At 32.8% G+C, this 121805-nt stretch overlaps 14 protein-coding genes and 1 non-coding gene across 20 annotated transcripts; 9 read left to right on the forward strand and 6 right to left on the reverse strand.

The window, feature by feature from the left end:
* The first annotated feature begins 461 nt into the window (after positions 1 to 461).
* Positions 462 to 2400, forward strand: LOC125851368 (uncharacterized). The gene is made up of 5 exons (XM_049531163.1): positions 462 to 862; positions 1012 to 1099; positions 1215 to 1282; positions 1857 to 1916; positions 2008 to 2400. The coding sequence occupies exons 1-5, from the start codon at positions 755 to 757 to the stop codon at positions 2185 to 2187; spliced, it is 504 nt and encodes a 167-aa protein (XP_049387120.1). The 5' UTR covers positions 462 to 754; the 3' UTR covers positions 2188 to 2400.
* A 9586-nt stretch (positions 2401 to 11986) lies between these two features.
* Positions 11987 to 12658, reverse strand: LOC125854075 (proteasome subunit beta type-6-like). The gene has a single exon (XM_049533680.1). It carries the CDS (start codon positions 12656 to 12658, stop codon positions 11987 to 11989), a length of 672 nt encoding a protein of 223 aa, XP_049389637.1.
* Positions 12659 to 17149: 4491 nt separating this feature from the next.
* Positions 17150 to 17779, reverse strand: LOC125854221 (proteasome subunit beta type-6-like). The gene has a single exon (XM_049533740.1). The coding sequence runs from the start codon at positions 17777 to 17779 to the stop codon at positions 17150 to 17152; it is 630 nt and encodes a 209-aa protein (XP_049389697.1).
* A 1798-nt stretch (positions 17780 to 19577) lies between these two features.
* LOC125851375 (GATA transcription factor 17-like) lies at positions 19578 to 20758 on the forward strand. Its single transcript, XM_049531175.1, has 3 exons — positions 19578 to 19827; positions 19941 to 20042; positions 20135 to 20758. Exons 1-3 carry the CDS (start codon positions 19810 to 19812, stop codon positions 20468 to 20470), a joined length of 456 nt encoding a protein of 151 aa, XP_049387132.1. The 5' UTR covers positions 19578 to 19809; the 3' UTR covers positions 20471 to 20758.
* Positions 20759 to 23349: 2591 nt separating this feature from the next.
* LOC125851306 (probable galacturonosyltransferase-like 7) lies at positions 23350 to 25171 on the forward strand. Its single transcript, XM_049531094.1, has 2 exons — positions 23350 to 24202; positions 24639 to 25171. The coding sequence occupies exons 1-2, from the start codon at positions 23473 to 23475 to the stop codon at positions 24971 to 24973; spliced, it is 1065 nt and encodes a 354-aa protein (XP_049387051.1). The 5' UTR covers positions 23350 to 23472; the 3' UTR covers positions 24974 to 25171.
* A 6949-nt stretch (positions 25172 to 32120) lies between these two features.
* Positions 32121 to 34485, forward strand: LOC125851062 (scarecrow-like protein 33). 2 transcript variants are annotated; one of them, XM_049530869.1, is made up of 2 exons: positions 32121 to 32264; positions 32445 to 34485. In XM_049530869.1, the coding sequence occupies exon 2, from the start codon at positions 32461 to 32463 to the stop codon at positions 34384 to 34386; it is 1926 nt and encodes a 641-aa protein (XP_049386826.1). In that variant the 5' UTR covers positions 32121 to 32264; positions 32445 to 32460; the 3' UTR covers positions 34387 to 34485. The 2 variants fall into 2 exon arrangements, with proteins under 2 accessions (XP_049386826.1, XP_049386819.1); XM_049530862.1 differs by having other exon boundaries at positions 32132 to 34485.
* Positions 34486 to 36860: 2375 nt separating this feature from the next.
* Positions 36861 to 38009, forward strand: LOC125851255 (F-box protein At5g03970-like). Its single transcript, XM_049531043.1, has one exon. The coding sequence runs from the start codon at positions 36861 to 36863 to the stop codon at positions 38001 to 38003; it is 1143 nt and encodes a 380-aa protein (XP_049387000.1). The 3' UTR covers positions 38004 to 38009.
* A 153-nt stretch (positions 38010 to 38162) lies between these two features.
* Positions 38163 to 46740, reverse strand: LOC125851127 (uncharacterized). 3 transcript variants are annotated; one of them, XM_049530924.1, is made up of 9 exons: positions 46567 to 46740; positions 45545 to 45646; positions 45410 to 45455; positions 44008 to 44083; positions 41981 to 42347; positions 40937 to 41186; positions 39931 to 40173; positions 39724 to 39840; positions 38163 to 38810 (listed from the first exon to the last, which is right to left on the reverse strand). In XM_049530924.1, exons 1-9 carry the CDS (start codon positions 46636 to 46638, stop codon positions 38365 to 38367), a joined length of 1719 nt encoding a protein of 572 aa, XP_049386881.1. In that variant the 5' UTR covers positions 46639 to 46740; the 3' UTR covers positions 38163 to 38364. The 3 variants fall into 3 exon arrangements, with proteins under 3 accessions (XP_049386881.1, XP_049386876.1, XP_049386889.1); XM_049530919.1 differs by having other exon boundaries at positions 39724 to 39843; XM_049530932.1 differs by lacking the exon at positions 46567 to 46740 and having other exon boundaries at positions 39724 to 39843; positions 41981 to 42359.
* A 3466-nt stretch (positions 46741 to 50206) lies between these two features.
* Positions 50207 to 53320, forward strand: LOC125851317 (exonuclease DPD1, chloroplastic/mitochondrial). The gene is made up of 3 exons (XM_049531102.1): positions 50207 to 50845; positions 52569 to 52774; positions 52871 to 53320. Exons 1-3 carry the CDS (start codon positions 50268 to 50270, stop codon positions 53086 to 53088), a joined length of 1002 nt encoding a protein of 333 aa, XP_049387059.1. The 5' UTR covers positions 50207 to 50267; the 3' UTR covers positions 53089 to 53320.
* Positions 53321 to 53701: 381 nt separating this feature from the next.
* Positions 53702 to 53775, reverse strand: TRNAT-AGU (transfer RNA threonine (anticodon AGU)). Its single transcript has one exon. It is a non-coding gene; the product is annotated as a tRNA-Thr (tRNA).
* Positions 53776 to 54659: 884 nt separating this feature from the next.
* On the reverse strand, positions 54660 to 59880 carry LOC125851326 (syntaxin-43-like). The gene is made up of 8 exons (XM_049531111.1): positions 59453 to 59880; positions 57933 to 58209; positions 56785 to 56874; positions 56236 to 56313; positions 55614 to 55691; positions 55466 to 55531; positions 55301 to 55381; positions 54660 to 55159 (listed from the first exon to the last, which is right to left on the reverse strand). Exons 1-8 carry the CDS (start codon positions 59647 to 59649, stop codon positions 55052 to 55054), a joined length of 975 nt encoding a protein of 324 aa, XP_049387068.1. The 5' UTR covers positions 59650 to 59880; the 3' UTR covers positions 54660 to 55051.
* Positions 59881 to 63277: 3397 nt separating this feature from the next.
* Positions 63278 to 69748, forward strand: LOC125851336 (protein DEHYDRATION-INDUCED 19 homolog 3-like). Its single transcript, XM_049531121.1, has 5 exons — positions 63278 to 63687; positions 63781 to 63950; positions 64653 to 64730; positions 66192 to 66448; positions 69392 to 69748. Exons 1-5 carry the CDS (start codon positions 63612 to 63614, stop codon positions 69498 to 69500), a joined length of 690 nt encoding a protein of 229 aa, XP_049387078.1. The 5' UTR covers positions 63278 to 63611; the 3' UTR covers positions 69501 to 69748.
* A 351-nt stretch (positions 69749 to 70099) lies between these two features.
* On the reverse strand, positions 70100 to 74953 carry LOC125851025 (uncharacterized). 3 transcript variants are annotated; one of them, XM_049530833.1, is made up of 5 exons: positions 74801 to 74952; positions 73701 to 74226; positions 72200 to 73586; positions 71206 to 72087; positions 70100 to 70592 (listed from the first exon to the last, which is right to left on the reverse strand). In XM_049530833.1, exons 2-5 carry the CDS (start codon positions 74120 to 74122, stop codon positions 70542 to 70544), a joined length of 2742 nt encoding a protein of 913 aa, XP_049386790.1. In that variant the 5' UTR covers positions 74123 to 74226; positions 74801 to 74952; the 3' UTR covers positions 70100 to 70541. The 3 variants fall into 3 exon arrangements, with proteins under 3 accessions (XP_049386790.1, XP_049386778.1, XP_049386783.1); XM_049530821.1 differs by having other exon boundaries at positions 72200 to 74226; positions 74801 to 74953; XM_049530826.1 differs by lacking the exon at positions 74801 to 74952 and having other exon boundaries at positions 72200 to 74316.
* Positions 74954 to 88611: 13658 nt separating this feature from the next.
* On the forward strand, positions 88612 to 95535 carry LOC125851014 (kinesin-like protein KIN-14I). The gene is made up of 18 exons (XM_049530814.1): positions 88612 to 88806; positions 89659 to 89825; positions 89922 to 90065; positions 90201 to 90437; positions 90516 to 90587; positions 91188 to 91256; positions 91438 to 91653; positions 91737 to 91818; positions 91895 to 91990; positions 92075 to 92251; positions 92337 to 92443; positions 92562 to 92740; positions 92831 to 92992; positions 93111 to 93364; positions 93447 to 93610; positions 93790 to 93948; positions 94400 to 94914; positions 95207 to 95535. The coding sequence occupies exons 1-18, from the start codon at positions 88689 to 88691 to the stop codon at positions 95325 to 95327; spliced, it is 3039 nt and encodes a 1012-aa protein (XP_049386771.1). The 5' UTR covers positions 88612 to 88688; the 3' UTR covers positions 95328 to 95535.
* Positions 95536 to 105162: 9627 nt separating this feature from the next.
* On the forward strand, positions 105163 to 109251 carry LOC125851238 (probable protein phosphatase 2C 5). Its single transcript, XM_049531019.1, has 8 exons — positions 105163 to 105382; positions 105556 to 105804; positions 105912 to 106083; positions 106192 to 106409; positions 106506 to 106613; positions 106701 to 106826; positions 106909 to 107132; positions 108801 to 109251. The coding sequence occupies exons 2-8, from the start codon at positions 105589 to 105591 to the stop codon at positions 109000 to 109002; spliced, it is 1266 nt and encodes a 421-aa protein (XP_049386976.1). The 5' UTR covers positions 105163 to 105382; positions 105556 to 105588; the 3' UTR covers positions 109003 to 109251.
* The last annotated feature ends 12554 nt before the right edge of the window (positions 109252 to 121805 follow it).

Raw genomic sequence — 121805 nt, forward strand, 5'->3', positions numbered from 1 at the left:
AAAAAAAAAAAAAGAAGGGAAGACTAAAGATAAATAATATTCTTGGCCATAAAGAGGTGCCATCAATAAATTAATATGGTTGTTATAAAATTTAATGAAACTTAATAAATAGGATAGAATATGATTAGTTCTTTGATTAAAAAATAAGAAAAAATAGAGAAAAATATCAAAAAAATGAGAAAAAAGATAAATAGCAATGGTGGCCTTAGAGATGTGCCACATCATCCTTGCCTACATTTGGCTTTATATTATATATAAATATAGATTGTTAAATGGGTTCAATAATCTTTCCCGCCCTATTTAAAGACAACCCGAAACCATAACCGAGACGCATAGTACATCTTGACCCGGGAACGACAACGACTTTTTCGGATCCAATGGCACCTATCGTAAATTCTGATAACCGTCGAACCTAATTCCAAAACTCTCCTCAATAAAATATCTTCTCTCTTCTCGAACCTTCTTCTTGGCGTCACAAACTTTTTTGTTGCTTAGATATTTTCATCTTTCCTTCCTTTAACACAATCTTCTCCACGTTACACATTGCGTTTCTGCCTCCATCTTTTCTTTTGCCTCTTCAAATTCTCTAAATTATTGCTCCAGTTTCTGGTTCGTAACTACATTTATCTATGGTTTAATTGAATTAATAACTTTTTTTCTCTACTCTGTACCGGTCAATTTAGGTACAGTTTCTGTTTTCGCATCATTTTTTTGGTATTTTGGCTCTGATTTAGAGACAAAACAAAAAACGGTTATGGATCGAGAAGGAGGATCAGCCGGATCTTGTTATTATTCAGTGCTAGGGATACGCAATGATGCCTCCTGCTCCGACATTCGCTCAGCTTATCGGAAACTAGCTCTGGTACGCCATAGTTTCTTCACGTTATGTATTTATAAAATTTTATGAGAGAAAAAAAAATTACAACATTTTGTACAAATATATAGTACTCTGTATAGAAGTGTATGTGTGAGTATTGTAACATCAGCGTGAATTTTGGGTGATTTGTGAAGAAATGGCACCCGGATAGGTGGGCGAAGAATCCGTCGGTGGCCGGAGAAGCGAAACTCCGATTTCAGAAAATCCAAGAGGCCTATTCAGGTTACAATTCTTCACTTTTACCAGGCGTGTGTGTGGTTATTTTACTTGTTGAAAAATGTCCTACTTTTGAAGAGGAAATTGACGGTGGTTAGTTGTCCTTTATTTGTATTGGCAGTTCTCTCCGATCAAGACAAGAGGTCAATGTACGACGCCGGTTTCCTTGATATGCTTGAGGAAGACGAAGTACGTAAATTTGTTTTTTTTTCCAGAAAGTAATCATATAACTACTGATACTGCTTCTGCAATTTCTCAACTGTGAGAAATTCTGATCGTGATTTAGCAATTCAGAATTACTACTAATTTTTAGTGATTATGATATTACAATTCCAAATTTATCTCTCCTGAGTCTTTCAATTGCAATTCAACTGAGTATCCCAATTATGCTTTCCAAGTATCTTAAAGAAGATACAACATGAAGAACAGAACAATGCAAGAAGTAGCCAAAACAACACCAAAATTATGTGATAATCGAAATACCATTTAAACATACTAAAGATTATACAATTACAAATGACAGAAATAAATAAAAAGCAATGAACTACAATAAGACCAGACTACGCTACCTACTACCTTTTTACATGTCTTCCACATCTTCCTATTTAGGGTCATGTTCTTGATAACCCAAAGTTGTGTCATATCCTGTCTTATCACCAATCCCCACTAATAAAAAAATACAACTACTACTTTTTCACGAGTTTTAGCCTTCAATTATCATCGTGTGGGTATTAAAACACTAATACAATTTGTTTGTATGCAGGGAATGGGTGATTTCCTGCACGATTTGATGAACAGAATGGATCAAAATGTTGGGGCGGCGGTAAGATATTTTAATGAGTTGTACTCCTACATGTTTTTTGTGCGTGTATGATTCATTTTGTATGTATTTATTGTGTAATTAAATGGTGAAGGAGGAGAGTCTAGAGGATTTACAGAGGTCATTTGTGGATATGTTTGGTGGAGATTTAGCTAAGATGATGGGTGATGGAACTCCAACGGCAAAGAAGAGGGCACGTGATTCGGGTTGCAGCACAAGGGCTGCATCAAAACGCAACAATGTTACTAATGTCAACTTCAATGGCACCTGTTAGTTTTAAGCAAAAATACAGAGAAGGCCTCCTTTTCCTCTCTTTGATGTTGATTTTTGTGGGGCTGGAGAGGAATTAACTTGTTTATTTGGTGGTAGATTAGGCAGAACAGAACCTTTTTTAGACTTTTGATTTCTAAGGAACAAGTTGTTCAAATGTGGGTGCTGTTGAGTTGCGTAATAAAATGTCTCTTTGATTAATTAAATTAATAGTACATCTTTTTTGTGGCTCTTCCAAAATATCTTCCAGTGTTACCTATGTTATTTAAGAAATTTGGTACTTATAACATATGATTTGTTTGATCAACTTTTTTTTTGATATTTCGCATGCACTACACATTCATTGACAAGGTTAAAAATCTGAATGATTCAAAAGTAAATACTACCCTTTATGGGATATTTTATTTAAGTTACTTTAGTTCTTTTTAAGACAACAAAATCATTCAGCTATTGTTTTTTGATAAAAAAAATATAAGATGCATGTACGACTTGTCTTATCATATTAAATCTCCAATTTTAATAATATAATGTATTTAATTCATGATCCTTATCCATCTAGGGAAGTATGTAGTTTTTTAGTTTTTGATGCCTACTTTATTTTAAAATTATATATAAATTTTTTTTGGCGAAAAAAAGACATTTTATGGAGCGGAGGAGCATTGCATGGAAAAGATGTAGTAGGAGGAATTAAGGGGTCGTTTCATCGTTTTGTTTGTGGAGTGTATTAATAAAAATAATATATGCATTAGCTCTATGTATTATTATGAGAATATTATAATGATATAACAAATGAGAGGAGGCATACAAAAATGATTGAGGAGGAGAGGGAAAAGGTGAATGTTTTAATTTAATTAAGGGAAGACGTGTAACGTGGTAGGGAAGGATAGGATGACACATACCCAGTGAGGACGATCATATTTTATACGAATTAAACATAAACAACACGCGGCATTTTTTGTCTACCTCTCTTTAATTTCCCTTTAAAAACTGAAACAACATTTTTTGTCTAAATTTTCATAAACAATTTTGAACTATGAAAAGTAAATGCTTAAAGAAGCTAAAAGGGTTTAACATTTAATTATATAAATAGTATATCTTCTTTCCATAGGGTATGCAATGTATTTTTTCATACTTTCACAATGGGAAAAATGTTTATTTCCTCTCACTCCCTTTATTTGCCGCCGCTTGAATCCAAAAAATAATAAAAATCTTCGTTTCTATGCAAGGCCCCAGCTAGAAAATGCTACTGCTAATTATTAAGGTATGAATTTGCTTGTTTATGTATCATATATGTGAGTTGTGGCCACAAGGCCCACCACAACTAACAACTGATGTGAAATTTGCAACTCTGCAAAAGTTCAAGTGTATATTTGTTGACCATATGAATTCTATCTAGCTTCATAAAGATAAAATAATGGTCAGGACCAATTCTATTTATGTATGTATATATATATATATATATATAAAATACTTTATAATATAACAGTGGTTTATGTGTATACAAAAATATAATTGGACAAGCAGAACACAACATCATGTGTCAGAAGATGGAACTAGAAGTTGTGTTCTTTTGTGTTAATCTTCTTTGGAGTTCCCAGTCTAATTTAATTGATGAAAGAAAATTGTTCAGATGGTAAGTATTTTTTATTTTTAACTTAAAGATTATGAATTTGAATTACTAAGGGAGTAAAAGATGTGAAAGTTTTTGGAGTAAAAATTAAAATCTAAAAAAGAACAACTCATTTAATTATGTGAATAATAAATTTAATAATAATATTTGGTAATACTTATTAATCAACAAAAGTTTTAGAATGTAAGCGTTAAGAACAAGGAATCACATGTTACGCAAAATAAAATATCTTACCATAGAAGGAAGATATTCGCCTTCTGTGGTGAAAAGGGGTGTATTAAGATCATGTGGAATGTATATTTAATGCCAATATCTCTTTCCATTTTCCCTCTTCTTCTTTTTCATGCCATATCTGATATTTATAATAAAATCTAATTAAATTTAAATTTAAATTCATGTCAAAAAACTTCATGTTGAAGTAAAATGCTACCTAACAAAAGTGATTCTGTATTTAGCAAAACTTGATTCATTTTTCCTTTTTTATTATTATTTTTATTTTGTTACATTTAACTTGAATTGTGATGAAATAATTAAGATACTTTTATTTTTTATTCGAGTTTCAAAAATGAAATTTTTTATTGAAAGTGTCGTCTTTATAAATAGATCTTGTAATGCGCTAATTTAGATTTAATTGAGATCCAATCCGAATATTGATGAACACCTAACTGGAAAAAAAAAACTTATTTCATTACTGTTATCTCCTGTATTCAAGTTAGTAAAAAATACAAAAACAGAAAGTAGATGAAATAGACAGAATGATTTTAATCCAAGTCCACATAAATCACTGTGTTTCCTTAAAAAATTTAATCCCCTCACTGTACCCGAGGTTGCAGATTAATTCCTACCAAGAAAAAACAGATTAACCTGTTAAAGAAGTAGCAGTACCTCAAAGTTCAATAACTTCAGCGAACGCAAAAACAGCAACAAGAGCACACACAGACTCAGTCGATCGACAATTTTGTTTATGTAAGAAAATGTATGCAGAGAGGAGAATTTTTCATTAGTGAAAACTGGAAAAAACATCTCTATTTATAGTCATTTACAACAAGGAATGCGTCTGTTCAGACAATTCTGTTCAGACCTATTTTTTCCAGAACGTTGTGTCTTTTGGAAAAAATAATGACTTTTCGAAAGGAACAGGTCCCTTCAGAACGTTATTACCGTTGCACATGAATTTCAAATAAATTCTGTTGCGCCAAATTCTGAATTAATTTATAAGAGAAAAGAAATGAATTAACAAGATTGAATAAATAAATTTTGTCCAAAAATATTATCAATCAATCACTTGCCAAATCCAAATTCGAAGCCGAGCGAGCGATGACGACGACGCGAGGGGCACCTTCTTCTTAACCTTTTAAGAACTAAAGAAAGTGTTTCCTAATATAAGGACAATAATTTCCTTTCTTCTACCAATATGATAAAAATGACTTTTCATTTGCATTTTATAATGACTTTTCATTTTTCCCTCCAAAATTGGTTCCCTTACTTTCATTGGTTCTTCCTCTTTTCATTTTCTCATTTTATTTCTCATTCACATCTTGCTAAACCCAACAACTACTACTATAATTATTTCTTTGTTTGTCTAGGTTTTACTTGGTATGAAGTTTAAAAAATAAAGATGACTTTTGATCTTGTGATTTTAAATTAACAATAATAAAATAATTAAAATATTTTTTAATTTTGTAGTCTTAAATATGTGACTGGAAAGTAAAAATTAAGGAATTATCAATAAAAAAAAATTAAAATAGAATAAATAAATAAATTATGCCAAACAAAAACGAATAAAGTTGAATTCTTTTTCTTTCTAAATTTAGCCAAGTTGCTACCTTTTTGTTTCTATTTCCAATTATATATTAATCCAGTTTCTAGATCATTCCATTTTGAAATTCACGTAATCAATGACGTCTCCCTCTCTCGTATCTTTTTAACTTCTCTCTCTACATCGAAAGAATTAAATTTGGAAGCACTAAACTCATTAATTAAGTTTGATCTTTTCAATATTTGTGGAACTACTCTTAATGATTTATTCAATTATTTTTTTGAAAATGTTTTTTTTTAAAGTTACTACCTCATTTTTTTTTAATATGGTTATACCTATCTATTTTTCTTCACTGATTTCATTATTTCAATAAATATCTAAATTCATGTATATATATTCGAAAGAGATAAGCTCCCGTTTAAGTGGCTATCAAAATACTTTTCATTTATATTTTTAACGATATCATTATAAATGGCTATCTAGCATTAATAGGATATTTATTTACGATTCGTTAAATTTGAATTTACACATAGCAAAACTTATTTCTAAAGGCTTTATTATTATTATTTTCAAAATTTCAAACCCGATGATATTATTTATGTCTAACTGATACCTAAACTTGAGGAGTTCCTTATGAAGAAAATAACCAATGTTTCTACTTAATTCAAGCCCCATTTTGAGTTGTAATACAAAAGTGATTATTACTAATAGTTTTTCTAAACATAATTCAAATAAAATATTCTGAACTTTTTTTTTTGTTTGCTTTTTTTAATGTTAAGAGACAGAATGTGTTGGTTTTTGGTTGGACCGATTATTTTAAGAACTCCCCAAATTATAGCTACGATATCTTCCCACACCGATACTTATTGGTCTCTAGAAGCATTATTTCAGTTTTAATATTTCATCTTTTTCTAGAAATAAGTAATTTAATCAGTAGGATAAATTTACAATGAACTTTTCTTCAATATTTTATTATTTATAGAGGTGATCCATAATGGTTTACTAGAAGTTCCTTTTATTTAATTATAATAAATAAAGTAGTTATAGAAAAATAATAAGAAACTGGGTGTACTTCTTTATTCTCTGGCCATTATCCTATTTTGCTATTTCATTGATTCTTTTGACTAGTTTTTTTTTTAATAAATAAAAATGTGGAAAAAGGGTTAAATATACTCTGAATTATTCGATATGAGTCAAAAAAAATTCTTTTGTTTTAGAACAACGGTTAGTAAGAATTAAGACGAGTAATTTTACTATTTTGATAGTTGAAGGATACTTTTCAATAAAAAATATAATAATAAGAATATTTTTGAGCCAAAAATATTGTTGATGATAAAATCCACCAACTTTAAATAGTTTAGAGATATATCTAATCATTTTTTCCTAAAATCAAATCTGACCGTGTAAAATTAGTTACAAACATCTATTTGATACAAGCTTATTTGCATTGGGTGTATATCAAAATAATGCAAACTACTATGGTTAAGGTTAAGTAATTTAATAAAATAAAAATATACATTAGTTAAACATAATTAATTTGGTTATAATTGTGAATATTTTAATATTCTATATGAATAAATTTGGATTAATTAATTATCCTTCTTCTCAATGGGTTTGTTTGACCATAATGGAAAAGCTAAAAGTGCTTAAATGCTTATATGAAAAAAACTATTTTTCAGAAGTCGGTTAAATATATATTATTATTTAATTAATATAGATAAAAATTTGTTTAAATTAATTTGTTAAAAACAATCAATTACCCATTTGGCCGATATCCATTCCAGGATGGATGGGTTCGTCTGATAGAACGGCTCGATTAGTGTTACATTATATAAGTAGGAGTTTGATTATATAAAACGTTAATTATTGTGATTTATAATTTTTTTTTAATTATATTTTTTTATTTTAAAATACTTGAAACTTCATGTCTGAATTCAACGTATGAATCTCAAAATTGCACCTGTTAGGCATATGCTGATGAAAACAAAACCAAAAATTATAAATACGATGAAAGAATAAATATTGCAAAATCTCTAATACATATTGAAACCTAAATTTAATGTATTCATCACATTGCATCTAGAAAAATAAGAGTATATTTGTAGCATAAGAAAATTGCGACTACAATATTAATAATATTCTTAACAAAACGACTACATTAGTGTTGAAAAAAACTCTAATCTAAACAATTTTTTAAAAAAACCCTCCCTAGCTAGGAACTTCTACGTTTTTTCGCTCTCATATTGACTCAAATCCACAATCTACCATTGATGTAACCCCTCTTGAATCAAGATACCCTTATTTACATTGATGCAAAGAGATTGAACGTGCAGGTACCCGTTCGAGCAGAGCCCTCCCTCTAATAGGAAGTGTGTTATGAGGGTGAAACGCTCTCGTGACACCTTTTGAGTTGACACTCACAGTTTGAATTCCACAGCTACGAACAATATTGACATTCACAGTTTGAATCCCACAGCTACGAACAATATGTGGTGAAATATTTAATGACAATGTCCTCAATATTAATTTCTCAGCTTCTACTTCATTCATCCCTTTCTTCCATTCTTTTTCCAACAATTAATTCAAATGTGCGACCCCATATCCTCCTACACAAAAATTGGATTTCTCCCCAACAATCCCAACATCACTTACCTCGTATATTTTTTTTCCTCCACCAATTATAACACTAGTTTGTAGAATATTTTTCATCCCAGGCTTAAATGCGGTCAATATCGTTCCTATTGTCTCAACTGTGACCTTAATATTTTCTTGTTCAACAATAAAATTTCGTACATCTTCTAGTAAGATTTCTGTTTTATGCGTACAATGACACGAGACAACATTAGAAGTGAGTTGTGTGATTGTATCAGTGGAACCAAGAATGATACCATCGTCGTATATGACGCCAATAATGGTGGTAGTGTTTGAGGGATTGGGCTCGTTGGAATTAACGTTGAACAAACTCATGTTAAGAAAATTGTTCAAGCTAAAATATTAGTAAGAAAGAAGATGTGTTGTTGAATTGACCAAGGGGATTTATTTATATAAAGAGTAATTTTTTACTAATTTGATTCGAAGTAGGAATTTATTAACAAGACTTTACCTTAATAAAATCGTAAATTTATAGTTTTGTTATTAGTTCTATTGGATTAGGAAGAGAAATTAAATAGGATACTACTCCTAGTTTAATTAGGATTATGAAGAAGGAAAGTTTCCTAATATTTAATTAATGAGACACTTCCTTATATCTTTTCAAAAGGCAATTTCGATAAAAACTTTTTTCGAAATAAAAATTTATTGCCAAACAACTACTTATAAAGTAGTACTAGAATTTTGTGGGCTCCCACTTTTCAATAGCATTGAAGCCCAATATTTTCAACCATTTGGGCCGACATCCATTCTAGGATGTTTGGGCTCCTCATTATGAAGTTGGTGTTACGCTGTAGAAATCGATTTTTCTTTAATTTGAAATTTTTGAAGTTTAAGTCGTGTTTAATCATAATTTTTGTAATTAACATTTGTTTCTTTGAATATATTGAAAGTGAAAAAGGGGGTGAGTGGAAAATGGGTCTTGGATGATTTTCTATGGCTAAACACTAATTTCTAATAAAGTGAAAAAAAAAATCGAATAATTCTCATGACTAGATCATTTTGCCTAAAGATATTCCCAAAAATATTTGAGAAAAAACTGGGCAAATATTGCTTGTTCTTACAACTTGTCATATTTAGCAAATAATCCAGATTTTCAAATATTAAAAATTAGAAAAGTCTAGTATTTGAGTCAAATTCTATTATTTGAAAGATTTTAAAGTTTTCAAAATTTCAAATTTTAAATTTTTCCAAAACACCTTTCATTTATAGTTTTGGATCGAGTTTCAGTCCTAATTTGTTGTATGGTATTTTTACAGTTAGATACATAGTTTATACAATTTTTAACTGAACTTAATCTCCGGAGTTACTTTTAATGATTATAAGTAGTAATAGTAGTTTTTCGTATACAAATCAATTGTGTTTTTTCATTTACTTTTTCCCCTCTTTTTTCAATTCTATATTAATTGTATTCATAGTCATGACTTTTAATGAAACATGTTTTTTTGGTAACTGTAATGTTTTATTACCAGATTTTCAATATGTACAAAGTTTGGATATTCTGGATGTGGACATCTTCCACTCTCAGAGCCCAGCTAATTCAAAGAAAACTATCCTACTAGTTCTATTCTAAGGATAGAAGTTAAGCATTGGCATAAAACATGTAAATCTATGTAGCATACTAGCTCTACAATGTATGTCTTGTATGATTGTTCTAGTCATCCACTCCATGTTCCTCTCCTTGTTTTGAAAGATCCTATAGTTCCTCTCTTGCCAAATGTAGTATATTGTTGCTGCAAGAGTCATTCTGTATACTTCTGCTTGTATGATTTTGTTTGAAGCATGCTCTACAACCCATGTCAGTTCCTCATTCCATCCATTACTGACTTTATTTATTGCTAACCAGTGCAGAAGCTTTTGCCATATCCCTTTTGAGATTCGACAGGTGAAGAATAGATGCTGGTGTAATTCATTTTCTTCCTTGCAGAGTGGACATATTACTTCACTTGTGATCCCCATTTTTCCAATTTATCTATAGTGTATAATCTTCTCTGAATAGCCAGGTACAGTACAAATATCCATTTAGGATTCCCCTGGTTATTGCAAGTCATTCTCCTCCATGGCACCTTTAATGAAACATGTTTATTATTATAAATAATAATACAAACTTATGAATATTTTTAATAGTTTTTAAGTACTTATGGATATAAGTTATATATATTTTTTAAATCAAATATTTTTCCAAAATCTAAAACCAAACACATGATGAAACTTTATTCAGACCTTCACACAAAAATGACTTGTCAAAAATATTTAAGAAATTAATTTACTGGCGATTTCCAATTGATTCCTCTCTTTTTTTTTCCCTTCATGTATTTGTCTATTTTGTCAAATTAAGATTTTTCAGGTAGTGCTTTTCTGAACATGAACAAAAAATAATACATAAGGATTTTTCTGTAGCATTGTAATTATTTTTTTTTGGCAAACTTGTCTTGACTTGCTACTAAGAATAAAGAATTGTATTGTTTATGTTTTGCTCGTTAGTGACTTGTATGTACGTAAATATAAGCTATAATTAGTTAAATTACATTAATCGAGCAATAATATTTGTATAACGATGCGACTTAATGTGTTCAAAGATAATTTTAATATTAACAAGAGTACAAGAATATCCACATAATAAAGTGAGGCTCGATTAAGCATATCTATTGTTTACCTCTACCAATATATATGCAATGTTTATTGTAAATTTAAGTTTAATTTGTTTCAATATAATATAGCAAAATAATTAAAATCTTTATTTGGGATATATTCTCAGGAGACTATTATGTGATACACTATACAATGAGAAACCATGGCAATTACACTTTTTAGGTTCTTTATCTATATTTTTTCCGTCCCAATTTATATGATATAGTTTGAATTATAAGAGTCAATCAAGTCTTTTTTTATTCGAATTTTTTTGTCCGCCTTTTTAAATATTTTAAATCATTAATTATTGTGATTTATAATACTTTCGAGTGGTTTTCATACACATTGATTTTATTTTTAAAAAACTTAATTATAACTTTTATGTCGGAATTCACAATAAAAAATTAGAAGTTTAAATCTCAAAATTGTTAGGGTTTTGTCCTGATTTTCTTACCATAATTTAAGATTTATTTTTCCTTAAAGAAAAAACAAAACATTACCATAAATGTTTTTACTTTTCTTGAAAGGAAAATATAATATTATTTTATATTTGGCTTATTCTCTCCTTTTATGACTCTTTTTCTAGTAGGAAAGGTTTTAGGACTCTATAAATATATGTTTGTTTCTTCTAACACAAAAACATATAACATCCACAATGTAGTCGTTTAAGAGTCTTGTTTATGGGGAGATTTATTCTCTCTAAAGTTTCAATGTTTTTCTTTATATTAGTTTTGATATAATAATATTTTGATTTTTTAGTATAAATTTTTGTTATCTGATTTATCAACTATATGATTTGCANAATTATTGTGATTTATAATACTTTCGAGTGGTTTTCATACACATTGATTTTATTTCAAAAAAACTTAATTATAACTTTTATGTCGAAATTCACAATAAAAAATTAGAAGTTTAAATCACAAAATTGTGATAATGTAATATGAATTGAGACAGATAGAGCACAGGTATATTTTGATGACGACAGACCAAAAAAATTTCAATATGATGAAAGAATATATATGAAAAAAAAAGAAAGGGAAAAAACATGTATACGAAGCATAATAAAATCGTGACTATAGTATAATTTTGCCACTATGAATTCTCTTTTACCGTCCAATCAACTCCTTCTTGAATCTAGACATCCGCATTGAGGTTGATGCAAAGAGAAAAACGTTTACATACACATTCGAGCACATCCCTCTCCTCAGCCGAATGTTCCAAGTCCAACTCTTCTTGCATAGTCGGAAGTGTGTCACGATGATGAAACACTCTCGTGACACCTTTCGAATTAACACTCGCAGTCTCAATCCCACATATACGAACACCACCAAATGAAATATTTAAAGACAATGTCTTTAATACCAATTTCTCAGCTTCTTCTTCATTCATCCCCTTTCTCCATTCTTTTTCCAAGAATTTATTCAAATATGCAACCCCATATCCTGCTACACAAAAATTGGATTTCTCTGTAACAATCCCAACATCATTTACCTCAAATATTTTCTTTCCTCCACCGATAATAACACTAGTTTGTCCCATATTTTTCATTCCGGAATTAAAAGCGGACAACATTGTTCCAATTGTCTTTGCCGTCATCATGACATTTTCTTGATCAAGAATAAAGTTTTGCGCATCTTTCAGTAAGATTTCTGTTTCATGCACACAATGACACGAGACAACATTAGCATTGAGTTGTGTAGTTGTATCAGTGGAACCAAGAATGATACCGTCATCGTATGTGACACCAATGATGGTGATGGTGTTTGAGGGGTGAGGTTCGTTGGAATTAACATTGAACGAGATCATGTTAAGAAAATTGATCAAGCTAAAATATTACTAAAAAAAGAAGATGAGTTGTTGTATTGACTAAGGGGATTTCTTTATATAAAGAGTAAATTTATACTAATTGGATTCCAAGTAGGAATTTATTAACAGGACTTTTCAATCGTGAATTTGTTGTTTTGTTATTAGTTCAATTGAGATTAGGAAGAGAAATTAAAAATACGACTCCTAGTTCAATTAAATATACGACTCTTAATTATTTTTTGGTAAACTTGTCTTGACTTGCTAAGTTGCTATTAAGTGTTATTGGATTATATATTTATGTGTTAACGATGCAACTAATGTGTTTAAATTGCTATAAGCCTATAATTAGTTAAATTACACTAAATGAGCAATGATTTTGACATTATTGGTATAACAATGCGACTCAATCGGTTTAAATTCGTCACTGTAGTTGATATTTACAAGTACAAAAATAGCCACTTAATAAAGTTAGGCTTAATCAAACATGTTATTTATAAGAAGTATAAAACAATAATAATGTATCTGATGTGATTCATTTAATAAAAAATTGAGAGAGATAGTATATATGCAATTGTACCCATACATAGCATAAAACATAAAGGAGATATTTTTCTGATAGGTATAGGTTTAATGTGTTTCAATAATTATATTGTTAAGTAAATGAATTTAATCTTTACCTGGGATTCTATCGGAACTATTATGTAATACTCTAAACTTGAAAAAACATGATAATTACATTTTATAGATCGTTGTAATTTTGAGAATCAACCAAGTTTTTCTTTTATTGCAAATTTGTTTGTATACGCTTTTTCAATATTTTAAATTTAATTATCATAATTTATAGTGCTTTTATGTTGTTTCTAAATATATAAATTTTTATTTCAAAAAACATATGTTTTATATGTCCAAATTCACAATAAAATATTAGAAGTTTCAATCTAAGTATATGAGATATGTACTTATCTCATATATTTTTTTTCCTCCACCAATAATAACCACCGTATATTCTCCATTCTCAATGTTAAACGCCGGCAACATTGTACCAATTGTCTCGGTCGTGACCATATTATTTTTTCAATCCAATTTCGGCTCTTGAATCTAGACACCTTACTTGTAAAGAGATTAATCTGAACGTGTCTGCCAGAACCAAAAAAATATGAGGCATAAAGCCAAATTTTAAAAAAAGAGATGTTATGCTTTATATATATATATATAATTTTCATAAGTTTTTTAAGATTCATGAGAATTAATTATTATTATTTTCAATTGTCAATATCATATTTTTTGTAATACACAAATAACATATATAACTTTTTATACGTTATATAACACTACAAATGTTTATATTTGTTCTTATTGATTAAAGTTTCAATTTTTTTAATTGAATCAATTGTTATACAAACAATCAAAATATTCTACGAGTATAGTAGGAATATTTTAAAAAATAAAATTAAAACTTCACCTGATTGAATATACCAATCAGAGTATCATTTTACTTGTATATATTTTGAATTATATTTAATTACGAAAATAGATCTAAACTATAGTGATTGTTACATTTTAGAAGGCATTCAAAGTTAAGATAATTTTTTTAAAAAAATTAATTATTTGATAATCTAATTAGCTTGAGCTTAAAATGTCTAAGAGGCACGTCAAAAATTTGAAAACAGTCTTACAAAACTTAATTTAAATTATGATTGATTCTAATTGAAGTGAATTAGACAAATTAAGAATTAAGAAGTACAATTAGACATACTTAACTACCATATGTACATATTTGACCTCTAGTTTAAAAATACCACTTTTTAATAATTATACCATATATTTTAAAAAGTTAAATCAGATACACAAATCCTTTAAATATGGTATTGGATAATTATCTTAAAAATTAAATTCCTTAATTAAGGGTACTTTAACAATTCAATCTCTCTCAATCTCCTCCCCCAACAATATCTCTCCCCCACCCCCACGTTATCCACCATTTTTTCTCTCTTCATTCATCCTTTCAACATATAATTTCTTTAGAAAATCTATCAAAAAAACATTTTCATTCATCCTCTCAACACAAAAATGAGGATTACTCCTATTCAAACATGAACTACTTCAAAAAAAACAATTTCAAAGCCAAAACTTGCAAATTTTATAAAAATAAAATAAAATAAATCAAAAGCTAACCAGAAGAGCGAGATCGGAGCAATCAGAATCATTATCACTGTTATACCTAGATTCAGCATCGACACTACTACTTTTCTGACTATAACAGTCGTCGTTGCCGACACTGTCTTCTCTGTTCAACTAATTTCCTCCGCTTTCACCATCGAGACTATGAATTGTGTTTGATTTTGAATATCCTATGTATCTAGTTTGTTTGTTTCATGTATCTGATGTAATAGTTTTATGTATTTGATATTTTATGTTAATGTATCTAAGCTTTCAATGTTTTGTATCTGCTTTTTGTTAATGTATCTAAGTTGTTGATGTCTTGAATCTGATTTTCCTGTTAATGTATCTGGTATGTATATGAATTTGGCTATAGTGAAAACAACTTTCACCATCACATTTTTGAAATGGAATAAAAATGGCTATTATGAAAAAAATAGAGATCAAGATTCGGAGAAATAAAATTGAATCAATGGAAAGAAGAAGATTTTATACACTTTTTATGTTTCTCAAAAAAGAATGAACAAAATTCTATATTCTTGGAAAAAAAATTGAAGTTGTTATGTTGCAGATCCTCAAAAGCTGTCAACAGTAGTGAATTACTCTATTGATTGAGCAAATCAGTTATAATAATTTAATTCAAACGCTTTAAAACATGTATATAACTTCAATTGTATCTCATAATTTACTCCGCTAATTAAGGAATTAAGTTATAATATTTAATTCAAAAGTACGTGTATCTCGGCCTTATACACCCGACTGATACATGTATATGAGACTTTAAATCGTGTATCTCGGTCTTATACACCCGACTGATACATGTATCTGACGTATCTCAACACATGTATCCAACAACCGAAAATGATATAGAATGTAATATAAAAACTATCGAGATTCCTAGTAATTAAGATCTAAACTAGTGGGATTTATGTAGTTTACCCTTAAGAAAATTAATACTAATAATAAATACATAATTATTTATATTTATATATATTACCATTGAATAATTTTGAGACCTTATTCTTTAGCGACATAAAGCCATTACTTCGATGGCTTTAGGATAGAGCCTCCCCAACGTGCACATAAGCATTCCAGAGTTCTCACTCCAATTGGAAGTCCATAACAATACAATCTACTATAGTCAAGTAATTTAATAAAGTAAAAATTTATATTAATTAATTATAATTAACTAAATAATAAGTGTGAATATTTTAGTACATGTCCTATATTTATTTATTTGATATAAATATTCGACACAAAAGTTTTAACCAATCAATTTTGGGGTGTCCTCCTTGTCGAGGGGTTTGTTTGACCAAATTAGGGAAAAGCTAAAAGTGCTTAAATACTAATATGGAAAAACTATTTTCAGGTGTCCAAAAAAATAGTGTTTAATTGAAAGTACTTTGAAACTTTAGTCAAATATAAATTAATATTTTAGTATTGATAAAAGAAAATTAAGTTAATTAGCAAAATACAGACAACTATTCGAAAGACAATTCTAATAGAAGTATTTTAGAAATAAACATATTTTAAAAGTTCGTCAAACAACCAGTTATAAAGCTGTACCAAAATTTTGTTCAAACTATAATTAATGGGTTTGGTTAATTTGTTGGGAAACTTATAGAAATTTCATATATTTGGAGGCTAGTTATATTTTATCCTGATTTTTTTAATTACAAAAAAATTGGATTTTTCAATGCTTTCGGATACATTTCACAGTTGTCCAATACATTGCAAAAGATACGTTACTTAATGGGAAGAAATATATTCGAGAGGGTAGGAATGTATCCGAAAGGGGATAGAGATGTATCAAAGAAGGAATTTTGTAATTTTTTAAAGAGGAATTTACGCAAATAGCTACTATAATAAAATTAATTATGCTACATAGCTATAGTTTGCATATTTAGGGTTTGTACCTACAATTTTGTGTTGTCTCGTTTCTATAATTCACAGGTGAGTTTGTATAATTTGCGGGTATGTTTAAATAATTGAGTTATTTTTGTATAAACTCGAAATGACGAATTTTTACAAACACAAACATCTAAACTTTAAACAGTTGTACAAATATATTATACAAAAGTTAAACAAATTATATTAACCAAATTCCGAATTATACAAACTTAAAATCTCAACACACATGATTATCACTAAATATTGATCGGAAATGATAATTAATATACTAATGAAATCGCAACTACAAAATTGATAATATTCTTAACAAAACTACTACATTGCCACCTATTGAAATAAAACGAATGCCACAATAAGTGTTGAAAAAGATAGAATCTAAACTTTTTCCCTCCCATTGGACTCAAATCTACATTGACATCTTTATTGACGTTGATGCAAATAGACTGAACGTGCAGGTACGTATTTGACAAGATCTCTTCCTCTATTTGAAAGTGTGTTATGAGGATGAAACGCTCTTGTGACACCTTTTGAATTAATACTTGCAGTCTGAATTCCACAACTACGAACTCCACCTAATGAAATATCTAACGATAATATCTTTAACACCAATTTCTCAGCTTGTTCTTCGTTCATCCCTTTTTTCCATTTTTTATCCAAGAAATTATTCAAATATGCAACTCCATACCCTCCTACAGCAAAATTTAACTTTTCCATAACAATTCCAACTTCACTTATCTCATATAATTTTTTCCCTCCACCAATAATAACTCTAGTTTGTAGCATATTATTCATCACGGGCTTAAATGCAGATAACATCGTTCCTATTATCTCAGCTGTGACCTTAATATTTTCTTGATCAACAATAAAGTTTCGTGCATCTTCTAGTAAGATTTCCGTTTCATGCACACAATGACATAAGAGAACATTAACATTGAGTTGTGTGATTGCGTCTGTGGAACCAAGAATGATACCATCATCATACATGACACCGATGATGGTGGTGGTGTTTGAGGGGCGGAGCTCGTTGAAGTTAACGTTGAACAAGCTCATATTAAGGAAAATGATCAAGCTAAAATATTACTACTAAGAAAGAAGATGTGTTATTGGATCGACTGAGGGAGGGGTTACTTTATATAAAGAGTAAATTTGTACTAATTTGATTTGGAGTAGAAATTTATTAACAAGACTTTCCTTAGTGGAATCATAAATTTGTACTATTTTTGTTATCAGCCAATTGGGAATAGGAAAAGAAATTGAATATACAACTTCTAGTTTAATTAGGATTCCGAAGAAGAAAAGTTTCCTAATATTTAATTAATGGAATTTTTTTTAGGCACCTCCTTTTTGTTTTTATTTGTAGTTAACTTCCTTATGTTGAGTTTTTCACATAAAAAGATGTGTGATACGTATTCCAAGTGTCCTTTTATGATATTAATCTGGGACAATTTCATATAAATAATTAAACAATATAACGATATTAAATATATAGTGCATAAAAGTTTTAGCTTTTTATTGTTTTCTTTAATTTGGTTAAAAGGCTAGCTAGTACGTTCCTTAAATTTGGTCGAAAAGCGAACATTTCCTTTGACCTATTTTTTTAGATTTAGACAAGACATGGACGTGCTACGTTAAAAATAATCTTTAACGATAATAATTTAATTATCGTTAAATATGTATTTTTAGTGGTAATTATATTTTTTAAAAAAATTTCTAAAATTTATTGTCACATTGAATTAAAAGATAATTAACTAGTACCGATAAAGACTTTAACACATTTTTTTTAATATATTTATATTTAGGGGAATTTTCGCATATAGCCGCTCAAAATAATTTAATTATGCTCCATAACTATAGTTATTAATTACGATTCGTAGCTACATGTTAGATGGAGGAGCGAGACGAGCCAAATTGGAGAGCGAGGAGAGAAGCGAGCGAGAGAGGACCGAGAGTGGAGGCGAATTGTATATGTATATCTGCCAAATAATTGTATGTATGTAACTGATATACATATGCATTTGTATATCTGGAGAACGAGATTGAGAGAGGGAGGAAAGAGGTGAGCGAGATTGAGAGAGAGAGGAAAAAAGCGAGCGAGAGAGGGCAGAGAGTGGAGAGAGGTGAACTGTATATGTATATTTGTTAGATAATTGTATATATGTACTAGTATACATATGTATTGTATATTTGGCGAGCGAGATTGGGAGAGGGAGAAGAGAGGAGAGCAAAATTGAGATAGGGAGGAGAGCGGCGAGCGAGAGAGGACAGAGAGTGGAGAGAGGTTAATTGTATTTGTATATCTGTCATATAATTGTATATGTATATGAATAATTTGTATTTGTATATGTATAAAAGAGGAGAGAGGAAGAGAGGAGAGATGTGACGTAATTACAACTAAAATTAAACTGCAAGCCGTAATTAATTCAAACTATAATTGTATTAGCTAATTAACAAGTATATATATTTATTTATTCGTGTAATTTCCCTCATATTTATTACCACTAAAAGTTATTTTTCTTTCTCGTTGCTCACTCGAATCTTTCTAGTATTTGATAACTTTTTTTTTTTGTTAATAGTGGACAACTTAGTGTATTTGACAACTTTTCATCTTGCTTTTTTTTCTTTTAATTCATAGAATACTTATCTTATTAATTTTTTTAAAAAAAAACACTTTATAACTCAGAGTCCTGGTGCATGCAGTTGGACACGTGGTATACGTTTAGCATTAGTTTAGCAATTATCTATGCCGTCAAAACCAAAACCCAAGGGTATTCCCGTCATTTCACCCGTAAAATTAGGGTTGAGTCCACTTTCTTTTCCAGTGTGTCCTTTATATCATTACACTAGCCACCTCACTGAACTCACTCTGTTCCTGCAAAACACACATTCGCATTATCAAATAATCAAATCTTTTTGCCTTTTTTCTCCAATTTTTCTTAACTTTTTCACTGGAACCAAGTCTTTTGGTCCATTAATCTCTATACATTGTTTTGGGGTTTTCTGCTTTTCGTTTTAGCACGAAAACCCACTTCAGATTTCTCCCAATTGCCACTTTGTTCTGTTTTTTTGACGAGTTTAAGTTCATGGATCCGACCCAAAAGGTAAATTAAACCCCTATTCGTAATCAATTTTGCCCGCATTGTTGATTGTTCTACTCTTTTTTCTTTTCAATTTGTTTTAATTTTTGGTTCTTGATTCCTTTTCTGTGATGTAGGAGGAATCTTCGGGTAGTGAGGCAACTGGGATCTCAAAATCTTGCTCTGATTGCAAAACTACAAAGACACCCTTATGGAGATCTGGTCCTTCTGGGCCTAAAGTAAGTTTAATTACACTCATTTTCTGATCTGGATTTTGATCCAAATCAGTTGATCGACTGCTAATTCACATTGTTAATTACTTTATTTGCAGTCACTGTGCAATGCTTGTGGGATCAAATACAGGAAGAAAAAGAGTAGCCCAATTGGGTTAACCAAAGGGGCAACGAAGAAGAAAGAGAAACCCCTTTCCAACAGTGGTAGTACTGAGGAGGTTGAGTACTGCAAGAAGGGTAAAATCGGAAATGGAAAAGATGGGAAGCTTAGCAAAGTATTGAGGGTGAAATTGATGATGTTGGGGAAAGAAGTAGTGATATTACAGAGGCAAAGATCTTCAATGAAGAAACCAAGAAATCAAAGAAAACTTGATGAAGTTGAAAGAGCTGCAGTTCTACTGATGGCTCTGTCTTGTGGCTCTGTTTTTGGCTAAAGTCAGTCATCAGCACTAATAGTCAGTATTAAAAACCCTAACCTTTTTTAATTAGCTAAAAGTAGAAAGATCCTTTTTTAAGCTTGTAGTAAAAGCTTTTTTTTAGGGTTATTAAGAAATAGTGCCAAGTGAAAAAAGAAAAGAAAAGAAGAATATGGTTTTTAGAGCCTTTTTAGAGAAATGGCTTGATTTTGGTAGCTTTAGGATGAAAATGAAATTGTATAAAATGATGATGATGACTTTTTGATTATTTTGCACATTGTTTTGTTTTCTTGTGAAGTTGTTGAATATCCTCAAATGTTGCCAATTCCATGTTTTCTTCAATGGATTAATCGTAATCGTTTTAATTTGTTTGTTTGGTTTAAAACCAAGTTTTTAAGAAAAAAAAAATATATTTTAAAATCTTGTGATTTTAAACATGTCAATTGAAATCGACTATAAAAAAAAAAACAAAACAAGACGAACTTAGTGAAATAAAGATGGGAGAAAAGAGGTCTTTGCCAATTAAGGCTCATAATAGAGTAGTCTTTTTCGAATGCTGTTATAAATTGTACTTGTGTTTAGTTTAACATATAGATTAGTACAGTACTAAAAGTATTGATTAATACACATTTTTTTTTCTCAGAAGGACATTTGTTGTTGTCATTTTTTTTTTGGGTATTAGGAAAAGATAGGAAGAAAGAGAAATTTCATGTGTATATATGATGTTGCTGATGATTGGAGATGTGGCTTATTAGTTTTGCACTTTATTTGTTGTCTGTTTGCTGCCTAAAATTGGTTGAGATTCTGCTAATGTTTAACTTTGGTTGTCTTGTAAAGTTGACGAAGATCCAAAGTTTCCATGTTTTCCTCAATGGGCTGATTGAACTGAACAAGCCCATTATTCAGCACACCAAAGAGGAACTTTCACATACGGCTACTCAAAAATAGCCTAATTACTCTTCATAGCTATAGTTTGATAATTACAATTCATAGCTACATGTTATAGGAAGGAGAGAGGTGAGCGAGAGAGGGCAAAGAGTGGGAGAGGTGAATTGTATATGTATATCGGTTAGATAATTGTATATTATACACATGTATTTGTATATATGGCAAGCGAGATAGGGAGAGGGAGAAGAGAGGCGAGTGAGATTGGGAGAGGGAGGAGAGAGGCGAGCGAGAGGTGAATTGTATATGTATATCGGTTAGATAATTGTATATTATACATATGTATTTGTATATTCTGGTGAATTATACATATACAAACGTGACTAATTATACAAACTCGAAGTCAGCCCACGTAATTAATGTATAATGTTAGTCGCGAGTGGTAATTATAACAAATTATAGCTATGATGAGTAATTAAGTAGTATAAATTTGCTTAACTGCGTAATTTTTCCACCAAATACGATGTAAATATGTACTTGTATAACTCTAACGTGCTACCAAATTATCCTAAATGCTTTCTATTGCAAAACTTGTGCGGGTTTGTTCCACACGTACGCAATGTCGAATTTGAATCATTCAATCATGTATGTGAGCAACACAAATAATTAGGTTGATATCGCCATCCCATACCTTTTTTCTTCTAACAATGGTAAATTTTTATCTTTACCAATTCTTAAAAGTTAAAACAGATAATATTAGTGTAGTGTTTAGGTAATTAACAAAATTCCTTCCTCGTATAGTAAATTTGACTTGATAGCTTAAGAAAAAGTCATAATGGTTTAGGATTGTCTGGTACATTAACCTAAACAAGTTGAGAAAAATAACTAAAAAAATTACAAGTGCTGATTTGTTAGAAGTAGTTGAAAGCTAGTCAAGGTATTGTTGTAGAATTCCTAGTAATAATAATACAAGTAAATATAAATCTAGAATTAACCTTTAAAATCACCACCCAAATCCACTTACAAAATGAATTGGTGCAAAATTCTATATGCGTTCTGTGACGTTGAACTTTTCAAAATAATATTACTAGTTGGATTATATTTGTACCAAAAGATTCTTTTGCTTTGAACATATGGCTGTAGCGTCTATACTTGTCGAAAACAACATATTTAATTACAAATTAAACAACAATTATAAACGTTTTATACAAAGTTTAAAACTTTAATACCTTGACAGTGTAATTTATTTATTTTTAATTCAGTTTTTAACTATTAGTGTGTTTTAGTTTACCTTTTTTTGTTCCCATTCACTTATTATGATCAAAGAGTCTGTTTGAATTAGACGATTGTAAACAACATATACATTTTAAGTGTTGAAACTGATTTTTATAAATAAACAATTATATGGTTAGATAAATTGTTAAGAATCAACTTATGACTTTTGGTTGATTTTGACGTATAAACAAATGAACTTTGACTTTCTTTTATTATGTCACTGTAGCAAGGTGCAGGAAGATTCATTGTGGAAAACATACTGCATTCTACTGGTTTCCATTTAACATTTTAAACTTCCTCTTGTGTATTTCAAATATCATATTTTAATCTATATTGGGCTTGCAGAAAACAAATATTATTTTAATCATTACACATATGTCAACTTTTTATTGCAGTAGTAGTGACAGCACCATTATGGAATTGGCCTACAACAAGGATAGGCGAAGTCGATCAAAATTTTATGACGATAATTTCAATAGTTAATAACTGAAGTTTAAAGTTTAATATTTATACATATTTAATAAACTTGTCAACAAATATATTGAGTATTTGAGCAACAAATACTGACTTCTCCCCTTAGTACCAGGGCAGTGGGGAGGGTCCCACCTCCAAAATAAAAAGTGAAACTTTAATATCTTTTCCACATGATAACTGGGGTTGAAATTATCCATGAAGACAGAGTCCAATCCATACACCTCATGTTCCTATTAAACCTGAAAAGCACTCAACAACAACAACAAGAAAAAGAAGAAGAGAAAAGAGATGTAATATAAGAGGTTTCTTGTGTTTGCAAAGGGAAATTTAGTAGAAAAGGATTAACTCCAATTTGATGTTCAACAAGCTAGTCTACACAAGAAAAAATGACTAATTGGTTTATTGAAAATTCAAGATTTATGATCACTATATCAATTGTGATCATTTTGGCTTATCCTTTTCTACAATCTTGCCCTCCTGCAGAAGCAATACAATCATCCAATTCAGATCTTGATCCTCTGTTTAACTATAGACAATCACCAAATTTCAAGAACTCACCAAAATGTACAACATTTCCCATAAGTTCAATTGCTACAAAGATTTGTAATCCTTCTTTAGTCCATATTTCAATGACCCTTGACACTAAATTCCTCCGTGGATCGGTCGCTGCAATTCATTCAATCCTTCAGCATTCTCACTGCCCTGAAAATCTCTTCTTCCATTTCATTTCATCATCAGATACTATAAATCTTGAACCCCATTTGGGAAAAATCTTCCCTTTATTGTCATTCAAGATTTACTATTTCAATCCAGGGATTGTGCAGAACAAGATTTCGTCTAGCATAAGGCAAACTCTTGAACATCCATTGAATTATGCAAGGAATTACTTAGCTGAACTCTTAGAGCCCTGTGTCGAAAGGGTCATATACTTAGATTCTGATATCGTTTTAGTTGATGATATATCTAATCTGTGGAAAGCAAGTCTTGGATTATCAACTGTTGGATCACCTCAGTACTGCCATGCTAATTTCACCAACTATTTTACCCCAAAATTTTGGTCTCACAAGAAGTTTTTTCGCGCATTCCATGGCCGGAAACCTTGTTACTTCAACACAGGTATGATGTTTCCTTTTTCCTGTAATTGTTTATGATCACATTGGATACTCTTTCTTAAAGAATGGTTCAACCAATATGCATGAATCAAATACTTTGTCAAAATGAAATATAATAAAAATATATGCTTCTTTGGTACTATATTTTTTATAGTAATAAAATACACATGCATGTACATGTCCAAACATCCACCTAAGCTACCCTGTTTCAATAACCATTCATCAAGTAAGTCCTTATACTTTACCTAAAATACAACTAGGAGTCAACGACTAAATCATGCATCGGTATAAAATGATGGATTTAACTTATTTATACTGACAACACAAATAATAACTTTTACACTATCAAAGCATGTTAATGTGTTATATAGCTTAGTACTATATACTATCCATCATATATATGGTATAAAATGATGGATTTAACTTATTTATACCGACAGGTGTAATGGTGATTGATTTGATTAAATGGAGGAAGTACAGATACACGAAGAAACTAGAAAGATGGATGAAGATTCAGAGAGTGCATAGGATATATGAGCTTGGTTCATTGCCACCATTTTTATTGGTATTTGCAGGGAAGATAGCACCAATTGACCAAAGATGGAACCAACATGGACTTGGAGGGGATAATTTGAGTGGAAGTTGCAGAAATATACATGCTGGTCCTGTTAGTTTGTTGCATTGGAGTGGAGGTGGCAAACCTTGGCTCAGGCTAGACTCTGGCAACTCTTGTCCTTTGGATGAGCTCTGGGCTCGATATGACTTGCATGGCTAGAAATAGCGTTCACTGGCTACTTTTCAGCCTTATGATCTTTGAAAAATAGTCATTCTACTGAAGTTTTAAATTCTATGAGTAAAACTTCAGAACAAAAACTATTTTTCAATTATAGAAGCTGAAATGTGACTATTTGTAAATTTCCCCCCTTTACATGGACCTCCTAAGTGATGACCACAGATTTGAAAATTACAACACACATACATACTCTTCCCAATTTCTTAGGTTTTCCCAATAAGATTCTCAATGCATCACGTTGTGAAACATCTTATCAATAATTTATACTAATACTACTATGTTTCTGCACTATCTCTGACTCTCTGTACAAGTATTTTACACAATCAGATTAACCCATAGCTACATAACTACACTTATTAGTCATCTGACATTACAACGGTGGAATTAGGATTTTCACTAAGGGGTTCAAGAAATGAAGATGTACCACACAAAAAATCGAAGGGATTCAACATCTACTATATATGTATAAATAATGTAATTTTTCGCTGATAAGTGTTGAATAATTGACACTTCTAATTTTAATGATAACAAAACTAATGTAATGACTTTATTATTGTTAAGACTAAAGATTACTGATCTTGATAATACAACACATAAAATTCAGTTACTTCAATGAAACAGAAAAATAATTTTTATGATCTTGTTGACAAAGCTTATAAAGTTGTACTAATAAACTTTGAAGTCATAAACAGACTAAAAAGGAGAAACAAGTTATAAAAGGATACTGTAATCAACTTACCATCTATTTATACTCCTCTTGTTCTATTCTGAATTTGGTGCTTTATTGCTGAAAATTTTAATTTTAGGCTGAAAAGTTTGAATTCTATACGCTTCTAGACTAGAGATTTAGAGTTCTAATTTGAGGAATTTTGAGTTTGACAGTATAGAATCTTCACACACACAAATATTTACTTTTTCTAGCTATATACATAAATTATACATCATAGGAAGTAGGTTGCAAATGTGGCCACTACACTTATACAATGCCTCCATCCTAGGAGTGACAAACGAGCGAGTCGAGTCGAATATGAGTCGATCGAAAACGAGTTAAATAAAAATGGGTAAAATACTTTACTCGACTCATATTTTAAATGGGTAAAAACGAGTTATCCAATGGATATATGGGTATCCATATTTACCCATATTATTATAGGTAGGGGCGTACAAAACCGAACCAAACCGCAAACCGAGTCAAACCAAGAAAAAAACCCGACTAGTGGTTGGTTTGACTTGATTGGTATTGAAAAATAAAACCCGACTATATTTGGGTTGGTTTAGTTTTAACTAAAAAAAAACAACCCGAGACCAAACCAACCCGACATTATATATATAATTTTAAAATTTTATTTTATAANGAGTCGAGTCGAATATGAGTCGATCGAAAATGAGTTAAATAAAAATGGGTAAAAATGAGTTATCCAATGGGTATCCATATTTACCCATATTATTATAGGTAGGGGCGTACAAAACCGAACCGAAAATCGAACCAAACCGCAAACCGAGTCAAACCAAGAAAAAAACCCGATTAGTGGTTGGTTTGACTTGATTGGTATTGAAAAATAAAACCCGACTATATTTGGGTTGGTTTGGTTTTAACTAAAAAAAAATAACCCGAGACCAAACCAACCCGACATTATATATATAATTTTAAAATTTTATTTTATAAATAAAAATACTTACTTTGATATAATTTTTAAATATTTCTTATACTTTTTCATAGTATATATTATTTCAAGTTTGAAACTTAGAATTCTGAATGATTCAATAAAGATTATAATCCACATATGTTGGTAATTATAATAAAGCTTAAATCAAAATCAAATTAATACTAATGCAAAAAGAAAATCAATTCAACACTAAGAATGACAATAATATTGAATATTAAATATTTGTTCTTTGATTTTACATTGGTATAGACAATTCAAATACATCATCTAATTTTAATTCCTTTTAATATTTAGTCATGTAACTAATACTTATTAAACTTATTTTAGCATGATTTAGTACTTTTAAATTATGATAATTTTCATATGACTTGCTAATTTGCAATATTTGTTTTACGCGATTTCATTATAATTATTTTTTTGTTGGATATTTTAGTGTCATTACTCATATTATATTTTGTGTTATTTTCTTAAGAAACACCTTAGATAGTTGTATTTTGGTAGGACAAAAGAAATATTTGAAGTACAAGTAAATTATATGTTTGTATGAATACTTTACCCAAAAAACCTGAGTTTTATTGGTTTGATTTGGTACACAAATGGTTTGATTTGATATTTGAAAAACCCGAACTAACCCGGTCATGTATACCCCTAATTATAGGGATCATGTTAAAAGCAAAAAATACTCTTCAACCCACACCCCCCCCCCCCAACCCACCCTACCCCATCCCCATGAAAAAAATACTTAGAACATTTAAATTTAACCTGTTCACCCCCACACCCAACTCCAACGCCTCAAAAATTATTACTTTTTTTACTACTCCACCACCCACCCACTCCCCAACCTTAATGCCTAAAAAATTAAATTTATTTTTACTACTTTGATCACCGCACCACCATTACCCCCTCCATCCCCCAACCCCCCCAATCCCAAAAAAATGATGATGCTTGGGAAAAAATGTAGAAAACACTTGATACTTACAAATCTTTCTTCACTTCCCGAATACTTAATATTAATAGCTTATGACATGAAGTTAAATTTAAAAGAGCAACTTTCACATATAGCAAACACAAAATTCATATTTGTATGCTATAGCAAAGTTTGCATAATTGCGCTCCATAGCAAATATAAATTTGTATATTTCGTTATACATATACAAAAGAAAGCAGTTGTATAATCTGCTTTGGTATACATATACAAAAAGATCAATTGTATAAAGTGAGAGAGACGAGTGAGTGAGCGAGATCTGGGAGAGTGGCAAGCAAGATCTGGGAGAGTGGCGAGCGAGATCTGGGAGAGGGGAGAGACGGGAACAAAAATATATGTATATATACAATTTTCACGCATTTTATACATTTGCGTTTTTTGTATAAAGTGAGAGAGGCGAGTGAGAGANTACATTGGTTTAGACAATTCAAATGCATCATCTAATTTTAATTTCTTTTAATATTTAGTCATGTAACTAATACTTATTAAATTTATTTTAGCATGATTTAGTACTTTTAAATTATGATAATTTTCATTATGACTTGTTAATTTGCAATATTTGTTTTACGTGATTTCATTATTATTATTTTTTTGTTGGATATTTTAGTGTCATTACTCATATCATATTTTGTATTATTTTCTTAAGAAACACCTTAGATAGTTGTATTTTGGTAGGACAAAAGAAATATTTGAAGTACAAGTAAATTATATGTTTGTGTGAATACTTTACCGGAAAAACTCGAGTTTTATTGGTTTGGTTTGGTACACAAATGGTTTGATTTGATATTTGAAAAACCCGAACCAACCCGGTCATGTATACCCATAATTATAGGGATCATGTTAAAAGCAAAAAATACTCTTCAACCCACGCACCCCCCCCCCCAATCCCACCCCACCCCATCCCCATGAAAAAAATACTTAGAACATTTAAATTTAACCTGTCCACCCCCACCCCCAACTCCAACGCCTCAAAAATTATTACTTTTTTTACTACTCCACCACCCCAATGCCTAAAAAATTAAATTTATTTTTACTACTTTGATCACCCCACCACCATTACCCCCTCCATCCCCCCAATCCCAAAAAAATGATGATGCTTGGGAAAAAATGTAGAAAACACTTGATACTTACAAATCTTTCTTCACTTCCCGAATACTTAATATTAATAGCTTATGACATGACCTTAAATTTAAAATAGGGATGGGTAATACAGAAAAGAAGTTTGGACAAATATTACGTCCATCAAATGTGAGCCTTGTAAAGATTTAGTGAGTCCACCCTATCAGTTCCACTGATATCCCTGCTAGTTTAGTTTCTTTTTTCTTTCTCATAATTTGATATCGGCTTTAAGACTTGAAAAATTCACATACTTATTTCTTTTTCTTATAAAAGGTAAATTGCTTCCTATAACTTAATTCATATGTATTAAATTCAAAAATTTTAATTAAAAATTTCTATAGTGCAATATTTTATCGTCCCACCACAAAAAATTGATGATTATGGTTGTTTAGTTGTGAGACACCAAAATGCTTCCGCAAGGCGTGACGCTAATTGGTAACAAAATGACGATAATACTATAATAATATTGGCAGATCTCTCATAATAATACTCCCTCCGTCCCTTTTTAGTTGTCCACTTTAGAAATGGCACACAGATTAAGGCAACAATGATTAGCACAGTGAAGTTACAATTTTACCCTTATGACAATTTTTCACTTCAAAATTACAACCACTTATTTGAATTCAAGTGAAATAAATTGGAGGGAAACAACATACACTTTTACAATTTTCAAGAAGTATAAATAAGGGTATAATAGGAAAAAAATTGTTGTTCTTTCTTGATTTGTCAAAATGGACAACTAAATAGGGACAACTAAAAAAGGAAATATGGACAAGTAAATAGGGACGGAGGGAGTATATCTCTATCTCTATATCAAACACAAACAAATGGGACCCACATAATTCAAAGACCAGTCAATGCCGCCAGGAACTTGGGGCTTACGCTTTGAGCTTTCACCGGTTGCTCCCGGTCCAGGTTACTACTCTTTTTTTTACTTTTCTTAGTGGGTATAATAGATTTTTTAATATTTTTCACGGTTAGATTCAGTTGATCATAACTATTTTAAGTAAGAAAAATAATTTATCTGATTGAATTAAGAAAAACAAGTTTAACATTCCACTTTTTTCAACGCAGGTTAGGAGAATATGTTATCACGCGTGTGAACTTCTATTTAGTTATTTATCATTTTTCTCGATATTATGTATGTTTATTTTAATGTAGATCGATTGAAAAAAACCACGTTAACGATTTTTTCTTTTGATAAATTTCTAATTTATCTTCTTATTCATGGTCTTTCGAAGTTTATTTTGTTAACTTCCTTATGACACTTTGATTATTTCAATCCTAACAAGTAACAACACAATCCTTAAAGCACATCCCTACTCCCCACCCTATCCTCAACTCCCACCTCTCATAGTATTTACTAAGTTATATAATATTTTTTTTCAAAATACTATATTTTGCTTACATATTAAAAAATTAAATATTTTTTTCCGATACCAAACACACCCTTTATATATGTTCAAGTTCAACCAATTTCTTTTGATAAAATGTAAGGAGTGGCTCGATCAGACTCAGTCAGTCCTAGTAAGTAAGTATGTTCATTGCTTGTAATTCCTACTCCGGAATTTTGTTGGCTTAATCATGCGTGTTTGGTAAAGTTTATGAAAAATAATTAAAATAATATTATAAGAAGAAACATTGACGAGAAAATGAATACTATTTCCTCGTTTAAGTGACGTATTCTACTCTCTCCATCCATATTAGATAAGCATCTTATTAAAAATATTTGTCTCATATTACTTGATCACTTACTAAATCAAGATAAAATTAATTAATTTTTTTTTCATTTTACTTCTACAATTTATATTAATATGATCTTCAGAAGTTTAAACAAATTTTAAAGATCCAAACTTCTTTTTAAAAAAATAAAAAGTATTTAATTTAATATGGGAGGAAGAAAATAAATATTGTCGCATTAAAGATAAAAATAAAAACATATATGAAATGAAATGATTAACTTGTTGTGTAAGATAAGTTATAAAAATGAAAAAAAAAAAAAAAGAGATTCAAATTCTAGAATAGTCAAGTTAGGATAATTTAGTCAAAAGACTCAACTAGAAAAAGTGTGATATTTGGAGGTATTTTAATTTATATATATGATATATGATAGATACAAAAGTGGAGGAAGTCATCAAAGTTTTGATTCTTCACCCCTGCTCGGATAATGTCAATTTGTTCCCTCGTCAGTTAACCCCACCACTCTTTCAAAACAATTTAATATAATATTATCTTTGTTTCTATTTAGGGAAATCACATACTCTCGAATTAATACCCATCGTCAGATAAAAAAAAAGTTTTTTTTTTTATATATTGTATTGTGTATAACTTATACGATATTTAATAGATATGTGAAAAATAAGTTATTCATATATAAAATAACATGATGTTTGGTTGATAATTTAGAAAATCGCACAAGTAATATATGTATAAGTTATGAGAGATTCTATATATTATTTTATACAAAATAAAACTTAAAAAATAAAATGACTAATACATGAATAACTAATCTCTATATAAAATAATACATATATTTCCTCATAACTAATCTCTACGTTATTATTAATTGCCTAACTCTAACCATTTAACAGGCAACAGCGACCCCTTATTATTTTTGGGAGTTTTATTATTCGTCTGAGTATTTATGTTGGTTTCAGGTTTATCATTAATGAAACTTTGGATAAATGGTTTTCAAATTTAGATAGGAGTGATTATTTTTAAAGAATAACTAAAAAGAAAAAGAAATAGGTTCACATGACAAAAAGTAAAAAAGGGATTCAGGTGCATCAAACTCCAGCTTCCTCTGTTTTCTTAAAACAAGGATCTAGTTAGATTTAGCACAAATTTAAGAAAATAAAAAACTTTTTAATTTTGTAATTCTATATACTAAAATGTTCTTTAATCTTATGATCTTAAACATGACACGTGAGAAGTTGGTGTTAAAAAGTTAGCAAAAAAAAAAAGAGATCTCTCTTTTTGAAGCAAACTAAAAAAAAATAGATTATTCTTTTTTAAACTGAAAGTATTATATATGGAGTTCGAGAAGAGATCAAATTTATCCCTTCAATTTTGTAAGAAGTTGTTTTTATAACTCTCACCACGATCTTACGATTACATATAATAACTTTATCAGTTAACTCAAAATTTCCTTTTAAAATTTATATCTAAAACAAATTAATTGGTGTGACTATAAATTTCCGTATTTTTAATTCTAGAAAGTTGACCTTTTTACTTTTGGGAGGAAAAGAAAAGAAACCGATAACTTGCTAGGCTACTTACCTTAGCCGGTCACGATTCACGAGTGGTTGGGCTCATCATCATCAACATCTGCTTCCTGGAAGTTACTATTTTTTCATTGAATATGCTAGCCCTTCTTCTTTTCCTATTATTATACACTTGTATAAATTCCAAGAGAAACCATTTCTTAGCTTCCAACCTCAATACTACTTCTTCTATTCTACTACTACTTACTACTTCAACAGCATTTTCTTCTATATATCAGGTACCATTCTCAGTTCCTATTTTTTGTTTCAGTTTCTTTTCTTTCTTTTTTTTTGTTAGAATTTCTGTGATTCTTGATTTCTTCAATCAAACATCTCAGAATTTAGTAGCTCAAACCAATTTCCATGGAAGCCCTTTTTCAAGAACAGCTTTTTCCTTGTGCTGATTCTTTCATTTTTAGGCACCCTTCAATTCCAATGGATCCAAGAAAAGATGTTATACAAAATGGTGTCAATGATCATCCTAGTTTTGTTCAAGATTACCTTTCAAATCATGTTGTTGGAAAGGGAGATTCTTCTTCTCCTAAAGAGGAAGGGGAAAGGGACTATTCTGATGCAATGTACAAATTCTTAAGTCAGATGCTTATGGAAGAAGATGATTTGGAGAATAAGCCATGTATGTTTCATGACTGCATGGCTCTCCAAGCTAAAGAGAAATACTTATCCGATGTACTTCATGGATCCGAAAACACTTATTCCCCACAATCTGTCATTATCAATCCACACGAATCCTCTAGTATTCTCAGCAACTATTCACCTGATTCTATTGAGTCGCCTCAATGGGATCTTAATTTCGAATCCCCTGTTTCCGTGTCCACTTTATCTAATCATGACTCTTTCTTCACTTCCTTCGGCAATGACCATTTTGAAGGAGGAGCTGTTAATGTGTTCCAAAGTGGCAGCAGCAGCAATTCACCCACTGGTTTGAGGGAAAAGAAAAATCGTCATCGAGGAGATGCTGCTGTAGACCAGCAGAGGAGTAACAAACAGATGGCTACATTTGTTCATGATGAATCTGAACCATTGGAAATGTATGACAACGTGTTGCTTTGTTTAAACAATCCATATGTGGAACAGGATAGTGCTACTAGTGTCACTTCCTACTCGCCGCCTAATGAAGCCAAAAAAGCAAGCAAAGTTGGAAGGCCGAGAGGTGGTAGGAAGCATACCAGCATTGTCAAGAAGGAAATGGTGGATTTGAGGGCTCTGTTGACTCAATGTGCGCAGGCGATGGCAAGCTATGATAGCAGAACAGCTAATGAGCTGCTGATGCGGATAAGAGAACACTCTACACCTCACGGCGATGGGACGGAGAGGTTGGCTCATTATCTTGCCAATGCCCTTGAAGCACGCCTGTCCGGCACAGGAACAGCTTTGTATACAGCGTACGCACCCAGTAGGATATCAGCTGCTACCATTTTGAAAGCTTACAAGGCATTTATCACAGCATGTCCATTCAAGTTGCTGTCAAACATTTTCGCAAACAAGTATATCAGAAAGGTCATTGCTGGAGCACCAAAGATACACATAATTGATTTTGGGATTTTGTATGGTTTCCAATGGCCCTGTCTCATACAAGGTCTATCCATGAGGGCTGGGGGACCTCCAGAGCTTCGCATTACTGGAATCGATCTTCCCCAGTCAGGTTTTAAGCCAGCAGGGAGGGTTGAGGAGACAGGGCGTCGCCTGGAGAAGTACTGCAAGCGATTTAATGTCCCTTTCATATTCAAAGCCATCGCGAAGAAGTGGGAAAGCATCACGCTTGAAGATCTTGAGATTCAAAGGGATGAAGTGTTGGTAGTTAACAGTTTGTATAGGCTAGGAAACATACCTGATGAGACAGTAGTACCAAACAGTCCAAGGGATGCTGTCCTGAATTTAATCAGGAGAATCCGTCCTGATTTGTTCATCCATGGTGCGTTGAACGGTACTTTCAACACTCCATTTTTCGTCACACGATTCAGGGAGGCGCTTTTTCACTTCTCTTCACTGTTTGATATGTTTGAGGCTACTATGCCCCACGAGGATGAGGACAGAAAGCTATTTGAGGAAGAGGTTTATGCAAGAGATGCTATGAACGTGATAGCTTGTGAAGGGACAGAGAGAGTCGAGAGACCTGAAACATACAAGCAATGGCAACTTAGATGCGTTAGAGCTGGATTCAAACAAGTGCCACTTGACCAGGAGATTGTGAAGATAGTGAGGAATAAAGTGAGGTCGGAGTACCACAGGGACTTCTCAGTTGATGAAGATGGACACTGGATGCTGCAAGGATGGAAAGGACGCGTAATTTACGCTCTCTCTTGTTGGAAGCCTACTAAGCAGTCTGTAAAATTAGTCTAGTTTATCAGGCCATTTCTTCTATGCTATGGCTGTATTTTCATATGCTAGTGGAGTTTGTAGCAGCAGCATTTTGGAAGTTATTCTAATTTAGTTTCACTCTCTCAAAAATTTCTTTCACTTGACGTGCAGAAGCATTACAGATTTGTGAGCTTCAAATGGAAGCCTTCTTTGAAGCATAAATTCAAATAGCTTACGTGCATTTGGATTTTGGATTAAACAAATTGGTATATCACTATCAAATGCTGTCGCCTTCACCACAACGGCATCAAGATAGTGAGTAATAATTATATATATGCCTATAAACATATAATCCAGAACAAGTTTTTTATTCTACTATCAACTGAATTCTTTTCTTCTGAGAAACAACATGATGGAATTACCAATTAAGGAGACGAAAAATTGAATTGTAAAGTGAATTACCAGTAATATGGCCTTCACTCCCATCAATTCAAAAGGGAATCCTTTCTCCTGGACTGCAGCCTTTCTTCTGTTTGGAAACATCTTCATACGTGCAGTTGTGATAGCATATACTCCTTCCCTTCCAAAAAGAAAATCTAATTTAAATCGAAAGTATATCACATTTATCAAAATGCTTTTAATTTTATGATGTTAAACCTGAAAAATTGAAATTGAAGTTTGCTATTTTTATTAAACTGAAGGAATAATATATGTCAAATGTCTGACTTATTGCAAATGGGCCCTTTATGGGTGCATTGCCCAGATGATCCTCACTTGATAGAAACTATATAGTATAAAGGCCAAACACATAAACATATCCCTAAACTTGTTGGGGTTTTTCCCTCAGGTACCTCAACTATGTCATTTTCATATTGAATCCTTGAACCACCCATAATTTATTCCTTTTAAACACCGTGGCAATGTGGCACAAAACTTCCGCAAATATTTTTTGTTGATTGTGCGCGTGAGATCCACCTTTCTCACGTGGAAATTGCAACCAATCAAACTTCAATCCATTTACACGTCAGTGCCACATAATCATTTTCCAAACCTAAAAACCTAAAACCCCTTCATTTTCCCCCCAAAACACTTCTAACTTGAAGAAGAAGAAGAAGAAGAAATCGATGAACAAGATAACTTCGATATTGGAACTTGATGATTAAGAATAAATCAATGAAGAAGAGATATAGTTTGATGAGCAACTCCAACTTAATGATGAAGAGAAAGAAAAGAGGAGAAATAAGAGAAAAAGGGGAGAAATTAGGGTTAAAAGAGGAAGAAGAGCGTTGGTGGGTGGTTCAGGGATCCACATCAGCGCCTTCAAAACGTCTTCACGCGCTCAAGCGACGTGAGATCACATTTTGTGCCACATCAGCCCACAGTGTTTAAAAGGAACAAATTATGAGTGGTTCAAGGATTCAATAGGAAAATGACGTAGTTGAGGTACCTAAGGGGAAAAACCCAACAAGTTTAGGGACCTGTTTATGAGTTCCGCCTAGTATAAAATTATATACTCTCTAATTCCTGAATGTGATGTTATTTGACATAAATTTATGATCTACTCTTTTTGTTCATTTTTAATTGTCATATTGCTGCGTTTTTCAAAAGTTAATTTAACTAATTCGTAAAGTTAAATTAAATTACGTTAATTTGATATTTTAAATAAAAAGTTTAGATACTCAAAAACAATACGAAAAGTACATAAATTACAATTTCTAGCATATCAATATGATGAATAAATAACTCGTAAAATATTAGTCAAAGTTCTTATAGTTTGACTCTAAAAAAAGAAACTATAACAATTAAAATGAACGAAAAGAGTAAATTTTTTTTTATTGATATTTGTGTGACTATAAAATTTTAGTACTAAATATAAAAATATTAAAACTGCGTAAAAAAAAAAGAAAAAGTGTGTTATGTGGGACATAGGAAGTAGTAAAACAATTTTTCTTTTTTTTTTTAAACAGAAAAGTCACTTTTCTATAGCCATAATATCTGACTTGTATTGTTTGGACTCAAAACTTGTACTTGCATGATACGTGCAATATATTTCGAATTCAATAAATCATTTTTTGTGGTAGAATACTGAAATGCAAATGATAATGTTTAGATTTTGAATTAGTCTCCACACAAAGACGTGCACTATATAAATGAACAGTTGGACAATCTTTGAATAATAATAGAAAAGAATGAAGCATAACTAAAAAAAAGATGCATGATAGAATATTGAAAGGAATCTATTAAGGAGAGAGATGAAAAAGCAAAAAAAAAAAAAACTAAAAATTTGAATATTTCGCTGAAGTGGCGGGATCCACTTTATTTTTTTCTTATAAAATCCCGTTTCATAAGAACTCCCATACACCTACGTAAGTAACCGTCGACGAAAAACAGAGCATTTCGCGGCTTCAATCCCGAGAAAATATTTGATTTTGCTAACCATTTAAAATCTCATTTCTGCAGTAACAATTCCCACTGTGTAGTAATAGCTCTGAAAAAAATAGTATAGTTGCAAAAGTATGAAACGTCGGCGCAAATTATCTCACAAAGAAGGAGTGGTGGAGGTTTCTGATGATATCGTAATCAACATACTGCATCGTTTGCCTTCAAAATCTCTAGCAAGGTTTAAATGTGTATCGAAATGTTGGCGGAAGTACATTGCTGATTCATCTCTCAGTTATAGTTGTCGTTCTCAAAGATGGAGGCCACAACCCTATCTAATTGGTTTCTTTTATCAAGCTAGGGATACCTGTGAACGTTCGAAAATTCAGTTCTTCTTCTCTTCGGAGGAATCATCACTAGATATTGATGGTAGTTTTGATCAATCAGTCAGTTTTCTAGGCAGGAGCGCGTATATAGTTGCATCGTCTAATGGTTTTCTCCTTTGCAATAGGCAGAGGGTTTATTATGTTTATAATCCTGCTACGAGGCAGAGCATGGCTCTCCCTAAAACTCAAATCGGCATGAATGATCCAACTATTGGATTTATTTGTAAGGTAGATGACCCTAATAGAGATGTTATCTCCTTTACTATTGTTCGCTATTGGATTTTACAATCCAATGTGACAATTGAAAGTTTCTCTTCTGAGACCAATGCGTGGATTGTGGATAATTTAATTCTCAATGTACCTCTTAGACTGTATTTTTTCGTTTATATGAAATCACCATCAGCTGGTGTAGTCGACGGAGTATTCTTTTGGCTTGATCAAGGACCACAAATCACTGTTTATGATAGCGTCCATAAGAGTTTCTGGGCTTTGGGATTTCCTGAAGATATGGTGGCTACAGGAAATTATTTTCTCGGATTTTCAGGTGGGGATTTCTATTTTGCATTGTATGTTAAGACAAATATTACTGTGTGGCAACTCAAGAGCAATATTCGTAGTCGAGATGCACTGTGGGTTAGGAAGTATGTCACGGATGTCGCGACTACAGTTCCTTTTGGACTTACTGGATTTCTACATACTGAGGTGCAGAACATGGACATTCATCCTGCTAGTCCTCACATCTTTTATTTGGATGTAAAAGGTAAGGTTATTTCTTATGACATGGAAACAGATATTGCAGAACTTGTGCATGATTTCGGAGAATATGGGTGGAGAACTAAACACTTCAAATTATTTTCTTATGAGTGGCATCAATGGCCGCGCGGCATTCTGTAGATTGTCAAGTTTCTTGAGTATCCTATTTGATGTATGTATATAGTAACTTTTATGGATTTCCTTCTTTTCATTCTACTGTGCCATTTCATAAGACATGGAAGCTCGACGAATTACCAAGTTATAACTTTGCACGAATAAAAAGGATACGAGATTTTATACTATGAAGTAAGGTAGACACATTAATTTCCAGAAAGAAAACAAAGTAAGGATCCTCTAACACATCTGCTAAAGCAAGTTAACGCCCAAAAACAGAAAGAAAAAATGGATCAAGATGACTGATTCAAATAGGTGAACAGCTTATACCTGGAAGAACTATCCCATCAGCACTTAAAAATAAAATATGCTCTCCTCCCTTGTAAACTCAATCCGAATCAGAGGAATATTGATAGGGCTTCAGTGTCGTTACCATCTTTGACAGTACCTCTCCCATATCTTCCACTTCATCTTTTCCAAAACCCCAACTTTGGAGCAATGGTGCCCCAAGGGCTCCTCGCTCAATACCAAACCTACGAAGATTTCCAAGTTTTCTTTCCAAAAGAGGCAAAACAGCAGTGCTTGAACGTAATCTTGTTGCCATAGGAATGGAATGAACTTCAAGGGATCCCCTAGATGAAGAACCTGAAATTGGGGTTTCCAATATCTCACCGTGTTGGCCAACCATATTGCCAAAGATCAAAGGGAAAGGCAAGGGTATAGGAAGAGGACAAGTAGAAGCAGATAGGTGTGAGAATTTGGGCCTTGTGACTGAATTATCATAAGCAGACTCAACTGCATCCTTAACTTCATTAATTGAGGCCCTTTGGTTTCCTGAAAATTACATGGAGAACTACAGTTAAACAGATCAAACATCTCTAGAAAAGCTATAAGCAAGAAGGTGATAACAGAAAAGGGCCACTAAAATAACACTGAAGAATCAAATATGCTTTGAAAGGTGGGCATTCATCATTCATCTCACTCTCATGCGTTAAAGTTACAAGCTCCCTTTAGGAACTATTATTCTGTATAGAGTATCGTATGTTGAAGTGCTTTGCTACCAAACATAATCCACTATTTAGGTTGGTTTTACCTTTAAGGTTTACTACTCATCACACACTGGAACACCTCATTCCTAACTTTTCTTTGTTGTGTTCTGTCCATTTGTCTCTAGACTTGCAAATGAAAAGCTTAATTTTCTTCGTTTTTTTTTTTAATGATTGTGGTGTCCGGGCCAGCTTTCGCACACCTCGACTAATTCCATGGGATACCTTCCACCTCCCACCAGCAACAGGTGTCATGTAATTCTGTCCACCAATGCTAGGATAGATGGGAAGAATTACCTAGTGTTTTTGTCTCCGCTGGGAATTGAACCTGAGACCTCATGGTTCTCAACCACTTCATTGACCACTAGGCCACACCCTTGGGTGCATGAAAAGCTTAATTTTCATTGCAGGGATTTGGAAGTTGCATTTTAATCAGTAATTTTTCCGGCGATGTATCTTACCTGTTCAAACCAGGATAAGTTCATGAAATATTTGCATACTGTGCTATAGCTTGAGCTTCTCAAAGGTAAAACAGCTTAGAGATGAGGTAATATGACATATATTATGTAGATGGAGTCCAAAAGGAGATGGGGAAGCCAGTACGCAAATCATCAAACTATGTACCAATACAAAAATGGGATCAGAAAATTGAAAAGAAATGTTAAAAATATAAGAAATATGCTAAAGATCAAATCAAGTACCATATGTAACTGCTCCGTGAATGTTCATAGTTTCCACTGCATGGAAATCTTCAACATCTTCTGATATGTCCGGAATCAAGGGCTGTAAGTTTCCGAGAAAGGACTGCTGAGCCCGGTCTGCTGGGGTAAAAGAGTTTCCAACATCAGGAGTAGAAGTAATTGCACAGTGACTTCAGAAAAATAAAATGCTAGAGAAAAAAAGCATACCACTAAAAGAAGGTGCCGGCATGGCAACATCCAATATAGTTACCATGTTTTGCCTCATTTGGCCTGCTAGCATTTGTACTGTCCCATACATATCCAGAGCACCAGACGTAAAGAGAGATTCTGCAGATGGCCCTGATTGTTTCATCCTAAAAGGGAGAGTAAATGAGTGCATTGCAGACGCATACACTGCACTGGAGTGGTAAGGCTTTTCGTCTTTAATGCAGAGAAACTGGGAAGCTCTACCTAGATAATTACATATATGAGAAGCATACAGAGTAAGAGGTCATAAAACAAGATTCAGTTACAGAAGTTGACCTGCACCAATACTAGAAAAGACATAGGTACACAAACAAGACATAAGCTCATACAGGCGAAGAAAGAGTTTGCAAACTATACAACACCCATCAGTTTTAGGAACAAGTGAATGAATTGGCTCAAGAAAACCACATGATTACCAAACATTTTGCTATTAAATAAACAGGTTTAACACCCATGATTTCACTCAACAATTGTTGAATCCCCCTGGTTCCTTTAAAGTACATTGGATTCACATAGTTAACTGGAATTTAAATTTGTTGATTCTGTTTGATGCTGAAAATTGCTGAGGATATAGACAAAATATACACAACTTTTTGCCTTCTGAGTGAGGAAAACCACAAGTTTGCACGCAGCAAATGAAAAAGTGTGAGGCACAAGCCATGATATCTTAAAAACGCCCCTTACCTCAGGCTTGTAATTAGATATGTTCTAAAAATTTGGGGAGGACATATAACTCACAGGTCAGCTACTCATACAGTATATGTGAACCCATTAAGTATCTATTTGTTATGGCCAGGAGTCCTTACTGATAAATAATCTCCTTTGGATGGACAAATATGCAGTACGAACTTACAACTCAATTTAGTTCAACAAAGAATAAAGAATCTAGTATGCCTGAGAGAACCATATGAAGGGAAATTGCATAGTTCTACTGAAAAAATCACATTATGAGAATAGTAGTTCTTACTTCCACTCAGGGAGGGCAAACCAACCGGGATAATCAATTTACATAGCTCAGACAACCTTGAAAATGAGACTGCATCGTGAAGATAATGGGAGATAGCTTGCTTGCGACCTTCGGAGTCCATGTGCAAGCTAGGATTACGTGCATTATATAGTAAAACTGGGACGTTTGGGTACTCATCTGCAATGCTCTCCAGGAACATTGCAGATACACCAGAAAACCCTCCAGCATCGTCCACAACGCATTGGATCCCCTGCAAAGAGATTCAATTAAAAAAAAATTAACAACTCTTGCCGACAGGAAAAGAACACAAGTGCAGGTGAACCGTGAAATCATTTTTGTTTAGGCATTTATACAGATATACATGTAAGGCAGTAAAGGAAAATAAAAACAGTTAGTCCAAAAAGAGCACAAGATTCAAGATCTCAGCAAGCAAGAGGAAGAATATAGAGTCGCATTGCTGATACTCAAACTGCTATAACAGAACTGTTGAAGACCAGATGAACTAATGAGGTTGTTAAGTCAGTAAACCAATCTGACAGCAGACAAGATATTATGGCAGTATTGTGACGCTGCCCCCAGGTCTTTGGTTCAACTGTAAGGATGCAACACATGAAATGTGGGTTTGTCGCACGTAAGGTTTCAAACCCCGCCATGGACAAAAAGTCTGGAATCTAAGTTGGGAGAAGGCTAAAGGGGCGGACCATTCTCCCCGGAGTTTTGTACCTGCTGATACCCCACAAAGTAGGTATACAGGTGATTTCTATGATATCAAAAAATAAAAATACTGTGAAGGAAACAGGACTAAAGGGAACTGTAGTGATATACTCCGTGAGGACAAAGTTCATTCACCATCAAGAAGAAACTTACAAGACAAAGAAATGCTCTCAAACATGTACAGAAATAGTAATACTATCACACTGGAAGGAATCAGAATCATTGAACGGGACAAATTTCAGGTGGTTGATCTGCCTACAAACCTGAGGGGATTCGCAGCAATAAACTAACTAGACAATATAGTAGTCTAGAGGTTTCAATCATGAGTACCTGAATATGATCACATTCTTCAACAAAGAAACGAAGTCTGTCATCTATTTCTTCACCGTGTTGATGCCCACAAAATGCCTCCTTCCCGAGTCCATAATTATCGAACTCCTGAATATCTGCCCATAATCCACTTAATTCATACAAACTCTGTGGATGATAGTGTACTTTTGAAAAATCTGTCCAATATTGAACATCACTTTCCAAACATTCAACGATATCCTTATCTTGAATTTCTGCTGGAGAATTGTTGTTCACATTGTCCAAATCATTAGCTTTGCCCACGATCTCCTGTTCTTCCTCACTTAAGCTTTGCAAGAAGAGATTCTTCCTTAAAGGTTCAGATGCATGAGTTGTGACTCTGCCCTTCCTGCACATTTGTCTAGAGACCTTCATTCATATAGTTCCACTCAAACTTATGTAAATGATATTAGTAAAGCAAACTTTCCCCTCACACGTACACCCACCTCCTCTCTTGAAATATTCCTCCAACATCACAAGTAATGTACTGTAGGATATGCAAATGTCCTGCTGGTTCTTATTGATTATTTCATAAAGTTTTTTGATCAGGGAGGCCTCTTTTATACTGATTTTGCATCTTCTGGATGAGGAGGAGACGGACATTTTTGGTACTGATTACTTGCTTTTATACTGATTTTGCATCAAAAAGAATTGTCTTTTTCCTTTTTCAGCAACTCTTTAATTTCAATTTTCCACATGGCATGTTTAAGACCACAAGATTAAAGGACGTTTTGGAAAATTCTACATATCTTTAGTTTAAGACCACAAGATTCAAAAGTCTTATTTACTTTCTTAAAATTTGTGTCAAGTCAAAACCAGACAAACAAATTGAACGGAGGGAGTAATTAATAACATTCTGTAAAGCTCAAACTTGTCTGTTGAAACTGAAAGAGAAACAAACTGGAACAGAAGAGGGCCACCGAAAATCCCAGTGAGTTGTTCAATATAACTACAAAATCAATTTTCACTTGGTCTGCAGTGTGGGAGCATTATTATCAGCAAACAAGTTGCAGAAATGGCGATGAATGTTTGGCGCTTCCTGTGTAAGGAACATGGGAGGGAAGACGGATCATCCTGCTTCATTGCAGGATTGCAACAGAAATTAGAACACTGTACTCTTGTTGTTTAACATAGCACAGGTGATACTAAGGGCAACAAAAGAGGCAATCACAAATTGGAGATTAAAGAATGTTCCAGGAAAATGAGATGGATGTAAAGAGTCTAAAAAGAAACATAGTTATTTTACTCCTACATTTCTTGCAAAGAGGTATTCTCTTTTCTATATACAGATAAAGTAATATATTTATCAATGTGGGAAAGCCCCGATATACAGTAAAGAGAAAATTCTCATATGTGTAGATAGCTGGAACTTGGAATTTACTTAATAGATGCATGTGACTGCTTGTAGAAAAGGGAATTTTGGCCTTCAGATGCAGAATCGGTCAGTGAAATGCTATGATTTATCACCAAACTGGACTAGTAAATACTTATTAGACTTTGAAGGTTTGCCTAACATGATCAGTATCTTGAAAGAAATTACCAAATTAAACTTCTGCAATGATCAGGATCACTGAAGGCATAAGCCGATTCCATGAATTACACTTTTAAACACCAGGAGTGATATATTTGAAGGTAGTAAACAAAAGCAGAAGGCTCATTTATCATGATTTATGGATATAAAACACAGGGATGCTGAAATAGTTGAATGGAATGACACTTTATTGTAACAACCATTTCCAAAGCTCTATCAGCAAGCAGAAAGAATGTGTGAATCAAAGGAGCACTTAATAAGGAAAGAGATGTAACAAAACAGCTGCAAGTCTAGACCCCTTCTTTGTGTTGCATTATTTTTCTATTGAACTATTTTCTTCTCCCTTCTTTCACTTTTTCTATGTTTAAGACAGGGAGGGCTGGGCGAGCGGGAGAACATGTCACTCCTTACTTACTTTGTGGCATATTATTAAACAGAGAGTAATGGATTAAATAACAAAAAGGTTTTAGAGTCTCACCATGTCATAACATCCATGTTTTTGGCTTGGATCTGATTGTACAACGATCCACGTGAACTCACAGATCCAAGGGACCCTGTCATGTTACAGATGTGCAAAAGACCATCCATCAGATCAACTAACTGAGTGAGGATCTATTTATTCTCTAGCATACTATGAAAATATATTATTTTCTTCTTTTGCTTGTCAGTTTCACGAATGGGTGACAGCAGAACAATCCATAACTTCGGTAAGAATGTGGTAGGGCCATGTATTTGTTCAAGTCATGACATGACATAATATGCATGTCTATTCATGGAGAACGAGTTCCTTTTGTCAACAGATGAGTAGTTGGAATGACACAAGTGAAGTAGATAAGCCTGCGGTTTAAGCCTATACAATTATAATTTGAATATTGTATACATGGTATAACAGAAAAAACCAAGCAGCGTATTTTCGGGATTGACCAACTCTTCAATCATAAGTTGTTCATTTCAACAATTAAGAACATCAAAGCTACCTAAGGTGCAAGTCTGCGGCAAAAGTGTAAAAATAAGAAAACAGTAGTTCACCAAACCTATAATGGGGTGGGGGGGGGGGGGGGGGGTTAAAACAAGAAACAGAACAAAAGTAGGAAGAGTCTGACAGGCAGTAAAATCCATATGCAATATTTTGGGGCTGCAGATAAACCAATAACTCCAACATGCCTGATCCTTTTTTTTTTTTTTTGATAAAAGTAGCAGTTAGTCTATATTTATCCACAGGTATACTACCTCAAAAGTGTAGTTCCCCTCCAAAAGTGTTGTAGTTACATAGGATCCTATACCTACCAAGTTACAGCCAGCCTATAGTTGTGCTGATTACTTCTGAGCTATCTAAGACTACTTGTTTACACCAAAAATAATACAGAGCTAAACATTTAAGCTTAAATCTTTGTATGTTGCTCTGCTTTCCTTCATGACATCTCTGGTTCCTCTCTAGCCATACTGTCCACCATATACATGCCTGATCCTTTATGGAAGTACGGTTCTAATTAAAGAGACACTTGGAACCTCAGCATCACAAATAGCTCCTCAATTGTTGTCATGTTTACTGTGAACATACCTATGAATATGATGAAGCTCTTGTTTCCCCTTTTATGTCTTATATAATATGTTTTTCAGAATCGAGTCATTTCCTAAATAATATACATATAAGATAACAGCTAAATATTCTACTGAAGATATGGAGGTGCAACTTCCTAAGAAATTTGTATACTGAGACAAGCTTGAGGCCCAACATATTCTGATTGCCAACTGGAACAAAAGCCAATACTAAGTAGATTAATATAATTCCAAGACAACAGTGTAAAATAAACCCCAAATCATGTGCTTAAGAAAAACAGATTTTTGTGGCAACTTAACATAAAAATTGGATAATATACCTTGAAAGTTTACTGAGACCATTCGAGGGGTGTATGTAAGGAGACCCTACATGCCAAAAACGTGAAAGAGTAACTCTAAGTATGCTATATCACAAAGACAAAATCCACTATATAGTTTATGATCAGATAACTCACTTGCTGAGTTTCCCCAGTACGATACAACACATCCATATCAAGGCTATGATTTTTGAATACTTGATCACTTTCAGGGCTTTCAGCCAATCCAAGTAATTCATCCTTCAAAGTTCAATATTGAGTAAGAAATATTAGTCAGTAAAATCAGTAGTATTTGACCAACCTGCAGCCTATTATCTTGAATTACAACCATTAGGAACATACTCAACTATTCCCAGTAGGAACTTATACAAGAAAAGAGAGTTGAGGGAAAACAAAGAAGAATTAAAAAATAAAAAATATCATCAACCTGAAAATAACAGAGAATCCACATTAACTCAAATCAGTGGATGGAGGTACAATCATAATCCTTATCCTTATTTAAATGATCAAATGTGGTGCTTCACAAACTCCCCTGCCACCAGGTGTCTGACTTAATGATTTTGTTGTTTAACATATTTGGTTTCCAATAGAATAGCACATAAGATGATTACCACCAAAGAGAACAAAAAAAAACTATCATACAATTGCTTGGAAATTTTGTTCAGTTTGTTCTTTCTTTTTCGGGTCTATTAGATTGTGAACTAGTATATATCCATTAACGTCCCACATTATTATTTCCTTAGTGCCCCATAACTTACATGGAAGGAAAACGGTCACTTAAGCCAAAAGGGCCTCAACTAGGGGTGCAAAAATCAAGAATTGATCTGTTTCTTGAATGCAAGATAGGACTATCTTGAACCCAGCGTCTGTTCAAAACAAGAAAATGGGTATTCGATAAACCAACATATTTGATTAAATCATAACAGTTAAACACAGTAGTAATCTGTTTCTTTGCGCAGTGCCCCATAGCTGTAGCTAGAATAAGATATTACATGGAAGGAAAGTACAAAAATCAAGAATTGATGTGCTACTTGAATATCTTGAACTGAGCGACAAGAAAATGGGTATTCGATAAACCTAGATATTTTTAATTAAACCATAACAAGTAAACAAAAGTGATGTGTTTCTTGAATTAGAGGGTTAGCAGTAAAAGGGTTTACCTGGAAGTTCCAAAAGTGAGAGCCAATAAAGTTGGCGTAGTTCCCAATTTGAATAGTTACGATTTCCCTCATATTTGAATGAAACAATGAATCTTTAACAATGTCACTGACAGAAAAAGGATATAGCAAGAGAGGGAAAACGCTACCTTAATAGAATGTCTTACTACTTTCTTTCTTTTTTTGCAAGATTTAACTGGCGAGTACTATAAAACGAAAAATGGTGAAGAATAGCCCTAAGTCCTAATTTTTTTTTATTTATAAGCAACATTTGATTATCCTAATTAAATTTCTCAATGCACTAATTATATGAATGAGTATTGAAACTTGATTAATTTGAATTTACGTGTAAGATTCTGAATAGGGAATTATTCTATACTTATGACTCAAAACTGAAACCTCTAATGTAACTCCATTTATTGCACTTACACTTGAGTCTTCTTCTTTTCTCTTACTTCTTCCGTTTCTATTTATATGTCACCATTTTAAATTTCACGTCCCTTAAAGAAACTAAGTAACTTTACTATTGTATTTTTATTTAGCGTCTCTTGAAATCAAGTTTTCAATAAATAAACATAAATTAATTTATTTTGATTAATTAAATTGACCAATGAACATGAATGAATCATTGAATTTTTTTATGTTGGTTAAATTCATATTTTTAAGACTAATAACTCTCAATGGTAAAGTAGGAAATATAGTGTTGTTTATGTATTGATTTTGTGAAATGACAAGTATTAAGAATCATTTATTTTTAATGAGGACGATATATAAATAGGAACGAAGAGAGTATTTACTTTCTTCATATGTCATTTGGAGATGATTCTATACTTAAAAAATCGACTTTTAATGTTTATATTTTTGTTTTATGCCATGGTGGAATATTTCATTATGATAGAATGCAATAATATATATGTTCATAATAATTTTACAAGTGAAGTATAATGTGTCGTAAGAGAATGCACATGTTTGTGATCTATAATCCTTTTAGTAACAAATCATAACTTATTAATATATGATATTCTTAGAAAATGGTTTCTACAAGGCCATACTAATATTCTTTTTAACTAAATAAATGTGTCTTTATTCATAAGATTATAGAAAAAATATTGATACAAGATAAATACTTTTTTTATATTGGATTTTTTGAGAGGCAACAAAATAATATTTGAAGGTTGATAATTAAAGTATTTAAGTTGAATAATAATATCTTATATATCTCCGACCAATTAAAATTTCAGAAAAGTAATTAGTTTTTTCCCCTTCTTGTAGGAGCATTTAAAAACAAAAAAAATATAACTTGTTTATACTCTTAATAAATGCAGATAGATAAATAGGATCTGTAAAGCATATTTTTTAAACCAAAATCTAAATGATGAGAAGGATTGGTAGAAGTCAGGGAAAGGGCTCATCATTTTGGCATATTGTGATTGCTTCACCTTTTATCTAACCATTTGTCCTTGCTATTCTATTTTAATTTTTTCTATTTTGATGCTCTTTAATCTAAATTTTGAATTGGCCTAAAACCTTATTTACTTGTATCTTTCTTTTATGTTTTTTCTCTTTTGGTAACGAGACATAAATTTTAATTAAGTTTTGTTATATGTCTCTTCAAAAATTATAATCGAAATTAATATATCAATGGCAATTTATTGTCTAAAACATATAAAGAAGAATCAAGATACTTTATAATATCTTCTCATGATTGTTAATTTTTTTTAAAAAAATCTTCTAATAATTGATTTTTATGAATCAAGATATATTGTTATATTTTGATATAACTATTATAATAATGTAGAAAAAAATGAGTGAGATTCTTGTTAATTAAAGTTATGCACACTTGATATCATTTTATTAATTGATGTACTTTCTAATTTCATGAAATGATACCTTCTTTGTTTGGATGGTTGTAACGTATTGTTTCGTAATATATAGTATTGTGTTGTATTATATGGTACTGTATTATTTTAATGAATATAGTGTTTGGATAAATTGTATCGTTTTTTGTCATTATTAGAGGCGAAGCCAAAGTTAGGAGTTTAGGATTCTAAATCAATTTTGTTTGGGGGTTCACGTGATAATAACATATATTTATTTGGATTTTTTAATACAAATATAAAATCTACGAAAAAGTTAGTGGATTTGTCCGAACTCATGAACCCCACCTAGCTCCGCCTTTGTCTAACGATAGATTTAAACGATACAATAGAATTTAAATAATCATCAAAATAAATATTATATTTAAACTAACAATATAATACAATACAACGGACAACGACCATCCAAAGAAGTGTCAATTTACAATGGAGGTGTTGTTTTCTATGTCAAATTATCTTTTGGAACACTAGAATTGTGTAATTTTTACTCCAATACTGTTCAAACACCCTAAAAGTAAATTAGACACCCTATCCTTTTAAAGAAATATCATAATAAAAAAAGAAAAATGGCAGTGGTCCGGAAGCCATGGATCGGAGCTTCATGATCCGCACTTTATGCTCTCCCTTATTTCTACTTCACTCCAACGACACGCTATTCTTTCTACACTTTCTTCACGACTTCTACCTTCATCCATTTCTCTTCTTTTTCTCTCTCTCTAATCTTTTACAATCAACCCCATTTCTCGTCTAATATATATCAGTCAAAAAACAAGAAGCTCCTAAGTAAATGCTTGTGTTTTGTTCTTCGAATCACTACCAGGCAGGCATGTCTTTTTTCCTATTTTGGTTACTAGTAACATGTTAATTTCTTCTATTTGTATTGTTCGCTTTTCAATTTTTCGAAATGGGTCTCTTCTTGAATTGCCATTTTTGTGTAAAAGGACTAGTTTTTTTTTTCTTCTTGTTTGTTTCAATGGGTTCTTCTGTTTGTTGGGTCTATTTTACTTTTGTGAGATTGTTTAGAATGTGATGTGTTGGCCATTGAATGTTCAATAAAGTTAAAAACTTTTCAGGTTTGCTGTAATTGTTTGTGCCAAAAGGTGTCTATTCTGAAATTTGAATGCTTTGGGTTGACATGAAATTCTCTAAAGCTAAGAGCATTTTAAGTATTTTCATTTTTAGTAGTGATGGTTTTTGATAGAAGGGTGTCTGTCTCTTTTGAAATTTGAATGCTTTGGATTGGCTCAATTTAGGTTATGATTTTAGAAGAGTTATTTAAATACTTTCTTGTTTCTTTCCCTATTGGATTAACTAAACGTTGCTCAATTTTCTGGGTAGTTTAATTGGCAATGTGTTATCTTTTGTGTTGGCTATAGTGCATTAAACACATTCCAAAATGGTAATTAAGTTGTTCATCATGTCTTTACCAGGCCAACTTGCTTTTTTGAGTTATAATATTAGGGTCTAACTCAAGTTTTTGCTTTTTAATAGTTGGAAGAAGATATTAGGGTCTACTGCTGAGTGATGATATTAGTTTTTAAGGCTTGGAGAATGAAATTTGGTTATAATCGGAAACACTCTATCATTGTTAGCATTAAAAAAAATTGGAAAACAATTCAACTCAAATTCATCTCATTTATGATTAAGTGCTTGTAAACCGTGTATGAGATTACACTAAATATGTTATTGTAGCAGTAGCTAATGTACAGAGAATACATTTCTTTGAAACCCCTCTTTCTGAATATTTGGTTGCTTTTGATCTGCAGGTTAATATATTTTCTTACTTCATCAATTTGAGCTCTTCTTTAGAGTAATTATTGGATTTAGATGAGAAGAGCTGCAATGTGCTTCTCACTGTCACAGTTTCCTCGATGTAGAGTTCATACATTGACTAATTCATGGTGGCAAAGTTTCCATCATATAAATAGGATTGGTAAGGGAAGCATTAGCTCCAAGGTTCTTGCCACTGGTAAACAGGGGCTGGAAGGTAGATTTAATAGTACTGAGAATAGGCGGACTCTAACTACAAAAAGTGAAGGGAAGAATAAGGCTGCCTTAAGTGAAAAAACAACTATCAGACCCGAAATATTGGATGAAACAACAAAATCTGAAGTAGACATATATAGTTCAGAAATAACTGAAATAGGAAGTACACAATATGTTGATATTCGACAAACAATTACTGAAAACAAAGACTTGGCCAAACTCATGACTTTTATCATTTTTGATATTGAGACCACTGGGTTTAGCAGAGATCGTGAAAGAATTATCGAGATTGCATTGCGGGATCTTCATGGGGGTGCAAACAGCACATTCCAGACATTAATCAATCCTGGATGTATTGTTCCAAATTCACATGTCCATGGAATTACCACCGGTATGGTCAACAGGCCTGATGTCCCCAGGTAATTATGATAAATATTGCTAGGTTGTTTCACGTGCTTCTTCTCTCTCACTGTATGTTGACTTTTCTTCACAGAATCCTATATGAGATTATCTACAACTTAGTTTGTCTAAATAACCAGAGAGTTATTGAAAGAATATTTTTTGTCAATCTCAAATTGGGTATTGTACTGATATCTGAATGCAATATGTATAAATATAACTAAATGGTAATTTGATGCTTTGATGAGTTTTTCTCCTATAAGCATACATCTTGACAAAATTTGTCCATTACATGTAATTGTTAGGGTTCATATGCTAATGTGTTTTGCCATTTACTTGACGGGTGGGCTTGTATGTCATAATGCATGTGTTTTACTCATTAATATATTTAATTTCCTATGCTAAGACAAGACCATTATTTGAGAAGAGAATTATCAAGACATATTATGCATACCTTGATGAATTACTCTCTAGATGAAATTATGTGCTTTCATAGTTGCCCCGCTCTTAACCATGGATGTATATGTTGATAATAGTTAAGACAACCTTATAAGCATACCGAACTTAGTGTTATGAGAATAAGCTGGCCTTAAATTACTTGGCTGAAAAAAGTAGCGTAGCACACTAGAAAACATCAACTTACCGCAATCTATCTTGAATAGGCACCCTATATGATAGTGGTGTTAAAGTGAGTTGATAGCTCACACCATGTTCTGCCCAAATACCAGTAGAACAAGTCATAAATATTGTTTCTGTGGTGTTATATTTCTTCCTTGCCTTGTTATATTTCATAGGGTATCTGTTTACTCTGATGAACAATATTTGGTAAAATCACATTGTCAAAATAAAACAAAACCTGGTTGTGCAACTTCAATCATAAATAGCTAATGCAGTGGAATTAATTTTCTTTAGGGCTTGTTTGGGAACCACTGTGTGGTTACTAGGATGTATAATTGCACATCCAAGTAATTACACAATATGGTAAATACAATGATATGTTTGTTTGCCTTGACATAATTACAGTGTGAGTCTTAGTATCATGTTTGATTGCACAAGTGTAATTACATAGTTTGATTTAAACATTTTTCAGATGAACATGTAAATAAGTTTTAATGTGTTACAAATGTGTGTATGTAAGAAAAATATTAGAAGTGCAAAAAAAAAAAGGTGTAATTATGACCAATTTTTGCGCTCTCGACAATTGGAGAGTGCAATTGCCTCCTCCCAGGTTACACCCAATTTCATGCTCATCAAATAATTATTTGTCCAAACCCCAGTCAAATAAGCCAAACCATGTAGTTACACCTAATTACACCAAAATCCAATTACAAGGTGATCTTCCAAACAGGCCTTTAGAGGTGATACGACGTGGCAAATTCGAAGTCTTAAATTAAAGTTCTTGTCATAAATTATTATCTCCTTTGGGATGTACGTGAAGAACAATCTTTTGACTAAACTATTGAAGAGCCAAGAAAGTCAAGTGGCATAACAGGACACAACTATTCACACACATGTTGAACGGCTTGTCTCGTGGTGGAAAATGTGTATTCTGTTACCCTTTGGTTTGGAATAAATTCCGTCTTCTTATAATGCACGTGTATAATATCCATCTTTGGCATCACATTTGTTAAGCAGAGAAGATTGTGATATTTTCTGATATAAGAAAAATGTATTTTTTTATGTTATATCTTATTCTTGAAATCGGTGTTATCTTGCTCTCACACTCTGCTTTGCATATATCAGGATGGGGGACCTCATTCCGATCTTGTTGAGGTATGTAGGAAGCCGCCAGAAACCTGGTGGATATGTGGTGTTGGTTGCACATAATGCTCGTGGTTTTGATGTTCCTTTTCTAATTAAGGAATTCAGTAGATGCTCTTTTGATATTCCCTCAAATTGGTTGTTCGTTGATACTCTTCCTTTGGCGCGTGAAGTCATGAAGTCCGGAGGTCTTTCTACTTGTCTAAATTTTTGTCTTTGTTTCAAAAGCTCCCATTGCGTTGGATGTCTTTATCTTGATATTTTTACTTTTGTTTTCCAATTAGGGTCAAAGCCAAAACTCAAATTGCAAGACCTTGGTCAACACTATGAGATCCCTTTAGTTGGTTCTGCACATAGAGCTATGGCGGATGTGCACATGTTAACAGCAGTTTTTCAACGTCTGACTTTCGACCTGAAGTTGACAATCCCTTCTCTTATCGAAGGGCATTCCTTTTGGCCATCAGAAGTAGGAAGGTCAAAGAAGAAGAAGAATTCTGGGTAAGCATACTTAGATTGTTCAAATAGTCAGGTCAGGTGTAACATTCTTTTTAGAGAAGTTATTACTGTAAGCAAGTTGTAGAGTTAGCTAATTCTTCCATTAAAATGGCTGGTCATAACATAATCAAGTGTCGTTTATGAGCCTTGGCATATGATATTTGCCACTCTTGTATTTTAACTTCTCTTTCCTTGGGAATTTGAAAATTCCTTGTTTCATTTTGAAGCTGTCTTTCATATGACTTATTGAGATTGGCCTTGTGTATTATTTTATTTTTACCTTGTCTTTCAACTTAAGCGACCTTGTGATTGTTTATACTGCTGTATGGAACTCAAATAGACACTCAAAAAGGCGCTAAAATCACATCATTTTTTAAGGATTGATGTTCTTTATCGTCCTTCCCATTACTACTAGCTTTGGAGTTTTCGCGCCCTTTGCTTCCAGCAGAGGTAAATAGTGAAAACAAAGTTTTTTTTAATTACTACTTCCCAATGGTGAAAAAAAAATGCAACTAAAATCTTAGAACGTATGTATGATGTTCTTAACCTTTAAATGGCAAAGAATTACAAGCTCTACTACCGTCAATTTTCATCAGAAAACAGAAATGGAAAAAAAAAATTGCTCTCGTTGAGAGTCGAACTCAAGACCTCCCGCTTACTAAACGGGTGCTCTAACCAACTGAGCTACGAGAGCTGCTGATGTTAACAGTTGGTCATGTATATTTTATTATTAATAACGACCCTTCAACGCCTTGTAAACTAATTTGACGTCTATGAATCGAGCAGCAAAAATAATCCAAAATGTAGTGCATAAGATTTGAACTTAGGACATTTAGTTGAATTTTGGATCTTTAAATCACTGAGTCAACATCTAGTCTTGTGTTCATATAGAATTTGAACTTAGAACATTTTTTATAAGGGGATTTGAATGAACACCCTCGCCTCCTCCTAGACCCACACTTGAACAAGGCCACTATTAAACATAATATATTTGGAGGGAGATAACTAATGTGGTTATTTTTTGACAAATAAAGTACACAAATGCGAAGAATTGATAATTTGGGAGAATGAATTATAAGAAAATTCCTTCTTTTGGCAAATTTGAGTCGGGTAGTTTATGAGTACAGTGATAGAGCTAGAATTTTCACTAAAAAGGATTAAAAAGTAAAATGTGAAAAAGCCAAGGAAATCTAATACTCTATATTTACTAGTTTTACCTATCTACACATTATAAACTTGCAGCGAAGTGTAGTGTCAATGGTATTTTATTTAGTCAAAATTTTAATACTACCAAAAAATAAAGGCCTTCATTTGCATAGACTAACCTAATAAGATAAACAGCTATACTGTAATCTATAGGAGCACAATGCATTGGATACCTGGCATTGGTGCTGTGGGGAAGCTATACCAGTCTATTTAGATAGTATCACATATAATATACACTATCTTATTGTAACTTTTTTTAATTATATTCAACAATTTGAAGAATAAACCTATAGTACTAATACAGCTTCTATAAAAAAAAAAAGGTAGGATAAATAATTAAATAATAAAGATAAAATAGCTAAAACATGAACATTGAAAGTGTAAAATCATCTGTAGCATCTCAATTGAAAAATGAAGGGCCACAAATACAGAATAAGATGTATCCTCCTCAGGCATATAATGTGAAGTCGGGGAGACTACAAAATTCTCCAGGGTAAAGAATATGTATTATGCTCTCTACCAATAGCATCGGCGTATTACAGTCGATGCTCTATACAGGATCCCTGGAGATCTATCAACTTCCTCTGACTATAATACAAACCTTCCGCAGTCCTCACTAACAATACAGATACAATAAAATGTAGTAGCAGAAAAATGATATGGAACTAGCTCACTGGATTCTCGCACATGTGTTGAGCTTGCTTCACCGTGTAGCGTTGTGAGAAACAATACTATGCAAAGTTTGTAGAAAATACTTTCAGGAATCAGAATATTATCTCCTTCAAAATTAAGAGGACTAGCATTATAAAGCACATGATAACTAGAACTGTTGCACACATGACCATTCCACCTCGTTTCTGACTTCGTTCAGCCTGCAATTCAATTAAGCCCAACATAATATTATATCAAATGACCGCCTTTATGAAGAAAAAAACATTAAATCAAATGACAGATGACTGCAAAGATGGGAATTTCTGTGAATTAGAATGGCAATGGAGAAAGCAAAGTGAGACCTTCTTTAGTTGTTTAAGGCCGTCCTCAACTGTTGATGCAACATTTTGAATATTGTGGTCTATCCTATCCACGATAGTACCCTGTATTAGACATAAGTTCAGTACACCAATAACCCGTGCTGAAGCAGAACTTGGTGAATATGAAAAGGTGTTGTAAGTTCAAACCTGGTCTATCACCAGAACTGATAGATCTTTCATAATTTGGGCAAGGTCGTTCACTGATTCAACCACCTAACATATAAGCACATGGAGGCTAAGACACAAAACAATGATATGCACATTTCAGAAAACCACAAGCAGCAAGAAATATCACCTGCTGTATTTCTCTCTCTCTTTCGACAGTGAATGCCTCACTTTTCTTTAGCTTGGCCATCTGATGCTCATTAAATCCCTGGACAGACATTTGGTGCAGTCAAAATTTTCTTGTGAGATAAACTCTCCAAGGTATCTCACAAAACCACTCTTCAAAGGCAGGAAGGTATTTTAAGGACGTAAGACCAAACACCCCCCAACCACAGCCATAAAAGGCAACGAGGATTCCAAAATGAGAGAATCCAATCATACAAATATCATAAAAGACTAAGATCTATAGCCAAAAGTAACTGATGTTAAAACAACAACTAGTGTTCTTTCTTTACACCTTATGCAATCACCCGAGTTAGTACCTTCAGCTGGTATCCGAATTAATCAACTCATGTCTGTTCACTTGCAACAATAATATAAATGGTTGTGTAATTCTTTGTGTAATTCTAATTCATATCTAACAATGTAGTGCATTTTAATGGTAATGCTCCGTTTTACTTTTGCTGATCAATAGTATTGATATTACCAAAACAAAGTCACCTGACTATTACATACACATCTTTCCTGATTTCATTTGCAGGATCCCGAGTAGAAGTAAGAAATAAAATTTATATATAATAGAAATTGCATACCAAGTCATCCAAATCATCATCATCCCTTCTGGAATGGCTCCCATTTAAGTTCATTTCCAAGTCAACTCCATCTGGACCCTACATGAAAAGGCAACATTAGAGGAAACCTAACAAATATATATTTCAGGAATCCTCCCCAAGCCCCCAAGGCCTAGCTCAAGTGGCAAAAGGTGGAGGATTTGTGGCTTAGGTCGCAGGTTCAAGCCCCACACCATGCAAAGCGAAGCCCGGTATTTAAGTGGAGAAGGGTAGAGGGGCGGGCCCATTATCCACCGAGTTTAGAAGGCTGTGATTGGTCCAAAGGGCGGGTCACAGACGGATTTCTCGGTTATCAAAAAAAAAAAAAAAAGGAATCCTCCCCAAAAAAACTACCCTTGAAAAGCAGGCAGCATGCTGATTATCATCCATAAAATTAATTGTATGCATGAACAGCACAGCTACGCATACGGGTGCCATAATATAGGACTTTGATTCGTGCAATCTCAACGACTCCTGTTAATACCTCCTGCTAACAGATTGTGGCTCAAGCTATAAACTATTTGTACACACCTCTTTCTGCTGCTGAAGCCGCTTCAAATAAGTAGACTGTTTTCTGCGAAGCTCCATTGATAGGCTTTGAAGATCTGTAGCAAGAGAGCGCTGTCATAGGAATATCACATTGTAAGCACAAATGCAATATGCAATTGTTGTAATCAGATTTATAGCAGAATCAAACTGATATTGTAGTTCAAAAAACATTCGTTACTAATGAAATTGAATAGAGCATACGAAGACACTTTATTAGCCATGCCCTTATCAAAGTTCTAAAAAATAGAACACCTCATTTCTTTGTGAAGCTTCCATTTTACTCCCACTTCCCAAATCAAATAGACCCAATTTGGCCATTGCTTAAGAGTATCACATTGGTATACATAATTATACTAAGTTTGGTAAAAAAGCATTTAATATATTAATGAAATGTAAAAGTGAGGAAGTTGTTGAAAAGATGCCTCCATCAAGTTTTAAATGATATAAATAATGATAGTTCATATTTGTTTGAATCTATTTGATATTATTGACCATGTCTAATTCTCAAACTAGGTGGGATCAGAAATATGAATCTCTATCTACTCTATTAGGGTGTTCAAATGATGCATTATGGAGTATAATTTATTTGATGAAAAAAAGATTCACGATATTATGACTATTTTTGGGTTTATCGTCAATTTACTGCAGCTTTTTTCCTTTATCATGACTACAACAACAATTATGCCCCAATCTTAAGCAAGTTGGCATTGGCAATATAAATCCTGATTGTCAATGCCACAACATTAAATATGACCATCTGTTTAAGTTGCGAGGAAGATAAATTTCCCATATAAAGGAAGAGATAGAACTCTTTGGGACTGACAAAAAAAAAAGGAACATTAGTTTTATTCGGGCAGAGGGTGTAAAAGTTAAAAGTCTTGAAGACAACTTATGGATTCCAGCTTGAGAATGAAAAGAAAGTCATACAAATTAGTACTTACCGTATGTTATAAAGGAACCGGTTAATAAGAAAATAGCTGGATGTACAGAATCCCCAGATCCTCCAACCTCATATTTTGGTGGGATGGAGGAAAGAAAAAAAAAGGAAAACTATTGGAACAAATGCATTCAGGCTATAAGTTAAAATCAAAATTAGAAAGCACAATGGAATTATAGTCGCGAAGGCTCACCTGTACATTTTTCCTAACATTTGAATCCTCGGAAGGCCCAGCTGCAGAAAGTCTTTGTAATTTTTTTTCTGATCTTTTGAGAAGATCAGTTATTTCATGGGTAAGAGCCTCAATACGATGCTGATCTTCCTTACCATCTCCAAATGATGGCATTAAAGCCTTAGCATGAGCTTTGGCTAGTTCAGACATCTTTGTCCGGACCCGTTGCACATTAGCCGTGATTTCATCTGATAAGTCCACCCAAGCTGGCGGTAGACCTACTGTAACTGTACCATTACTGCAACAGGGGAACAACATGTAATCCAGAGCAGGGGAAACCATAAAGGACATCCATATGATCTAGGAAATATAAACTTGATAAAAAGAAATCTAGGAAGTATGTAAAGAAAACACGATACTGAGATCTAAGAAGGCTGCCAAATTGAAAACGATGCCCAAGAGATTTAAATGAAAAGAATTTCTTTTTCAGAAGTATAATATGACAACTGACATGGTTCTCAATAGTTATGTTTTACATAGTGACTGGAGATCCCTCTTCAAATCTTTGCAGTTGTTACAGGTATAATAAGCACCAGAATTTCTCAATGTTTCTCTTCTTCTTTTTTTCCAAAAAGCCTGCAGTACGCTTTAGTCGAAGATAGACTTTTAAAATGCACGGAAAATGGGAGAACACCAATTTAAGGATTCAACCACCATAGTAACATAGGATGATCAACAAACTGGACTTCACTCTTTTAGATTCACATTTGAACTCTAATCGGCGGGCTAAGGGAAATTGCAGGTGATGCCCACAACTTCCTCAATAATGACATACCAGAACCAGGTTCCGTTTCCATGTCAAATGTGCAGAAATTTTTGTAGAATTAACAAATCGGATGATCCCCCAACAAATGAATGAACTAAATATAAAGCAACCACACAAATCACTTGTGTGATAATAAGACACCATTTTATATGACATGTTACCGTTCTAAAGAAAACATTTTATTGGTCAAATTAGAAGCTCTGCTATGGTTTTGCTAGGATAATAAGATATAAAGAATTCAACTTGCTAAATTAGACAGTCATATTCTTCCTGTTGCAAATTGCAGCACATTCAGCAGATCAAGTTAATTATCAGAATTTCACCTGAGTAAATTCCACCGATTATCCTCCTTTCACGAATATTGACTAAGCAAACTTCATTTGAATATATATGAAATTGCATCATTACACTCATCACTTCAATAAACTCTCATAGGAACAAGAATTTGAAACATGATTAAACAATAAAAATTACACAATTCGTAACAAAAAAGTAAGCAACTTGGACTTAGTAATTTCAATCAACTATTATCTAATAGTCGAGCTTCCTATCGGTTATCATAACAAAAGGAATTGGACAAATAAGTTCTCAATGCCATCCGTCAAAGTTACTTCCAGATTCTGAGCTAGCATAATATGTCCCTAAACTTATAACAAAATATTCGGGAACAAATTCAGAAACAATAATTGAAAATGCAAGGACCTCTATAACAAACCTGGAGGTTCCGGGGTCTTCCGTACTGAGAGGAGCATAAGATCGATTAGGATTAAGCAAAGACGTCGTTGCCAATTCGATCACCGGCCCACTACCATGTCCGGATGACGTGGACGGTGAAGAGCCCGCCGGGATCCGAACACTTCTCAACGCATCTCTATACTTTCTAAACACGAGCGTTCTATTTCTGCTCGCCATTAACGTTTTCTATACAGAAATCCAATAAAATGGAGGAATAAATTGCGCCCAACGTCCTACAGATAAGTGATTCCACTTGTGCTTAGATCTGAGATCTCTTGATCGGAGATCGGCGAAATGGATTCTCCGGTAATGATGGAGTTGTGTAGGAATTAGAAAACGAGTTCCAATCTTTCAAGCTAAGTTTGAGAAAGATGAACCGAACCGGAAGGGCACTTTTGGTAAAAGTGTGGGTCCATGCCTTTATGTAGTTTACATGAAATTTGTAAGTATATAATAAATAAAATAAAATAAGAATAGAGAAGAAACGAACATCAACCGCAATATTATATAGTATAGCCAATATAATTTCACAATCCACTTTGAAAAAATATTTGACAATAATTTCATGGTATGATTTAATATGCATTCGATTATTGATATGAATCAATACTAATTAGATGTTATCAATGTATATATTTATAAATAACACTACATACAAAAGTTCGAACTCAATATATATTATTTTATTTGTTTTAACATTATAATTTTATTATTAATTATTTTCATAATATTTTAAACGTACTTTTTAAATAGAGCAACTTTCACATATATCAAACATAAAAATCATATTTGTATGTTATATTTATAGTTTGCATAATTACGCTCCATACAAACTTTATGTTTGCTATGTCTATTAATATGTATATTTCGCTATACATATACAAAAGAAATAAATTGTAAAATCAGTTTCGGTATACATATACAAAAGAATCAATTGTATAATCTGTGTTTATATAAAATGAGAAAGAGAGAAAGACAAAAGAAAACTGGGCAGGGGAAGATCGTATTTGTATAATCATAAGTGTATAGGACGAAAATATATGAATTTGTATTTGTATATACAATTTTCTCTCGCTTTATACAAACACAAACGCAATGTATACATTTGTGTTTGTATAAAGCGAGAGAGGCGAGTGAAAGTGGCGAGTGAGATCTAGAAGAGGGGAGAGAGGAAAACGAAAATATATGTATATATACAATTTTCTCTCGCTTTATACAAATACAAACGCATTTTATATATTTGTGTTTGTATAAAAGGGAGAGAGGCAAGGGAGACTGCCCAGCGAGAACGAGAGTGGCGAGAGAGATTCACCACAGAGAGAGGCGAAATAACAATAGTTTGCTATTGGATTCAATTAAATCAAACTATGGTTATAGCATTTGATTTGAATTAATAATTTGCTATTATATACAATTTTCCCTTTAAAATAATATATGTGATACATGTAATATTTTGACTATCCTAATTTTTAAATAGTCATAATAAATTTAAAATAACTAAGTTATTCTCAAAGTTAATAGATATTTTCAAAAAAATACACACATCAATCGAGATGTGTGTGCTTATTCCTTCTCAACAAGGGTTGTGATGGAGTGGATAAATACTTACTCTATTTTTTTTCAATTTTTGTCAAAAGTCTCTGAGCCAAAAAAAAAAACAATTAAAGAAATTAAGAAGAAGAAAGAACACATCTTTGTATTTTAGAGAAAAAGCCCAGAATATCTTTTTTTTATTTAGGATTAAGACTTAAAGTTATCCTTGTATTTTTATATTAGTACACTTTTGGTTCGTCTCCAAATTTTTATTTATTTTTTAACATTGATTTTGTCCATAATTTTATGTATGAAATATTCAATCACGTTTTTGTATATTTAGTAGAAATAATAACTCTATGTATGAGAAGGTGAGAAGAAGAACACATTGTTTTGTTTGGTAGAAATATTATTGCAACTACACTAAAAACCTACCTTTGATTATCGAGCTACATCATTTTATTATTGATATATGACGTTATAAGAAAATAATTTCTATCCTATTATGCGTGAAATTGACGTGATGAACCTCTTGATTTTAATTTTAAAAATAAGAGTTTGATGACAAACCAAAAGTGATGAAAGTGCCGTCAAACTTGTCTTTTTTTATTATTATAATAGAGAGGTTCATTACATTGATTTCACGTACAAAAATTTATTTTCTTGCAACGTTATATGGCAACAATAAATTGATATAGTTTGACAAGTAAATGTAGATTTTTAGTTTAGCTACAATAATGTTTCTACTAAATAAAGTAAGACGTTCTCTAATCTCTTCTCACCTTCTCTCATATCGAGTTATTATTTATTCTAAATGTATAAAGACGATTGACTATTTCATACATAAATTTTTGGATAAAAACAATATTAAAAAATAGGTAAAAGTTTGAGAGAGGACTTTTCACTAATATTATAAACTTAAGAAACTATTTAGTTTAGAGTTTTAATAAAAAAAATAAGAGACTATTTTCAAAATAAGTTGTCTAAGAAAAGAACTTTATAATTTTGGAGGTCAAATAAATAAGGCCAAACACATATGCAGATTCTTAAACTTGTTCCTAAATTTCATTTTGACATTCCAATCAACCTTGTTCAATTTTTAACCCTTCAACTTCAATTTTTATGTTCCATTTTGACACTTCTTTCCAAAGAATCAACAAAGTGGAACGTGTGCACTTAACATGTCATGACATGACACAAAAACCAATTAAAAACACATACACAACTCCTCTAACTTGCCCTCATTTTTCATTTTGTCATGCTAACTTAGCATTGTTCCATTTTAATCATTTAACTCTAATTTACATAGTATCATTCAAAAACACAAAATATTAAATTTATGATTTCTTTATTTTTATTTATGTTCTTCATTTCCACTTTTTCATTTTAGAAATCAACGTCATATTTTTTCTTTTTAAAAATAATAATAATGGATGAACATCATTTTTTTAAAAAAGATATTTTTTTTAGAGTCTTTGTACATTATTGTGCGAAAAAATAATCGACGAAAGTGTGTTGGTTTTATTTTTTAAACCATTAATTAAATTGAATAACACCACATATTTTTTTTTTCATATCTAGTCTATTTGGACTTACTCAAATATCAACTTTCTAATTTTTCATTCAACTAAATACGAGTAAAAAAAAACTCATGTTCATTGCTAATTAATAGCACTACAAAAAATGTTGAAACTCGATAGACTTAGTTGGGTTGTCATTGATTTTCTTAAGAAAGAAAATCGACGCACTTTCGTTGGTTATTTTTCATGCCAAAATATAGGGAAACTCTTAAAAAGAAATTGTTATTTTTTTAAAAAAAAAATCAATGATCATCCGTCAATTTTAATTTTTTAGAATAACTAACGGATGAATGCTGATTTTAAAAATGCAAAATTGCAGTTGAATAACATATATAGAAATAAAGAAATCATAAAATTAGTATTTTGTGTTAAATGGTACATAAAAAAATAGAGTTTAAGGATAATATTTTATTATTTTTTTAAAAATATTTTTTTTGGTCTTTCACTCCTTTAAATAAAGTGTGATGCACACACTCTGCCATATCACTTAGAAGTGCCAAAATGAAATATAAAATTTAGAGTAGAAGGGTTAAAATGGAACAAAATTGAATTGAAATGACAAAATAAAATTTAGGGACAAGTTTACGAGTTTGGATATGTGTTTGACCAATAAATAAATAAGGAATAATGTTTCCAAAATTATTACTAGTAATTAAAATAAAACAAAAAAGACATAAAAAAAGGTGTGGAAGACAAGTCTCGTCTTGTTTTTGGTGGAATTTCACATTTTCACCTGCTTTAAGCCTAAAGGCCTCGCTACCTCCTCTTCATCATCTGCTTCTTCTTCTTCTCATACATCATCTTCATTGATTCGTCGTCGTTTTCTCACACCAAAATCGCACTCTTTTCTCTTCGTTCGACAAATCTCTCTCTACACCGACACTCCTTACAATTCATAATTTTATCAACTCATCATTCTTAGGGTTTGTGAACGAACGATTGAGTCGAATTGGTACTTGAATTTCACTGTTTCAAATCAGAAGTAGATCTTAATCTGTGAGGATTCAAAAGTAAAGTGAAGCAAATATGGATGCTGATTCATGGAGTGCTCGTCTATCTTCTGCTTCCAGGCGCTATCAATCTGCTTTTCAGTCTCGATCTGGTAAGTTTTTCCCTTTATGTGTTAGAAGTTTCGGGGTTTTTTTCAATTAAAGATTGGATTTTTATGTTATTTATGCGGTTAATTTTTGTGTAGGAATGAAATGGGAGAATCTTGAGGCGGAAATGTTGATGGGTTTTGAAGAACTAGACGTTGATGATGATATAAGAGAGGAGTTCCCTTGCTGCTTTTGTTCCGAGTATTTTGATATTGTAGGTTTATGTTGCCATATTGATGATGAGCATCCTGTTGAGGCCAAGAATGGGGTATCGCTCTCTTTTCTCTTCAGTTGTTGTATGGTTGATCATCCTTAGCTGTCTCCCTAGTGTAGAAAAATTGAATATTTTGTTGTTTTACACTTAAATTATCATGAATGTGTAGAAGTTTAACTTCTTTTCATCTGTTGGAAGATAGAGTGTCGTGTTAGTTGTTTTGGTTTACTAGCTGAAATTTCAAGCTATGACGGCATGATTTAATACAGTTGCCTTTGATGGTATTACATTTTTTGTATGTACTGTCCGGCATTCTTGAGTGGTACAGAGACATGTATATGCCTCTGGCAACTGTTCTAGTATTTCCAAATGTCCGTGAAATCATGCTAAAGATGTTCTACTCATTGCTCTTGGTTAAGATTTCATCTTGTTCTCTTGCTCTCTCTCTCTCTCTATCTATCTATTGGTTGAGATGCTTTATACTAGTAATATATTTGGTTGTCTAGTCAGAGATGTTATTTGGGTTGCTTAGATGTTAACTGTTCCTTGTGCTGGTGTGTGTGTCTGTCTCTCAATCTTTCTGGAGGAGTGTTGGTGCTCGGGTGGGGTAGAATCCCTCTGAACTTGTTGTATGATAGTTTTCTCCGGTCTTGAATGTTGTTCTCATTTGCTGATGTGAGTGCTCTGTCAAGAACACCTGATGCATATGGAAGCTATTTTTAGAACTAATTCCTCACAATCGCCTTCTTTGTGTAGGTGTGTCCGGTTTGCGCTATGAGGGTGGGCGTTGACATGGTTGCACACATAACCTTACAACATGGGAATATCTTCAAAATATCCTTTATTCAGTATCTTAATATCATTTTTTGGGTTCATTATTGTGTAGTACCCTTTTGGTACTTCTTTTATTTGTATACAGCAATGTCTTGTGCAAAAATTTCACTTAACACGAACGTAGGAAATGGATTTTTCGATAAGTTGGGTATAACTATAATAATTCCAAGCTTTGAAAGTTACTCCAGATGTTTAAAGCATTTCTTTGCTATCATAAATTGGAGTGAGAGGTCCTCCACCAGTGGATAATGTCAAACTCTTCCATTATCAAAAAAAAATTCCTTTCTAGAGTGTGTTCAATTAAGCTCCTGAATCAAGATGGTTGACTGTTTAAGTAACTTTCTGGGGGCTTTGGCCACTCGATGCAAGCTCTTAATTGGTATTCTTTTTTTGTAGATTTCTGTATGTCAGTTTCTTTTAGGGCCTTTAAGATGAGGTTCTCTATGGTTTGGTGCTCACTGTTTTTTTCTCCTGGAAGAGTTTGAAAATCTGCCCTCAAATTCTGATACCTTTCTCGGCCTTTTGGCTAAGATATCAAGTATTTGAAATTTGACGTAATTTTTTCGGGGCATTTTAAGTTATTTTAAACCTTTGGCCATTTGAAAGCAAGCTGCTAAATCCCTCTACTTTAAAGGCATGCCATCTAAACTTCACTATCAAAGTGCACCTTCACATACAGCTGTGACTCGTCTCAATGACATACAACTTTACGTTTTCATTCCATGTCAGTCTGTTGGAACTTTCTGGGGATGCTTCAGTATTTGTCATTTATCATGGTCCTGGAACCCAAGGATCATTTTCTTGTACACATTGAATGAAAGCATTCCAGATGCAGGTCTTTTGAAAGCTGATACTCTTGCTTAGGTTGCGTAGCTTCATAGTTGCGATCAGTGACAAGACTAGTTTTACTTCCTTTTCTTTTCTGGAGGCAGGGAGTTAACCTAGGGATTGTCTTTTTTTTTTGTTTTTTTGAGAAAGGTAACATTTAACCTAGGGGTTGTCTTTGTGATCCAAAACATGATAAAGGCTGATCAACATAGCGTGTAAGGAGTTCTGTTACTTTTCAAAATCCTAATATCATGAGAAAAAGAGGAAGTAAAGTTTCCCATGCATTCTGGTTAAGCTGTTTATTTTCTTATAATGCCTTGTGGTTCCTTGTTCATCAGGGTATCATACAGAAAAGTTAGATAATGATTTAAATATTATCATGTTCATTTGTTAGTTTATCAGTTGGCTAATATTGAAATTTGGAGTAGAGTTGTAGAGATCAGAGGTAAAATTTTGGGGTTTAGGGAAGGTTGAATCATGTTGGTAATGATGTCCCTTCCAGATGTGCGGAGGCCATAATCTCTATTTGCTCCTCCCATCTTCTTCCCTTATTTTGACAAATTCTATATTTGTGGTGGAGTGTGACAATGAGGGACTCCATTAGCTATTTTGAGTTCCTTGACTTCAGCTTACATGCAGCGCAAGAGGAAATCTCGCAGACCTGGTTCTCATTCAACACTTTCCTTATTAAGGAAGGAACTGCGTGAAGGAAATTTGCAGTCTCTATTTGGAGGGTCTTCTTGTGTAGCTCCCTCAACTAGTACTGCACCAGACCCCTTGTTGTCATCATTCATTTTGCCAATGGGTGATGATTTCAAGAGTGCTCAAACGTATTCTCTTGCTGAAACAATCCCAGCCAAGAAAAGCTCAGTAGTAACTGCCTCTGAAAGGTATGTATTTTATCCTTTCTGTGCTCTGGTACAGTAGCTTCTTGTAAACACTTGTATAGAGATGCTACCAACTTGTATAATTAAGTGAAAATCGTAGAGATCTTTCAGAAAAGGACTTTGTACTAAATGTTTACCTAAAAGAACATGTCTGCCCAAGCCTCAGGGCTTAGCTCAATCAGCGAAGGTGGAGAGACTTGTGAGTTGTGACTTAGGCAACATCTTTGAGCCCTGCAGCAAGTGAACTAAGTCTGGTATTTAAGTGAAGGTAGAGGGGCAGGCCCATTATCCCAGAGTTTCGAAGGCAGTGGTTGGTGCCTGGAGGTTTGAGTTTTGACTGTGACACCCCAGCCTTGGTGTTAGCTTTAGAATAGAAGTCACCTATGGTACTTGTGGAAAGACTGGGTGAACACCTCTAACTTCTGGGTGAAGTGCTAAGGGTGCTTTGAGCAAATAATCTTTTGCCACCCTCTAGTTGTGGGCTGAAGCACCATAGGTACCTAGTTTTTTGTTCCAAGCTGTATGTCATCAACCTTTTGACTAGGTACACCCGTACATGTATTGTGGTTAGTTTCATATTTTTTGAGAACAATAAACACAAGTGATCTAACATTAATTTGTTTTAGTTGTGCTGGTAATTTAAGTTAAGGATGGGAATAAAAACCCGAAAAAAGGGACCGATTTCAGTTCTTTGGTATTCGGTTTTAGGGTCCCGAAACCAATTTCTTTTAAAAGAGTGATATATATCACCAGAGTCATGAGATGAAGCAAGAGTGTGAGCTTTGAACTGGCTCTCAATTCTTGAGAGAAGAAGTGTGACTTCCTTGAAGGGTTTTGACAGTTCTTAGTAATCTGTCTCTCTCTCTCTCTCTATCTATATGCTCCTCTCATTTTCATTTAATTAAGGGGAAAAGGACAAATATACCCCCAAACTATCGTAAATGGTATTTCGACATCATTTTTGCCAAAATTTTACCTGGACGTCCGTTAAGACCTTACCTATGGATCCAGTTGGCCCTCACGGCCAAAATGGCCCATTTTCAAGGTCATCTAAATACCCTTCGTTATACTTTTAGGACGCTGATGTCCTTACCGTCCAAATTTTGGGGCGTATATACCCTTTCTACTAACGGCGGGACACGTGTCACAATCTAAAACATTTACCCTATTTTTATTAAATTTTTACCCATATTTAAAAGATCCACCCATATTAATTAAAAACCCACCCCAAATTATAACCCAAAACACTTCTCCATCTTCTCCGTTTCTCATCCTCCGAATTTTGGTCAAGTTTGACTGATTTCTGGCCAAGTTCTTCGATTTTCAAGCCGTTGTTCACGGAAAATGTTCCTGCAAATTCCAAACGAACTCAGCCCTCCACATGGTAATTAATTAATTAAATGTGAACTGATGCATTTTGATGGCAGACACAAATAGGAAACAGCCTCTCTACCTCCACGAGGTAGTGGTAAGGTCTGCGTACACTCTACCCTCCCCAGACCCCACCTAGTGGGATTTCACTGGGTATGTTGTTGTTGTTGTACACAAATAGGAAAGCCACATCAAGATTACCATTTCTATCAGGGCTATTAAATGGAAACAACCATCTCTAAATGACACTATTACCTTGCCACGGTAAATTAGGACCAATCCCATGGGATTGGGGATCAAGTGCTTGTTTCACAAATCACTGGACCTATCATGGAGTTTGCAATTGCTAACAAAAATCCATTGGGTCTGTTTATAATTGAATTGAGGATCAAAATGGGTTGATCATTGATGAACGAGGATACACGAAAAATTTGAATGACAGATCGTAGAGGAAGAGGAAAAAACAGAGGACAAAGTGCAGATACTAATAAGTGTTTTGGGTTATAATTTGGGTATGGGTATTATGTTATTTGGGTGGATCTTTTAATAATGGGTAAAAATTGTAATAAAAATCGGATATATGTTTTAGATTGAGACAAGTGTCCCGCCCTTAGTAGAAAGGGTATATACGCCCCAAAATTTGGACGGTAAGGGACATCAGCGTCCTAAAAAGTATAATGAAGGGTATTTAGATACCATTTACGATAGTTCGGGGGTACATTTGTCCTTTTCCCCTTTAATTAATGCAAGAGAAGATGAAGGAAGAGTGGTGAGTAGAAGCAGTAGTATGCAACGACATACTAAGAGCAAATGAAAAGGGGATTCTATAAGCAGCTTTTTTTATGTTTTCTACGTCATCGATCATCATCATCATTGGACGAGGACATAGTTCTGCATTTCCGTTTCCACATTGTTTTCATGATCGCCTTGACTGAAGAACCGAAATGGACAGAATTAGAAAAAACAAACTGAACTAATTTTGGTTCGGTATTGGGTATGCACCCTTGAAGAAGCGAACCCGATGTAGTTTGGTATAATTTGGGTGTGCTAAAATATCTGGTTTACTGCTTTTGAGCTGCATATACTGAAGCAGGCAGAAGTTTGAAATTTTTGCATACATAATTTTCGCCTTCAATTCATGCTTAAGGGATTAATGGTCAACTAGAATTCTGCTAGACCCGCTCTTGTTGGTGGCTTCTATCAACTTGTGCCATGAAATGGAAATCACTGTTTTCTATGGTCAAATAGACGGGAATTAGAGGGTTTTTTTTTTATTTTCCTAAATGAATTAGAGGTGTTATTATTGGGTTGTTCTAGTATAGTTTACCTTGGGATATCTTTGTTATCAGTTCATTCCATAGAAAACTTTCGAAAAAAGCAGAAGAGAAATAGTTATTTTTTTTTGGGGGCTTTATAATCTGATGAAGGGAATAGGAATCTAAGTTGTCTGTATCATGATAGTATCATCGTTGTTGTTCCGTTACTTTTGGATCTTATATACCTAGCACTGGGTATTTGTTGTTGTGTACTGGTAACTCGCATAGTCTTATGGGTGTATTTGAACTTATTTTGCAGGAAAGTTCAACAGGCTCCATTGTCAATCAAGGATCAAGAGGAGAAGGCAAAAAGGAGTTCGTTTGTTCAAGGATTGCTATTGTCTACCATTCTGGATGATAATTTATAAAGGTTGACATGAATGCTGCCCAGGGTTCACCAATTTACTGATAAAGCCGTGTGGTTAGTGATCCAGCGCAGTGCGTATGCTGCTGGCACAATTGTAATCCAACCGTGGAATAAGATGTAGTAATCCATGTAATCTATCTCTTGTTGTTTGTAGAATTTAGTTGATAGGCAGCAGACTCTTCATGTATCTTCTTTTATTGCAGCTCATGCTACCATAAAGAATATAATAAATGTTCAAGTTGGTTTTAACTTTTTCTCTTCATCTCCTTGCCAATCAAATAATGCCATTAAGAACATGCGGTTTAACATTTTTGGCGTGGGAAATTAACGTGACAATAAGATGCAGGATATTTTGCAACATAGGAAAATAAAAGACAGAAAAAACACTTAGAAGTAGTGTATAACTTTAACGGGCCCTCCATTAAAAGAGATGGAAGAAACAAAGGAAATTCAAGGCCAAGAATCAACAATAACCACCTGTGGCATTTATCCAACTCTCATAATCCTGATCAAGAAAAACAGTAACCTGCACGGCCATCTATAAGTGAACAATAAGTTGGGAGATTTGAGCCAACAAGAACCAGTTTCAACTTGCAACAAAAACACAGCAGTTACCATAGTCAATGGTAAATTTCCAACATATCCAAACAGCTGAGTATCATTCTCCGATAACAAATTGGCTAATAAATAACAATGGCAACAACAGTGGTTGCATATTTTTGACAACAATCAAGGAATCTTTTGTCAGTTAAAGCGTGGTATACAAGTGTAAAGCTGAAAAATCTATCCTAACAAATGGATTTGTCCGGCATGGTCAATGGGCAGAAAGAATGGCTAATGCTATTTCTGAGAAGTCGCACATCAAATCCCACAGCTTCAACAAACAGCATGTCTTCTATACTCGTGATTTCAGTCAAAAAGAGGCAAGAGTACAGCGATCCTCCACAGGGGAGATTTGGCTGCCAGCCTGTCTCCCAATTTAATTACAAATTATGGTAGACTGCACAGGGGGCTTCACTTCACCATGCTTGAGCACATGCAGCTAAAATGGTCTTCTAAGAGTGCTGGGCAATGTCCTTGAAGGTACTGCAGGCTGTACCAAAGCATGTAACATATTCAGAATTTAATACGCCTGTAATTTGGGGGGGGGGGGGGGGGNGCAAAGGAGAAGATGAACTTGCATTATACATTTATGACCAATCACATACTCAGGTAGCTAACTTAAAATGATGAGATGAGCCATCAGTAGTTGAAAAGGGTGGGATGAGCTAACAGTAGGTGAAAAGGAGATTCAAGTTTTGTTCATAGTACAAAAATCAAACATCATAGAAAAAGAAGATAATGCGGCATTATTCATCAGCAATAGCAGAGGAAGTGTGGGCCTCCAAGTTTAAAGTACCACACTGCTCTAAATACGATCTCCTAGCCCAGTGAAGACCTTCTAAATATTAAAAGACATGAGTCATGTTTATGTTTCACTTGCATACACAGAGCTTGGAGTGTAAGCAACAACAGGGCTAGATATATTCTCCGCATTACCATACCGTTGAACTTAATCATACTACTGTACTTGAAGTCCCCACTGGAACTTTCAGTTAAAAGGGACATAAAAAACTAGACTCCCTCAATTTTTGATTGTTTAAACCAGAGTTTGAATAACTTTAACCATCGATTCCACTAATTCCTTATCTAATTAAAGAGCTCACCTCTCTAAATTGACAAGGAGAAGTGCTAGCATCAGGCCCAACATTAGATCTGCTACTGCAGGGATGGAGTTGCTGATGAGCCAGATTAAAATTGAAGCTTGCATCAGTTCCTTGCAATTCACTTTCCAAAAATTCACCAAAAAAACTTTGTGATGATGTAGAGGCTCCATTCAAATTCAGTTGCCCACTCAAATTACTTGACCTTTCGAGTACAAGGTTTGGATTTTGAGATAAATGAGCATCACTCTCCAGTTGCCTTCCTCGGAAAAATGAATTATGAGGTACTGCCCTTTGTGCTATAGCAGGTTGAGTTGCTAATTCTCTACTTCGAGCAATTTGAGAGCCAAAGAGACTATTCCCTGATACAGCACCCAAGGTCCCAGTAACATTACCAAGTTGTCTCCTCCTGTTATTAAGGAGTTGATGTATTTGCCGTTGTATTCTGCGTCGGTCAGAAACTGTAAATGCCCCAATCCCAGAAGCTAGAGAAGAAACTTGACCATCTCGCGGAAATTGAAAATCACCTGATTCTTCAGTCAAAGGGGTATCAGGAACATACATTTCATTAAGATCAAACGTTTCTCTTACATTCGCAACAGGAGGTGACCCAACAGAAAAACTGCCGCTTGTTCTATTATCAGGCATAGGATTCAGATTCTGTGGGTTTAAAGAAGCAAGAGCAGTTGGTCGACAGCTTTCACAGTACCAGTTACCTTCAGGTACTTCATGTCCAAGACCAACACAATAAGTATGCGCAGGCGAATCACAGAGATCACAAAGTAGCATAAGAGCATCATCCCCACCTTGCTGACACTCTGTACATAATACATTTTCGTACGGGTCAAGGTAACCCCTAAGCTCCTCTTCAGATGGTTGATAAACCTATATACACAATTTAAACATTGACTGCAGTTAGAAAATTTGGTGTTTTTGTAATAAATGAATACTCAGGTTTACCTATAAATAAATGCACAGAAGTAAAAGGGGGATGTACCTGATCACGCTCAGGGACGTGAATAACCACAGTCCTCAAATCAAAGCCAGTGTCTGACCTTGCAGGCTTACTGATTGTCACAAACCTTTGCTTGCACAGTGGGCAACGAGATTCCACTTTGGACCACTCCATGATGCAAGCAAAACAAAAGTAATGACTGCAGCAATTCAATGTCCCTCTAACTGTTCTCTTACCTTCTTCAGACAAACATATGCCACAAATCTGCTTTCCAACTTCAATCTTTAACTCCTCCATCTTTTCTTTAGCCTTTCTTGCTGGATGTTTTCTTTGTAGACGTGGAGCTTCCTCTATTGGTGATTTTTTTAAAGATGCTGAGCCCCTCCAGGTTGTAACCAAGCTCCTGCAAATATTGTTAGCCTCTCTGACTTGTTCCCTCTCTTCTTCAGAGATGGTAAACTCACGTTCAGATGATCCAGAACTCGCAACAAAATCAGAATCAGAATCTACTGTTAGTCTCTTTCTTTTTCTCTTCTGACCTGCATTCTTTTTATTCTTTTCTTTCATGGTTGGATCGACGTCTATGAACTCCTCGTCATTTTCAGATCTTGCTTTCCTTCTCAATCGCTGTCTCTTAAGTGATTTCTTTCTTGTGATCTTCTTCAACTTTTTGTGTTTTTTATTTCTCTTCTGTACTCTGGCAGTGCCCTTACGTGACCGTGGCTTGGCTGAGTACTTTATCCCTTCCATTTCTGGAAACTCTTCTTCTTCTTCTTCTTCTTCGTCCAAGCCATCTGGAGTGAATTCCTCATCATCGTCATCATCTTTGGTATATCCCTTACACAGCCGTGGCTTGCTCGAATTCTTCATCCTTTTTGTTATTGGAATATCCTCCTCTTCATCCAAGCTAATTGGAGTGAATTCCTCATCATCCTCGTCATCATCTTTGGCAGTGGCCTTACGCCTTTGTAGCCTGCTTGAATTCTTCATCCCTTTCATTACTGGAAAATCCTCCTCTTCGTGCAAGCTATCTGGATTTAATTCCTCATCTTCTTCATCTTTGACAGTGCCCCTACGTAACCGTCGCTTGTTAGAATTATCTGTTCCTTCCATTACTGGAGACTCTTCTTCTTCATTATCCAAGCAATCTGGTGTGAATTCCTCATCTTCATCTTTAAAAGTGGCCTTACGTAACTGACGCTTGCTAGAATTATCCGTCCCTTCCGTTACTGGAGACTCTTCTTCTTCTTCATCCAAGCAATCTGGTGTGAATTCCTCATCATCTTCATCTTTGACAGTGCCCTCACACAGCCGTCGCTTACTAGAATTGTTTGTCCCTTTCATTACTGGAAACTCTTCTTCTTCTTCATCCAAGCAATCTGGTGTGAATTCCTCATCATCTTCATCTTTGACAGTGCCCTTACGCAACCTTCGTTTGCTAGAATTGTTTGTCCCTTTCGTTACTGGAAACTCTTCTTCTTCATCCAAGCAATCTGGTGTGAACTCCTCATCATCTTCATCTTTGACAGTGCCCTTACGCAACCGTCGTTTGCTAGAATTGTTTGTCCCTTTCGTTACTGGAAACTCTTCTTCTTCATCCAAGCAATCTGGTGTGAACTCCTCATCATCTTCATCAACTTCATCATCGTCATCATCATCTTCTCTATATGAAACTCTCTTTCTCTTTCTAGACTTCACAGTTCCTTTTTCTTTTCTGCTTGGTGCTCTTGATCGAGCAACCCTTTTCACCTTCCGTGTCTTAAATTCCTCCTCCTCATCTTCATATTCACCTAAACTCTCTTCTGAATCATCTCCAACAAAGGAAGAATATCCATCTTCTGACTCATCAAATTCCTCATCGTCATCAACTGTGTAATCCTCATCTGACTGATCTGAAGCTCTATATGTGGATCCAGCCTTTCTCCTATCACTAGTCTTGCGTCCAGCGTTGCCTTCCCTCGCCATCCTTTCTAACACCCAGGGGGGAGCAAAAACCGACAACTTGAATCAGATCTGACTATGTGATGCCACTAGATCCACCGCTTAATTAGACAAGGAAGTGAATGCGCCTGAAACACAAACAACCCATCATTTGTTATGTAAAGTAAAGCCTCCACAACACAAGCTCAAAATCATGCACTTGTTACTTTCAAGTTCTCCCAACAAATACCGCTTACAAATCTGCCTATTTGCAGTTACAAAATTACCTAGATTAGTATGGGACTTCTTAACATTCTACTACAAGTTTCATCCAAATAAAGTATCAAATCAACTAAAAATAAAACAATCGAACACCCTAAAAATAAAAAAAATTTACTCAGAAATAGAAAGAATTGATCTAACTAAATACATAAATAAAACCCCCAAAGATCAAAACCTTAACCCTAGATCAAGATACTAGCAATAACTCAGATAATTCCCAGCAAAAATATGAATAAATTAGTATTAAATTCAACCCCAATAACACAAATTCCCAAAATTCAGATGGAACAGTAGAAAAAAAACAAAACCAGACAACAAATCTCAACAATCAATAGATTACCAAACAAACAAAACCCAGATAAATTTTGGAGTTCCCTTGTTGTTCTTTTTTTTACAAATAAAAGGGAAAATAAATAAATAAAGATAGGTTATGGTAAGTACCTGAGAAAAGAAGAGGAGGCAAAATCGGCAAAACTCAAAAAATTATAAAAGAGAATTATCTTGAGTTATATATAAAATCAAAAATCAATCCAATTTTTTTTAAAAAATAAAATAAAATAAAAAGAAAAATTAAGCGGTGGGATGAAATTTGAAGGAAATAATAAGAGGGTCACCTAAAGAATCTGTATTTGTATTATTTACTTACTACTTTTCTCATATTTTTGTCTTTCTATATATATATATGTAGAGATGTGCTTTTAAAATAGTGATATTGTTGCAATGATAAAGTAAAGCATCAATTATTAGAACGTTTTCGGGAGATTTTGATTTTGTAGTATTTTATAAATTTATTTTTAATTTTACGTTATTTTTATTAGATTTAAATTATTTAAAAAATATATTTTTAATTAATTCCACATTTTCGAGTGGTCGTTGGGCCCAGACACTTTTATAAGAAGCAAGTTGGATGTAATGCTATTGGTTGGGCATATGTATGAATTTCCATATTTACCCTTTGTGATGTTGAGAGCAGCTCAACTGCTATTTTGACTTTGGGCTCACCAAGTTGGGTTTCGATTTGGGCTTTTTATTCTAGAAGGCTTATGGGCCTTTAGTCTGGATTTGGGCTCACAGGATCCTTATGCAGCCCAAATAAGTTACGAGAAGTGATTATTAGTTTAAACCAAAGTTTCACAAATGGCCACTTTTGGCTCTGTCTTTGAAAGTTAGTTTCAAACTCTATAGGTAAAACGTTATGACATTAGCTATTTTTCAAAGAAAAAAAATAAATTAGAAAGTGGCGTTATTCTACAGAGGTATGTATCACTGTTATAAGCTAGACAAGAATTCTTTAATTTGAATGGTAGTTCTTTGCTAAAAGCCTAAAACTATTATATTCCAATTATGGATATTGGATCAACAAGCCCAATGATATGCAGACAGCCCTTTTTCAATTGGATCATCAGATTTGAGGAGAAGAATAAAAAATATTGCCAATTTTAGACAGTATGCCTTATGGAAGCATCAAGTTGAGAGTGTACCAGTTCAGATATCCACGATCAACAAGTACTGGATTCTCTTTCGAATAGGCCTGAAAAGGAAAGGGAAGATTGAAATGCCAACAAGTGTCTATTTTATTGAATTTACTCCATTTTGGGAACATCCAAGGCAAAAGTCACTAAATGGGTAAGTTGTCAATCTCTGAATGACGTTGTACCAAAATCTACCCTATGTGATTCCTATTGAAGCATATACTTAGGAGTGAGTGTAGGGCAGACGATTTTAAATGGACTCCTCATCTATTAGATAGTAAAATGCAATATGTGATTTCAATAATTTTAGTTAAGCTTCAATATAAATATTATACATCGGGCGAGAAACAACAACTCAATATAACATTGAAATCTTTATCTTTCACCAGGTAATGATTTTACGAAACTAACTTGTTAAAAGTTTGGCATTTAAGCCTCTACCCATGTTAAAATATAGAACTCAACAATAAAAGATTTCTATAGGGTATAGCTAGTATGCATGCATATACTTAAAAATAATTTTTTAGACTACAACAAATTAAATGTAGCTTATTAAACTAATATGACAAATCATTTTAATTAATGCATGCTTAATTTGGAATAACTTTATTTTTGTCTCGAGAAGCATTCTTTTTTCCTCACGCAAGGCTTTTTGAGATGTGTTGTATATATATATATATATATATATATATGTTGAGTTGTCCCTGTTAAGTGAATAGTGTTGATGACAGCCATATGCATTGTATAATTAGCCAAAAGTTTGGGACCAATTTTCATCTCTTAACTTTAATAAAAAGTTGGTTAGATGACAAAAATATATTTTTATATATAGAAGAAGTGGACCATGCATGTTGAAACTGAGTTAATTAGGATTGTGAATAAAGATGTTTTTCATTATCCTTTGATATAAATTGGGACCTTTGTCCTTTTAAAGGAAAACATCCCCATTGAGGAGGAATGAGGAGCATTGGGATAGCCTATTCCTTAGATTATTGTCACCCAACCTCTCTTTTTTGTCAGAGTTTGTGTCACTTAATTAATTAGTCTATTAGTTTTTGACAAGTCATTATAACCTAAAGTTGTCTATAGGAACTCCTACCTCTTGATATTGATTCAAAGTCATATCTAAGATGTGTTGGCAGAAGATATGAGCGACTACTCGAGTAAAACGTTAACAGAGAGAAACTTGATCTTTTTCTATTGCTTCAGAAGACAACACTGCAAGTCTTTAAATAGAACTTGGAAAGAAACAAATTTAGAGAAAAAATAGGGCACTAGTTTAGCACTAACCCATGACCTGCTAACTAACTATTATCAACTAATTAGGATTCCTAGAGCTAGTTAACTGAAAACATAAAAGACTCCTAAAAGTACTGCCACTAACAGCATTAAACTTTTGAATCAGTCAACTAACACTTCCCCTTGATTCAAAATCACACACTCCCAATTGCAACCTGAAATATTCATGCTTAGCCTGAGGAAGAGACTTCGTAAATATATCCGCTGCTTGCTCGTTTGTGCTGCAGAATTTCAGCACTATTCTTCCATCCGCTACCAGTGTCCTGATAAAGTGATATTGCACATCAATGTGCTTAGTTCTCCCATGAAAAGAGGGATTCTTAGCCATAGCAATTGCTGATTTGCTATCAGAAAAAATCTCAGTAGACTCCTTTTGCTCGTAACTAAAATCTTCAAGTAGTTTCCGGAGCCATAAAGCTTGTCGTGCTGCTAAACTTGTTGCTGTATACTCTGCCTCAGATGTCGACAAAGCTACTGTCTCCTGCTTCTTTGAACTCCATGTCACAACTCCAGAACCAAAGCTGAAACAACTTCCGGAAGTGCTTTTCCGGTCATCCAAGCAGCCTGCATAATCACTGTCAGTAAAGCCAACCAATCTGAAATTTGGTGCTTTAGAATACCAGATACCAAAGTCTGTTGTTCCAGCAACATAACGAAGAACTCGCTTCGCAGCACCAAAATGTTGTTTTGTGGGACTTTGCAAAAATCTGGACACAACACTAACAGAAAAGGCAATGTCAGGTCTAGTGTGCGTTAGATAATTCAAGCCACCAACTAAACTTCTAAACAGTTTAGGATTTGCTTTCTCAGTTCCATCTGCACGCTGCAACTTTTCATTGATATTCATCGGTGTAGTTGCTACTTCTCAGTTCATCATCTGGAACTTTTTCAAAAGATCCTCTGCATATTTCTTTTGAGAAATAAAAATTTCATCTTTATCTTGGATCACTTCAAGCCCCAAGAAATATTTCAGTAAGCCCAAGTCAGACATCTCAAAGTTTCTCATCATACTGGACTTGAAATCATTAACTAGAGACTTTGAGGAACCAATATAAATCATATCATCAACGTAGAGACAGACCAACAAAAAATCATCAGTACCTTGTTTCTTCAAGTACAAAGTGGGCTCATTGTCGCTTCTTCTGAATCCGCTACCTTGAAAGAATGAGTCAATTTTGCTATACCATGCACGTGGAGCTTGCTTTAGCCCATAAAGAGCTTTTCTTAACTTGTAGACTTTATTCTCGTTGCCAGTTATCATAAAGCCTTGAGGTTGTGAAACATAAACCTCCTCTTCTAAATCGCCATTCAAGAAAGCAGACTTCACATCAAATTGATACACGGGCAAGTGCAATTGCGCAGCCAAAGCCAAAACAACTCTCACTGTTTCAAATCGAGCAACAGGAGAAAAAGTTTCGTCAAAATCTACGCCTTGTTGTTGTGAATATCCTTTCGCCACGAGTCGAGCTTTGTGCTTTTGAATGCTCCCATCAGCATTGTACTTTGTTCGAAACACCCATTTGAGCCCTATTACATTCTTTCCTTCAGGTGCATCAACTAACTCCCATGTAGAGTTTCTTTCAATTGCTTGCATCTCTTCAATCATAGCATTCTTCCATTCAGATTGTTCTACTGCTTCTTCATAACAAATAGGATCTGAAACAAGCAAAGCAAATTGACAAGAAGTATTTACAGTGTTAGAGTACTTAGGATTCGGTTTCTTTTCCCTTGTTGATCTTCTTAGTGGAATCGGCTCAACTGAAGACTCATCAGGTGCAACAGTTGTTGATGGTGCAATTGGTGAGCTAACAGATGAACTTACAGGAGAAGAATTGGGTGAATTTCTGGAATCTACTGCAGGTTCTTCATCAGTAGGTAGCAATTGGATATTGGATATCATGTTCCCAGAATTAAAGTTCCAACTTACATCCTCATTAAACACCATTTCTACTTATGATCACTTTGCCACTTATCGGATTAAATAGACGATATGCTTTGGATTGAAGACTATAGCCAACAAAAATGCATTTTGTAGATTTTTCATCAAGCTTAGAGTGAAAATTAACCAAAGCATATGCTATACAACCAAAGATTCTTAAGTGGCTTACTCGAGGCTTCTTACCATTCCAAGCTTCAAGAGGTGTTGTGTTCCAAACAGCCTTTGTTGGTGAGATATTCAAAAGGTATATAGCAGTTGCAACAGCTTCTCCCCAAAAATAATCTGGCAGACCCTTTGCTTTCAGTGAACTTCGAGCCATTTCCACCACCGTCCTATTCTTTCGCTCGGCCACACCATTTTGTTCTGGTGTATATGGTGTTGTTAGTTCCCTGCGAATTCCATTCTCTTCACAGAACAAATTAAAATCATTAGACAAGAATTCACCACCTCTATCTGTACGGAGTGATTTTATCTTGTTGCCACTTTGATTCTCTACAAATGCCTTAAATTTCTTAAAAGTCTCAAAGGTTTCAGATTTGAATTTCAAGAAATAAACCCAACTAAAGCGGCTGTAATCATCAGTAAACATCAAAAAATATCGACTTCCACCAAGGGATTCCATTTTCATTGGCCCGCACAAATCAGCATGCACAAGTTCAAGACAAGTTGTAGCCCTCCATGATTTTCCCACTGGAAACGATTTCCTAGTTTGCTTCCCATAGATACAGCCTTCACACAGGTCAAGTTCCTTGATTTTTGGCAAGCCAATAACCATGTCTTTTTGAACCAAAAGTTTCAACCCATTAACATTCAAATGTCCATAACGTAAGTGCCACAAATTAGTCTCATTTTTTTCTTTAACAACTAAGGCAGAATTACCAACATTTGAAATATCAAGAGGAAACATTTTGTTTTGAGTCATAGGCACACGAGCTATCGTGCGTCCAGATTCTTTGTCCTTAATGTCACATGCATTATCATAAAAAACAACTGAGTAGCCACTGGTCATCAATTGGCCAACACTTAACAGATTATGAGCCAAAGTTGGGACATATTGCACATCATATAAAAACTTCACATTACCTTGGACAGTTTTTATCTCAACTGTACCTTTCCCTTCAACGTCCACTTGTTTGTCATCTCCAAGTCGCACCTCACTTTTTTTGGACTCATCAAGATCTCTGAATAGAGACTTCGAACTTGACATGTGATTTGAGCATCCGCTATCAATGAACCACACAGCATTCGCACTTTCAGTTATTTGGGAACTAGCCATAAACAACTTACTTTCTTCTTCCACATTTTGAGTGAAATTGGCTTCCTTCTGCTCATCTTTCTGCTTCGTCCAACAGTCAACTTCTTTGTGGCTAAATTTCTTGCAGTATCGGCATTGAATATTGCTCTTGTATTGACGGAATTCACCAACTTGGTTTCTACCTCTGCCGCTACCACCACGGCCTCGACCACGGAAATTGCCTCTGCCATGTCCACGTCCTGCTGAGTTTTCTGCTTTTCCCTTGTAGCTAAACTCCCCCTTAACCTGGAATGCCTTCTCTTGAACTTTCTCACGAGACCTATTTAGCCTGTCTTCATGAGCTAGCAAGGAACTCATTAATTCATCGAAAGAATAGGTAGATAGGTCCTTAGATTCCTCAATTGCAGTAACAACATGCTCAAATTTTGTGGTTAAACTTCTCAACACTTTTGACACAACAATTTGATTATCAATTTTCTCACCATAGGACCTCATCCTATTAACAATAGCAGATGTTCTAGACAAATATCCTTGCACAGATTCATTTTCATTCATGAATAATGTTTCAAAATCCCGTCTGAGAGTTTGTAATTTAACAGTAATTACCTTATCATCTCCAAAGTACTCTTGCTTCAGGATCTCCCATGCTTGTTTGGAAGTCTCAGCTGCTGATATGCGAGGAAAAATTTCATCATCAAGAGCCTGCTGGATCGTGAAAAGAGCTTTTGAGTCTCTCTTCCGATGTTCTCTCATCTGGTTTGCATTCCCTTCTGGAATTCCAGTCTCAACTATATCCCATAGTTCTTGAGACTTGAAAAGAGTCTTCATTTTTAGACTCCAGAACTGATAATTTTCCCCTCTGAAAATTGGAATTAGGGGCTGCGACGAAGCTGCTGTCCCGTTTCCTGCCATGGAAATTGTCTGATTTCTCTGGAAAAAAAATCTCACAATATTTCACTATTTTTCTCTCTTACTATACCAATCCCTGCTTGAGGAAAGGATGGATCTTAACCTGGAGTATATGCTCTGATACCAAGAATGTTGGCAGAAGATATGAGCGACTACTCGAGTAAAACGTTAACAGAGAGAAACTTGATCTTTTTCTATTGCTTCAGAAGACAACACTGCAAGTCTTTAAATAGAACTTGGAAAGAAACAAATTTAGAGAAAAAATAGGGCACTAGTTTAGCACTAACCCATGACCTGCTAACTAACTATTATCAACTAATTAGGATTCCTAGAGCTAGTTAACTGAAAACATAAAAGACTCCTAAAAGTACTGCCACTAACAGCATTAAACTTTTGAATCAGTCAACTAACAAGATGGAGGGTGCTTATCACCTGACCAATTTGACCTCTTGTCAAGTGCATTGAACTTAAAACTCTTTTTATGAGAAAAAAAGAAGGTTTACGTTCCACTAAGAAAAGAAAACATCGAAATGAGAAGCTACGAAATTTGGAGTTGGGAGTCATTCTCATTCAATTAACATAAAATGGGAAGAATCATGTCATGTATTTAGTGGGAACCATTGGTTAGTTTTCTAAAATATAATTACTCCTAATATTATTATTATTATTATTAATATATTGTATTAATTTAAATAGAAGGATGTGGCCACTAAGTGGTTGATTCTCTGACTTTCTGCAACCTGGGACCACCTTAAAATGGACCTTGGTGATTAGAAAATAGTAAGATGTTTTAATTAATTAAAAGTAGTGAACCTTGGCTGGATTAATAGGTTTGTATTAAAACCACGTAATTAGCTAGAGAAAATTAAAGGAAGAATATATATATATATTGGTATGGCCGATTAGGGGCCGGGGTTGGCAGAGGAAAGGTGAAGCAGCCACTTGTATCACATACTACTACATTTTTTTCTTTTATAAAAGAAAATAAAGATTGTTTGTTCTATGAGTGGCCTACTTATATATATATATATATATATATATATAAGTATATTCCCAGCTTTTGTCGTGTAATGTATCACTTAAACTAGTTTAGTTATATGTTAATGTTACTTTACTCGTCATATAAAGCATCATTAATCCATCTTGACTTCACAAGACGCAAATCTACTTTGTATATTCCTCTCAAATTACAATATTAATTATACTTTATGGACGCTCCTTGTGTGAATCTAGTAATTTGGTAGTTTATCTCTTTTTTTTTTTTCCTCCCCCACCCCACTTAAATTACCAGTTTTTTTTTTTAACTACTACTCTCTTTTTTTTCACACGCGTTCAATGGGAATAATACATGTACGATGTGAGTTGTCCATATGACGTCAAGTAGGACGTGCGTGCGTGTCTATTTTGTTTAACTATATATAAATTTAAGTGTCTAATTGTGCACACCCAAAGTAAAAGAGCGTAGATATCAAATGAAGCTAAATTAAATGTCATTTTTAACTTATTTGTAGAATGTAATTTTTAGGTTGGACCATGTTGCTCCAATAGCTAGTTTCATGTTGGATACGATCATAAGAGTAATTATAAAGTAGACTTGCATTGTATGTTAGTCAATATGAGTCAGTTCAATGCTGGTGAAGGGGACGGTACATAAATAAGGTACGTCATGGTAGCTTTAAAGAACATGCATATCCTCCCTTACCCCTCAAAACCATAAATTTGGCACACAACAGGGAGATTGAATTAAATTGCCAGAAGTGCAGAATCACAAAGAAAGAGCTATTTTGTGGAGCCCTTCTACCGTCGGCAGTCAGCAGGATCACTTGCCAAATTTAGCAGTTAGATCGACATCCGCGGATGTAGCCCGCTCATGGGCTACCGATTCAACTGAATCCATTAACTTTTAATACGTTGCTTAAATATATGTACGTGTAAGAGATCAACAAAACTTCAATATAATATATATTAGTTTTTGAACTCATAATTTTTAATGTGCAATGAATTGGGTGATAAAAATATAAAATATGAGTCTATCAAATTAAAATTGAGAAAATACATAAAAAAAAAAACCTTGAACTTGGCTGGACATAACTTACTTTATAATTTTTTGGCCCCCTATCTTGTTTCAAGTGAATTTAATATCCCTTAGACGTCTAGAACCATACTTGGAAAGGTAGGTGTGCTGCACGCACCTCCACATGTCAAAAACATATTTTTTTATATATTTTTTCAAAATAAAAAACCACCCACCCCAACCTTCATTGTTCCTCACAATACCACCACCGTAGAATTCACAAAATCCACCGCCATTCACCAAGTATTCCTCACTCTATTCCTCGTCTTCTCCATTACCGCCGCTAGGGGTGGGCATAAATATCGGAAAACTGAAAAACCGAATCGAACCGAACTATTTCGATTCTTCGGTGTTTCGGTTCGGTGTCGGTTCTTTATTTTTGGAACTTCGGTTCGGAGTTCGGTGTAAGGGTTCCGAAACTACAGTGCACCGAAGAACCAAAGTTTTATTAAATAAATTTAAAAATATTTAAATTATATTACTTAATAATACTTATATATTTTGACTCAAAATATTTACCTGGCCCATTTCAATTTTTAAATGACAAAACAGTAAAGTGTAAACCCTAAAGACCTAAAGTCTATGTTTTGAATGTGTTGAATCGTGTATCCAAAGAGATAGTGCCATTTGATGGTGTTGTGTTTTTCTTTTAAAAAAATGTGTGGACAAGTCTTTGTAGACCTTGGTTTGTGAGTAAAGATAACTGTTGCGTGCTCTTTACCATTTATCTGCATATGTTTGCTGATTTCGTCGCTGTATATTTAGTTGATCATTTTCTGTAGCAACATGGGAGGGTAAATAATCCATCTAATTAACAAATCCTTTGGCATCTTTGATAGCAATAGAAACAAAATTTGAATTCTTCTAGTTAAAGAATAATCTATGCAGCGTCTTCTTAATTGTAAATTAAACGAAACTCTTAACACTTTATCATATTCTCTCTTTATTTTTATTCACACCGAAAAAACCGATTTAAAATCAAAGTAGAAAAAATTGAACCTTGCTTAAAAATTTAGATTTTAAGAAAATAATCTAAATTATTTTTGGCGGGACTTTTAGTAGGATCGTGGGTCCCGCTATTTGCTTGACACGTCCGACGCCGGCAGCCGGCGTGGAGGAACTGTGGGTCCCTTCTACTTCTTATGCGCCCATGTGGCAGAGCATTTTCTATCCGAAGCTATCAGCTTCGGCTCTGAGCCTACTTTTGAATATATTATCGACCGTTATTTCGACCTTAGAATAGTAAATTGACCCATACCTCTTCTTTTTTTTTTTCCTTCACTTAACTTCACAAAGAAAAATAGATTAGACATTTCAACCAATAGAGGATTGAGACTTCATGAGAAGAGAAAAATATTTTTAGAAAATCCCTCTTATTAACTAATACTAATACAATAATCAAATGTGTTATAATTCATGTAACAATCCTAAAAGTTAACTCATGAAATAAGATTTTTTTTCGAGATTATAAAAAGACGGTTGATTACTTCATTCCACACTACATGAACTTCTAACACCTCTCTTACGAGTCGCGCCCAGACTTGCCCACTAGAGCTAGGTTCAAATGTCCTGTCCATGAAAAATTTCTCTTTAATTTGATTCCTGTCATGTCTGAGAAGTATATACCAAATAGATCAACTTTTCTAATTGCCTTGCTGGCTCATTTGATTCTACTAATATGGTCTCTGTACAGATATGCAAAGGACAGCTTTTTCACTGACATGCTCCCTTCCACCATAGCTTTGAAACATTTCTTTAAATAGTAAAAAAACATCATCTTCTTGTTACAGTAACTACTTTTTTTTGTTTCTAACCAATACGACAATTTTTTATTTATAATTAAACCATAATACATAAACATGATTCTTAACTTGGTGTCAGCTGACAATTAACTGTGGGTGTGCACAAGGAGACACTTAAACTTGTCCAAAATTGAACAATTCGTCCTACATGGCAAGTTTATGTCCTACGTGTATTATGTCATGTAGGACATGTGTGTCTAATTATTTAATTTTATATAAGTTTAAATGTCTACTTGTGCACACTCAAAGTTGAAGGGTATATATAGTTATCTGCTAAAGCGAAGTTAAGAGTTATGTTTATGTGTTATGCCTATAATTAATATGGAGTACATAACTTAATTTTATTGTGAATAGTAGTATTAATGTAGATGTTCAAATATTAATACTTCACTAGTTAAATATATTGACGTGTCTAATATTATATACTCGGCTAGATTTCAAGGGTCCTCTATACGATATACATAAAAATTTAACACTGTTTTATTCCCAGTTAGATTACTAATTTTCAAATATGTTATTACAGAATTAGTAATTAATAGTATCAGTTTAAATTATTTATGCAGAAGGGTGGATCAATAGTATTAGGATTAATTAGTTAATTGGAAATAAAATGACAAAAATAACCCGGAGTCCCTTAAATCTTTTTTCTACTAAATTAGATGGGGATATTTTTGTAAATAAATAACTTATAATTAAAGATTATCCTACATGTTATTTTTAATACAACAAATCAAACAAAAGTAATATCATAATATATAACTAATCTCGTATCACTTTTTCAATTTGGTTGAACATATGCAAAGACTTATTTGGCCCCTAAAAATACTCTAATTTAGTTTAAATGCCACCTATATTAACAATTTACTATATTGTTAACATGTTTCCACAGCTAATCTTCATAAATTTCAACCTATATTTTCTTTAAAAGGGATATAAGATCAACTAAGTTATAATATCCATTATATTGTGGAAAGCAAAAGGGAACCAACTTCCCTAGCTTTTCTTCTCTTGTCAATCAAGAATATGACTAATTTAGGAAGAACTATTATTTAATGAATTAGGGTTTGGTTGATGATATAGACATTAATGTGGTGAAACTTTGGCTAATGATCATCAGTAACAACTGTTATAAATATATACTTGAAAGTGATTACATATATGACATTTTCCCTTCTTTTGGCTAGTTAAACTATTTGTATATATTTCTCCTTTTTGAATATGCATTGCACCTTTAATTAAATAAAGAGAAACAAGAATATAATTGTTAGATTTTGGAGATAGATCATGATGGAACTATGTTGATGAGACAATAATGAAATGATATATAAATATATATTTCAATGTTATCCATGAACAAGGCAGGATTAAATGGATCCACAGTATTAAAATCTCACAGCTTAAGAAATGTCTAAAGAAAAATGGCTAAAAAGTAATCAAGTCTTGTACTAATTATTATACAACCACGTTATATATGTCTTTAAACATAAGTAAAGGCATCCACTTTTTATCCTATTTTTAATTCTATAGCCAACTTTTCTTTATCTTTCAAATAATATTTTGGATAAAACCACACACACACACACACATATATATATATATAAAACATTTGAGCTCCAATACATTTTATTGCCCTGGACTCCATTCATAAAAAGAGTGGACCAAAACTAAATTGCTAATAATAATAATAATGAACTTCTAAAAACAAAAACGAATAGAATATAATCTTCTATTATATTCATATTTAAGAAGAATAATAAAAATAGAAACAACTATATAAATACTATAACACCAAGAATAAGATTTAGCTAAGAAGAAAAAGAACAAAATAATAAATTATTTGATGTTTCGTGAGTTAAAAGTATATAGAGTATATGCATTAATAACACATACAATAAAATTAGAATATTCCACTATTACTAAGGTCAGTTATATGTATAATGAATAAATTAACTTCTTTTAAAAAAATTCAAACTTCGTTTTCAAGAAAATTATATTAAGAAAGGGATATTATAACCTTTGCAAATTTATATGATAAATATCTGGAATTTAATTTTTATCTTCATTTAATAATTTTTTTTTTTCAAAATGACCTTCACTTGAAATTTTTTGTTGGGGAATAATGCTTGATGGACAACAAAGATTTGTCCAATCAAACGTAAGTTCTACGATTTATACGAGAGAATTTGTGGTCAATGATCAGGTTCCCTTTCCATAACTTAAGTTTGATGGGCAACAAAAACTTTGCCAATGTTTTCTCGAAAGGAGAGATTATTTATCTTTTAAAAAAATTATTATGCATGATCAAAAATCAAGTTGATAATTATATGTATAACTAGGTTTTATTTTCCATGCGAAGAAAAGAGGTTTATGATATATTTTCTACCATTAAGTTCTATATCAATTTATTGTAGATGAATAAAATTGTGAGGAAGCAAAATTATATATTATTACATATGAAATTTGAGGTGATTAATCTCTAGATATCAAAAAAAATAGATAAAAGGGTTTAAAAGAGGACTAAACTGTACCAATATTATAAATATGTAGAACTTTTAGTGCTTCATATAAAAAAGAAGAACGACGACTGTCAATTTAAATTCACAATAAGAGATTATTTAAGTTCGAAATGAGGTTATGATTAGGTCCTAGGATAATCTTTAACTCTCAAGATGAGTCGGACAAGAATACTTATGATTTTATTGATCTGAAATGAGCATCGAGCCGTAATAATTAAAGTGGTGAAATTTTCAAAATTTATATATTTTGAAATGATCCTCGTCGAACCCTACTTGTTTGTTAAATTACACTAAGATTATTATTGTTATTGCATATTTTGAAATGATTTCTTTTCAAATAAAATATTTTATATATATATATATATATATATATATATATATATTTATTTATTTTTTTAAAAAAAAAGAGTTACAATTGTGTTTGGTCAAATCATTGGAAAAACATCAATTTCAGTATGAGAAAAATAATTTGCGTGTAACCCATACAATATTTCTAAAAATTGACTTTAACTTCTACTAAAAAATAAAAATTTAAAAAGAAGCAAAATCCTCTTTCACTTAGGCAAGAAATTAGAAGAAAAGGAAAAAAAATACTTATAAAAATAAGTACATTTGAAACAAAAATCTATATATATTAAAGGAAAGAAAAGAAGAAATAGAGGTACCAATAGAAACCCGAACCTTTCGGCTCGGAATGTGGTTTGGTATGTACCTATAGTGATTGTGTGTTAGAGAGAGAAAGAGAAAAAAAGCGAAGGTGGCCATGGTGATGGCGGAGAGACGAATAAACTTAAAACACAAAATAAATTTCATTTGATTCCAAATTAGAAAACAAAAAAAAGAAAAAGAAAAAATCAAACCCAGTTTTTCATCATAATTTTTTTTTCTTCCTCCTTCTATAACTGCCCTTCCATTTTGTTGTCGTTCTTCCCTAAAGATCCTTCCACCCATCTCTGTATATACATAATACATATATATGTATATATACATACATACAATGCACAGATATATTTTTTGATTCCCCTATCTTGTTGTTGTGATTTTTTATTTGTTGCATTTGGCAATGGGTACGGAAGAGGGGATTGTTCAAATTTCTGTGGCATCAGTGGTGGAGGAAGTTCTTCAACAAGGAAAGGGACTGAGCGACATTGATTTGGCTTCTAGGAAAGCTGAGGAAGCTTGTATGTATCTTTTATTCCTTTATTTTGCGATAAATCAATTCCTTTGTTTGTTGTTATGAATGTTTTATGTATGTATATTTCCAAGATTCTCGGTCTCCCGTCAATCATGAAACGAGAAAAAGAAGAAGAAAAATTCACCCATTCTCCAGGATTCTCGGTCTTTCTGCATTAATTCAAGAATGTTGGTTCTTTTTTTGTTTGAATTTTTTTTGGGATGGCGGTCTCGTGAATATTCTGGAGGGAAGTGATGATACAGTGTTGAGTTGCAACTCTTTAAAGGCATACACATTATGGCTTAAATTGGTTGATTTTGTTCCTTACACCTGAAAGATAAAATGAAAATATGGAATCAACTAGGGTTGTTGTAGAGTGGTAAGTATTCCTTAATCATTAACAACAAGGTTTCGGGTTCGAGTTCCCCTGGGTACAAAGTTGTCTTTGCTAGGGATTGTTTTACCCCCAATGTGGGCGGATTCGGATTTAGTCAAACTTCAACGTGGGCACTGGACACTAGGTGGGTAACAGAAAAAAAAAATGAAAATATGAAGAACCTTGCTGAAAGTCAAGATTGTACCCTGAAATATTTAGTAGCTCGATTCAAATGATCACTAAATATTTTAAAAGAAAATGATATCTGAGCCTGTTCTGTTGAGTGGCTTGTGTTGTAACTAATCCATAAGCTGGAAAACTTTTATTTTTGAGCTAGAATCTTCAGAGTTTCTTCCACAGGACACATCTTTATCTTTTCTTCTTCAGATAAACCATAATGTACCTATTATAAGATAAAGGGTTTAAAGTTATATGCACTTATATTGTAAGTGAGAATGTTTAATTGGAATGTAAAAAATGCAGCATTGAGAAGGTATGTAGCAGCAGGGTGGCTCAGAAAGACAATTGGAGTGGTTGCGGCTAAAGATTTGCCAGCAGAGCCTTCAGAAGAGGATTTCAGGCTTGGATTGCGTAGTGGAATCGTACTTTGCAATGTTCTTAATAAAGTTCAGCCTGGTGCTGTGCAAAAAGTGGGGGTTTTGAAGCACCTTTTGATTCATCTCTTTCAATCTTTTATATTAATCAATTTCATCAAGTCAATGACGTGGTTCTACTTTGCTAATTAGGTAGTTGAAGCACCGCCTGATTCTGTTAATGTCCCTGATGGGGCTGCTCTTTCTGCATATCAATACTTTGAAAATGTCCGTAACTTCCTTGTAGCAGTAGAAGAAATGGGCATTCCCTCTTTTGAAGCATCTGATTTGGAGAAAGTAAGTAGATGATTTGGGGATAACATTGATACTTGTTTGTTTCATCTTGTTAGTTGCGCTCCAAGCTAGTCAATTTAACACTTAAAACCACCTCTTGAACCAGAGCATGAAATGTTTTGTCGTTTCCTGAATTAGGGAGGGAAATCTTCCAGAATCATCAATTGTGTGCTAGCATTGAAATCTTACTCTGAGTGGAAACATGGAGGTGGGAGTGGATCATGGAAATACAGTGGGAACTCAAAACCGTCATCTGCAGGAAAGCAATTTGTCCGAAGAAATTCCGAGCCATTCATGAATTTAATCTCAAGGACTTCATCTATCATCAACAAGTCTCCTGATAGCAGTGATGTTGGGCATGAAGCCCGTGAAATGGTTTGTAAGCTTGTTTTGTAATGTTTGGCATCTCAAAATATGTTTTGCGAACTAAATATCCTAATCTTTCATTTCCAGGTTAACCCAAGTTCCCTCCAAATGCTTGTTCACGATCTTCTCTCTGACAAGAAGCAAGAAGATATTCCATTTGTAAGTGTTCTTAGCTTGATTCCCACGAGAGGGTTTGATATGTTTCATGTATTAAGCACTTTGTCGCGTCAGTCGTCACTGCTACTTTATTCAGTTGGAAGGCATCATGAATGATAACCATCTTTCTGATTGTGATTCCCAATAGATAGTTGGATGGAAAACAATCTGCCTGGCTCAGAAATACACTTAATCTTCACAACATAGGCAGGGCTCTCATAATTAGCATATCTCTCTGGCTCCCCTGAGAGCGTAAAGGGTTAGTAAAGAATAGTAAATTTAGTCTAGATGGATTATTATAAGGTTTGAGGTTTATATGGACAGTAATGATTAGAAAGAGAAAGAAAATGTTTGGCATCACCCTAGAAAGATGTATTCTTTCAAGCCCAATGCAGTAGCAAACTACAATACTAGGTTGTCTGATTACTACAATCAGGTGCTCCCTAAGTTCTGGGGAATCTCTTGAGAGGAACATGGGCTTGAAATTTTGGAATCTAGCTGACTTCTTCCTCTAGTATCCTGTTTGGCTAAAGAGTTCTCTGATCAAATAAAAAAAAAAGTTGATCCTCTGCTTATCTGAAATAAGTTACTCATTTTGGACAGATTGTGGAGAATATGTTGAGCAAAGTCATGGAAGAATTTGAGCATCGGCTTGCCAGCCAAAATGAACAGGTTGGAGCTCTTTCGTTACTGGTGTTTATTATTTTTCAACTTATTAGACAAGGCACTTCTTCCAACTTCTTCTTGGCTGACAGAACAGATTGCTCTGTTTAGCAGTTGAAAAATGCTGAAAGTATCCATCTGTCTTTTCTTGCTTAAAGTTGAGTCTTACATACTTTTGGTGATATGACAGTCAAAGACCTCCCACAAAGAGACAGTTGTTCCAACAACCGATGAATCTCCCCTGGAGCTTACATGTGAGGAGACACAGGTCGCAATCATCGAGGATGAAGAAAAAACACCCGATGAGGGGACATGCGGCAGGGTAGACATAGATGATGATGGTGCATCAACAACACCGGTTGTAAGGCAGCTGATGCTGGTTGAACACCAACATAAAGAAGTACAGGTATAGGAGTTCTGTTGCAGATTTGAGAATGAAGTATGTTTAGTTCAACTGATTGATTGACATACCCTATTCATAATCTGTAGCAATTGAAATCTACTCTCCATGATGCTAAAGTAGACTTGCAGTCTCTTCAACTGAAATATCAAGAGGAAGTCAGCAATCTGGGTACTGCAAAATTGGACTGTTTCATGCTAATTGAGATTGTGACTGGATTTTTGCAACTAAAATCTCTTTTGAATAGGTAAACATCTGCATGGTTTGGCTCACACTGCTTCAAGTTACCAAAAGGTTCTGGAGGAGAATCGGAAGCTGTACAATCAAGTGCAAGACCTTAAAGGTAACAATTTTTACAGAAAAAAATTAAATTTTATTGAATCCTGCTATTAGATTATGATGATATTAACCACTATTCTTTGGACAGGGAACATCAGAGTGTATTGCCGGGTGCGACCTTTCTTGCCTGGCCAACCAAACAGTCTAAGCACTGTGGATCACTTAGATGACGGGAATATTACAATAACTACTCCTTCAAAGTACGGAAAAGAGGGAAAGAAATCATTCACTTTTAACAAGGTCTTTGGTCCTTCTGGAACCCAAGGTCGCTAAGTTCCCGATACTTTTCCTTTTTCATGCACATTGTAGGTTTAGATTTTATTCTAACACCTCTATTTATGGCAATGCAGAGGAAGTGTTTGCAGATACACAACCTTTGATCCGGTCTGTTCTTGATGGCTACAATGTTTGTATCTTTGCTTACGGCCAAACGGGATCAGGGAAAACACATACGATGGTTAGGCAGTTGAACTTTATTACTGAACCCTTTAATCACATATGGATATCATTTGGTTAAGACTTGAGAAAAAAACAAACAACATTATGTTAATAGTTCTTAACTTCTTTACCTACAGACTGGCCCATCAGATCTCACGAAGGAGACCCTTGGTGTGAATTACAGGGCATTGAGTGATCTATTCAATATCTCTGAACAAAGAAAAGATGTTATTTCATATGATATTTCAGTTCAGATGGTTGAAATTTATAATGAGCAAGTCAGGGATCTCCTTACCCCAGACGGAGTTAACAAAAAATATCCTTCTTGCACTTAACTTCTAAATACAGTTACTAATAGTTCCCTATCTGTTGGCCTCTTAAATGTTTGAACTTAACTTCTAAATACAGTAGAAATTCGCAACAGTTCCCAGAAGGGTTTCAATGTACCTGATGCAAATCTCGTTCCTGTAACATCAACTTCTGATGTGTTGAATCTGATGAACCTTGGGCACAAGAATCGTGCAGTGAGTGCTACTGCCATGAATGACAGAAGTAGTCGCTCTCACAGGTGCTGCTTATACATTTCTTTTTCCATTTTTCCTGTCTTAAGGGGAAAGGGTGGAAGTTCATGCTGATTTAAGTTCTTTTCCTTTGTATCTAAAATTTTTATGTTTGCACATTTACAGTTGCCTTACAGTTCATGTTCAAGGAAAAAACATGACATCTGGTACGATTCTTCGTGGCTCAATGCACCTCGTTGACCTGGCAGGAAGTGAAAGAGTGGACAAGTCAGAGGTGCTGGGTGATAGGTTGAAGGAGGCTACACATATCAACAAGTCTCTTTCTGCTTTAGGAGATGTCATTGCTTCACTTGCCCAAAAGAACTCACATGTTCCCTACAGGAATAGTAAGCTTACACAGTTGCTTCAAGATTCTCTTGGTAAGATCTTGTGTTCTGTAGCCATAAAATGTTTAGTTCCTCTTATTTCTGCTATTCAAGTTTTTGCATTCCTCTCTATCAGGAGGCCAAGCAAAAACTTTGATGTTCGTTCATGTAAGTCCTGAGCTTAATGCTGTTGGAGAAACACTTAGCACTCTGAAATTTGCTGAACGAGTTTCTACAGTTGAGCTTGGTAGTGCACGGGCGAACAAAGAGGGTTCTGATGTCAAGGAACTAAGAGAACAGGTTTCATATTTGCCATATTTTTGGTTTTCTGTGAACTTGTAGGAATGAACTGCTTTTCACGTCAAGTCTATAGTTGATATAACTAAGAATTGCATTTGGATTTTAAATATACCTCTTACCGTTTCTAGTTTTTGTCTAATTTCAAATCAATCAAACTACTAGTTTTTCCCCTTCCACAGATTTCCAGTCTTAAGGCAGCCCTAGCAAGGAAGGAGGAAGATCAAGGGCGTCGTCCACTTTCCAGATCAAGTACTCCCGAAAGAGTCAGAGTAGGATCTTCTGGATCTTCTCTTTCTTCTAGTTGGCATAGTATGGAAGATGTTAGTGGTAACATAGAGGTATAGTTTTTTGTATTTTCCTCATCTAGGTTTTTCCCTCGTATAAAATATATTTATTATTTTAACGCATTTCAAATTTTATGCTTCACTGCTTGCACATTGTAACTTTTATGATCTAGAATAGAAACACACCAATGACAGTTGCTCAAGAGTTTCATTTTGCTTAAATCACTAACCATTCTAAAACCTTGAAATCATTTAATAGTATTTTTTTAGATGTAAAATGTTTTTTGTTTTTAAAGATGTAAAATGTTATTATGCTCTGATTATCTCTCGTGTTTCTCTGACTTCTGGATAATTCAAGTCTCTTCAATTTAGTAAGCAATGATGCTAAGAACAGTCTTCCCCTTGTTATCTACCTAATTACAGAACAAGCAAATGTATTTTTCTTTCTATGCAGTTTACTTGCACTGGAAGCTCAAAGTTGTTGATGTTTCAAATCTTTTCTCAGGTTAAGAAGAAATCTACGTCAAAAATGAGAAGGCGAAGCTTAGATCCCAAAGACTTCCAGACAAATTCTCCTCTGTCTCCACCAGGCAATAATCCTGTATCAATGGAAGAGGACAGAGAATCAGTTTCTGGTGATTGGGTTGACAAAATTATGGTGAACAAGCAAGATGGTCTGAGTAGAAGTAATTCCTTAAGAGGATGGGAAGAAGAAACCAGGATTTCACCTGACCTGTTATATAGGAAATGCCCACCTGATAGTTCAAAGGTGTATCCAGAACAACATATAAACAAAGTTGCAGGAAACATAAAGGAAGGCCAAGACTACGAAGCAAGTAGGACTCGGTCTGAAGCAGGTTCCATAGATGATTTCGATGACCTGGAAGCCGCAACAAGTGAGTCTTCTGAGCTTGAATACGGTTGGCAACCGAATCCTCAGAAGGTTAGTCAGACTCCTAATGGACTGGGATCCAAACTCAGAAAACCTAGTCCTAAGCAAGTGAAGAAGCCAGAAATAAGGTATTGTAGCTCATGAGTGCATTTAACTTGTTATTTTTGGGTGTGCCTCATCTTTATCCATTCTCCATTAAGTCTGTGTCTTTCTCATCTAAAAGTGTAAACTGAACACTTTTATCTGTTTATTAGGTCTGCAACATGAATAATTGTCAGTGGACACATGCTTTCTAAACCTTTAGCTTTTCTATATGCCAACTCAAGGAAGAGAACCAACCAAATATGTCAAATGAAATAACATGCATTCTGGTGTTTATCCACATTTATGACTAACCTGTTGCTATGTAAATCAATGCAGGAGCTTGATTCCTCCACCACCAACCAGGAGACTTTCTAATGGGTTAATCTCACCTTCTGCAAAGATGGGAAGAGCGGCTGCCTTAGAAGGAAAGCGAAAAACAGCAAGTGGGAAGTGGTAAATGTTCCTACTTAGCTGAGTTTGATGCTTAAGCAATCAAAGATGTGTATCTTTTTTTTCTTTTTTCTTTTTCTTTCTTTGTCAATCTTTTGCTCTGCATTCTTTAGAGTGAAAGAGAGCGGAGGGTATGGCAATAACTTCAGTTGCCAGCTTTTCCTCCAGTGGTGATGAGTTTTCAGTTGTTTATATGGTTGTTGGCTTGTTCTTCATTTTTTTTTTTTCCCATTCTTTTGGACTGAGGAATGTAAAAATGCAGAAAATGAATAGAATTACAGATACCAATACATATGTTCCTGAAGTTTAGGATATGTTCTTTGGGGCACTGTGTCTCGAAATTCAAGACATTGATTGGAAAGAAGAAGAAAGAACGATAATAATATATACATTTTGAAAAAAGATTAGTGTTATGCATAACACTAATTGCTGCACAAAGGAGTTATCATTTCTCAGAATGAAGCATTATATGTGCATAGGTTGTTACGCACATATTCTGTTTTTAGGTCAAATGTATCCACCAACTTGAAAGATTACCCTTTCGGATAACGTTAGAGTACTCAGCTTTGATGTTTATTGATATTAGATTCATGATCTAAAAGAAATGTTATTTACTAAAATAGCTGTTGGGAAAAAGGACTACCGACGAAAATATTGATGAGGCCAACTAAAGCCCACTGAAAATTGGTATAGCCCAATATATATCCCTTTAATCATTAGTTTCCTACTGTGCCAGCTGAAAAGAGAAGTTGAAGGCCCACCAAGAATTTATTGGCCAACTTGCCAAACACAATGTCAAGTGCTTATCAACATGACATTTAGGGGTACAAAGAATAATAAATATAACTAATATATGTATTAATTATACATCTTATTCGAATATACTCTACCTAATAGTCTAGGATATATGTATTTGTTTGTGTGTTTAAGAGTATTTTCTTCTTCTTCTTTTTTTGGTTGTTGTTGTGGGTAGGGCAAGAAATCCTTGGTGGATGAGCTAAGATTTTGTCGGTATGTTGGAACAAGCATTAAAGATGACTCATGTTATCTGGTTTATGTTTTTGGGTCCATTTGCCAACTTTACAAGTTATTAAACAAAGTTGGACTTTTTGTTATTTCCTAAATGAGGACTAAAGAACTAAAATGGGGTGATTAGTTTTATGCTGAAACTAAAATCAAATGAATTTACAATCTCAAAGATGAAATATTAGCTCCTCAATTATATATGAACTGGTAATTATTATTATTATTATTTAGAGAGCAATAAGCATAGTCCTATGTAAGATGATTAAAGATCTTTTGAAACCCATTGATTACAAGTTGTCTCTTGGAGACATTAATTAGGTTTGATTACATTAATTGTACAAGGATGAATAATATGTTGTCAAAATCATGAGCCACTAGCTAGCTAAAGGATTGGTGTTATATTTATACGCATGCACATAAAAATCCTCGTATTTTCTATCACAAATTATAGGTTTAGAACAATATAATGCCTAGTGGCCCAACTTTATTTTTTTGTCAATATATATTGATCATAACAAATACTATACTTCTTTTATTGTATTTATTACAACTTATCCCTTTTGTTTTACTTCTATTTAGACTATGTTATGCATCCGAGGTAAAGCTAGAATTTTAGTTACAGATTTCGCATAATTTTGGAGTAGTTTACACTTAGATAGATTTTAAAAGTAACTCACTCTTTTATTGGTCATCATTCATCAACATATGCACTATACAGTATGCTTGAAGAGTTACAGTTGACTTTTAAACAATTTAAACTTGCTCCAAAATAACAACTAAATATGCTACATATGGGCCCAATTTGGTTCACCATCAGAAGTTAGTGCGCTCATTGTAGGAAAAGTGATGATCAAAAGGTCCCGATTAATTTAAATTCGGTCCTTCTAATAACTTAGCTAGTTTGGAGGGTGGTCATCCATACAAATGATCTGGAATTGATCCTCTTTTAATATCTTCTAAGTCGAGTCTGTCGTGCATAGTACTTACCTAGTGTGGTATACATCCCTTAATAAGATTTATTTTTTAATTTAGGATTCAAACTAGACTTTTAATTAAGGGTGAAAGAAACATATTCATCCCTCTACAACCACATATTAGTCTATGGTCATTGGAGTACGTAGGTTATTCAAAATAGTACAAGTTTTCAAATAAAATTGAACGAAAATAAAAAGAAGAAAAGGGAAGATATGTATATAACGAGAAGATAATTCAAAATATACATATTTATACTTGTGATTATCAAAACACCAACAATAATGGATTGGGACAAATAATTTCATTTCGTGATGTCCACATTTGTCATATAATATCTATGTAATTCGTTTATATTTTCTTTCTATTATTAATTAAAGTAAGAAGAAGAGAACATAGTCCACTTGACAACCTGGAAAATTATATTTGGGTGGAAGAAAGCAATTTCAAAGATGGAAATAGTAATTATTCCTGAGAAATCTCAATTTCAAGTTTAGAAAGAGTTTTATACGTTAACACAAAATTTCTTATCATCAATCCAAATTTATTATGCCTCAAAAATTTATAATGAATACCAAACATCGAATAAAAACAAACAAAAAAAACTCAAGTTGTAAACGTTATAGTTTTGTACAGCTATGTCCAGACCCCTCCATGATAGGTGATACAATATCCCACGTGGGTCCCATAAAACACATGGCCATGTCAGCAAATTCCTTATAACCCATCTTTTCACTTTTTCTTTTCTTTTTTTAGGAAAGGACCCACAACAAACATCCTTCTAATTTTTCCATCTCCCCTAAACAATTACTTCATCCGTTTCAATTTATTTATCTGATTTTAACTTGATATAAAATTTAAGAAAGTAAGAATTTTTTTAAATCCTATGCTTGATAATTAACAATATGTAGAATGTATTAATTATGTCATGTGAAAAGTTATTTAAAAAAAAATTCTTTTTTAAACAAATTAAAAACGAAGTAAGGAAAACAAATCAAAACGTTATGTTTTATTTTAATGCATATTTGTGAATTGAAAGAAAATCACTATCAATGGTAGCTGTTCACATGGTTTTGTAAACCGAAAGAATCAATCATATTTCTAGATAGGAATAGATAGCCATTTTTAGATTTCTTCCAAAGATCAACTATCTTTGTGTTACTTTCACATTTTTTTTGTTTTCATCTCATCAATCACCATCAATTATAGTTGTTCATCATGTATATATGTTTATTATATTTATATTTTTATATTTTTATATTTTATATTTTATATTTTATATAATAAGTGTGTATGCAAAGAAAAAGAAGAAGGAATGGATGAGATCAATTTCTTAAAATCTCTATCCCCATTTCTTGTAAACTTCTAAACACATTTTTTTTTTTGGAAACTTTTGTTAAAAAGCTATGAGAAGGGAAATATTGTTTTTTTTTTCGTTCGGTTTCATAACTCAGATAGTAGTATCTCTTTTAGAGATCCTATTAATTTGATGTGTTGCGTAAGGTTTATTAAAATAAAAAATATTTTGATGGCTTGAACTCACAATCTCTGATTAATGAAAATGTTTTCTAATTTGAAAATTATAACCCATTATAGTAGTTGAAATATTCAGTTATTGCAAAATATTCACCCCGTCATACGAAAAAAATTCTTAACTATATTGTAAAAGTAAATAAAATCACAATGATAATTTGAGACGATGATCACGAAACACAATATCTTTTTTAAAAGTTAGAGCCCATTCAAATGATTAGTGGTGTTTGCCACAACATCATAATTTCTTACCTAAGTTAACAAGAGAGACACCACTAATTACCCTTTTTGCATCTAAGCATGTTATTTCCATATAGCTCCTACCAAATCATCACCTACATCTTGACTCTTAATTAAACTTGTAAAATTTTAGAGTATAGCTTTGATTGGGCATCATTATAATTAAGACACAATTACCAATAAAATTATTCTCTTTAATTTGATCAAATAACACTCCATGTTCAATATGTCTGTTTTTTTTAGTTCCCTCCATCATTTCCTACATAAATTAACAAAAAAGATAACCACACTAATTACCTTTCATCAATATCCAAGCATGAGCTTTTGCCCACTAGCTCCTGCCTATTCATCATCAATATATACACCTCAATTATTCAGAAAATACTTTGTTACCTTCTATCTTTATAAATATTGAGTAATTTTATCAATATATATATCATGAGAATAAGTTATTCGATATTCTTTAATCCTCAGTGAGATTTGCATCAAAATCTCCCATGATACTATTCTTCATACACTTAATTGACTAGTATCGAGTATATAATTAATTCATATAAAACGAGAGTATGGCATAGATCTCCTATAATTTCACCATTCTCGTTTGAATTTTCAAGTTTGACATGAACTATAGATACTAATAAAATAAGTTCTATTATGACTCAATTATTTTGCAATAGCTATAATCTTTTGCTATAACATTTACAAATTACTCCAGGGCAGCAAAGGCACACAAACAAAGTCACAACAAAAGAAAAAAAATAGCTATTAAAAAAATAAAAATAAAGAGAGAGATATTCTCTCAGGCAAGAGCAGAGCTAGTAAGGGTCCAAGGATTTATCCGATTTTTTTCCCACAAAAAGTTACATTATGTTTACATTTTCATAGTTTTAAAATTTCTTAATAAAAATTTTGACTTAGCAATATAGAAAATAGTACTAGTACTTATAAGAAAAAGAATCATTGTCATCTGCAGAGGCGGAACCAGGATTAAGAGTTTGATAGTTCAAAAAGAGAGGCTAGTTCAGATTAAGAGGGGTTCGAACACAACTCTAGCATTTCACAGTCACTTCTCTACCACTAAATCGGGTTCACAAGTTAATATACATATATACATTTATTTAATTTTCTAGTAAAAATATAGGGTCTGCGGAAAAGTTATCAGGTTCGTCCAAAATCACGAACCTCCACTTAGCTCCGCCTCCGGTCATCTGTAAAATTGAATTGTTAATAAAATAATACTTTATACTACCATACAATTATAATTATTTGTATTAATCTAGACATGAGTAAAGAGAGAGATATTTGTAGGCGTGTTTGTTGGGTTCTGAAGGGGATTAAGGCGTCATGCGGAAGCTTACAATTGCAAATAATATGATTGATAAATCAGATGACAAAAACTTATACTAAAAACTAATATTATTATATGAAAACTAATATAAAGAAAAAATATTAAAACTGTTGAGAGATTAAATCTCCTCAAAAATAGAACTCGCTAAATGACTACATTGTGAATGTTATTGTTATTGTGTTAGAAGAAACAAACCTATATTTATAGAGTCCTAAAACATTTTCTTACTAGAAAAGGACTAGCTACTCCAAAACCTTTTCCTAAAAGGAAAGAATAAACCAAATATGAAAGAATATTATATTTTCCTTTCAAGAAAAGTAAAAACATTTATGATAATGTTTTGTCTTTTATTTAAGGAAAAATAAATCTTAAAATTATGGTAAAAAATAGGGCAAAACCCTAACAGTATTTGACATAATTAGTGTTTGTTTGGCTATGCGATATGGAATCATAAGATGAAATTGAAGTTTTTTTTGAACATGCGTTATGAAATTTTTGTGTTGTATATTTTTTCATAAACATAAGAATCTCATAAGTTGTAAAACTATTAAAATAGCCTCAATTGTTTATTCAATCTTATCAAATAAACAAAAAATTATAAAATCGCATAATAAATTATTACAAAGCTATTTATTCTCCATTTAAGAAATTGTTTCATCTAACTTTAATTTAATAAAAAAAAATTGAACATAAATTATAGTGTACTAGTCTTTAATATAATCCTCCCACATAGAACGGACAATTTCCTCGCGTTGAACTTACATTTCTCTATCATGTGACCAAGAAGACGAACCAACATTGTTACTTTAAGCCATTTGTTGGTCAATATCATCCGCAACTATATCTTCGTGCTCATATACCATAAATATTTCATCAGTACTTTGGTATTCTCACAAATAATTATGTAACACTGCACAAACTATAACAATTTTCACTTGTGTATCAATATCATAATGGTTCATGCATTGTTTCAGTATTCTAAATCTATTTTTCCAAGCTCAAAAAATTCGTTCAATCACATTGCGCAAAAATGAATGCCTATAATTAAACAGTTCTTTGGCATTTTGAGGCTCTCTTTTACTTTTCATCTGACTTGTTTGATATGTTCAACTGCTTCAACGTAGAAAATAACATCCTCAATGTCGCTGTGAGACTCACTAGCACTTGATATGCTCATATCTTTCAACTACTCTTATAAATAACCTATAAAGTAGAAAAAAAAACATACATTAGTGAGTAAATATTAACTTAGAAGTTAAATACACTAAGATAAAGATTAACAAACATCACTGACTTCTAACTATTTACAAGAAAAATCAATAGTTAAATATTATAGAATAATGAGATTTTAAAAAGTTATCATTTTTTAACTACCGAACCTAACCTAACCATTGGCTCCCACAAGTTTGAGTCAAAAGTGACTATATGTTGGTGAGAATTATAAATTTTATGTCAGTGAAAATAATAAATTTTAAAAAGTAATGATGTGTTTATAAGTTTTATTTATATATGAAATAAATGGTTAGTAGATATAAATGTGGGGTTGTTTTAACAAAACATAAACTCGTGGATCAATTTTTTTATTAAAATCTCAAATTATGATATGGAATTCCCATATCATTCCATATCATGGTTTTTGGAGAATACAGTATCATATCTCATGATATGGAATCACGAGATGGAATCAGCGTAAAATCGCATGTCCAAATGCTGATTCTATCTCACGATATCATATCGTGATATGATATCGCATGACCAAACACCTACTTAAAGTACTATATACTGATTTCACTAATAAATTTCGTCAATTAAGTTAAATGCAATTGGAGAGTTGATGTTATGATCTTATTGGTAAGATTAGCCCTTAATTCCTTCGCTAGATAACACAAACCACATGCTCAATCATCACGTCCTTTGCTTTATTAACAATTAATTAAGCCTTTGAAGTAAGAGCTTATACTTACAAATTAATGGACAGATTAGATTAAAGAATCCCTTGGCCGGTTAGATGTCTTTTATTGTTCGTAATAAATATTTATAATTTTCTTAATTAAATTGAGCTTATTATCTGTTTGCCTTCTGGATTCAAAATTATATAGTTGGCAAACATTGATTAAATGATTTCTTTATCTTAAAACTTACCTAATTTTCGCCAACCAAACTGCAAACAATACATAGAATATTAATTATGATTAAGTGCTAAAAAATTATATACAAGTTACATCAATACATGTCATACATTAACTAATTTAGTGTAAATATCGAGTATAGATAAATTTTACTTTAATATTAGAGTAATTTTCCTAGATAGTCACTCATGTTTGAGAAATTACCTAATAATATCACTTTTGTTTGTTTTAGTACTATAATATCACTCAACTTTACATATTTTCCTCAAAATATACTTGACACAAAAAAATAATTTCTCTTTCCTAATGAATGTCATGTCATTTCATTCCATTTTATTAATAATTAAAATCAATCCATATGATATACTCGGTTCAAAAAATAATTACATAACGCAAAATGAACATTTTAAAATAAACTCATATTTATTTTTTGTTATTATGATTAACACTAATTATTTATTCTAAATTATTTTTCAAATCATTCACTCTTTAAGTTCTAATAGAATGCGCAAGGTGAACATTAAAAATAAATAAAAGTGAACGAAAAAAAAGAAAAAAAAAGTTATGTTAGAGAACAATTTTCACGTACTAATAAAAAATCAAAAGTATTATATCAACTAACTCATTTTACAGATTTTTTTCAGCAACTATTCCTTATATCAACTAACTCATTTTACAGATTTTTTTCAGCAACTATTCCTTCTGTCAATTTTTATTTATTCATTACATTATAAATAGTTATTCATCTGTTATTTGTTTTTTTAGAAAATAAAGTGATAATTTATTGCTTAATTCCTAATTCACTGTTATTATTAATTATCGTCATTTGTCAATGCATTTTTAAAATATAAAATTTACTATTTTCAAAAATTGATATAGTAAACTTATCTTTATTATTCCTTAAGAGATATATCAAATTAATACTGAACAAGTAAAGATGTAAAAGATGGATGGAAGAGTAGAAACTAAATTTTTCAGTTTTTTTTTTAAATATTATTAAAAAAAGAATAATATGATATGACATTCCATGAAAAGTGTGCACTTTGCATATACTTTAAGAAATTAATAAATGAATGAATTGAGGAATGATTTTAGAAAAATAATTAACGTTAAATGTAATAATAGAATAAAAAATGTCTATCTCTCAATATGCTAAAGTAAAAAATTAAAAATGATAAATAATCAAGAATTATTTTTTTAATGAGTATCCAGGAAAAGGTGTGTACACACAAATCCAAAAATAGTCCTAATAGTCTTGAAAAGAAAAAAATAATATTTATCTTTTAGATGTGGCCAGAAGGTTGAATATTCTATAACATTTTACTAATATGATGCCATTTTTCATCCATTTCCAACCAAGTAAAAATGACACATTATATAGATCTACCAATTTTTTTCTTCTGAAATTTCATAGTAGAATATTTAGCTAAAATTTTAGTAACTTTTGGTCAACCAGAATATTGGGACAAAATTAGTGACTAAATTGGGGAATTATTATTGAGATATCTTTATGATTGACACGATGAATTTCAGTTTTCAAAATATATTTTAAGATTTTAAATTTAATTCATATAAATTTAGAACAAATTAAGTACGAAGAAGTCAATGTTCCTTGAACCATTATACAATTCCATAATCTTTTATCGAGTAATGATGGAAAATAAGGAAAAGTCTTCTAAATATTTTAAAGAGCTTTAGAAAAATTGTCAAGACAACAAACAAGTGTAAAACAAAACAATATACTAATCGAGCATATTATATATAATGATTCACCCATTCACGATAAATAAAAGGATAAAAAGTCATTTCATTTCGACAAAAAATCTGCACCTAAGTTTCATAAATTTTGATTCGCTATTCCAATCATGATTTTCCTACCCCAGAGGAAAAGGTACTTCCCATTTGGGCCACTTGTGGGCGAGGATGGATTCAAAGCCTCGACACAATAGTTCATAGTCAGGTGCTTTAATCCTCTAAGATACATGCCTCTCCCCGTCTTCAATGGATCTGTTTTTCTGATAGTAATCTAAAAAAGACATCTTTCCTCTCCCCAACCATTTCAGGTTAAGAAGTAGATGTGGAACCGCTTTTATCTCTATAAGTCTATAAGAAGGATGCGTTTCGAAGTATGCATGGGATAGAAGAAATATCACAATCTTTCGCTCGTGCGTTGAATCAAATAATTCAATCAAGCACTCTGATCTTATTTTCATTATCAAATATTTGAAACAAAACCAATAATGCGTGTGGGGCGGACATATACCAAAAAAATAATCTAATTTATTATCAATTTTTTTAATCTAGTTAGGAAATATAATTAGTAAAGGTTGCAGAAAATTCCAAAAAGTCAAAACAACAATGAAAACGTTATTCTTTTATTCCATTTTGCTAAAAATATTAGAACAAAATCATTAACTGTATTTTTCAAAAAATACAATTTGACCTAATGAATTTACATATTATAAGAACAAATTTTTTTTCAAAAAAAATTCTTTATTAGCTGTTTATGTAGACATTTTACATCATCAAATTGCACTTTCTTTCTTTCTTTTAATAAAAAATATTTGTATTTTGTATTATAACAAAAAAACGAAATGTCAGAATCGGAGCCTTTGCCCGAAATCAACCTTTTTTCTCCCCGCGTTTCCTTTCTCTTTCTCTCTCTAGATTTTTCTTCTTCCCCCAATCAAATCACTTTCTCTCACTAGGGTTTCGTTTTCAACATTCGCATCCAGCTCATAACTCAACCAAATCCATTTGCTTTTTCATACTTCAATGCTTACCATTTTTCTGTATATTTTCTCCGATTAATCTGTAAGTCTCACTAGGGTTTCCAATTTTTTTGTGATGTGATTTTTGTAGTGCATTATTGTGTTTAGGTGATTTATCTGTGTTGCATTGTTGTTAAATTGTGAGGAATAGGGTTTACAGATCAGTGTGGATAACGAGTGATTGTGTTTTCTTGTTTTTGGAAATTGGGGAATTAGGATTTGCAGAATGTCGGAACAGGGAGTGAAAGAATGAGTGAGGCGGAGATTACAAGGATGAAGCAAAAGACAACTTCGGTGTCTCTAGGGACACTTATTGGTCGGGAGTTGAGGAATGATAAAGTGGAGCAGCGTACAATAAAGTATGGACAGGCTGCTTTGGCAAAGAAAGGGGAAGATTATTTCTTGATTAAACCTGATTGTCAGAGGATTCCGGGAAATCCGTTGACTTCTTTTTCAGTTTTCGCGGTAATTTAATCATATATGTTGAAATGAATCTGTTAATTGCTTGTGGTATATATACATTGTTGATTTTCTTGTATGAATTTCGTGAATTTTTCGTTTTTCTTGAATAGATTTTTGATGGGCATAATGGTATATCGGCTGCTATATTCGCTAAAGAGAATCTATTAAACAATGTATTGAGTGCTATCCCTGAAGGAATTAGTAGGGAAGAGTGGCTTCAAGCACTTCGTCGTGCTCTAGTTGCGGGTTTTGTGAAGACTGATTTAGAGTTTCAGCAAAAAGGCATGCTGCAAGATCTCGGGATTTAATATTTGTTTTACTTCAAGGGGTCTATTTCCCTTGTCTTCATTCATTTAGGTGTTCTCAGTACAATTTTGATATTGATGACAGGTGAAACATCTGGGACTACTGTGACTTTTGTTGTGATCGATGGGTGGACAATAACTGTTGCATCAGTCGGAGATTCCAGGTGCATACTGGACACCCAAGGAGGTGTGGTTTCTTTGTTGACTGTTGACCATCGATTAGAAGAGAATGAGGAGGAACGGCTGCGTGTAACTGCAAGTGGTGGTGAAGTAAGAAGACTCAATGTTTTTGGGTGTAATGAGGTATAATCATATCAGAAATTTGAAATTGCATTCTTAATTATTGCCAACAGCTTTGGAAAAGATACCCTGATGTTCCTACTCACTTCGTTTATATAGGTTGGACCTCTGCGTTGCTGGCCTGGTGGGTTGTGCCTTTCAAGGTCTATTGGTGATACGGATGTTGGGGAGTTTATCGTTCCAGTACCGCATGTGAAGCAAGTGAAGGTTTGTAACCTTATCACCAAGAGTTCTCCTTTTGTCTTTTAGCGAGTTCCATGTATGAATCTGAATTGGAAATAAATATGTGATTAGATTTCAAACGCTGGTGGGAGGCTTATTATAGCCTCGGATGGTATATGGGATGCTTTATCATCAGATTCGGCAGCACAGTCTTGCAGAGGTTTACCAGCAGAACTTGCGGCAAAGCTGGTTGTGAAGGTGTGAATGATCATAGAATCTCTTTCATTCTAATATTTCTTATCTGAGGTTTTCTCTAACTATGAGCGGTTTTACAACTCAGAAAGCTCTAAGTTCACGAGGTCTGAAGGATGATACAACCTGCTTGGTTGTTGATATTATTCCTTATGACCATCCTATCTTGCCTCCAACACCTAGGAAGAAGCAAAATTTGCTCACTTCTTTTCTCTTTGGGAGGAGATCACAAAATGCTAGATCTAATAAGCTTTCTGCGGTTGGTGTTGTGGAAGAATTGTTTGAAGAGGGCTCTGCGATGCTTGCTGAGAGGTACTGTGTTTTTCCAATTTTGGTGTCATTGTTAGTATTTCCACTACACGAGATATGTTCTATTTAATTCCGTCTGTTTTATCCTTGAAAGGGAAGAATTACTTGTCATAGAACAGTAGCTACTTATAACTCGTACTTACAAAGCCAAATGAAAAAAATCTCATTACACTCTGTTTTCTTTGTGGAAAGTAAAATGCAGCAGTCTTTGATTGCTGAAAGTGTCGTAGTTGGAGGAACATTCTATGCCTTATCTATTCTTTCAACATCTATTGATTCTACCATATCTTGCTTGTGAGCATTTTAGTTCTTACGGTTATGAGTTTTTTGTTATATGACAAATATAATTTATGCCATGATTTTACTAAAATTTCAGATGGACTACCTGCTTTACCTTCTCTTTGATTTCTTTTCAAATAGTTTCACTAAGGAATTGTGATTGGAAGGTTAATTTAAAGGAATATTATATTAGTAATAGTAGCAGAAAATATTGATTAAGTAGTAGAAAACGTTGTTTTGTCAAGGTAAACCTAAAATTACTTATATTAAACTATTTAAGCTAATTCTAGATATTAAAACTTGTGAGGGATGATAACATTTTGACACTTATCCATGTAGTTGTTTCTTGTCGAATGATTATATCAATAGTAAAAGTTAGTAATACATCAGCACCTTTTACTTTTGTCTATTTTTGCTCTATTGTCGGAAATGCCCGAGAATTTTGTGCAGCTACGCATGGTTTGACAAATCCAAGGCATGGTTATGTTATTGGTTTTCTAATCTCACAATCTCTTTTGATCTTGTCTGTTACCTTTGTCAAAAAAAATCCTGTCTTGATCTTGTTGACAATTGACATAATTACTGAATGGCTTCATCCTGGTTATCAAAACTGTACTTAAAATCACAGTACTTCAGAATCATTGATTATAGCGACACACTTCTCTTTGAGCATATACTGGAGCATCTTGATAGGCAACAACTAATCTATAAGGTCCTTTAGTATTACACTAAGGCACATAGGTTATGCTGTAATGTACAAGGAAAATAACTTTTGTTTTGGGGCATGAGTTAACTGTTACTGTTGAACTGGGATAATTTTAGAATGTCAATGTAGGTAACATGAAATGAAAATCTACAGAGATATGTCGAGGTTGTAGAGAAGACTAACCTTGAACAGAAATTGATTCCAATATCATTGAAAAACCAAAAAAAAAAAAAGAAAACACGGAGCAGGTACTTTTCTTTGACAGTGCTAGATATTGATAGGAAGTTTAACCTTAAATTCTACTTTGACGAGAAGATGCTGTGGTTGAGTTGCTTTGGTATGGTTTTGTGCAGATATATAGTAACTTAATTCCGATATATTCTAGTTGGATTACATGCAAGTCTAGGCTTAATTAATGATAAATTTCAGTTGTTTCTGTCTATCAGGCATAGTATTTATTTTACTCAAACTGTTAATGTAACCCGAGAAGATTTTCTTTTGCATTGTGGTTAGTGTTGCTGAAAAGAGATTACAGAAAAAATGGAACATTAACACAAAATTAAAATGCATGTTTACAGCAAACCACATGGATAGTTACAGACATTGCATTGTAACTTTGTTAATTTTGGGTTTATCAGATGTTTGCCTTTTGACATTTTAGCTGCTGACTTTTTCTGATCCTGCAGGCTTGGTAAAGATTTTCCTCTGGATTCTAGCTCTGGGCTGTTTAGATGTGCTGTTTGCCAAGCAGATATGCCTGCAAGTGAGGGCTTATGTGTTAACTCAGGGCCTTTCTTTTCACCTGCATCAAAACCATGGGAAGGGCCATTCCTTTGTGCAACTTGTCGGAGGAAGAAAGATGCCATGGAAGGGAAAAGACCAAGTTGACCTATAATAACTGCTTAATCTGGTAACCTAGTAAGTATATGCTGATATATTTTTTTGCCTGGCGTGGGAACATGCTTGGTTCTCAATCTGCAGTGGTTATATTTCTGTAGAAGTGTGCTAGGTGTTTGTACCGATAGTTGGTAGTAGATGTTTTGACAAATGTTGATTTTATTACTAACAGCTTGAATGTAAGTAAAGGAATGATGCTTGTGAAAATATTGTTTAGTAAAAGTGTCTTCATTTGTGATTCATCAATTTTATTTTATCAACTGGCAAAGTTTTAATCATCTGTTTCCAATTAATTAGACTTGCTGAAATCGTATTTGCTGAGAGGTTTAACTCTTCCTGTGGAATGGGGCACTTAAACGAAAAAGAAATGTTTTTTTTTTGCACTAAAGCATAGAAGAACATTTCATATTCTCTTCATTTACCATTTACTATATCCAACAAGACCTTCAGCTTGAATCAGTGGAGGGTTGGAGGCAGTTGGAATTCGTAAAGGTGAAGATTCTGAGGCTAACATATATATAGTTAGCATAAATTGGACATAACCATCTTGATGTGGCCCAAAAGACTTTGGGCATATATTTGCCCAGATTCATTCCTAATGCTTATGGACTAGTTATTTGGATAGAGGCTGGCCAAGATGTTGGGCCTGGGCCTGGTTCTAAAACATGATTTGAGGTCATTGAGTGAAGTGTAATATGCAAAATTAGTCTGTAAAAATATAATTTGAGGTCATTGAGAAACTTCACATATTTTGATCTATTTAATTTAGAGCGCCCCTATAAAGTTTGGTTGTTTTGGATTAAATGTGTATCTCAAATTGACCAATGACAAGTCTTGTCAAAATATAAAACTTTATAAGATGATTCAACAAATCGATAAATTATAACTTTAAAAGTTTGGGGGTTGAGTTATGACCTGTTTAGCTCATCTTGACTCCGTCCATCTCAATCCAAATAACTTTTGAACATATTAATACTTGTCCATTTATTAATGTCTTATAATGACAAATGTAGGTCAAAAAATTGTTTTAGGTCCCAAGTTCGATCGTTATTAGAATTTTTAGTTCCGCAAAGGCAATAGTCCCAACTCCCATTGATGATTTTTTTTTTTTTTTCCTTTTCTCTAAACATAAATTATGTTTTGAATAATATAGTAGTACTGCTACTATTTTGAAAAGCCACGCAGAGCACATCACTTGGTCAAATGAAAAAATAAAACAGATGCAAAGCACGATTTTCCTCTTACAAACAACCCATCAAGTCTTTCTAAAAACTATCATTTAATTTGACTTTGAAGATTGCAAATATTTCTACAAAGATTTTCTCAGCATTTAACATAAATTATTTCCCTCTAACTGCCAATTATAATCTTAAGAAAATTAATTAATCAAATAATGAACACTTCCCCATGATTCATAATTTTGTATGATAACATGACTTTATGCTCGATCTATTTTTATAGTTGTTGACCACAAAATTGAGAGTGAAAAAAATAACAAATAGAAAAAAGTGTGCCTAAAATAAGATAGGAAAAACGAAATATTAGAAAAACAAAAGGGATTTAAAAAAGAGCATTCCTTCTCCCTCTTCACTTTATTTCTTTTATAACATGTTTAAAGTTATAATTTCGGAGATTATTATTTTTTAATTGCTACCTAGTTTTTTTCTTCTTCCGGGAATTCAGAACAATTTCCGGTTGTTACTTTTTGGATGTGTATTGAGTAAAATCCGCTCTTGACCTATACCTTTCAAATTATATAAGAGATGTAAATCGTATAAGTTAAGTCTGGTACGACAAACTTGACCGAGAAAAGTTTGCAGCCAGTTGATATCTTCTTCGTTAGTCATGATTTGGGTCCATCCCCAACAATAACAATGTCAGTTTTACTTAATTGGATATCATGTTAGTAGTTTCGCATTTATGTGTGAAAGATAAGATATGCTCCTACATAGATTTTTGTTAATGAAGAAAGTTAATGAAAATTAATTTAAAATTCACTTTGTTAGAGGAAAAAAAGTATATGTGAGCCATTTGTGTAGCAATAGGAATTTATGAACAATTTTCATAACAAGGGTATATCAATTCTAAATGACAAAATTGAAAGATATATCAGACTCTTTTCCTATTTTCGTTTCATATAGTGGAACTTCACATTATTTTGTTCGTGTGCCATTTGTCAGATTTGGGCAGTTGCAGATTATATAAGGAGATTCAAAAATATTCTAGAATGACGTAGTTGTAATTTGAACATATGAGCTCAAACAATTTTGAACCCCTTTATCATTATACTTGATTTTTTCTTTATGTCAAATAGATTCAATACATATAACCAAAACAAATTATTTTTGTATCTATTTGTACAACATAGCTTTCCAACTAAGGAGACTCATTTAAACCCCTTTGACACTACTTAGTTTTTGCAGTACTGGTTATTAATTATAACAGTTTCACGATAATGAATGGAATAATAATTTATTTCCATTATGATCTTGAACAATCTTTATATTGAACAAATTTTTATCTAGATCTACCCAATGTCATTTTTCATATTACTATATCACAAGAATTATCTTTAGAATTTGTTAATAATCTTAGAATTCTTCATAAATAGTTAATTTTGGCAAAGATAGTAGTCCAACTTTTTTATTTATTTATATTTCTCAATAGAACTCTGTGTTTTTGACTTTGATTAAATTTTCAAAGCCACGCAGGGCGACCTTGCCTCTGAAAAATTAAAATAAATAACCCTCTAATTCACCAAAGGTCCTTTTTTTTTTCTTCAATTTTGTCAGCCATGCTCTTTCATTTATTTATTTTACTCCTTAATAAAAAAAAAAGAGAGAAACAAGAAGTCCATATGCAAGAAGTCAAATTAGTTATATTAAGAATGGAAAAATATGAGTTGACTTGAAGGAGCAAATCTTTGAAAGATTTTGTGTTGCAGTCAGATGAATTATGTGCTGATATATAACAATTGATGGAAGTGCCAAATAACCCGGCGGATGTTTCGATACTCTCCATAAGGACCTTCCCTAGTTGTTACCTTAACTTCTTTAATCGTCACATAATGTTATACGTTAATAATTTATAGAATAATCCTATACGAAAGTAGATTACATATTAAAATAATAAAGCTATAATGAAAAGATAGAGTAAATAAATGATTAAATAAAATTATTAGATAATAAGCAAATACAAAATGAGGTAACAACATGATTACATCAAATCAGTCATCACATAACATGAGACATAACGATATTTAATGATACAATATAATAAAAGTTAAGTAATAATCGATATACATATTATATTTAAACTAATAACACAATACAATTAGGAGCGACTCAAGCATATTAGTGGCCTAACAAAAAAATCAAACGGGCCTTAAACTTAAATTGTTAATAACTTTTATGTAATTTATTTCTTCTAGTTTTGAATTGATAATATAACCATTCTTATTTTAAATTATTTTTCATGAGATATAGTACTCCAAATATGTCAAATTTCTTCTAATAATTCCTTCATTTTTCATGAAAAGCTTACTTTCTCTACAAATAGTATTCAATATTTGTTAAAAAAATAAAACTTGTAACCTATTATTATTAAGAGGAAAAAAGGTCTGAAAAATACTTTAACTTTAACCGAAATTGCTGCTACGATACCAAACTTTATGGAGGATCTTTTACCCCCTACATTATTTAATAATGTATTTTAAAGGTATATATGTGGCTATGTGGACATCATAAATATTGTATCACTATAAATAGTAAAGTGTCCACGTGGACACATATATACCTTTAAAATACATTATTAAATAGTGCAGGGGGTAAAAAGTCCTCCATAAAGTTTGATATCGTAATTGAAATATTTTTTAGACCCTTTTCTCTTATTAAAAATGAGGCCCCTTAAATTTGGGGGCCTAAGACACATGTCTTTTTTTAAATACCGTCGAACTGCCCCCGAATACAATACAATATAATAGATAAGTGTCCCCAAGTAAAGTATAACATAAAAATTGAAGAAAAACAAATAATGACTTTTATAACCGAAGTATAACATAAAAATTGAAGAAAAACAAATAATGACTTTTATAATCAGAATAGACTATAGTACTTCCTCTATTCTATATTAAGTAAATTGTTGGTAAATATGACATATTCTCTAAGAAAAATACATTAAGGATATTTTTCATTATTACCCTTTGATTATTTCCAAACTATTATTCTAAAAAATGCCAAATAGTTTAAAACTAAGAGTTAATACAAAATATACTCCCAACAATTTTTTCTTGAACTTTAAAAAATACACTTATTTAAACTATAATTGAAGACCTCAAAAGTCATAATTAACTAATTGGAAGGTATGTAGGCGTAATAGCACAATTTTCGCCTAATAATTAGCACTCCACACCCCCAAAAAGTTGTCCTAATTAGTAATTAGAAGACATCGAATTCTGTAGCGTAACAGTCAGATTTTCTGTCTCACATTTCCTACAAACATTGATGTACGTCTAGGGACGGCGCCGGCCTTGCTGCTTTTCAAATACTAAACTCAATTTCCTTTAATTTGAAAAATTAAGAAATAATTTATCACTTTTATTTTTAAAAAATAAAATATGACTTATAATAATAATAATAATTACGAGTGATTGATAAGATTAACAATGGAATTTATCAAATCAAACATAGACAAGTAAATATGAACGGAAAGAGTATTTATAAACTAATCATGGTACTTTAATAATAAAAGGAAAAACCTATGTAAACTCTAGACAAATAAATTCTTAATTAACTTTGTTTTTGTTCCCTCCATGTTGAATAAGTCAATGTCAACCCTTGTTATTAACATAATAAAAAATCTGAAATGCCAAGTTATGGCAGTTGACCTTATAAGCCATTTCTCTATATAAATAAATAAATACATCTAAATCTCTTCCTCCTCTCATCATTCACACATTCAAAGAGAAAAAACCAACTACATTAAAAAGTGAGAAATATGATAAGTTCAGTAGTAACAGCACAATCTCACATTTCATTTATTACATTCTACACATTTTTGTATATTCCTTTTAGTCATATACAACAATTCATTCAGAAGATGTTGGATTTTTTTTATCCGTATCCTCGTCCTGTCAGTGGAGCTGTCGCAGTGACCGTGCCCACATACTGTGAGCTGTCACTTGCGACAACTACATTCGCCGACGTTTGCCAGAGCAACGTCTGCGAACGGGGAGTTGAGGACAGTTGTTCGATTTGTTTGATGGAGTACGAGAAAGAGAATGTTGTTTGTGAATTGCCCAGATGCAAACACGTTTTTCATGTGGAGTGTATTGAGGGATGGGTCGAAAGGTGTCAATTCACTTGTCCGCTATGTAGATCTTTGCTCTTGCAACAACCGGATTGCTAGTTTGATTTAGAAATTTTGTTGTAATTAGTTTAGGACAGAGGCGCGGAATCAGGATTTGAAGTTCTGAATTTAAGGACTTTATTTAGTGTCGATTACATATTATGTACATCGAAGATTCAAGATATACGGTGGTATAACTTTTTGAGGATTCTTCTTTTAAAAAATAGGACTCGTGAATCTTTGATGATTTGAAGGATATTCTCCTATGATCGTTTCTTGTTGGGCTTGTATATATTTTCAATTTAATAATATGAAAACATCTCAATGAACACAGCAAATCCCCTGTTTATTTTATTGAATTAGGGAGTCATGGAAAATAATTTATGTGCAATTAGATTTTGGGTATGTTAACACAGTTTAATTACCTTTGAGTTAATTTCCCACCGTTATTCAAAATATAAAGAAGCTAAACATACGAAAAAGTCAATGATCAACATCTTCCTGCGAAGGAGTTTCGAATTAACCCCTCCCTCCTCTCGCCCTCTCTCAATTTGGTTGTGTTATACTATCATTTCATCTAACATATAATTTCTTTTTAAGTCCAACGTATAGGTTGGATGAAGAGAATTTGAACTCCTTATATGGACTTGCGTCATCTGTCTCTCATAGATTATTTTTGGGGTCGAGACTTAATTAGGCCTAAAATTCAGTTATTTACATGAAATCAAAGTCAAACCTATCTCAATTTATGATTATCGATATTGGGCTGGATGTGCGTTAGAATTGTCCACATCAATGGGATGAGGAAAACCTGGACTCACTTGTCACATAATGTTTAAGCTAAATTAGAAACATTTCATGTTTTGTGATCTCCGCAGATATGTTTATTGCTGATAAGATTTGGCTGGATTGTCAATATCTCATCTACCGGATAAGGATAAACAAAGCTAGAACTAAACATTGAGTTTTGCTATATTTAAGTGAAAGAAGCCAATAATGACATATAAATTACAAGCCAATCGTGTTTAATCAAACACTTAGTTTACAGGATCATTAAATATTATTTCACAAGTCAGAAAGTGCAATCACATTATATTAACATGAACTACACCATATAAAGTCACAATCTAAAATAGTACCTATTACAATTGTTCGTTCCAATACTTATTGGAGAAGAAACTTTCAAAGAATCTTCACACGACTTTATTGGAATTGGAGATGGAAGAAGGAGAAGTAAAAGAAGTGTGTTCTTTTTGAAATTGTAGAGAATGAAAAGATACGTTGGTTTCTCCTGTAAAAACCCTTTTATAATTCTAAAGAACACGACTATTCAAATAGTTATATATTTTCATTATATTTATTAATATATAATATTTAATTATATATATCTATTTTCTTCTCACATGAATTCGAATTGACCCACATGGATGACCCGATCCAATTTCCTTCACTCTTGTTTTCAAACTCATTTTGATGCTAAAGTTGACCTGCCTAGGCAGTTAGATGGACATAAGACATTGCCATGTTAGGTGCTAATCAAAGAAAGTGACTTCTTAAAGATCATGAGTTTGTTTTTTTCCTCTTTAATTTGTTGGAATGGCCCCTCAAATATAATGTTGACCAAATGGCTTATACAAGAAACAATTTTTAAGGCAAAGACTGCCCATTAAGCAATAATAATGCACAACATAATATGCGGACCAGAACTGTTTGATTTAATGGTTACATTATACATAAATAAAAATATATATTTTGCCAAAATAAAAGCTCAGCCACGAGTTCAACTTCAACATGTCATAATAATGAAAGACAGAAAACTAGACCAGGGCTCGAATGGTTGTGTCGAACTGTATACTCCCTACTGAACAAAATTCACTATTTCCTTATGGAAATTTATTCGAAGGCCAGTTTTATAGATATTTTAATTGTATTGCTAAGAAAAAAAATAATAGTATTTCACATGAAAAATTATAAAGCTTCTCAATCTATTTTCTATTATGTATTTTTTTTCCACCATTATTTGATAGAATATGAATGGAAAAATCATATTTTATAAAAATAAATTTTCTATTGATTTATAGCGTAAAAAGCCTTTATTTCTTGCCGTAAGTATGACGAAAAACATCACAATAATAATCTCAAATCATATACACCAAGAGTTCAATTATGATTTGATTGAACAACAAACTTCATGATTTTGCTGACATATTTAATTTGTCTATACAGTTGATCTTTTAAGTGTTGTTATTATATATAGGGAAAAGGGTCAAATATGTCCCTAAACTATTTGAAAAGGTTTAAATATATTCTCCGTTTAAAGTTTGGCTCACTCATGTCCTCGCCGTTCAACTTTTCGCATAGATATGCCCTTATGGGCGTTAGTTGGTCTACTGGACATAGCCAGCTCATTTTCCATTTCTTTAAATGCCACATGGAATTGCCATGTTATTTTCGGGATTTACTGAAAAAAATAAAAATTAAAAAAAATTATTGAATTTGTTGAATTTAAGGTTACTATATTTATTTGTGATTTTTTGGCGTTAATTTTATATTTTTTTTCATATTTTTCATATTTTTCTATTAATCAATTACTCATTTTCGAGATTTACTGAAAATTTTTTTTTAAAAAAATTGTTGAAATTGTTGAATTTAAGGTTACAATATTTATTTGTGAATTTTTGGCGTTAATTTTATATATTTTTTTTTCATATTTTTCCTATTTTTTATTAATCAATTACTCATTTTCGGAATTTATCGAAAAAAATAAAATTTAAACAAAATTGTTGAAAACAGGTCGGGTAGTTTATTTAAAAGGGGGTTGATTTATGGGTCGGATTAGGTGTTTATGGGTCCGAATTTTTTAGGGGCATAATTGACCCCTTTCCATTTTCATATAAATGCCTTGCCCATGGCAATTCCATGTAACATTTAAAGAAATGGAAAATGAGCTGGATATGTCCAGCAGACCAACTAACGCCCATAAGGACATATCTATGCGAAAAGTTGGACGGTGAGGGCTTGAGTGAGCCAAACTTTAAACGGAGAGTATAATTAGATCTTTTTAAACAGTTTAGGGGCATATTTGACCCTTTTCCCTTATATATATGACGCAATAGAATCATCTAAGATGTCGAAATCACATTTTTTGTTTATATAATTAAAAGCAAACATGTTATTTTCACCATTAGCTCGAATCAATGGTGATTTGTAACATATATGTCCCATGATTCTCAAATTAGGACTTTAGTCCATAATGACGGAATAATTTCAAACTCGACAATTGACAATCTTTTAACTTAAGAGTAACAATGAATTTTTACACTATATCAACTGGAATGAAAAATATAATAAAAGGTAACACCCATAGCATACAGTAGGATTGGTAATATGAACAATATATATAACACGTTACGTTAGCATACACATATAGTATAATAACTTTGACTTTATACTTAATTAGGTACTAGCGGTATAGAAAATATTTACAAAATTAAATTAGGTAACTTAATACTTAATAAGTTGATTATAAGTAAATCTTTATAATAAACACTAAATATTAAGCGGTTTTGGACAGCATATTATTAAAAAAAAAAAGCTTCTGATTAGAAGTCAATCGTCAAAATGATACCAAACATATAGAAGATAAAATTTGGTCAATGGGACTTATGTAAAGACTAAATTTATGTGCAGTAGTACTGTCAAACAACAACACCTTTAATTTATGTTAATGACTCATGTTTATCCTATAAATAACTAATTGTTGGAATAAGTTCAATTGCCATTATTTTATTTCAACGATTTCGAGCTACTCCTTTTATGGCATTTTCTTATTTTCGATAGGTTGTCTTTTTGAGACTATTTGATTCAGGTGCGTCTCTATTACTTCATATTTTACGAATCATTTTCCAATTTTTTGCAGTCAAGCATTTGTTGATATACTATGTATTTACACAATATTTAGAAAGCTTGTTATTTTAAAAAAATAAATTGATTTCTCAAGTCAAACATGAAATAGGAAGCAAAAAACAAATATGGATTAGGTATTATATAAGTAAAGACACTTGAAACTCCAAAAAGATTTCATAGCAGCTATTCTTTAAATGCGCACTGATAAACCTGCTTATGTGTAACAGCTTGTAAATCACATAGGAGATGTGAATCTCTCTAGACAAATCCGATGTTACAAACTTATATGACTGAGAAGGAGTTAACATAGGGAATCGGTCTCTTAATTTCTCTTTTAAAATATTATTTATTGAACCAACTTAACCGCCGTCACGGGAAATATAAAAACATTGAACGCCAAATGTCTCGAAGGAAAACATGATAGGGTGCCCCGAACAGGGAAAAGTCGGCCACTTTAGGAGGCAGCAACAGTAAAATCCCGTGGCTGTCACATGGATTATTTCGTGAATCTAAATTAACCCAAATGTAATGTAATAAACAAATTATGAGAGTCGTCGGCATTTACACAATAAAACAAAATGGATCAGGTGGTCAGATACATAACCTTAGCCTATAAATCACTGCACCTTTTCCCTCTCATATTTATATATTTTAATAATAAAAAAACATTTTACTGTACTAAGGTTAGTTACATTGTCATGTGTTGGGTCGGCGCCGGCCTTACACAACCCCATTAGATTGTTCGATAAATCAACTCCATCTTTTGACTATATTTTAAATACATATTATTATACTTTTCCAACCACGATTCATGTTTCTACTCCTTTTATATAAAAAAATTATTTAATTAATCTCATCTTCTCTTATTCTTTTATATACGAATTCAATGTTGCTATGAATTTTTGAGATATATTTAACTTATAACCTATTACCGTTTTAAAGTCAAATGTCACATCAATGTTTTTAAAACAACTAAGATAAATTCAATGTCACGGCATAATAGTTGACTTCATGATAGCAGCCCTTATAATATAAATAGAGGTTTCCATTTCACTTCTCATCACATCAATTTCTTAAATTTTCTTTATTTTTTCTCATCTTTCTGTATCTATTATTTTTATTATTATTACCAGTCAAAACCTGAAGAAACAAAATGATCAGTTTTATGCACGATTCATCCCATGTTTCTACTATAACCATAATCTTTTGCACTTGTGTATATATCCCCTTCCTTCAACTAAAACATACTATTCGCGAAATCGCAAAGTTTATTAGGGTACATTTGTATTTGCAACCATGTAAAGATGATCTTCTTGAGGATTCGAACTGCAGGTTAAATCTTCCAGCAAGTAGGTTTCTTGATTTAGACATGTCATCAAGTTGTATTGACGAAACATGTTCGATTTGTTTGGTCGAGTTCGAGAAGGAACATGTTGTGTGTCAATTACCAAGATGTAATCATGTGTTCCACATGGATTGTATTGAGAAATGGTTAGAGAGGTGTCAATTCACTTGTCCGCTTTGTCGATCTTTCCTCATCCATCGCACTACACCATCTCCATGCAAAAGATCATGGCTCTAATTAATTAAATCTCTTCTTGTGAGACCTTAATAATTAGTATGGAGTAATTAATTAATTATCCTTTTTATGATTTCTTACTTCTTCTCTTTTTTGATTTTAGCTATATATTTGGCTAAAAGAAAGTAGAAAGAGAGTGCACATATGGTGAAACACCTATAAATAGTTTTAGACTATATATATTGGTGTACCATTTTTTTTGGCACATAGGTTGAATACCTTTCATCTTTTTGGACTATAGTGTACCGTTTTTCTTTTAATGCAAAATACAAATATAGAGTTTGCTTATTTTTTCTTTAACTTCTCTCATTACTTATTATCTTCATTCTTTTTTACTTGTCACTTTAACAAAACAAGAGAGTACTGATAGTTAAATTCAAATTTCCAAAGTTACATCAGTAAAGGCAATTAACTAAAATAAATACTTAAGGTGTGTTTGGTATGAAGGAAAATATTTTCCATGAAAACAAACAAGTTGATTTTTGACTTATTTTCTCATGTTTGGTTGGTGAGTAGAAAGTATTTTCCGGAAAAGATTTTTAGTGTTTGATTTATGAATAAAAAATGTTTTTGAGAAATATCTTTTATTTTTACTAGAATAGAAAATAATTTTTGAAATTGAAAATATTTTTTAAAAACAAATTTAAATTTTTTTTGGGGTGAGTGGGGTGGGGGGGCTGGTAGGGGTAGGTGGGTGGGGGTCTATAGAGTTCGAAACTTAAATAAGCCACAAAAAAAAAAGTGACCAAAATAAGCCACTAGCTTAGTGGAAGAAAAAAATTTCGTTTTATGCAATATTTCAAACGTTTTCCGTTAGTCTCATAACGTGTATATTTTAATATATAACGGAACTATTTCTTACACACTGTAAAATATAAGTTTTTCTTACACTTTGTAAAGTGGAAGAAAAAAATTATGTTTGAGAAAGGAATATTTTTCACGTTCTCTTTATGAAGGTTTTGTAGTGTTTGTCATACAATTATATTGATTTTACATATCATTAAAACGTGGCAAAAATTATTACATTATGTATTTTTATTTTTTTATTCTGAAAACTCCAAGCTCTATTTAAGGACGTTCAAACATAGTACCTTCAACATCTCTAGTTTTCTATTTTTCTTCATTTCAATCACAAAAAAAATGTCTTCTAAACCAAAAGCTAGAGTTTCGATTTATTGGGATGGCGAAATTATACATGACGAAAATATCGTTTATTATAATTGTCTTTCCAAACACAGTGCTAAATATTTAATTAATGTCCGATATCAATTCTTTCATCAATTTATAAAAGAATGGGTATAAATAGTACTGATTATAATTTGATTATAGTAGAAAAATACCCTACTTCATTTTGTCACAAGGACAAGTAAATTTTGGAGAGTGAATTATTTATAGTGACGAATCGTTGATCGACTTTTTGAGGGTTCCAAATGACTACATAGATCAAATCAAGTTAACACTTATGATACATAATGTAATAATTTTTTCCTTAAATAGAGCTTGGAGGAGTTTTCAGAATAAAAAAATAAAAATACATACTGTAATATTTTTTTCCATTTTTATGATATGTCAAATCAATATAATTGTATGACAAACACTGCAAAAGCTTCATAAGAGATACAAATTAATGTAGAACGTGAAAAATATTCCTCTTTGTAAAACAAAAGTTTTTCTTCCACTTTACAAAGTGTAAGAAAAACTTACACTTTACAAAGTATAAAAAATAGTTTCGTTATGTATTAAAATATATCCGTTATGAGACTAACGAAAAACATTTGGCATATTTCATAAAACGGAATTTTTTCTTTCACTAAGCCTATTTTAGTTACTTACTAGAATAGTGACTTATTTTGTGGCTTATTTAGGTTCCGGACTCATCGAAGGTAGGAGTGAAAAAATGAAATTTTGAAGTTGAAAATATTTTTTAAAAACAAACTTAAAATTTTTTTTGGGGGCTGGGTGG

Source organism: Solanum stenotomum, chromosome 1 (assembly GCF_019186545.1).
Source record: "Solanum stenotomum isolate F172 chromosome 1, ASM1918654v1, whole genome shotgun sequence".
In the NCBI taxonomy this organism is placed as follows: domain Eukaryota; kingdom Viridiplantae; phylum Streptophyta; class Magnoliopsida; order Solanales; family Solanaceae; genus Solanum; species Solanum stenotomum.

What these genes read in the sequence shown, in the direction of transcription:
- LOC125851368 (XM_049531163.1), top strand. Translation starts at nt 755, where the DNA reads ATGGATCGAGAAGGAGGATCAGCCGGATCTTGTTATTATTCAGTGCTA. An exon ending in ATATGCTTGAGGAAGACGAA is followed by an intron (nt 1,283 to 1,856) that starts GTACGTAAATTT and finishes GTTTGTATGCAG; the next exon opens with GGAATGGGTGATTTCCTGCA. An exon ending in ATCAAAATGTTGGGGCGGCG is followed by an intron (nt 1,917 to 2,007) that starts GTAAGATATTTT and finishes TAAATGGTGAAG; the next exon opens with GAGGAGAGTCTAGAGGATTT.
- LOC125854075 (XM_049533680.1), bottom strand. Translation starts at nt 12,658, where the DNA reads ATGATCTCGTTCAATGTTAATTCCAACGAACCTCACCCCTCAAACACC.
- LOC125854221 (XM_049533740.1), bottom strand. Translation starts at nt 17,779, where the DNA reads ATGAGCTTGTTCAACGTTAACTTCAACGAGCTCCGCCCCTCAAACACC.
- LOC125851375 (XM_049531175.1), top strand. An exon ending in CTGGTCCTTCTGGGCCTAAA is followed by an intron (nt 20,043 to 20,134) that starts GTAAGTTTAATT and finishes CTTTATTTGCAG; the next exon opens with TCACTGTGCAATGCTTGTGG.
- LOC125851306 (XM_049531094.1), top strand. Translation starts at nt 23,473, where the DNA reads ATGACTAATTGGTTTATTGAAAATTCAAGATTTATGATCACTATATCA. An exon ending in ACCTTGTTACTTCAACACAG is followed by an intron (nt 24,203 to 24,638) that starts GTATGATGTTTC and finishes TTATACCGACAG; the next exon opens with GTGTAATGGTGATTGATTTG.
- LOC125851062 (XM_049530862.1), top strand. Translation starts at nt 32,389, where the DNA reads ATGGAAGCCCTTTTTCAAGAACAGCTTTTTCCTTGTGCTGATTCTTTC.
- LOC125851255 (XM_049531043.1), top strand. Translation starts at nt 36,861, where the DNA reads ATGAAACGTCGGCGCAAATTATCTCACAAAGAAGGAGTGGTGGAGGTT.
- LOC125851127 (XM_049530919.1), bottom strand. Translation starts at nt 46,638, where the DNA reads ATGAGGGAAATCGTAACTATTCAAATTGGGAACTACGCCAACTTTATT. An exon ending in GGTCTCAGTAAACTTTCAAG is followed by an intron (nt 44,084 to 45,409) that starts GTATATTATCCA and finishes GTAACATGACAG; the next exon opens with GGTCCCTTGGATCTGTGAGT. An exon ending in AACATGGATGTTATGACATG is followed by an intron (nt 42,348 to 44,007) that starts GTGAGACTCTAA and finishes ACAAATGTGCAG; the next exon opens with GAAGGGCAGAGTCACAACTC.
- LOC125851317 (XM_049531102.1), top strand. Translation starts at nt 50,268, where the DNA reads ATGAGAAGAGCTGCAATGTGCTTCTCACTGTCACAGTTTCCTCGATGT. An exon ending in AACAGGCCTGATGTCCCCAG is followed by an intron (nt 50,846 to 52,568) that starts GTAATTATGATA and finishes TGCATATATCAG; the next exon opens with GATGGGGGACCTCATTCCGA. An exon ending in TGAAGTCATGAAGTCCGGAG is followed by an intron (nt 52,775 to 52,870) that starts GTCTTTCTACTT and finishes TTTTCCAATTAG; the next exon opens with GGTCAAAGCCAAAACTCAAA.
- LOC125851326 (XM_049531111.1), bottom strand. Translation starts at nt 59,649, where the DNA reads ATGGCGAGCAGAAATAGAACGCTCGTGTTTAGAAAGTATAGAGATGCG. An exon ending in GGCTTCAGCAGCAGAAAGAG is followed by an intron (nt 56,314 to 56,784) that starts GTGTGTACAAAT and finishes CTTTTCATGTAG; the next exon opens with GGTCCAGATGGAGTTGACTT. An exon ending in GCCTTAAACAACTAAAGAAG is followed by an intron (nt 55,160 to 55,300) that starts GTCTCACTTTGC and finishes ATTGAATTGCAG; the next exon opens with GCTGAACGAAGTCAGAAACG.
- LOC125851336 (XM_049531121.1), top strand. Translation starts at nt 63,612, where the DNA reads ATGGATGCTGATTCATGGAGTGCTCGTCTATCTTCTGCTTCCAGGCGC. An exon ending in TGCTTTTCAGTCTCGATCTG is followed by an intron (nt 63,688 to 63,780) that starts GTAAGTTTTTCC and finishes ATTTTTGTGTAG; the next exon opens with GAATGAAATGGGAGAATCTT. An exon ending in GTAGTAACTGCCTCTGAAAG is followed by an intron (nt 66,449 to 69,391) that starts GTATGTATTTTA and finishes CTTATTTTGCAG; the next exon opens with GAAAGTTCAACAGGCTCCAT.
- LOC125851025 (XM_049530821.1), bottom strand. Translation starts at nt 74,122, where the DNA reads ATGGCGAGGGAAGGCAACGCTGGACGCAAGACTAGTGATAGGAGAAAG. An exon ending in ACGTCCCTGAGCGTGATCAG is followed by an intron (nt 72,088 to 72,199) that starts GTACATCCCCCT and finishes TTGTGTATATAG; the next exon opens with GTTTATCAACCATCTGAAGA. An exon ending in CTCCTTGTCAATTTAGAGAG is followed by an intron (nt 70,593 to 71,205) that starts GTGAGCTCTTTA and finishes GCTTTGGTACAG; the next exon opens with CCTGCAGTACCTTCAAGGAC.
- LOC125851014 (XM_049530814.1), top strand. Translation starts at nt 88,689, where the DNA reads ATGGGTACGGAAGAGGGGATTGTTCAAATTTCTGTGGCATCAGTGGTG. An exon ending in TGGTCCTTCTGGAACCCAAG is followed by an intron (nt 92,252 to 92,336) that starts GTCGCTAAGTTC and finishes ATGGCAATGCAG; the next exon opens with AGGAAGTGTTTGCAGATACA. An exon ending in GTGAAGAAGCCAGAAATAAG is followed by an intron (nt 94,915 to 95,206) that starts GTATTGTAGCTC and finishes AAATCAATGCAG; the next exon opens with GAGCTTGATTCCTCCACCAC.
- LOC125851238 (XM_049531019.1), top strand. Translation starts at nt 105,589, where the DNA reads ATGAGTGAGGCGGAGATTACAAGGATGAAGCAAAAGACAACTTCGGTG. An exon ending in CTTCTTTTTCAGTTTTCGCG is followed by an intron (nt 105,805 to 105,911) that starts GTAATTTAATCA and finishes TTTCTTGAATAG; the next exon opens with ATTTTTGATGGGCATAATGG. An exon ending in TTTAGAGTTTCAGCAAAAAG is followed by an intron (nt 106,084 to 106,191) that starts GCATGCTGCAAG and finishes TATTGATGACAG; the next exon opens with GTGAAACATCTGGGACTACT.